The sequence below is a fragment of the Rattus rattus genome, chromosome 8, assembly GCF_011064425.1.
Source record: "Rattus rattus isolate New Zealand chromosome 8, Rrattus_CSIRO_v1, whole genome shotgun sequence".
Lineage (NCBI taxonomy): Eukaryota > Metazoa > Chordata > Mammalia > Rodentia > Muridae > Rattus > Rattus rattus.
In genome coordinates this window covers 96,981,817-97,123,120 of record NC_046161.1, presented here as the reverse complement: position 1 = coordinate 97,123,120, position 141,304 = coordinate 96,981,817, and the positions used below count along the sequence as shown (strand labels likewise).

The window sequence follows — 141,304 nt, the reverse complement described above, 5'->3', positions numbered from 1 at the left end:
GGGCTCCAAGCGATTGTGTCCATGCTCTTGGTGCAAACTGGGAAGTGCAGTCTGAGGATTAGTTGCATGAAATTAAAGTTGGATTATCGCAAGGTTGGTGAAAAATCGGTATTCAAAACACTCTATAGAGTCTCAGAGGGCCCCAAAGTAAAGGGAGTGATATTTACTCTCTCTCTCTCCTCAGCAGACCTCTCCAGCTCTCCTGTCCACAAGAAGAACTGGATCCTGTTCTGTATTAATTGTTCTTCGTATTGCTGTAACAAAGCAGCTGACTTTTTTGTTAATCAGTTGAGGAGGGGTTTGTTGTGGCTGACGGGGAAGGCACAGTGGCGGGAGGGTGAGGTGGCTCCGTCACATGACGTCCACAGTCAGGAAGCAGAGAGGGGTGAAGGCTGGGGTGCAGCTTGCTTTCTTCTTTTTACTCGGTCTGAGACTGCAGTCTCTTCAGGGCGGGACTTCCCTGTTCAGATAAACCTCTCTGGGAACACCCTGTTGGCTATACCCAGAAGCATTTCCGGGTGATTCCAAATCTGGCCAAGTTGACAGGGTTAATTAGTATCATGCCACCTCAATATTAAAACAAGGGTTGGTGGCAGGTGGGAGTCAGTCTCCTGTGGTGAGTGGTCCAAAAGCCACCTAAGCTTGGGCTCACTGCACTGCCTGAGCATCCCAGGTATCCTCAGTATGCGACTGCCCTAGAACTCCCCCTGCTTCCCAACCACATGCTCTAAGGCTCTTCCTACGAGCTGTGAGACAGAGCTGTCAGACAGTGGACTCCGGGCCAGGCGGTTTCCATGTCTCTCCCTCACCAGCCACTTCTTCACTATTAGTTGTCATGTGCTGGCCTCTTCAGTTTTAAGCATCCTTAAGGTGACCTGTATGTGACCTCCCCCTCCCTTCCTACTGCCCCTCTTCACCTCATCCCTTAGATGGCAGATAGTTCCCAGCATTCCGTTCTCTGTCTTACAGACACCTCATCAACAGAAGTCACGCCATGCCTCTCTGTTCCAAACCTCCATTTCTCCTCACAGGCTACCTCCTCTCCATCCCCTATGTGATTTCATGCACCCCCCTGTCACTCTCTTGCCTTAGCCACACTGGCTTTGTCTTTTTGCCCCAGTGCACAGAGATGCTCCTGCCACACGTAGGGTCTTTGCATGGATTGTTCTCTCTGCCTGCAACTCTTCCCTTCCAGATGTCTCTGAGGCTCACTTCCTGTGTATCTTTAAAGTTCTCCAGAGCCGAGGGCTCAGTCTCTAGCACCAGAAAAGAATCATCAGGGTTTGGGACAGCGCCTTCCGGAGACTGGATCTCAGTGTATTTCTTCAATGAACTGAGTGTTGTTGAATGTTCCTCTGCCACTTTACCCACCCGTGCCTTTAGTTACCCATTTCACAGTGAACCCAAATCCACGTCTCCAGTTCTGGGCTCTCACCCAAGCCTGGATCTATCCCTGTCCATCTGGCTTCTCAGGGGCATCAGCTGAAACTTACAGTATCCAAGAAAGACCTCCTTCTGCTACCTTCTTGCCCAGACCTCTCCCTTCTTCCGTGTTCATTGTCTCAGGCGATGGGATTGCCCATGCAGCCCCCACTCCTCTAAGTTCATTGCATATCACGCCCCTCCTGCCCCCCATCAGTGGCTTCCATTATTGTCTCACTCTGTCTTATCGTCTTCCTCTCTGCCGTTCTCATTCAACTCCAGGTCAAACGCTTATTTCAAGCATCCAGATCTTACCAGGAGTCTTGGCCATATTTCCCAGTGCACACAGCTCTCTGTTAAACTGATGGGTGACTGATATGTTCATCTCCAACACTGGTTCCTAGGTCCCAAGGGCAGACTCTGGCTGATAGTGGTTTTTTTATCTACCACATTGAATCCTAGGTATCTAGTGTTTACCACATAGTAGATAGCAAATCAATAAATCCTAACAATCCGATCAGATATCTGACTTAAATTTTTTATTATTTGAGCTTCAAACTTACTGTGTAGTTGTGTATGACCTCAAACCACTCTTCTTCCTTCCACTTCCTAGATGCTGAGATTACGGGCAAGGGCAATCAATCAAGTCTGGCCTTCAATATAGCATTTAAATCTGTGTGTACTCGTGCGCATGCATGTGCACGAAGGGTTCATCCCCTCAGTTTGACAATGGATCATTTCTCACAGCATGAAAATGATAAGCAACCAAAGAAAAAAATTAGATAATTGGCCCCCGTCAAATTGAAACCGTGTGCTTCAAAGGCCACTCCCATGAAAGTGAAGAGAGCGCATAGAGGTAGAGAACCCTGACGACCATTCAGGTAAAGGAATGTGAACGACGGAGGAAGCCTCTAGAACTTGGTCACACACAACAAGCCTAATTAACCTAAGGACCAAGGTAGGCTGGGGAGGTGGCTCAGTGGTTAAGGGTAATTGTCGCCCATGCAGAGGCCCAGGAATAGGTTCCCAGCACTTACACGGTCATTCACAACATCTGTCGCTCCAGTTCAGGGCATCTGACACCCTCTTCTGTACTCCACAGGCACCCACACTCCATACACATATACACACGCAGACAAAACGCACAGGCAAAGCAAAACAATAAGAAACTAAATCTAGAAAGAAACCGAAATGGGCCAAGTCTTTAAACAGCACCTGAAAAGTTTCTCAGCACCACCAGGAAAAGTCAAATCTAAACTACACTACAATGGCTGTCATTAAAATGTCAGCTAACAACCGCGGGCAAGAATGTGACAGAATCAAAACCCTCTGGTGCTGCTGGTGAGGACAATGTAACCCCCTTGGGAAAAGTCTAGCTGTTCCTGCAAAGAGCACAAAATTCCCATCTCAGACAGCCCAGACACACCCTCCTATGTATGTTCCCCAAAGAAAACATATGCCCGCACAAAAACATGTGCACAGAAAGTGTGTTTACAGTATTACCCTTAATAAGAAAAGGGTGGGAATGCCCCACATGCCTATTGGTTGAAAGTATGTAACAGCTCCATGGAAGTTAGTATTTGCCCACAGAAGGAATCACGTCCCAATACACGACACAACATGGATAAACCGGAAGCACACGCCGAGGGCAAGATGCCGGCTATAGAGTCACATATGGTTTCTTTTTTCCCCCCTGAAATACCTGGAATAGGTAAGGCTTTAGAGGCAGCAAGCAGGTGGCTAGTAGCCAAGAGCTTAGGGTTATGAAAAATGGAGTACTGACAACCAGCGGGCAGGGGGCTCCTTTTGAGAAATGTTCTAGCCTTTCTAAAGTCATGTGTAGCTGAGGCCATCCTAAAATAGTTTAAATGGGCAGATTTCATATGACGTATAGCTTTAAAAGGCCATTAAGAATAACATGTGTATAGATGTAAATGTGCAGATACAGTATTACTATAAAATGATTCTACTCTTCACAATGCTTGCCCTGTAGTGATTTTATATTTAATACACAGTATTTAATGTATAGACAGTTACTGGCTTATAATGGTTCAACCTCACATTTTCTTTCGACGTTATGATATGCAAAAGCTATGCATATTTGGTAGATACTTTATTTCAAAATTTAAATATAGGTTTTTCCCCCCCTAGGCTGTCAGTACTCTCTTGCCACGCTAGGTAGTGGCAGTGAGCCAAAGCGCACAGCTTGGATCATTAAGGGCAGCGGGGTGATTGATCAGCAAGATGGCTCACAAAGATGTTTGCCAGGGTGAAGGATGAATGGGCAGGGGTCGTATGAGATGAGAGAGAGGAAGATTGGATTCTGGAAGATCCAAGGGAAGGTGACCTGGGTGGCTTGTGGGTTTAAAGGGGGAGATCCAGCTGGGTTGAGATCTGAAGACAGTTCTAAAGTCAATATGGCTCCTCCCGGGTGAATGGTAGCTGGCTTTCCCACAGCTTTGATTTATGAACTGACTGGGTGGTCCTCAAGCCCCCCACCGTCCATGGTGGAGCAGTTTGTCTTCTTGTTGGATGAGGCTGTCACAGATCTCAGAAGTGCACCCAAACACACATGGTACCCCGGCTTTCCCTTACATTACGGATGTTCCTGAAAAGGCTCCGAAGTACAGTGGAGACCCGCTGGCTATTGGCCCATTGTGTCTCTTGTCCAGAAATCATGGGTTGCACAATGGTGAAAACGTGGGGTCACTGTAGGCAACTGATTTCTTTTACACAATTCAAGAGCCTCCTTTCTTCCTGCCATTCTGATCTGAAATGGGGGAATGGAGTCCAGTTCTCTGAATGCTGGTCTCGGTTTGATGCAGGTGTGCAGTTAGTTTAGACATCCTAGACCCAAAGCATCAAGAGGCTTCAAATAGGATGTCAGAGAGATTCACAGGCTTCAGTGAGCACCAAGCCTGTGGCTCATTGCTTCCTGGCAGAGCAATGGGTCTTAGGCTCTTGACTTCCAGGAGCCCTCCTGTCTCACTGGGCCTTTATGAGAAAATTACAGAATGGGCAACATTCAAGTGTGTAGGACACTTTGGCGTGTGACTTTGGGTGGGTTGGTGATTGATGAGAAACTGCCACTCGGAAATCTCAACTCTGTCCATACTGACTTCGGAGTCAGGGGGCTGTCCTTGGCTTCTAAAGTGCACTGTTACAAATAAGAACTGTAGAAGAGTATAAAGCCACGGACTGCTTGATTTTAATCATGTGAGATTACGCTAATTTTGACTAATTCAGTGTCCTCTCAGTTGCCCTCTCAGCAAACTACAGGAGGCACAGAACCACCATTTTGAAGCTACCTGTCCTGGTGTGGAATCTCTGAAACAGAATACAAAGTCTGTGATTGATCCAGGGCACCCAGTGAGGGACATGAGTGCATGTCTGTATATACCATTAAGGGAGAGCCCGAGGGAGGGCCTGACAAGAGGGGGTAGCGGATTAAGCCACTCTCTGCTAAGCTTGATAATTCCATAGAAGAAGAGAATCAAAATCAACTCCATAAATCTGTGCTTGCTCTTCTCTCTCTCTCTCTCTCTCTCACACACACACACACACACACACACACACAGAGAGAGAGAGAGAGAGAGAGAGAGAGAGAGAGAGAGAGAGAGAAGAGAGAGAGAACACATAATATAACTTTAAGAAAAAAAAGGAATGAAAGAAAAAAAAAAAAAAAGTAAGGTTGAGGGTGTGGCCAAAGTTGCAGCTGGTGGAGAGTCTGGCAGAAATTTAAGTTATTCTCTGTGGCAAACCGCTTCTATCTTGAACGTGCCCTCTGTGAAGCTGTGTAGCCCAAATGGGACAGGTGGAACCCATTCCAGAATTAGGCTACCCATTTCATGTTCTGTCTCCAGGTTTGTCTCTGCAACCTGACAGGGAGCAGATGTCGCAATGGTTTTGTGGCTAGGGCACCTTGTCCAGGTGCACGGCAGGCGGCCAGATATCTGTGCTACGTGGGCGAGGGTGGATGAGTGAAAAGAAAGCAAGTGGGTACTTTCAGGACACGGAGAAGTCCCTACTGTTCAAAACCTCTTGGATTACCTCACTTAACTCCATCCTTCTCCAAGAAGTCTCCCGAGCCTTTGCAGAGCATCCAGGACAGCGGTTAGCACTAGGAGCAGAGACATTGTTTTGCTGTGCTCCAGTGCAGGGAGTGAAGACAAACTCCAAGCACGCCCCAAAGTCCCGCCCTCCACTTTCCCCCAGGGTCTGCAGTCCAGGGGTTTGGGGCGGTCCACATTGCAGAGAAACAGGCGGGATAGTGCCAGTCTCCAAAATCCGCCCCCCCCCGCCCCCCACTGCACTCACACTTACTCTTCTGTCACCTTCCCAAGGCTTGAGCAGCACACTGAGCCCTGGGGGCCACCAGGGCGGGGAAAGCAGCATTCATTTGCCGAGCCAGGGGCGTGGGAGCTGCAGCCCTCAGGACCCCAGAAGCCAGAGGCTTCAAGCCCTCCTGAGGAGTTACTTCCAGGCTTCCCCGCTCTCCAACAGCTAAGCTATCCCGTGCTGGGGACTGTGCACGCTGGCTGTGCACTCCTCAGATCCACCCCAGGCTGGGTAGAAGTTTCCCTGAGGTAAGTCCAGCAGCCAAGGTCCTCCGGGCAAGAAACAGAACAAAGTTAATAAGTGGTCAGTGGTGGGAGGCAGGGGCTCAGCCAGATGAGAGAGGCTACAGAGGACTAAGGTGAAGGAAAACATTGTATTTAAAGGTCTTAAAAGTGCTTCTTCGGAGGTTTTCGTGCACACCACACAGAGTTCTGCTGCTGCTGAGCCTGTCGGAGAATCAGCAGCATGAGGTAGTCATCCCCTGATTTGGGTTGGGAGTTCCCCACCACACACTTGGGGTTCTCCAGGGATGAGAGGTGCCTTGCCCAATTCTGTGTTCCCACACCCAGCACATGGCCCGGAGCGTGGCAGGCACACAGGGCCACTGAACCAGGAGAAGCCTTTGCCAAGCCTGCAGGTACCCAGCATCTATGTGTCCCTGCCCAGTGTCACGCAAATCCGTTAAAGACAACGCCAGGGTTTTATGGTTGGTGCAGGGAATGAGGAAGGCAAAGTGTGTCTTTTTAAAAATCAATTCCAGTGACATTCTACTATGAGCAGAGCCCAGACTGGCTGGCTTGCAATCAGCCTTGGGAGTAATTCTGACCAGAGGAGGCCAGAGGAGGAAGGGAAAACCCTGGAATTAGGAAGTAGTGTTCTTTTTTAGGTGACCTCTTGTGACAGGATTTCTTGTGGGCCCTTTTTAGAAATCTTTACTGTAGAGATGTTTAAAGAGGACTTTTGTGCATGCCAGGGAGTCAACAGGGAGAACAGGGCATCGCTGAGAAGACACAGTGTTGCTGATTACCTAAGACTCAAGACAGAACACTAGAAGGCTGTTCTTAAGGGTTTTTTTTTTTTTAATTGCTATAGAGTACAACAGTCACAGCACCAATTTAATTTTTAAAGATCTGTTTATTTTTAATTGTGTTTCTCTCTCTGTGTCTCTTTGTCTCTCTGTGTCTCTCTGTCTCTCTGTGTCTGTCTCTGTCTGTCTCTCTTCTCTCTGTCTCTCTCTGTCTCTCTGTCTCTCTGTCTCTCTGTCTCTCTGTCTCTCTCTCTCTCTCTCTCTCTCTCTGTCTGTGTGTGTGTGTGTGTGTGTGTGTGTGTGTGTAAGGGAAGTGAGTGTATGAGTGCTGGTGCCCCGGGAACTTCAAAAGAGGGCTCAGCTCTCCTGCACCCAGAGTGACAAGTGGGTGTGAGCTGCTCAGTGCGGATGCTGGGGGACCAACTTAGTCCAGCGTTTAGTAGACTAGTGTAAGCTCTTAATGGCTGAGCCGTCTCTAGAGCCCTGCGCTACCCATTTTAAAGGCTCTGTTTGATGAGTACCATTGTTAGTTTTGTTTACTCTTTGCGTTTATCCCCATGCGTAAGCCTTTGCTTCCTCCTTCTCTTTTGGAATCTCTCTCCTCTTCTGGTGTAGGCACAGTTTGTTTCTCACCTCAACACAGCAGGGGACGCTGAGGTGTGTGTGACACAGTCCTGCTAAGAGCTCTGTACACGTGACCAGATATCATGGGTACTTGGTTCACCTGGAGATGCTCCATAACCAAAGAATCAACATCCAGTTTCTTCTTAGATACCCTCTACGGTTTGAAGCAAGATCAGCTAAACACGTAGCGATCATTCGGACGCCTTGAGTCTGCGCCGCTGGGTCTGGGGACGTCTATTTGCAGCTCGTACCGCTAGGGTGGCACACACAGCGCACTTATTTTTAAATCATGTAGCTTTGAAGTGTTCGTGTGCCCGTGTGACTCTGTGGGGGTCTGTGTACACGAGCGAAGGTACCTACGAAGGTGTCAGACCCTCGGGAGCTGACGTGACAGACAGTTGTGAGTCACTGGCCCTGGCTGCTGGGAACTGAACTCTGGTCCTCTGCAGGAGCAGTAAGCACGCTAACCACTGAACTTCCTCTGCACTCGGGTCCTCTGGCTGCCGAAGGACTCTCCCACCCAGCCCCCTCCCCACACTGCCTCTTTTAGGTGACATCTTTGAGATACTTGGTGGCTTTTCACATATACACACCCTTCATGGCCTCGGTAACTTCCTGGGCGCTCCTAAAATGAACAAAAGACTTCACCTCTTCATTTTTATGGGTTTGTAGGGTTTCCGGTCAAGAGAGAAGCCAACTGCTTTCACTGGTCACCTCAGGCTACTTACGACTTTGATGGTTTTGTTTTGTTTTGTTTTTCACAATTCAGGGCACTTTAAAAATGTGTGTGCCCGTGTACATGGGGGTAGAGTTGGCGTGTACGTGCCTGTGGAAGCCAGAGACTGAGGTCTGGTGTTTTCTTCCACTGTTCTCCACCTCACTTTTGAGAGGGGTCTCTCTCTAAACCCAGGCCTTGCTGCTCCAGATAGACCGACCCTCCAGGGAGGCCCCTGGGTCCTGGTGTCTGCTCTCCACCCCTGGAGCTTCAGAGGTGCTCCCTGATGTGCTGGGAGTTTACATGGACGCAGAGATCTGCACTCAGGCCCTCATGTTTGTGCCATAAACTTTACTCACTGAGTCAGTTAACTGGCCTTGAGGTATTGCTTTTAATACTAAATCTCAAGTGTGCCAGGGTGAAGTTCCACTGTTAGGCTGGTTCGATATCTTCACAATTGGAGCCATGTTCACAACAATCCAGAAACTTAAAACTGGTTTGAAATAAAAAGCCATAAATGTTTGCATTACTGGACAAAAAAATCCCATGTCATTTTCTTCCATCCTTTCATAAAATCAAAAATGCAGAGAGGGACCAGTGAGATGGCTCAGTGGGTAAGACACTTGCCTCCAAGATTAGAGACCTGAGCTCTATCCCTGAGACCCACAAGGCAGGAGAGAACCGACTCCCTCAAGTTGTCCTCTAACCTCTGTGTGTGTGTGTGTGTGTGTGTGAATATATATATATATATATATGTAAAATCATGCACACACACATAGACACAGACAGATACACATACATATAGATATACACACAGAGACACACACAGACATATATACAGACAGATACATACACATAGAGACACATACATACATACACACACATATACTCACATACATACAAACAGACAAATAGATACACATACATATATACACTTGCACACACATAGAGACACAGACAGACATACACACACATAAACACACAGACACAGACAGACAGATAGACACACACAGAGACAGACAGACAGACACACACACACACACAGACATATACTCACACTAATGGAATGTAACAGGGATGAAGGGAGGAAGGAGAGGAGGAGAGAACCTGGATTAAGAGTTCTTTTCCACTCATAAATTTGGTATACATAAATGCTATGCCATAAAAAAATCAAATTTTATGATATTCATAAAGTTTTTGTTAGGCATTCATTAGGGGATACATTTTTTGCTTCAGAAAAAAAAAAACTTTTGGTTTTGCTAAGCCTTCTAGGGACGTAATTCTACGAGAATACTGCCTTTAAATGTAAAGTACAATTTTCTTGTCTTCATGCCTTCAGAGAGTCTAGATTTTTGAAAGGTTTAATATTCGCAACATTGGTGCGGGGAATGTGTATGTGTAGACCGTGCTGGCAGAAGCTAATTAAGTCATGAAATAAGGACCAGGATGCAAGGACTATGACTAGAGGCAGGCACAGTGTCTCCTCATCTGTAGACTCCATGAGCTGCACAGTTCTGCTAATATGGTGGTTTGAAAATGGTGGTTGAACCCTCAGTAAATATGCCTTGGCTCAGAATGTCTCAAAATGATATTGTTAGCTACATTCCAAGGTAAGTAACTAAGGGCGGAGCTCATGGTTATACATTTGAAAGCAACGTACTCTCACTTGGCTGTCCCCAGAAACAGTATGGCGGCCATCATAATTTCCCGGCATTTACTTCTCCTTTGTTGTGCTGGTTTGACCTGTCTGATTATTTGTTCATTTGGAGACAGAGTCTTACCATGTAGCCCTGGCCAACCTGAAACTCACTACTGTATGGACTGGGCTGGCCTCGCACTCACAGAAATCCTCCTGCCTCCTGAAGGCTGGGATGGAAGGTGGACGCCACCACTCCGAGCCTAATTTACTCTTTCCTGTGTGACACAAACATGACTTTCCCTTGCTGATTAAATGCTGGGCGAAGCTTTTTTTTTGATTTCTTACTACATTTTATTTATTTTATGTGGATGTGAATGGGGGTGGGGTGGATGGGGGAGTTACGAAGAAGCCATAGCATAACGATGATGCGGAAGACAGAGGTTGGTCCTCTCCTTCCACGGTGTCTTCCTGGGGACTGAACTCAGGTCGCCAGGTTTGTCTGGTAACTTCTAACCCATGTCCCCAGGCCTCTCTTGACTTCTCTGCTTGTTGTGACTGTTGGTTTTTACAGTAGGGAGTGGCCTAAGTTTGCCCTCCAACAGGCCAGTTTTGAGTGACAGGTGAGCCTTATGAACTCTGGCCTTGACCTTAGAGTCTCACCTGTGTCGTGTAACAGCCTTAAGAAAACGGCCAAGCACAAGGTTACTCTCCAGCAGGGGAGCAGCAGGAAAGCCGTCAGGCAGACACCACTGTTTGGGACAACTCTGTCGGTGCTAAACCCAATGTTACTTAGTGTTGCCAGCCCAGTGAACAACTTGTTTCCGTGGAGTAGGACACATGACGAGCAGAAAGTTTCTGGGTGCGATGTCTCTTTTGTTCCTGGAAGTGCTCCAATGCATAAAGATTACTTAAGGAAAGGCCTGTCACTCAGGCACGCAGCTCTCCTGGAAGAGATGTTGCTGGGAGGGAGGTGGGAGGGTGGGGGAGGGACTTTCTGTACTGAACTCACAAGTCCTCATATTTAAACTTTATGGTTTGAGGAAACTTTCCCAGAGACATCAAATTATTCCCATGGGTGGGTGACTTTAAAAGTCATGCTTAGGGGGGCTGAAGAGATGACTCCGTGCTTAAGGCCGCCGGCTGCTCTTGCAAAGGACCTGGGTTCAATTCTCAGCACCCACATGGCACCATACAACCATCTGTCTGTCGTCCTTTCTGCTGGCACCAGGCACGTGTGTGGCTCGGGTGAAGCACCCACACACATCAAGGAGAACGGTAACGCATATTTGTTGTTTTTGACTCTGTGGATCATGGTTCTGTGACGCTAAAAATATCTTTCTACTCCACACGCCATTCCTTCCCCTACTTGCCCCCCGCCCCTGACCATACCGTGTGTGTAGTGATGTCAGGTGGCTCCCTCAACTGCCCTCTCTGTCTAGTTTTGAGACAAGTCTCCCAGCAAACCTGGAGCTCTCCAATCCAGCTAGACTGACCAGCGAGCCTCAAGGAACCCTTGTCTCTGCCTCCCCTGCATCGAGACTACGGTCACGTGTCCTAGTACCTGACTTCTTATGCAGAGGCTGGGGATCCCAACTCAGGTCTTCATGCTAACTCTGCAAACAGTTTAGCCTCTAAGCCATTTCCCCAGCCCCTCCTCTGACTGTCAGCAGAAGAAGGGGACACCTGTTAAAATGTAGAACTGCCTTGGTGTAGTGATGAACCCCTGACATCCCTTCCCTTGCAAGGTGGAGGCAAGAGGATCAGGAGTTCAAGGCTAACCTCAACTTCATATGGGTTTGAGGCCAGCTAAGGCTATGTGGGACACGGGCTAAGTGAATGAATGAATGAATGAATGAATGAATGAATGAATGAAAATTCTTTCCTAAGTATGAAGTATAGCAGTGGCATTCAGAATATGTATTGAGGTGCAAAATGTCAGAGAACATTTAAAAAATCCATAATGTACACCTACATTTTCAAAAATTTAAAGCACTCTTCCATAGTCACCTCCAGCTTCCCAAGGGAAAGAGAGTGACGAAACAGAGGTCCTTTGCTACCTAGTGACTGTTTAAAAGGCAAACCCAAAGAAGGAGTAAGAGTCTTCACCTCAGTCACCTTGCTGGTTTCTTAGCCTCCTGCTAACTCTGGTCTTGGAGTGAGCTCACAGCCCTGGCACGGCACGAGAATTTAGAAAAGACATCCAAGGGCAGAAATGGATACCGTTTAGCCAACACACAAACCGTATGCCAAAGGAAAAATATGCCCTACGCTTTTCTTATCCTTAGTGTTTCCCACGGTACCTTGTCACTTAGAAGGTACTCAAATATTTAGCAGATGAGCGGCTGTTAGGATTTCAAAACTCTGGCTGGAGTCTGTGTCTCCTTGGAAGCTGGGGCAGATGCTCTTAGGAAATTCAGGAATGTGCAAAACTTCACGATGTTCCGAAGACCCTTAAGCTGTGCGGTCTCAGGGAAAAACCATTAACGTGCAAACTCTTAGCAGGATACAGAAAAGCATGAACACCGCCCTTCACATTGCAGGTCGGTCTTGACCAAGCAAGATGCTGCCAGTCGTTACGACTCTGAACCTCATCTTTGGGAGATCTGGATTGGCCGAGATAATGCTTGGAATTAAGTACTTTTTATGGTTCCAAATAACAAGGCTGTGGAAATTTTCTGCTTTTGGCAAGAAACGTTTTTCTCCAAATGTATGAATGGTACAAGAAAGAGAAGAAAAAGAGAGCATTAAAAATGAATTTAGTTAATGTAATTGGACGTCAAAACTGTTGACTCACAAGGCGTTAAATGTACATGCAACTACTTAAGCATTTACAGTTAGGGACCCTGTGTTGACTTTAATGTGTGCTGATGAGCTGCAAGTATTCTGTGCACTCTAAACTTTAGAGTGGAGAAGGATTTGCCAGGATCAGTGGACAAAGGCATTTGTGTTGGCTTGAAAAATCATAAGCTAATCATTTGTCGGGTCCTTAAAAAAACAGCTTGATTAATGTTTGGCAAGAAATTCTGACCCAGAGTCTCCATTATGTGAGTCCTAATATGACTGAACTTTGAAGTCCATAGAAAATCATCATTATGAGGAAAGAAAGTCACACAGACCATCAAATGGTTCACAAACATCTTTTTGGTACTGCCTCACCTAAGCTAGCTTGTATGGGTGAGCATGCAGTCTATTTACTTCTGTACTTTCTTGGGGGCAGCAAGAACTTAGAATGCTACAATGATAGGCTTTAAAGCAATGTCCAGATCTCAGTGTCCAGCCTTGCTCTGCTGGCTGGCAGATGTGTCAGGGCCCAGGCCGTGTTCTCTCTTGATTCTCATCCAATGCATTCTGCAGCCTTCTTACTGGTGGTGCAGTTCTGCCCGAGAGTTTTCAATGCCTTGGGTGTCTATTTGACTCATGTGGGGCAGGTTGGCAAGTTAACAATCCTGGGAGTGGTGCTCTACCTAATATCAGGTTAAAGTTGGTGAGGAAATACCCCGCCTTTGTGAGCAGCTCCACAGGTCTCCTCTATCCATTTTGCTGAGGCCCATGGAAGAGAGTTCCAGGTGCACGCGATGATAGACGACCCTTACTGTAATACTGGTTTCCTTCCCTCCTCTGTCTTCTTTTTCCACTTTCATGCTTTAGGAATCACCTCCCAGACAACCTGTTATCCTGGTTAGCTTTTATTGTTAGTGTGAACAGAATCTACAGTGACCAGTGATCTAAGGCAAAGAATTGCCCCAAGGTGATTGGCCTTAGGCCAACTCTGTGAGCATTTCTCTTGGTCTATGGTTGACCTGGAAGAGCCCACTGGAGGCATCACCAATCTCTAGGCATGGATGGGGTTGGGCTACATAAGAAATATCTGAGCATAAGTCACTGGCCAAACTGCTAAGCAGTGTTTCTCCATGGTTCTTGCTTCAATGCCTGCCCTGACTTCCTTCCATAAAGAACTATGACCTGGAAGTGCAAACCAAAAAATCCTATCACCTTCTAAGTTGTTTTTGATCAGAAAGTGCTTGATCACAGAAACAGAAGCTAGGACACATGGTCATAGGAATTCTTGTTCAGGGTCTGCTTTTGAGGAAACTTGCTACTATTTCAGCGCACATGGAAGACTTAGGCAGCTCAACTCTGCTGAGTTTTCAATAGTTGTATTTTCAATACCACTGGAGTCAAATAGTAAGAATAGCGTCCTTGCTCTCCGACTGGAGAACAGAATTCTGCGGCTAGCTAAAGCTGTTTCACCGTGACGGACTTGGTTGAGTTCTTGGTCCTGACTTGCTCCTAAATTCTCATTAGCGTGTAGGAAACCGCTGTGGAACATGGAGAGAGGCCGTGAGGGTTCAGTGTGATCTCAGAGCAGAGGGGAGCTTGCTGCAACCCCATAATTAGAGAAACACCACAGAAACACACTCTGCCGTACACTGAGGTGGTTCAAATGTGCTCATGAAGGTGAAGCTGGTCCCTCCACGTTCTTGCACGACATTCCGGTCTCCTTTGTGGTAGTCATCGTTTGTTTAGCCTGGCTTTCTTATCTGCACCCTCAGGCCTCTCCTGAGCACCCAGTTCTGGATCTCTGACTGCCCACGAGGAACTTGAACTGTACACATACTGCAACCGCCAAAGAGTCTCATGCAATATTCAACCCCTTCCCCTCCTCCTATGAATGGTACAATCCAGTGGCCTCACAGACAGCAGCCTTGAAGCCCCGCCCTTTCCCCCAGCCCTCATGAATGAACCCAGCTCATTGGTTTCTAATTCTAATTCCTAACTTGATTCCCACCCTAGCAAACCTTCTGGAGCCCCTTGAACAGTGTCTCCCTGTTCCAACAGGGCCCTCTCTCCTACCCACCTAACACCGGCTTTCTGGTCTCCCTCCTCACCTGCCTTCTCGCTCCTCTAACAGCAGCCTCCATATTTCGACCCAGGGAATCTTCCTAAACCATCTGCTTGTACTTTTCTCTGTTTAAAATGCTCCAGTGCCTTTGGATAAAACCCACCCCGATCCTGGTTAAAGTCTTCTTATCACCTAACTTGAGTTCTACCTTTCCTGTCTGTCTGTGCCTGAGCCCCTGCCTCTAGTCCCTTCATCTAGGTTTTTAGGGAAACTTTACCCTCTCCCACCACCTGCCATTTGCACTAGAAATTTCCTCAGCCTAGGACAGTATTATTCTCTGGATTCCAGGACCTGGCTAAACGCCTTCATTCATCATTAGCATAAATGCTGTCTACACCCAAGCATTCTTGGATGACATCTGCTGGGAATAGGTACAGTGCCGTGATCCTGCTTAAACAGATTGCTCTCAGTAAACTGACTGCTTTGATTTTTGTTTGTGTGCGTGTGTGTATGTGTGTATGTGCATGTGTGCGTGTGTGCCTGTGCCTGTGTCCTCCGGGCCAGCCTCAGTTCTAGTCACTCAGTGTATGCTCTGCTAATATCTGCAGATTGAATAAATGAGCTAACATCGAGTTCTTCACTGGCTGACAACCATTGGCAGATCACAGACACTCTTTGAACTGTAACTTCCCCGCTGCTAATGGGATCATGGAAACAATATCCAGGCTAGGAAGAGTGAGACGATTTGATGCGATTATAGGTTTGGGTCTCCGGCATGCACCTAGTTGGTTACTTTGGATTGGGTGAAGCCCAGAGGTGGAAAGGCATTGGTCATCCAGCTAAAACACCTGGCTTTTCTGATATCTTTTCAATTCTAGTGTGGGCTTTTGGAAAAGTCAGTCCTGCCATACTCTTTCACTGTTTCCTCCAAATGATCCTTCCTCCCAGCTGTCAACCTCTGCATTCCCTGGATCAGAGTGGGAATGGAGCTATTTCTAAGAGGTTTTGCCTTAATAAGCCACTCCCCATGGAGAAGGCTGCTTGGCTTTCTCCCTTCTCCCTGATTACTGCCACCATCCTGAAGCAGGGCCATTAGGCATCTAATTGTTGGGTCTCCCGGGAACCGTTGCCAGGGTGCTCCTAAAGTGTTAGGCAGGCTTGCAGGTGATTTAACTGGCTGGGGATGCACAGTAAATGAATTCCCAGGCTTGCACCATTTGGTGAAGAAGAGAGAAACAAACTCAGAGATGTGTCATGGACAACCAAGTTAAGACGCAATTGAGGCAGAAACTGAGAAACTAGCCCCTAGGGAGGTGTAAGGATTTAAGGACGTTTAGCTATATTTGTCACGTAACTGCCTTGGTGCACTTACCTTAGGGTCTGTAACTAGACTGTTTTCAAGTTGGCAGGACCAGGGGTACCACAAACTTTGCAACCTCCAGCCTCCCTATGTCTATAGATCCAATAATTACAGGACACACGATCACTTGTAATGAACGGTCACTAGAAAGACTATAGGTGAATTAATGACTGATGACGTTTATATTAGGTTATCAGAGCAGTTTTTTTTCTCTGATAGACCAGACTAGATAAATCCACCAATATCTATCCTGTCGTGCAGAATACTTTAAATAGTTGCTCCCTGGCTCCCCAAACGTGTAGGTTTTCATTTATATCCTAACTTGCCTTTTCCTTGGTGCTCCACTACTCTTTTTATCTCCTTTGCATGTATGCATGTGTATGTGTGTGCTGTGAATGGTATGCATGTGTATGTGTGCTTGCATGTATGCAGACACACACAGATATCCGCACATACATGTGTACATGTGTGTGGAGGCCTGAGGTTGGCATTGAGTGTCCTCAATTGCTTGCCTCCAGATTTATTGACATGGGGATGGGTCTCTTCTTAACCCAAAGCTCACCTCTTTAGCTAGTTTTGGCCGATAACTACCAGGAACCCTTGTTTCTGTTTCCTGAGCTCTGGGATTACACGCATGCTTTTACATAGGTACTGAGGGGTCTAAACCAACCCCTGCCTGAATAGCAGGCATTTTTTATCCACGGAACCCTCTCCCCAGCTTCTGGCCTTTCTGGTTTTTATGGAGAGAGATTCTGTAGACATAGCCTCTCTGCTGTCACCAAAGTCAGCTGAAGCAGCAGGGGTCGGCTGCATAGCACACTGGATGTACAGCAAGCATCCGAGATGTCCCGGCCGTCGTACCTGCCAAACGCCCCATGGAAAGACAGTTTGCTGAGATGTAAAGGTTCAGTGAGAGGGGTGGCTAGGACCACCCCTAAGACAAGGAGCTGGGGTCTTCAGTCTTCAGAAAGGAGATCGTTGAGTCTTCTACACATGGAGTCTTCCATCAGTGAACACAGAGCCTCCAAAGCACTGTACGGTCCAGGATCATCTCTCACTCCCAAATACAGAAAACTAGGTTAATAGATGATTAATGACAGGAATGTTAGGGCCTCAAGGAACAGCTCTTCTCAAGACCATACCTACCATAGCCTTGGCCACTACTTGTCCACCCTGCAGGGAGAAATGGGAAAGGCTCACAAGCCTAGAAGCAGTCTGCTGATAGCTACATTCTTGCATGATCAGAATAACAGTTCAGACGTCATTCTTTCATGGTAAGGGGAGGTTTTCAATAATGGGGTTCTTGTTGTCATTGCTTGATTTTTGCTTCCTTGCTTGGTTTTCAGAAGGGGGAAGAAGGAAAGAATGATGGGTGTAGTGCGGGCACAAAGCGCCAAGTGGGGAGTGATGGGTTAGAAGCCTCAGAGCTCAGCGGCTCAGGGCTGGGATTCAGTTCAGTGCCCTTGCTTAGCGTGCGCTTGAATCTCTGCCGTGGAGACTGACTATGGTTAGTATTTCCAGGAATCTTGTCTCATCCTATTGTGTGACTTAAAGCAGGGACTTAGTAGATCTTTTCAGATTTTCTCTGGTAAGTAAAAATGATTGGTTCTTTCCCTAACTCCCCCAGTTAAAAATCCCTTCACAATCTAGGAATCAAGACACAAAGCATGAATGACTCCCAGGCAGTCACTTCCTGGAATCCAGCTTCATTCAGGGCCGTGCTGGCTAATTTAATGTCAACTTGATACAAGTAGATTTGTTTTCAGAGAAGGGATCTTGGACGAGAAATCGCCCCCACTAGATGACCTGTGGGCATGACAGGTACATGTTCTTTTTTTTTTTTTTAAGGTTTATTTATTTATTATATATGACTACATTGTAGCAGAAGAGGGCATCAGATCTCATTACAGATGGTTTGAGCCACCATGTGGTTGCTGGGAATTGAACTCAGGACCTCTGGAAGGTCAGTCAGTGCTCTTAACACTGTAAAAAGCCATCTCTCAGTCCCTGCTTTTATTATTTGTGTGTGTGTGTGTGTGTGTGTGTGTGTGTGTGTTCAGCTGTACTGAATGTATGCATGTGTGTAGAGGACAGCCTCAAGGATTGTTTCAGAAGCTGCTTATCAAACATATCCTTGGCTCCTTTTCTTTCCTCTCTCTCTCTTTTTTTTATAAAACACAATATTCATCCTTCATTGTTTTTCTATGAAATCATCTCTCATTGGCTTACAACTTGGCAAGTAGGCTGGCCCGTTAGCCCCAGGGATCTGCCCACCTCTAGCCCTGCAATTATGAAGCTCAGGCTACCGTACCAGGTCTTTTGCTTGTTCGTTTTATTTTTCCAAGGTCTCTGAAGACTAAGCTCAGCTTCTAATGCTCACAAGGAAGTACTTGACGAACTGCGTCGTCTCCACTGCTTATCTTTCTATGTCTTGGCTACACTGTTTCCCTTCCACCTCAGAGCCTTTGAGCAATCCCTGGTCCTCAGCCAACACCACACTCCTCTCGGCCTGGTAAACTCAAGCACTGTGCTCTCCTCCAAGCGAGCCTTCCCCGATCTCCCTGAAATAAGTAATTCTTAGTGTGGCAAGACTCACAGCGTCACAGGATAGAATAGCAGTAGACATTTATTAAGCATCTTTTTTTATGTCCGAAGTCTTTTATAGATTGTTAAAAAATGATACGGACAGAGTCCTACTTCCGGATAGGAAACAAACAATAGGAAAGTCAAGGAGTAGCTTTCAAGTGGAATTAAGCACCACCTTAGGTAAAGGACAGATTCAGGGGCTGGTAGCTGACTCTGTGGGTTGGCGAGGTGACTCTAAATGAGCAGGAAAGACTCTGTGGGGTGGCAACCTTTGAGCAGAGATCACGGTCCCTACATGTCAATATCTCAACCTCTCTGAGTGAATGTGGGAGCAAACAGAGGTATCGGGGGCCATATCCAGGTGCATTAATTATGGGGCCCCTTCAAGCAGGGAAATAAAACCCAGTTCAGCCCAACTTAGTTAACTAGTGCTGGGCCAAATTTCTGGGGTCTAACACCAGGTGATTTATTTTAGCCATATTTAAGCACAGCACAATTCGGGAAAAAGTCACCTGATGTCAATTAATCCGTGTTTTCATTGAAACCCTTTACAAAGTGCAGATGGCTTCTTTTATAAAGATGGGTTCTGTTGACTCAGAAACAATGCTCAACGTAAGGGTCTAGGGAGGTTAACACAAAGCTTGTGGGAGTCGGGATTGGCCTGGCTCTCAGACAACATGGAAGTCGCCTAGGCTATTGTAAAGTACAAGTGACATCTCTCGTAAGGCTGGGTTTTGTGGACTGAGAAGCAACACTCAAGATTTAGTAGGGGGAAGTCCGGGCTAAACAAACAGAATATTCTGGAGGATTCAAGCAAAGCCAGGACCTATAGATTGTGAAAGATCACCAGGTTGTAAACTACATTTTTTCCCCCTGAAGTTCTGGGTAGAAGGCAGGCAAACATTTCCTTCCTTTGACGAAACAAGCGTGAGTGTTTAACTTTCCTGGTTTCTCCAGTGCTTATCTGTGTGACAAGACCTCTTACCCACTACACAGCAGCAGGGAAGCCAGCATGGCTGCAGCGGAGGGGTAGAAGGAGAAACCCAGCAGCTGAGGTCAGGACCCACGTGGCTTGCACCATGCAGCCCCTCAAGAGCCTTCCGGAACTGCTCTTTATTCTGAGCTTGTGGAAGTCCTCAGGGACTTTTCACATAGCACTAATCGACTTGACTCATAATCTTCAAAAAGTTGATTATTGTGTGTAGAGTTGATGGTGTGTGTGTGTGTGTGTGTGTGTGTGTGTGTGTGTGTGTGTGTGCGTGCGCGCGCACATATGTCTGTGGTGTGTGTGCATGTGAGAGGGCCCAACTGTCCATTTTGGATTTTCTTCCTCAGTTGCTTGCCCCTTCTTTTTTTTTTTTTTTTGACAGAGTCCCTTGTTGAACCTGGATCTCACCAGTTTGGCTAGCCTGACTGGCCAAGGAACTCCAGGCAGGCATCCCCCTGTTTCCACTTGCCCAGTACTGAGATTTTAGACTTATACTGTGGAGTTCAGCCCCATCCCACCCCATCCCCCGATGCTGGGGATCAGAACTCAGGTCCTCACATTTCTGTGGCAAGCACTTTACCACGCGCTCTGTCTCCTCTCCCTGTATCTTCTGGAAGCTCTTTTTCTTCTAAGTAAAAGTCATCAGTGTTAGCTCTCCATGGGTAATTGTGGTGCAGGGACCTGAGGGCAGTCAGCCTAAGCCATCTGATTTCTGTCCTGTTTTGAAAGACACTGCAGATCAATTGCCAGGCGCTGTTAGGCTACTTAATCTCCATACAATAAGTTAGCCATTCAAAAGTGTTCCCCACAAGGGCACTCAGAACAAAATCAATCGAAGAGAGCTCTCATCAAGAGGGAGAGGAGCGTAGAATGCAGCCAGCTTTCCTTGGTCTCTTGGGGCAAAGCAGCTGCCTGCAATGTAACTTTCTCAGGCAGGATCACATTCTGGGCTTTCTAATTAAATTCCTGATGTAGATGGCTATTTCACTTAGTGAACAGCTGGTGAAATTGGATCCTTGCTCTGAAGAGGTTTCCCAAAGTCCTTGAAGATTTCTGTGTGATTGAATAGTAAATTTTCGCCCTAGAATGCAAAGGGAGAGAATTGGAGCCTCCTCCCATCATCCCAGGCCTCTGAGCTGTCATCTCCCTTGGTCTAAGAGCTTCTTACTAACTTACTTCATTCTTCTTTTGTTGTTTCCTACTTGCTATTAAGTCAGCGTGGTAGCCATTTCTATGAGTGTGTGTGTTATACACACGCATATATGAGTGTTGTATGTGTGTGAATGCGTTTTATATATGTTTGTGTATGTGTGTTGTATATGTCATACATGTGTCTATATTGACTGTTGTACACGTGTCATACATATGTTTATATTGGCAGTGTGTACTGGACATGTGACTTTGTGTGTATTTTATGTGTATTGTTTATATATGTGCACACATATATTGTACATGTATGTGTCTGTATGTTGTAGATGTGTGCACATATATACGTGTGCTGTACATGTATGTGTGTGTATTGTATATGTATTCACATGTGTGTCTAGGAGTGCACTTGCCCACATGTGCACATGTAAAGGCCCAGAGATCAACTTTAGATGTCTTCTCCTATTGGTTTTCCTTATCTTTTTGAGCCTGAAATTAGCCATTTGACTGGCCTGGGAGCTTCTAGGATCTGCCTGTCTCTGCTACTCTCAGATGTGCTGGGTTTCAGATGTGTGCTGCTTTTACCTAGGTGTTAGAGATTTGAACTAGGGTCCTTGTGCTTTCTTGGCAAGCCCTTTACCCCCTGAGCCATCCCCCATGCCTGGATTTATGCTTGTTTGCTTTTGACATTGGGTCTCATGTAGCCCAGGTTGGTCTCAAATTCCCCATATAGCCAAGTATGACCTTGAACTCTTGATTCTCCTGCTTCCAGCCCCAAGGACTAAGATTGTAAGCAGGCGTCAGCATGCCCGCTGATTTACAGAGCTTAGAGCTATTTTACACGCCAAGCTCATGAGGCTTCCAGTTTCATGGAGGGACAGATGTCAAAGAGGAAATTACTCCTATGAATGTTCAGTCACTGATTTGAACATTGCTTTGAGTAAAAATGATAGAACAGTAGGAGGGCAAACTCAGACAGAGGACCTTACCGAGCCAACCAGGAGTAAGGAAAGGGATAAAAATGACAGTGAGCGGTCAGTGAGAGAACTGAGAGCCACCAAGGTCAATGACCTGAAATCAGTGTCTGGAACCCACATGGTGGAAGGCTAGAGCCAACTTCTGCAAGCTGTCTTCTGACCTGTACATGTATGTCATAATGAGTGCACACGCACATGTGCACACGCACACACACGCACATACACGCACACGCGAGCACACACACGCACGCTCGCACACACACACACACACACGCACACATACTCACACGCACTGGCACTTATGTGTCCCCACACATATATACACATAATAAACAAACAAACAAATAATGCAATATAAATAAATCCTAAGGCTAGAGAGGGTGGCAGTAGCACAGGGCATGACTCCTCAAGCCTTGGCATGGATGTAGGCCATCTTCAGATAAACTGCAGATTCTGGTGTGGGGTGTATGCTGCAGTCAGTTTCTAACAGCTCCCCGACCATGCTGATGATGCTGACCAGAGGACCACACTTAGGGGACAATGGAGTAAGAAAAAGGTGGCTGTGTTTCTAGAAAGAGCCATGTAACGAGCAAGTTAGTGCCATAGCCACTCAAGGGTGCCGCTGTCATGTAATCGCACCTGTGGCTGGTTCATAAATGATCGAGTAAGGCTGTGATCTATTAAAAACTTCAATTAGCAAGGCAGACAGGTGCGTTAGATTGGCCTCCCAGGCTGCTGCACGCTGGTTCCTGGTCAGAATCGGGCAGCACCTGTTAGTTCCCAATCTCAGCTGTACCTCAATCTTTTGGGTTAAAATCAACCCATCCTGCAGATCTTTCAGATCAGTTAAATCACGCTTTCCGAGGTGGGGCTGTCTGTCGGTGAGAGAGAAGTTGGCTCTAGAGTGAGGACCGCAGGTTAGAGCCAGGCTGCCTCACTCCGCGTCTTGGATTGTTAGCTTGTAAGCTGTTTATCTGGTTCTGGGTAACCCGTCTTGCAGCTCTGCATCCCAGCATCTGGCCTATGGGATGAAAATTGATAAAAAATCACAGTGATTGACACAGTTGGGTGAGAAGAGATAAAAGAGCAGGGCTGTTTCCACACTGCGCCTGCGCAAGGTAAATCACCAAGGAGATTCCTCAAGCGTCCTGAAGTTGCCACCTATCGCGGAGTCTTTGATGTCTTTGTGTTTCGTTTCCTTGTCTTTAAACAAGTGTAAACTCTGCCTCGCAGCTTTTCTGAGAATTGGGTGATTGTCGTGATAATTTTCAGAAGTGATTAATATTTAGCTCAGGAGATAGTGGCAGAGTTAGTCGGTGAAACTGTGAGAAAAAGCCAGAGGTTCCCCCGAAGAGAAAGGAATCCTCCTTGCAGATGGCCTCCACAGTGGAGGCTGAACTTCAGTTCCGGTTGCCATTTCTGATTGGCTAATTTGGGACCAGCTAGCCTTGTGATTGGCTGAACCAACTCCCTAACAGAATCTCTCTCCCAGAGGAAGCCGCTGTGCTCAATACGCCCAGGTCTCAGCCTCAATCATTTATCAGCCGTTGACATTTGCGGACAGTGACGCTTTGTGGCAGGAAACTATCCTGTGCAACTGTCCTAAGAGATTTAGCATCGTCCTTTGTCTGTGTGCACAGCATGGCAGTACTCTCTTTCCCTTCCCAGCTGTAAAAATCAAAGCTGTAAGTCTCCAGTGCAGAGACTCGGGCACCGACAAGGACAAAGGTCCTGCTTCCTGCTTCACTCCTGCTGACCCCACCATGACCTGCTGCATGTGGATACCACAGGCCTTTCCTCATCCATGGTTTTCTCTGACACAGGGCTGTAGATGGGGCTCGGGTTACTTTTATGGATTTACCTGTACATTAATGGTGGAGGGACAGCTCAGTAAATTAGAGGCATGATGGTCACAAAGTCTCTACACTAGACCACGTGAGCACCATCCGGATGCTGTTAAACATGTACACCCTGGCCAGAGCTACTATACAGGAAACTTACCACGTTCTACAAGACTTAGCTCAAAACCATACCATCGAAGGGGGACTTGGAACCTTCTACCTTCCCACCTCTATCCTCAGCTTTCTAGGGTCTTTTCGCAGTTACGCATCTCTGCAGAAACTTCAAGAAGTCAGGGGTGGTCCTGAAAAGAGAAAGAAGTCATTTGAATCTAAATTCTGCTGCTTTCTACATATGACTCAGAGAGAGCAGAGTTCTTCATAAGTCTCAGTGTTAGCATCCATAGACGAGAGTGGTGGGTGTACTTTATAGGCTAGTATGGAGTCCGAAACACAAGTGTGCCCTCTTTTCTGTACAGGTACTGACGTGTGTGTGTGTGTGTGTGTGTGTGTGTGTGTGTGTGTGTGAGTGTGTGCTTAGGATAAAATGTGGCCTTTGAAAAATACCAAATGAATGAACTTATACATTGTATTTTGCATTCTGTTTTCATTTATTTAGTTGGAATCATGGTAGAAATATGTAAAGCAGTAGTTCTCAACCTGTGGGTTGTGACCCCTTTAGGGATCAAATGACTCTTGCATAGGGGTTACAAGATCACCATAAAACACCAACATTTACATTACGATTCATAACAGTAACAAAATTGCAGTTATGAAGTAGCAACAAAAAAATTAATTTTATGGTTGTGGTCACCACAACATGAAGAACTGTATTCAAAGGTCTCAGCATTAGGAAGGTCGAGAACCACTCATGAGTCTTAGCTGTGTCTTTCTGAGATTAATACACAAATTACCCCATGGAGCTTTTGCCAAGGTGAAGCAGTTTGCCTAGTCCTTGATTTAAAGTCAAGAACGCATAACTTCCCCTCCCGATCTCCATTGCCCTAGGTCTTTATTTCCTCTAGGAGAGCCTGTGTTTGACACTACTCAGGTTTTACTGGGGCAGCTGCAACATGGAAATAGAATTTCAGGGTCCCCACCAGCTCTCCCTGTAAAGCATTGAGATGTCTCAGTCCTGCTTTCTTCCCTTCCCCCATCCACCTGCGTCGTATTATATCAGGTCCACATCAGGTCCTAAGCACGCTGAGTTCCTTACGTCCAGGGCTGTGTGGATTGGGTTTACATTTCCAGGGTCTGTTAGACCAGAGCAGCCACACGCTCATGTAAACAATGAGAACATACTGGGCTCCAACACTGCCTCGACCTCTGCCTCTGGAATGTCCCCACTCAATGATCTGTGGATACCTCAGCACCTCCAGAAACCAGACATGGATTCTTCTGCATATACATACCAGCTACCTATATTTGTAGAACAATCCATTCAAAAAGTAGTGGGCTAAAGTAACAGTTCTTTCTTGTGGTTCTGTGGCTGGGTTAGGCTGCTGGCCAAAGTCTCTCGTGGGGGGTCTTGGGGAGCTCGTAGCCATTGAGATCTTTAGTTACATGACTCACCCCTGAGAATGGCTGAGCCTCCTGGTAACTGGTACAGCATCTCTCCCCAGCTCTGGCTGGTGTTTCTTCAGGGCACACGGGCTCAGGAGAGTCTCTTACACGATGACTGATGATGATGATGGTGATGATCCTAGAGCCTGGTGAATTATTACACATTTCCCTCTTAGCTGCTAGGAGTTGGACCATTCCTGTGCCTACTAGTCACTTACACCATTTTCAACTGTGAATTTCATGCTCCTAACTGTCGACCATGTGTGTTGGGACTGGTGGCTATAGGTTTGCCAAAATACTTCATATATTCTGATATATATTCTGATAACTATACTTCTCCTTTTTGGTCTATGCTGTTTCCTTCTTGAGAATTTCTTCCCAAGACAATACTTTGTGTGTGTGTGTGTGTGTGTGTGTGTGTGTGTGTGTGTGTGTGTGGCAGGGGGATACCTTTTAAATTGTTGCCTTTCGAATGTCTCTCCTGTGACCTTATCACAACTTAACCTTAGCATTTAGGCATCCCTCGAAAAATAGACAAACTCCAAAGTTGTTTTTCTTAATTGCTTTCTCCCTTGTTTTAAAGCACCCCACGTTTTAACTTTTTTCCCAGTTAGTTCTTAGACTGTTCCAACTACGTCTTAGGTTCATCGCTCTGCTGTCAAGTTTCCTTTTCTACTGTTTCCTGCGTCCCGTTCTTCTCACTGGTTTTAATTTTCTTCTCACTCAAATGTATCCTTTAGTAGTGTTTTAGCTAAAACTCCAGAAGCAGTTTCTGTCAGTTTTAGGTTGTCAGATCCAGCAGCCCCTTTTAGGGATCCTGACTCTAGCCAAGTTTAGTTTCCTGGCTTCAAGACAGGAAAGAATCCCAGGGCTGGCCAGTGTGGAGTGGAGCTACAGTTTTATAGAAAGAAGGAACTTGTAAAGAACTGAAGAAGCATTGGGAGCATGGGCGTGGCCTCTGCTAAGATGGATTTGCAGAGCATAAGGCAAACCAGTGTAGACGTGGGCTCCTCAGAAGATCCAAGGCTGATTGTCATGACATTAGCCATAGACAGCCTTTGTTGGCTTTTAATTAGATCTGGAAACACTGCAGAGGACCCTGCCTGCCTCCCCCTTCTTGTTCGTGTGGGCTGAGACAGGAAGTGGCTTCTCGAACACGAGCTTTGCATGGATGGTCTCATAACCTCAACCTGGGAACCAGGGGGATTGCACAAGGAGTTTCGTTTGGGTCCTTTCCTTGTAAATAAATGGGGTTTCTAGTGAGATTCCTAGAAAGCCACAGGTTTATGACTCTGGAGAGAGAGAGGGGGGGATAGTCAGAAGCAGTTCTTGATTTGGTGAGAGTCTTGCTTCATTGCTGGCAAGAATTTGTACCAGGCTCCAGGGCAGGGAATCCCTTCTCATGACACGGCCTTTCAGTCTATCCTGCCTCAGTTTATTTCTAATCAGTAATTTTTTTTACATTTGTTTCTAATTATAAATGCTCTCAATATAAAATGTTTCCTATGACAGAAGACAATTATTCTGACATTTGTCAATGTGAACGTCTGCACAGCATATCCCCTTCATTGTTGATATATTTTACCACCTCAGAACCATTTGTATTTTCTTGACATTTTGGTTGTGAGCCCAGCCTTTAACGGCTGAGCCTTCTCTCCAGCCATGACAATTTGTACTTTCAATTCTAAAACATTCCCACCCACAACCTCTTCAAAAGTCACCTCCTCTTTCTTCTATCTTCCCCAGAATTTCCATTAGACCCATGCCAGCTCTCTCTCCACACTGTTCCCTCTGTGATAGATAATTATAAAATTCTATCTTTGCTGTCCTCTGGAAACCCAGTTGTTGGCTTTAAACTTCCTATAGGAAGCAGGATATTGACCACACTCAATCTAGTTCCAGTGGATGTGCTTTGCATGGGTCGGTGTTTTGATGTTTGCTTTCAAACTGTTTTATATCCTTTGGGTCCAGTAGTTTTCTGTCCTGTGGCTATTGCCACGTGTGATTGCTATGCTTCCCTTTCACCGCCCCTTTAAGCACCTTTCATGTATTTTCAGCTGCATCCAGAGGGTGCTCTTGCCTTGTGCCGTGCGCTACATCTCTTTGTGTTGCCTTCTGCCTCCTCCTCCAGGGGTCCTTGCTTTCATAGGTTTTTCCTATTCGCCCTGGTATCACGTCAGTGGGGGTTGTTCTCAAACGTATGAGAGATTCTCAGGGATCCAAAGACACCTCTGAAGAGTGGCTTCTTTTCTTCTTACAAATAATTTAAGAATATTTTTAATGTATAATGTATGCGTGATGCTTGTGTGTGTGTGGTGTGTGTGTGTGTGTGGTGTGTGTGGTGTGTGTGTGTGTGTGTGTGGTGTGTGTGTGGTGTGTGTGTGGTGTGTGGTGTGTGTGTGTGTGTGTGTGTGTGTGTGTGTGTGTGTGTGTGGTGTGTGTGTGTGTGGTGTGTGTGTGTGTGTGGTGTGTATGTGTGGGGTGTGTGGGGTGTGTGTGGTGTGTATGTATGTGTGTGTGTATGGGTGTGTGGGGTGTGTGTGTGTGTGTGATGGTGTGTGTGTGTGTGTGTGTGTGTGTGTGTGTGTGTGTGGGGGTGCGTGGGGGTGTGTGTGTGTGTGTGTGTGTGTGTGGGTGGGGGTGTGGGTGTGTGTGTGTGTGTGTGGTGTGTGGGTGTGTGTGTGTGGGGTGTGTGTGGGTGGTGGGTGTGTGTGTGTGTGTGGTGTGTGTGTGTGGGTGTGGGTGTGGGTGTGTGTGTGTGTGTGATGGTGTGTGTGTGTGTGTGTGGTGTGTGTGTGTGTGTGTGTGTGTGTGTGTGTGATGTGTGTGTGTGTGTATATGTGTGTGTGTGTGATGGTGTGTGTGTGTGTGATGGTGTGTGTGTGTGTGATGGTGTGTGTGTGTGATATGCTGTGTGTGTGTGTGATGGTGTGTGTGTGTGTGATGGTGTGTGTGTGTGTGTGTGTGTGTGTGTGTGATGGTGTGTGTGTGATGGTGTGTGTGTGTGATGGTGTGTGTGTGTATGTGTGGTGTGTGTATGTGTGTGTGTAGTGTGTGTGTAATGGGTGTGGTGTGTGTATGTGTGGTGTGGTGTGTGTGTATGAATACAGACATGCATGTGCCTGACACAGGATGCATGTGGAAATCACAGGACAACTCAGGAGTCAGCACTCTCCTGCTGTGGTGTTTCCTTGCAGCAATAGTAACTCCTGGGCTGTGGGTTACAGGGACTAAACTCAGACCACCCATCAGCCTTGTGCTTTCAGCCACTGAGCCATCTGATCAGGTCATCGTCTTGTTCTTTGCTTTTGCTGCTGTTTTGTTTGTTTTTGTAGACTCTCATTTGGTAGTTCAGGCTTCCCTGGAACCCACCCTACAGCCCCAGCTGGCTACTAGCCTCTGACCACTCTCCTGCCTCAGCCTCCTGAGCGTTGGGATTGTAGGGATGCGAAGCCATGCCCATCACCTGATGCCACGAGTGAGCAAGGACATAAATGAGGAAACATGTTGCCCTGTAGCCTCTAAGACAAAGACATGTTCTCTAAAGAGAAGTAGGACAGTGATGGTGGCCGAGTGGGAGACAGGAACCGGGGAGTTCTTCTCCGTGGAGATGTTTAGCTGCTTTTCAGTGGCTGTGATAAAATACCCGATGGAAGCAGCTTAAGGAAGGAACAGTTTATTTTGGCTCCTAGCTCCAGAGGGATAGAGTCCATGCTGGTGGGGAAGACATAGTAAGTGATGGGGAAGACAGGGCAGGAGACAGAAGAGAGTGGGCGTCGATGCAGGAGGCTGGCTGATCACCTGGCATCTGCACCTGGAAAGCAGGACGTTGCAGGAAGTGCGGCTGGCTATGCAGTGTCAAGGCATATCCACAGTGACCTACTTCCTCATAAAGGTGCCACAAACACCCCACAAAGCACCATCAGCTGGGGACCAAGTGTTCAAACACACATGCCAACGGGACTCTCATGTTCAGATCACAACAGGGTGCTAGCCACAGGTCCCTCTAGGGAAGACCTGTCCGTGGAGGGAAGTGAAGTAGAAGGCAGGGAGGTTCTGAAGGACTCGGATCCTGTGAGGGAAGGACAGACAAGTTAATGAGTTTAAGTGTGTGTGGGATGGGTTTCTTTTTTAATTTTATGATAAGGCATTCTAGAATAACCTATAGTTGATCAAGAGTAGAACAAGGAATCCAGGCATACTTCGCTAAAATTCAGGTGAATGAATGATGTCTTAGATTAGGATGGACGTATTAAATGTGTTGAGAAATGACTGAATCCTAGCCCAATTTTCTAAAAACTAAAACCAACAGCAAAACTCAGGAGCATGGGAAAGAAGAGGTGACTTAGTGATTACCTCCCAGTTGCTACCTGGGCATCGTGACGAAAGGGATACTAGTCAATGAGCAGCCACTGCTTTTGGCTATGAAGACTTTAGTAGTTAATCATTACTGTGTGTTTGCTACAGCTCAGAATTAGATTGTAGGTCTCCTGGTTCCTGCAGCATAGGCAAATAAGAGATGCTCAGTTTGAATGACTGAGGGGGAAACCATTGATAGCAACATGGCTTCCGGCAAGCTACTCAACCTTCGTCTGTAAGACAGGTTAGATAATTTTTAATACCATTGGGTTGTTGAGAATTGTGTGGCCCCTAGAACAATGTCTGTCACATAACTATCGAATGTTAGCTGTTCTTTTCATTTCCTTTTCTCTCTATCATTGATCATTTTCTCATGCAGGCCACGGTGGCCTAGAAATCTCTATCTAACACAGTGGTTCTCAAGTTGTGGGTTGTGTTCCCTTGGGGATCAGATGACCCTTTCCCAGGGGTCGAATATCAGATATTTACAGTATAATTCATAACTAGCAAAATAGCATATGCAGTAGCAATAGAAATTATTTTATGGTTGGGGGGTGAGGAACTGTATTAAAGGGTGGCAGCATCGGGAAGGTTGAGAACCACTGTCTAACCGAGGATGACCTTTCACGATGGATCCTCCTGTCTCTGCCTCCCAAGTTCCAAGATCCCAGGTGTAATGATGCCGGGTTTTGCGGGATCCTGTAGCTCACACCCGAGATCTTGTGCTTTCTAGGCAAGCACTCCACCAGCTGAACTATATCCGTTGCTCGTTCAGGAGTGGTCCCACCCATTATGGTTACTCCAGTCAAGGGATCTTAAACATCATCCCATGCTAGCTTTGCTCAATGCAAGGTTGAAAGGTATTGTCCTTGGGTCCCAACTCCCAACTTATTATGACTGATATTACTCAATGCGTCGGCTGAGGAAGAAAGCCCACATCAGCCTTATAATGTTTCTCTCTGTGGGATTCTTTTCAGTGGTATTTGTCTTTTCTGAATTTGAACCTTACAAAGTCATCAATTAGCGGGTATTTGGTGAAGGTCTATTTTGTGCTTCATTGCTGAGCTGGTAAACAGGATGAGTTAACCTTGACCTTTTTTCCTACCGTACTAACCCAGTCATGCTTTTGATTTAGCCCCAGTTAATAAATATTTATATCAGCGGTCAGTGTCTTTTATTACTCCTCTGGTCCTCCTGGATTTTGTTGAACAGATTTCAGACTATAGCTGATGTCATGGTTGGAATTTGTAAATTGTATTGCTTTGGCTTTTCTCCATTGGGTGATGCAGAAGAAAGCAAGTTGGAGATCAGCACCTCCCTCATACTTCACTGGGTCAGCTGTGGGCAGAGAGATGGCCTCACTCGGTTCCCCTTCATTGATTCGGAAGACAAAGAAACAATTTGAAGTAAAAGACACTGGCTGCAAGCATAGATCACCCAGGGCTTTCGAACACCTTAGTTAACACATTCCTTTGTCTACGGAGAACAGCATCAGACTGAGCTCTGCCTGGCAGGCAGCAATGGCACAGTAGAGAAAGCACTGGGCTGGGGTCTCTGCGGCTGGAGGCCCTCAGCCCTGACAAGCTTAGGGAGCTCCTTTGTCAGAAGGACTGGAAATTTCTATGAGCTTCACATGCATGCTGTATGGATCAGGGAAACCGTGGCCAGGAAAAGACCAGGAGAGGGGCAAAGTGTTGAACCCAGACGTGCGTGCGTGCGTGTGTGTGTGTGTGTGTGCCTGCATCTGTGTGTGTGCCTGCATCTGTGTGTGTGCCTGCATCTGTGTGTGTGTGCCTGCATCTGTGTGTGTGCCTGCGTCTGTGTGTGTGTGCCTGCATCTGTGTGTGTGCCTGCATCTGTGTGTGTGCCTGCATCTGTGTGCGTGCCTGCATCTGTGTGTGTGTGCCTGCATCTGTGTGTGTGTGCATCCTGTGTGTGTGCCTGTGTGTGTGTGCCTGTGTGTGTGTGTGCCTGTGTGTGTGTGCCTGTGTGTGTGCCTGTGTGTGCCTGTGTGTGTGTGCCTGCATCTGTGTGTGTGTGCCTGCATCTGTGTGTGTGTGCCTGCATCTGTGTGCGTGCCTGCGTCTGTGTGTGTGTGCCTGCATCTGTGTGTGTGTGCCTGTGTGTGTGTGTGCCTGTGTGTGTGTGCCTGTGTGTGTGTGTGTGCCTGTGTGTGCCTGTGTGTGCCTGTGTGTGCCTGTGTGATATGCCTGTGTGTGTGTGCCTGTGTGTGTGTGCCTGTGTGTGTGTGTGCCTGTGTGTGTGTGTGTGCCTGTGTGTGTCCTGTGCCTGCATGTGTGTGTTGCCTGTGTGTGTGTTGCCTGCGTGTGTGTGCATGTGTGCCTGCATGTGTGTGTGTGTGCCTGTGTGTGTGTGTGCCTGCATGTGTGTGTGTGTGTACCTGCGTGTCTGCACGTATGCCTGTGTGTGCCTGTGTGTGAGTGTGTGTGTGTGCGTATGCGCGTGCATGCCCTGAGGTTGCCCTGAGGTTAGGAAACATGCAGGGAAAACTTGGGAGTCAGGTTTCTTTTTGGGATGTTCTCAGCCAGCGTCATTTCTTGATCACTGAGAAATTGTCCCATTGTAAACAGGACAGTGACAAGAATAAAAATGTCATCTGGGTCAATATCTGCTCCCTGCTTTGCCGTTTGCTTTTCAGCTAACGCGGTGCCGTTTCAGGGCCTTCAAACTTCACATTCAGGCAGACGTTGGCTTCACCACTGGACTTGTTCTTTGTTCTAACAATATTTAATTTTTCAGTGTGTATATCGTATCTACATACATTTATTGAATCTTAGATATACAGAATTGGATTGAACTTCACCCCTCCCCGCCCATCCCACTTTCTCACCCATGGGTCCTTCTAAGATGCTGCTTATTAATAAGCCACAAACATCTACTCACTAAAGCGGGGATTTTAAGGATGAGTGCCCTCTTTCTCCCATCCTCCTAGACCACACCTATATATCCACTCCTCTTCTATATCCATTCCTCCTGACTTTGTTTATTATCCCTCTGCTTAAAAGAAAAGTATGTCTCAAGGCAGTTTAGAATCCCATCAAGTTGAGCTGAGGGTACAGAGGTCTCCTGAAGATCTTTCTGGTCCATTCTCAGTATCTCTTCAGAGCGTTTGTTCTGACTGACGAGTCCAGCTACAATGGCACATCATCACTCAATATCCATAGTCTACACTGGGACTCACTCTTGGGTTATACATGCCATGGGTCTAGCCAAGTTTAGAGTGACATTTGCTTTCTATCACAATATCACAAAATTCAATCCTAAGACACGCTCTACGCTGGTCCTCCCTGGCAGCCCCTGAACCTTCAATCATCTGCATTATTTCCCAGAATATCATACAGTTAGTACAGCACACTATGGTGCCTTTCAAGTGGGCTTTTTTCTTGTTAGAAATGAGCATTAGTTTTCTCTGTGACTTTTCATGACCCGATTACTTGTTTGTTTTTTCATGGTGAATAATGTTCCCTTACCCGAAGCGCCCCAGTTTCATTGTTCCTTTACCAGATACTGCAGTTGTGACTGAAGTTGTAGCATCCAGGGGCAGGTTTTCCTACTGAGAGTTTCTATTCAGATTGGTGCAAACACTGAAGCAAATGACTGAGTCTTGATGTAAGTACTTTCATTGCCAGCTAGGAGTCTTCTTTTTACTTGAGTACTTCCTGCTTTATTCCCGTTAACATTCCTGAAAGCACTGGGATGACCGTATGACTTTCTTCTATTTTAAAGTAACTGGATTTGCACTTTTGTGTGATTTCGATATGCATTTCTTTTTTTTTCTCCATCTTTATTAAATTGGGTATTTATTTACATTTCATTTGTTATTTATTACCTTTCCGGTTTCCAGGCAAACATCCCCTAACTCCTCCCCCCTCCCTTCTCTATGGGTGTTCCCTTCCCATCCTCCCCCATTACCGCCATCCCCCAACAATCATGTTCACTGGGGTTCAGTCTTGCAGGATCAAGGGCTTCCCCTTCCACTGGTGCCCTTACTAGGCTATTCATTGCTACCTATGCAGTTGGAGCCCAGGGTCAGACCATGTCTTTCAATATGCATTTCTAATATATCATTATACTTGATTAAAAATGATTCATCAGCATCCTCTATTTCCAAAATCCAAAGATTCAATGGATATAGAAACTGATTAGATGAACATTATGAAAATGTAAATTGATAGGCAAAGAGCTAATGTTGCTTCCCTAATTGTCATAACCTTCAAATCCTGGTAGGCATCAGACAGGATTCAGAGCACTGAGACTCTCGCGTCTGGCTGCGGGGAGGGAGAACAGCGCCTTTCAGGAACCAGCTCGACGGTCTATCATGAACCTGATGACGCCTTCCCCAGACTCCCTCAACCACTGCTAGACTTGTACCTAACAGATAAACAAAGAGGTTTATACAACTAGGTACAGACTAGTGTTTACAATAGAAAGGAATCAAGCAGATGCAAACAACTGTCATCCCGGAAGGGGATTAACAAGCTATTTGGTGTAAATACAGAGTCTAACATGCAATAATGTAAAATGGGCAATCGCAGCATTTGTAATATAAATCAATCCCAAAACTCATAACAATCAAAAAGGGTGTAAAATAGCACGCACCACTTAAGCCTGTTCATTTACAGTGAAGACCAAAGCTTAGTAGATTTTTACATGATTTACATACATTCCTCTCTCCACCTACTGAGACACAGAAAACACGAACAGCTGGATCTCCAGACGGAGAATATGCAGTTCTGTATTGGATTGGAGAGATAGAAGTGCTTAATATAAAAGCATGAAGACCTGAGTTCTGATCCCCAGAACCCATGTAAAAGCCAGGAACCAGTGATTCAAGCATTAATCCTAGGACTGAGAGGGGGAAGAGAGAGGGGAGAGGGGGAATAGGTGGGAGAGGGAAGATAGAGGGAGAGAAGGGGAAAGGGGGGGAGAAAGAAGGAAGAGTGGGGAGAGAGGCAGGAGAGGGAGAGGGATGCCTAGGCCCGCTGGGCAGCCAGTCTAGTCAGTCAGTAAACTTCAAGTTCAGTGGCAGACACAAAGTGGAGTGCATGGAGGAAGACACCCACTGTTGATGTTGACTTCCGGCCTCCACATGCACACCTGCACACCTGCACACCTGCACACCTGCACACCTGCACACCTGCACACATGCACACATGCACACCTGCACATGGACACACACATGTGCTTCATTGCTTTATCTTGCAACATTTCTGTAATCTTGAGATTTCCCTAAAATAAAATAAAGATCAAGATGTCAATGATCAGACAACATTAATGTATGCTGTTTCAAGGTACAAGCACAAAGTGATTTTTAAAATTGATTAGCAAAATTTCCAGTGGTTCTAACTGAAAAGGGAGACGCTTGGAGAGCGCGGAGGCCTCATGGAAGCTTCTGAGGGGCGAGCTCTTCATCCTGGTGAACACTTGTGACTTTCCCTTTCTTAAACTCTACAGATAAATTCTACACTTTTCCCTGGATATATATTTCACATTAGGATGAGGAAAAATTATCTCAAAGAAAAATGGCTATTCACATGCTGAAATGGTTATTTTTTAATTGGTTTGAGGTTCCCAAGATGGCTTAGCAGGTAAAGGCACTTCCTGTTGTTCAATCCCCAGGCTCCACATGTAGGAGGGGAGAACCAACTGCCCCCGGCTGCCCTTTGACCAACACCTTTGTGACAGTGCCTAGCGTACCTCCCTCCATGTGCACAAATAAACTAATTTCACTATGTAACAGGAATGTCAATAAACTTTTACATGAACTCAATTAAGCAAAAGGCGCCTGCCATAGACTTACGTTGTGAGGCTGTCTCTAATCCTCTGACACAGCGCTGTTTCTGAAACTTGAGTGGTCTCACGTGTACTACACAGCACATGCCCCATGCACACCTCAGCAGATACCTGGAGAACGCGGCTTAAGAAGACACCATGAGGAAAGTTTGAATGAGAGTTTTATAATTATCTGGGTGTACACAGCTTTTATTGTTCATATATTCATTTTTTCCTGTTTTAATGGCTTTTTCTGATTTCCTCATTGAGATTCCAGTGTTTTTGATGAAACTTTCAAAGGCAAGGAAAAATGGCCAGCATTTTATATTCTCAAATCGACTTTTAAAAAATTGTATTCATTTGTGTGTGAGTGAGTGTGTGTATGTGTCTGTCTGTCTGTCTGTCTTCCTGTGCCATCACAATGAGTGGACGGTTTTACTTTTTCTTTAACCATTTTTAGTGATTACCCTAAAGTTTGTAAAATTTATTTACCACCGACCCAAATCACTTTTGGGTATCACTCTACTGCTTCATAAGTAATGAAAGGCCTTATAAAAACAAAGTAATCCTAATTCCTTTCTACATCTATTTTAACACTACCATTGCCCATTTTTACTTACATAAATACACAAACATATCTGAGTAGATGGAATCAAATCCATCATTATTAGTTTGAGCAAACTGCCATCTGTCCGAGCAGTGCTCTAGTGCTCGCTTTTCCTTTGTGTAGAAGGGAACTATGCCGTTTACCAGCTGTCCTAGGCAGAAATTCTCTTACTATTTCTTCAAAGTGGGAACTGACAACTAATCCTTTACCACCAACAACAAATTCCTTCCTTCACTTCTTGTCTGAGAAACTGTTATGTTTTCATACAGAGAGAAATGATTGATAATTAAGACACCTACTGTCTTACAAGGTTAACCATTATGTGCATCAAGAAGGTAGAAACTCCTGAGTGTGTTTGCCATAGTTGTACACTGAGCATCTAGACTTACCCATTCTGCGCATGTGTGGACTTATAGTCCACACACATTATTTCCTCTTCTTCCCCAGCAACCCTCCTCCTCTTCCTCATCTTCCTCTTTCCCCTTGTTTTGTTTTATCTCCTATAAAGGAGACCGTGCGGCCTTTCTTTCTGTGTCTGGCTCATTTCTTTTAACATCATCACCCAATGACAGAAGCCCCCTTCCTCTTAAAAGGTAATTAGTTTTCCCGCACATAAAACGTTATATGTAAATCCATCACACCTAAAGAAAATCACCCCTCGACAGCTGCCTAAGCTGCTCCCATATCTTACACTATAATGAATAATGCCACAGTGAGCACGGGCGGGAAGATGTGCCCAGGGGGTGCTGTCACTCCCTTGGGTGTATTCCCCAAAGAGGCATTGCTGGGGTTCTATGTTTAACTTCCTTGGGGGCCCTGTGCTGCTTTCCACAATGGCTGTACAGATGTGTGTTCCCACCAGCCTCGTATGTGGTTTCTTTGTCACCCTGACCATCACTCATCTCTTATTTTGGTGACAGCCACCCTAACAGGTGTGAGGTGACGTCTCCTTGAGTTCGGATTTCCTTTTTCCTGAAGATTGGTGATGGGTTTTTGTTGTTGTTGTTGTTGTTGTTGTTGTTGTTGTTGTAGTAGTTGTTGTTGTTGTTTTAAATCACATACCTGGTGGCCATTTTTATTACCTGGAGAAATGTCTATCTGGTTCTTGGGTCCACTTGGCCCATTTGATAGCCGTGTTGCCTGCTCTGCTGTTAACCAGCAGTCTCTAGGCTCTCAGATAGTGAGCTATGAGTTTGTTATTTTTCTCAACACCTTACAGATATATAGTTGGCAAATACTCCCTTTCTCTCTCTCTCTCTCTGAAAGCTGTCTCTGCATTCTGCTGGCTGCTGCTTCAGTTCTGTGCACTCAATTAATTTGTTTTTGCTTTTGAAGGCTGAACTTTGATGTGGTTGCCAAACGCCATTACCAAGGCCACTATCACGATAACTTTCCCCTGTGTTTTCTTCTAGCTTTGTGGCTTCAGGTCTGCTATTTAGAGCTAATAATTTCGAGTTGATTTTTGTGTGTAGTGTGGGTTAAAGGGTCCAATTTCATTGTTTACCACGTGGATGGTCCATTTCCCTAAACCATTTATATAAGAGTTGATCTTTTCTTATGTCTTTTCTACACTTTCTTCACTTTTTCTTTTTAATGAGGAGAAAGGGTTTTGTTTAGTGCTGAGATTTACCATGTGTGTGCATCGAGAACTCTTACCCACCCAGCCACCTCTCTGGCCCCCTTCTTCATCTTTGAAGCACAGCGTTGCAGAATGGAACATCCTCTCAGCTCTTGAGATGTTTTCCTCGCTCTAGTCTTGCTCGTGCCATGTACTAGCTAGTTTTAAGTCACCTGAGAGGAGGAAGCCTTAATTAAGAAAATGCCTGCATAATAGATGGCAAGACTGTAGGGCATTTTCTTAATTAGTGATTGATCTGGGAGGGCCCAGTCCATTGTGGGTGTGGCCACCCCTGGGTTGGTGGTCCTGGGTTCTATAACAAAGCAGGCTGAGCAAGCCTCGGGGAACAAACCAGTAAGCAGCACCCCTCCATAGCCACTGCATCAGCTCCTGCCTCCAGGTTCCTGATCTTACTTGAGTTCTTGTCCTGACTTCCTTCAGTGATGAATAGCAATATGAAAGTGTAAGTCAAATAAAACCTTTCCTTCCCAAGTTTCTTTGGTCATGGTGTTTCATTACAGCAATGGTAACTCAAACTAAGGCACACGGTTTGCAAAGTTTCAGGTGTGTTTTAATCTTTCTTCCTTTATGGGTGAAGAAAAATTACCCCTTAGGTTTCTCTCAAGATATTTTCTTTTGAAAGATGCCTGAGAATAGACCCTTACTTAAGTCTCAGGAAATCGCGGACCCCAGACATGGAGAGACCATCTTGATGTAATATGCAAAGGCGAGGTGTATTACGGAGATCTCCAGGCCGACACATATCCCACGCAGGAGACAGAGGTGTTGACCCTGAGCGGCTGGGAGAAGGGCTTTTTAAAGGAAGAAGTCACAAGCCCCAGGAGATGAGGGGATGTCAAAAGGAAATACCAAAAATGTCACAAGGGGAAACTCTCAAAGTCACAGGATTGTTCTTAAGACTCTAGGGTTTAAGTCGGGGAAAAGTCAAGCATTCTCCTGAGAACAGATCTTGATTCCTATCCTTTAGGGTAAATGTTTGTCAGAGTTGACAAGGCATCTGCATCTGAAACACATCTGGTTAGGCTTCGACCCAGTTTCCTGGAATACTATCTGCAGGACACAATGGCTGGAACATTATCTGTAGGGCACAATGGGGGCTCGAACAAACATCACAGGGGCAGAACAGAACCCATTACTCATTTACTCAAGTCTGGTGACAAGCGAAGGGTCAGTGAGTCTGCACCAGTCCTCCTGCATTTTTAACCATCTGTCTTCCTGAGTCAGAGCCTGTTGCTGAGTTTTGAGCTAATTTAAAACTCTCTCTCACTTTATCTTTGGTTTTTCTGAAATTGAAGAAATATTGTTCTAGTGTGGTGTTTGGCATTCATTCTGCTTGGTATTTTTTCTGTGCCTCTTATTTAAATTCTGTCACTGATCTAAGGGATCATTCTCACATTACTTTAGTTTTCTGTTCCTCGTTCTGGTGTTTCCCCCTCTGTAGTCATGTAGTCCTTGGGCCTCCTCTTCCTCCCCATCCTCTTTCTCTTCTCCTCTCATCGTTTTGCTTTTTCAGTTTGGGGGGTTTCACAGAGATAACCGCATGCTCAGAGATTCTCTCCTCCCCCAGGACCAGTCTAATAAGATTGACCCAGTGTTCTGTTTCCGATAAAACGTTCTGTTTCCCAGCAGACGCCCTGGCCCTTCCCTGGAGTGGAAGAGTCTGATGCACTGCTCAGCTTTTCTTCTCTGCTATCTACACTTTCCAATTCCTGAGCTCACCGCACCATCCCAGTTGTATCTGGGTCTGGTTCAAAAGCTTGTTGAGTCTCTTCTAGTTGTGATTTTGACCTTATTGTTTCAATATGTGATGTTTTCTTGGTAGTTGGAGATGAGGCACTGGGTAAAATTAACTTCTGTAAGCATGCATTCAGTAATTTGGTGGTTGATGGGACAGGAGAGGATATTCTGTGGTTCTATGATTTGACTCGGAGAGAGCCTGAGCCTCCAGATGGTAAATTTAACCTGATTCCTCAGCCCTACCTCCTTAGGGAGGAGTGGGCAGTGTTGGGTCCTTACTGGCTCCCATGTGGATGGCTAACACACAGAAGGCATGTGGAACCAAGATTGGATATTTCCTTTTCCCCTGATGATTAGGCTTGGGGAAAAAAAATCCTATCAGGTTAAATGGTTTTTCTCAAGAAAAGACCTTATGATGAAGAAAATAACTGTTTTGGGGGAGGGGTTTGTTTTGTTTGTTTGTTTGTTGTTTGTTTTTGTTTTTTTACTGACCAGTCCTCTGAGATTTGTCTCTTCAGAGCTCAACTAAATTTTTAAATCTTTTTTTAGTTTACTGATTTCTGGTCTGAATGTTTTGTGCTCCTACTTCTCTTGAACCCCTGGGTTTCCAGTTTCTAAGTTTTCAAATTCTACCCAGTGGATTTGTATCTTGAAGAGTCAGCCCCCTGTGCTTCGCGCAGTTAAGCCCTAAAGGATTCCTGCAGGTTTGTTATCATTGCTGCTGTTTGCCTGACTCTCAGTCAGTGTGTTTGTTGTGGTGCTGGCATATTCTAGGTAAATATTCTACCACCGAGCTACATCCCTAATCTCCCCGCTCTTCAATTTGCTTTTGATACAAGTTTCTTGTTAAGTTGCCCTGGCTGACCATAAGCATACTCCGTAGTCTAGGCAGGCCTTGAACTTCGGATCTTTCAGTCACTGTGTACCAGGGGGCTGAGTTTATTGGCTGACGGTTTATATATACTCGGCTCAGGGAATGGCACTATTAGAAGGTGTGACCTTGTTGGAGTAGGTGTGTCACTGTGGATCTGGGCTTTAAGACCCTCATGCTAGCTGCCTGGAAGTCAGTATTCTGTTAGCAGCCTTCAGAAGAAGATGTAGAACTCTCAGCTCCTCCAGCACCATGCCTGTCTGGATGCTGCCATGCTCCCGCATTGATGATATTGAACTGAACCTCTGAACCTGTAAGCCATCCCCAATGAAATGTTGTCCTTATAAGAGTTGCCTTGGTCATGGTGTCTGTTCACAGCAGTAAAGCCCTAACTAAGACATTGGCCTACACTACCAGGCCTGCCACTGTTTTTGGCCTTTTGTTTTTCTTTGTTGGACTATAGGGATTAGACCAAGGAATACTACATTGCAGACCTTCTGGATGGAAGAGACTATAGAGACCTGTGCTTTGGATTAGGGACTTTGGGAAGGGGGTGGCATTGCCCCACATCATTAAACAATTTAGATAGGAGCAGAGCCTCAGTCACAAAGTTTTGTACTTTTTTAAATTCTCTCCTCTCTACCAAACACCTCAACACAGAAAAGTGTCAATTTTGCAAAGTGACAGGTCACTTGATAGCCTTGCTTCAGTGTGATCATCTTTATGAGATTCTGGGAAGTGTGATGTTACCTGTTAACCTCGCTTGCATGCGCTGTGTCCTTTATGGTCACCGAGTTTGTATTCATCCGCTTATCCCCAACATGTGGATGGGGACTCGGCCCGCAGCATCTTAACTATGGACCTAAGACTCATGGAGAACATTTCCCTTTCTTCCTTTTGAGTTGGGTGGGAATGGTAGCACCATTAAGGGTTAATGAATAGACAGCTCTTATCTTTAACATCTTGGCAAAGACCCAGTGCTTCTTCCAGTAAAGCAGCTGATAATGTACTCACTCACTTCTGAAGAGAAGGAAAGCCAGTGCCTAGAACTGATAAGTCCTGCATGCCTCATTTAGAAATAAAACATAGATGACATTTATCTTAATGTTGCCAAAGCTGTTCCTACATTCCCCTGGGCTCTAAAATATCTACTTTGTAGATATGGCCTGGATTATGAGTTGGCGCGTGTGGGGCAGAAGTCACCTGCAGACCCTGATTTCCAACAACCCCAAGAAGAGCGCTTGGTCAAGTTCTGAATGCTCTGGCTGGCCTTGGAGCCAATGCTTGCGTGACTGAGCTGGCTTTACAGCTGCAGTGTAAACTAGACACTCTTAACCTTCACAGCAGAAATTTACAAAGACCTAGAATTCCGAGTGGATGTAACCCAGCTGAGCACAGATTAAAGAGACCCCCTCTTTTGTTTGTAGGATGAGAGGCAATCAGCATTAGAATGATAACTTTGGTACTGAGGTGAAATGTGCTGTGAATTTAAATTTTATGCTAATTGCTTCAAGTGTCTGTCACTCTTTCTTTGTATAACTTTAAGCCATGAGATATTTTCGAAATACCCACGAGAGAATCTGCTCATGTATGGGAGTAGACCAACATTTAAATCATGGGCGCTTGTCTATATCTTGTTACAATAAAAGTAAACCCATTATCTTCACCTTCTGTGATTTCTTTACTTGGGACTGAGGGTAGGGCCAAACTCTTCACCCCTGAGCCTACAGCCCAGCCCAGCCCAGCCCAGCCCAGCCCAGCTCTGCTAACCCAAGCTTGCACTCAAAGAGCATTTCTATTGCTTGTTTTTCTATTGCTTGTTTTATGCTCTTCTTATTTCTCCTCCTCTTCTTCCCCCTCCCTCCCCCTCCCCCCCCCCCCCTCTCTCTCTCTCTCTCTCTCTACACACACACACACACACACACACACACACACACAGAGCATTTACTTATATACTAGTAGGAAAATGCATGTGCAAATATTTACCTTGGGCTTTCTATTTTAAGGTTTAGCTCCTTTGACAGCAAAGTTTGGCTAAAATGGCCTCTTAGGAGCCCAGTCCCAGCCCACTCATTTCCATTTGACTATGACTGACCATTGGCATAGCTTCCAAAGTGTGAATTGTCTAGACTCTTACAAAGGACTAGAACAAAGTCTCACATTGGAAAATATCAAAGGAACATGGAGCAGGCAGGGAAATAAGGATAGAATTCCTCAGACAAAAGTCCATTTCCTGACTATGCAAATGTTAAGTTTGAGAGGAACCTTGAAGTGGAGTAGAGGGGCCATAGGTGAATATATATTTGGGTAGCAATTAAGCAGGACATAGGAATTAGTGGCTCAAAAAGGACCAGCTCGCTTTATGCTTAGTGGAGAAATGATGGAAAAAGCTCCACTGTGTGCTTATATTTACTCATAATACATCTCATAGTCTCTCTAACTCCATGATGGAGCATTCAGGGTAGACGAAAATGCTTTAGGCAAAGCTGAAACTGTGAGACCCTTAAATTGTGGATCCAGGCAGATGGACACAAAGGAATTTCCCTTTCTAAGGTGTGAGAGTCCATCTTCAACATATAATTCAAGTTGTTGTTTCTTCTTCTTCTTCTTCTTCTTCTTCTTCTTCTTCTTCTTCTTCTTCTTCTTCTTCTTCTTCTTCTTCTTCCTTCCTCCTCCTCCTCCTCCTCCTCCTCCTCCCCTCCTCCTCCTCCTCTCCCCTCCTCCTCCATCCTCTTCACCCCTCCTCCTTCTCCTTTCTTCTTCCTCCTCTTCCGCCTCTTCATCCTCCTCTTCCTCCTCTTCCTCTTCTTCTTCTCCTTTAAGAATAAAGTGCAAATCATTAGAATCCACCTAATTGTCCATTAACAGATGGATGGTTAATAAAAATTAAGTATATAAAATATATTTACAGATAGAAATACTATTCGGGTCTATAGAAAAATGAAATCACAAAATTCACAGGAAAATGAGTGGACTTGGAATGCATATTAAGCAAAGTCACAGTCTTAGAAACCTCATGCTCTCCTTGTGTGCAGAATCTAACCAACGGTATATGTATATGTGCAGACACATGGTGGACACGTGGGTGCCACATGTCATGAACAGAACAAGAAAGGCAACTATTAGGGGATAAAGAAGGACTGAATGGATGTCACAGACAATAGTTATGAAAGGATATGAGGCTAGTTGTTTTTCTAGTTATAATTCTGTCATGGAGTTTTGGGTTGGATGGTGGATAAGCACATGAGATGCATTCAGCAGTGAAAGGATAAAATCCAGTATGAAGCTGCAAAGCTTCTGTTCCAAGTGTCTACTCCAACTGCATAAAAGACGTTCACTGAGTTGTATTGTCTTTTGGGTCTGGTTAATTTCAGTGCATGCTATTTTAAATATGCATCCTTTTAAATATATAATAAAGTTTAAAGCCAAGAATTTAAAAAAGAACATAGGAGAGAAATCATACTGAGGCATGGTGGTGCATGTAATCTTAGCATTCTGAGACAGAGGCAGGGAGATCTGAGCTCAAGGCCAGCCTGATATACATGGTGAAACCCTATTTCAAAATTATAAATAAAGAAACAGCAATCATTGAGTATCTCTAACTAGCAGACTTAGACCTCATTGCAATGAACTCCACACTGTCATGGCGGTGAGTAGATAGATTTCTGTGGGACATGGGGAAAAGACTGATGGGAACACTGGGCATCTGGCCACTTCCATTGGCTGACCAAGGTCTCCTGTTTTCCCAAGGTCTGAGAACCAGGAAAGCGTACCTGTAAGGGAGCCTCCCTTTCCTCCAAGGTGCCTCAGTTTAGAGGGCCAGTGAGCTTTTGTCACAAGGTGCCCTTCACCACACGGAGTTTACTGTATAATTTTGTCTGTCATTGCCAGTGCAAGTCCTGATGCTCGAATAACAGTCACATGATTTTCCATGTTTGCCTTTCAGCTTTCAAGTTGGGGCTCTTTCAGCCTGCAACCTGAAAATGCTGCTGATTTTGTTCCTGATGATGATTTGTTTACATGTTTGTGCGAACCAAGATTCTGGTAAGAAGAAACGGGAGCACTTCCTTTTCATAATTTTTATTATATGCACTAGCTAGTAAGGGAGCGTAAGCTGTAAGTTAGGGTGTTTACTTCACCCTGCCTGATTTCAATGCTAGTAAGGATGTGGGGGCAAAGTTTTGTCTCTTTTTGGTTGCCCTGCATTCTTTGGAAATTCTGGGCTACTGAGAAAATATAAGAAAGTTATCTTTTTGTCCCTAATTCAGCCTATTTCAGGTTTCCTTGGGGATTCTGTCAGGTTGAGCACTGGAAAGTTCAGAATGTCTCTGTTTTTCATTGACTTGACTAAAAGCGTTGCTTTGCCTAATTGTGTGGATCTGCTGCCTGCCGCTGCAGGTTGATTGACTCCTGCTTGTAAAAGCAGGCCTGTGTCTACCCCGGAGAGAGCTCCTAGCTCTCACTGTCAGTGATTTCGGTCAGTAACTCATGTCCAGTGAGATGGAGTTCAAAACACCTTCCCGCACTCCTCCAGCCCTGCTTAGCAGTTGGTGTAGGGGCAGCTCATGTCCAGGACTATTTACACTGGCTTTTATAGCTTCCTTTAGGATTCTGATCTTGAAACAAGTTTTGTGGAGATAAACTAGACTTTGACCCCCAAATATCATCTGCTGTCTCTCTGAGCCTTAGGTTTTTTTTTAAGAAGAGTAAATCTCCACCATACACACACACACACCACAACACACCGCACACATACACACACACACACACACACGCACACACACACACACACACACACACCACACCACACCACACCACACACACACCACACACACCACACACACCACACACACACCACACACACACACACACACACCACACACCACACACACACCCCCAACCACACCACACACACCACACACACACACCACACACCATACACACACACACACACACACACACACACACACACCCACACCACACACACACCCACACACACACACCCACCACACACACAACACAGAACACACACCCACCACACACACCCCACACCACACACACCAACACACACATACACCACACACCCACCACACACCACACACACCACACACATAACACACACACACACCACACACACACACACCACACACACACACACACACCACACACACACACCACACACACACACCACACACACACACACACCACACACACAACCACCACACACACCACACACACCACACACACACACACACACCACACACACCACACACACACCACACACACACCACACACACACACACACACACACACACACACACACACACCACACACACACCACACACACACACCACACACACACCACACACACCACACACACACACACACACACACACACACCACACACACACACCACACACACACACACACACCACACACACACCACACACACACACCACACACACACACCACACACACACACACCACACACACACACACACACCACACACACACACACGCACACACACACACACACACACACACACACACTTCATGGCTTAGATATGATTAAGGACCTGGACTGTCTCACTGCTAATCAGCCGCATGTCTTTCCTACACAGGATAATAAGAGTTTATGCATGAGGAGAAAGGTCAGTGGTGGTCATGTATCAAACTGCCCTGATCAGAGTTCTCTGGACCAACCAGGCTTTCCTTAGAAGAAAGTCCTACTGGCCCTCTGCTCCTTCTTCCCCCGAATGTTTCTGGCTCTGTGATCAAGTCAAGAATTTCAGATTACTGGGGAAGAGGTCATTTGAAAGATGAGAAGGGACCAATTTCCCCTTTGAGCTCTGGTCAGATGCTTGCAGAGACTGACTGATGGAAGCCAGGGCTACTTTCTTAGTGATAGCTGAAGAAAACAGGAACTGGTAGGACTTGATAGGAATTTATCTAGTAACCATTTGCAATAAAAGGTGGAAGTGAGGAGATAGCCTGAGCGTTTGCTCATCAAACCTCCGTGTTTTAAAGCAGAGGAGACTGGGGCTCATATATACTGAATAACTTAATAATGATCATAGAGTGAGCCGATGACAGGCAGGTTTCCTGTCACATAATCCAACAGCACTGTATTTTCTCACATAAGGCACACATAAGCACATGCAATTTACCTGTCTTCCTTTGTGACAAAGTGCAGAGAGCTCACAGACCAGATAAAAAGCTGTCAGTAAGTGAAGCTAGTTTAGACCATGATTTCCTATAAAGCAAAAATAGAATTGCAGAGCCTAGCATGGTGATGAACCCAGGCCTGTAACCCTAGCATTTGGGAAGTGATGGCAGGGGATCAAGAGTTCAAAGCCAGCCTGGCATACAGGAGACTATATCATTCGTTCATATATATTTGATTGTATAATGGTAGTATAATACGTATATGTGTGTGTGCTTGTGTAGATGCATGTGTACATGCATGTGCATATGCATATGCATATGTATGTGTATGTATACTGTCCTAGATGGCTTGCAAATTGTTTAAAGTTCAGAAAGGTTTCTGTGTTCCAACATAAAACATGCTTTAATAGAAACTAAGATTATAATCCCACTTCTCATCTTAAGTTCTTGGCTGCCATCATATCTTATGTACGAGATGATAAATTTATCAATCATGATGTTCATTCATATGACTTACTGAATGTATTAGAAATAACTTTTCTGAAGGTGAAGCCAATCCTGTGTATTCATGATGTCTCGAGCATCATCAGCTCAATGCTTCATAATACAAAAATAATGTTTTATAAATTAATCAGATAACCTAAGGCGTCACTTAAGTGAGACTTGCAGCAAAAGATGCTCAAGTTTCATAGTCCTAACCAGTCTGAAGGAATCTGATTCAAGTGAACATGTTCGATGCCTTGATGTGTAGACATATGCGTGTATGTTTGTGTGTGTGTGCCCACATCCCAAACTCTAAAGTACAGGAGGAAATTGCCCATTAAAGAATAAACTACCTTTTTCTTTTCTGTTTTTCTTTGATACATTTACCTATTCCCAGTTAGCTAATTGCAAAATGTGTTCATTGTTGCAAAGCTTTCAAATGAAAATGAGAAGCTGTCTAAAGCGCTCACACCAAGAAACAAACCTTTCTTTTCCTGAGAGATTATGTGGTGTTAATCTATTCTGTTCAATTTGACAGGAAGGTACTAAAATTGTTTTTCAAAGAAAAAACTTTCTATTTGTGTGTGTGTGTGTGTGTGTGTGTGTGTGTGTGTGTGTGTGTGTGTGTGTGTAGTTGGCATTAAACGTGACAGAAAATTTCTAAAACGTTTTGCCATGTTATGATTTTACAGGCCCCGAGTACGCAGATGTGGTTTTTCTGGTGGACAGTTCAGATCACCTAGGGATGAAGTCCTTTCCTCTTGTGAAAACTTTCATCCAAAAGCTGGTCAGCAGCCTCCCCATAGAGGCCAACAAGTACCGTGTGGCCCTGGCCCAGTACAGTGATGCTCTCCACAGTGAGTTCCACCTAGGCACCTTCAAGAACAAGAACCCCATGCTGAACCACCTCAAGAAGAACTTCGGGTTCATCGGCGGCTCCCTGAAGATCGGGAACGCCCTGCAGGAGGCTCACAGGACCTATTTCTCTGCTCCCACAAACGGAAGAGACAAGAAACAGTTCCCCCCAGTCCTGGTGGTGCTGGCTTCAGCGGAATCCGAGGATGACGTAGAAGAGGCTTCGAAGGCCCTGCGGGAAGATGGGGTGAAAATCATCTCTGTGGGGGTGCAGAAGGCTTCTGAGGAAAACCTGAAGGCCATGGCCACCCCTCAGTTCCATTTCAACCTCAGGACTGCCAGAGACCTCAGCATGTTTGCCCCAAACATGACACAGATCATCAAGGATGTGACTCAGTACAGGGAAACAATGACTGATGACATTATTGTAGAAGGTGGGTGTCCTAATTTTCTTTCTTTTTTCTTTTTTTTTTTCGGAGCTGATGTAATTTTCTTTATATTGTTGTGATAAGATACTGGCCAAAAGCAACATAGGGAGCAAAAAGGGCTTATTTTAGCTTACAGGTTAACAGCCCATTGTAGAGGGATGCTAGGACGCAGATTCAATCAAGAACTGAAGTAGAGACCATGGTAGGACATTGCTTGCTAGCTGGCTCCCTCTAGCTTACTCATCTACCTTTCTTATATACTCGCACTTGCCTAGGGAGTTGCCTAGTTGTGTTGCCCACAGTGGACCGAGTCCTCTTCCCATCAATTAGCAATCAAGGAAAGGCTCCAGAGACATGCCCACGGTAGTTCTTCAAAGTGTGTCGAATTGATAACAAGATTTACCAGAACAGTGAACTGAGGCTCTGTGTATAGGACCACTGTCAAAATGATTTTGAAAAATCAAGGTGGGACGAGAATTAAAGTCCTGTGAATTCCCCTTTCTTCCAATGGGTAGTTTTTATCTCTGCTGTTTAAGAAGATATAGAGATTGTGGCAAAAAGAAAAAGAAAAAAAAAAGGCGGCAGGGCAGGGGTTGGGGAGAATCCCACAGGCCTTGGTTTTTTCATGGCCTGTTAAGCCCTGGATTTAAAAATTCTCCAGTGCCTTCTCATTGCCACCCAGGTTGCTCTCCGCCACCTCCTGGGTTTGTTCTTGCTGCAGGTTTATTACTGGTTCAGCGAAAACCAATTTGGTTCTGGAGAAACCTTTAGCTTTGGGAACCATACAGGGTAACTGCAGAATGTCAAGACTGAAGCCAACCTCTGGTTACTCAAACCCTATTGTGGAGCCAAGAATCGAAGTGGTATGATCTGCCCCAGTGCCAAGCAGTCACGTGTGGCCAGAGCTTGATGAAGTCCCCTGCTTTCTAGTCGGGTAGCCTGAACCCCGCACTGCTTATTCTGCTGTTTGATTCTGTGAATTAGCTCGTGTGTCCACAGGCTGCCCCCTTGGTTAAATCCGCTTGAGATGACCTACTGATAACACAGAATGCTTTTCTTGTGACAACGGATAGAAATGTGAACCATTACTGCTAGTGTCTTTCCCAAATAATTGAAAATGCAAGGGCACCCTTTAGCATTCCCTTTCAGTATTTAGGTTTGAGCTGCTGAGTTATAATAAAGGGAGTACCCGAAGGAGTTTCACATTTAATAGCTGGTGTTCATCGAATGAATTATGTCTATGAGGCTCCATGATAAGCATATTATCTATTTAATATCTATGCCAACTCTATGAGGTAAACACTACATCTCACTTCGTTATTTTATGAAATAATATATATATCTTATATATATTTACAAATAATCACATCAAACCTCTTTTACATAGCTGAGATCAAGTGTACGTTCTGTATGCCTTATGACACTCAGCAGAGGTGCAACCCTCCTGTGATAGCTCTGCTGACTCATTCTTTCTCCCCACACAGCTTGCCAAGGCCCGTCTGTGGCCGATGTGGTGTTCCTGTTGGATATGGCCATCAACGGCAGCCAAGAGGACCTAGATCATCTTAAAGCATTCCTGGGGGAAAGTGTCTCTGCCCTTGACATAAAGGAAAACTGCATGAGGGTTGGCCTGGTGGCCTACAGCAACGAGACAAGGGTGATCAGTTCTCTGAGCACGGGTGTCAACAAAACGGAGGTCTTACAGCGCATACAGGATCTGTCCCCTCACATAGGACAGGCCTACACGGGAGCTGCCCTCAGAAAGACAAGGAAGGAAGTCTTCAGTGCACAGAGGGGCAGTCGGAAGAACCAAGGGGTGCCTCAGATTGCTGTGCTGGTGACCCACAGAGCTTCAGAAGACAACGTGACCAAGGCAGCTGTCAACCTCCGGCGGGAGGGAGTGACCATCTTTACCATGGGCGTAGAGGGGGCTAACCCAGAACAGCTGGAGAAGATCGCATCCTACCCTGCTGAGCAGTTCACCTCCAAACTGAGCAACTTCTCTGAGCTGGCCACCCACAACCAGACGTTCCTGAAGAAGCTGAGGAACCAAATCACACACACAGTCTCGGTCTTCTCAGAACGGACTGAGACCCTCAAATCGGGTAAAGCCTCACTGGGAGGAGGCCGTTCTGGAGCCTTCTTCATTCTTGTCCTTTAAGTGTTAGACATAGAGAAGGGACTCTCAGGGTCGATGAAGTGGGTAGGCAGAAAAAATCCCTAACTTTAAGTTTAGCTGGCTGCTAGGAAGTCCAGCTTGTGAGCCTGGGAGAAGGATTTCCTCTTTGGAATGGCTTTAATTAGACCTGTTACTTCAACATACCCTGGAATCATTTCCTATTCTGCCCCTTCCACTGACTTTCATTCTTTGCCTCCCCAGTTCCCCTGGTCTTCCCTGTACTTCATTCTTACTTACCTTTCTCTTCCTTTAACCCCAAGGCCAAATTAGAGAATAAGAAACGTGATTTGTATAGAAGACAGATTGACTTAAGTGACAATCTATCACCTGACATTTAGAGAACGGATTGTATATTTGCAGGTGCACAGCGTTTGTTTTGTACGTGTGTACCCATAGATGCTATACAAATATTTTCATATCTATGTGCAAACATATTTGCATGCATTATGCAACAATTATTTATAGCTTATTTACTGTGTCACTGTGTCCTATACACAAGGTCCCCACTGGAGGTTAGGACTAGGAATAGGCAAGAAGTAAATAATTTTTTCTAGATTCTAGAAAAATGAACTCACATGCTCACAATATCCTGCTGCACACCCTCTATTCCATGTTATATTTTTCTCTCCAAATATTATTTACTAATGGAGAGAAGCAACTTGCAAAGAGAAATTTCTCATTATCCTATACATATATTTATCCTTATTTATGGCAAAGAATTAAGGTTATAGCCTCAAATTTTCTGAAACAACTCATTTCATCCAACCGATGCTGAGCCCCTATCCCAAGCTAGGAAAGCAAGTCTCTGTCCAGAAGTTGTTTCCATCTTCTTTCCGTAGACGCTATTCATCCTTCCCACTTGTACTCTCATCTCTCTGACATTTGCCTCAGATGCCACATTCAACGTTTCGGTTCCATTCCAGCCTGCGTGGACACAGAGGAAGCGGATATCTATCTGCTCATTGATGGTTCAGGGAACACGCAGCCCACAGACTTCCATGAGATGAAGATCTTCCTGTCCGAGGTGGTGGACATGTTCAACATTGCTCCCCACAAGGTGCGCGTTGGGGCGGTGCAGTACGCCGACACCTGGGACCTGGAATTTGAGATCTCTAAGTATACTAACAAGCCTGACTTGGGAAAGGCCATCGACAACATCAGGCAGATGGGTGGGAACACCAATACGGGTGCGGCCCTGAACTTCACACTGACGCTGTTGCAAAGAGCAAAGAAGCAACGGGGAAACAAAGTGCCATGTCACCTGGTTGTCCTGACAAACGGCATGTCCCAGGACAGCGTCCTGGGTCCCGCGCATAAGCTGAGGGAGGAAAACATCCGTGTGCATGCGATCGGCGTTAAGGAAGCTAACCAAACACAGCTGCGGGAGATAGCGGGAGATGAAAAGCGCGTTTATTACGTGCATGAATTCGATGCCTTGAGGGACATAAGGAACCAAGTGGTTCAGGAGATCTGTGCTGAAGAAGGTAGGAGATGACGTGGCTTGACCTTCAGACAGCAGCTCGCCAAGGGACACTGTTAGTCTAGATGGATGGCCCACCTTTCTTAGTTGAGATGTTGGCATGTGTGGTATTTTCTCTCCAGAACAAAGCGAAACCCCATTGTAGTATAAATTAATATCGGAAGAATGACAGCTATTTAGAGGGTTTCTCTCTGAGGAGTATTAATTAGCTTCTCTCCCCACAGACCCCTGCTAAGATGTATTGTTAGGTGTCATGTGTATAATACAAGCAAACGCGTTCCGAGAAGGGGCGTGGCTATCTGATGGACATTTCATTTTACAAATGAACTTGTCTAAATGTCTCTGGAGTGCTGTATCAGTAATTTTCCACACATGTTTTTTTTTTTTAAACTATCCGAGAGTACTTGGTAACTTGTAGATAATATTTCTGGTGTCTTACGTAGGGATCTCTCTCGGCATTACCGAATGGATGAAGCCAGAATGTTTGCTGGCCATCTTTAAAGATTGACAGACAACTCAGAGTACTGCTACAGTAAAAATGACCTGGCCTCAGACGGTGCCAAGATTGAGCAAATCACCAACGAACAGAATAACAGTCTTGGTTTTTATTGCTTGCGATGCTTCATTTGCCTAGCTACCTTCATGGTGCACACACTGAGCTTGAAGTATTTGTGATCTGGGTTTTCCTGTGAACTTCTAATTTTTTTTTATATGCCTCGATGTATGTAAACATCCCAGTTTCTCCCATGCAGCCTGCAGAGATATGAAAGCGGACATCATGTTTCTGGTGGACAGCTCTGGCAGCATTGGACTTGAAAACTTCAGCAAGATGAAGGTGTTTATGAAGAACCTGGTGAGCAAATCCCAGATCGGGGCTGACCGGGTGCAAATTGGTGTGGTCCAGTTCAGCCACGAAAACAGGGAGGAGTTTCAGCTCAACACATTCATGTCTCAAAATGACATTGCCAACGCCATCGATCAAATGGCTCACATTGGAGAGACAACCTTGACAGGCAGTGCGCTGACCTTTGTGTCTCAGTACTTCAGTCCTGAAAAGGGGGCCCGGCCCAATGTCAGGAAGTTCCTCATTCTCATCACGGATGGCGAGGCTCAGGACATAGTAAAGGACCCAGCAGTAGCCCTTCGAAAAGACGGTGTGATTATCTATTCTGTGGGAGTGTTCGGCTCCAATGTCACCCAGCTCGAGGAGATCAGTGGGAAGCCGGAGATGGTTTTTTATGTTGAGAATTTTGACATCCTACAGCATATTGAAGATGATCTTGTTCTGGGAATCTGCAGTCCCCGTGAAGGTAAGCATGGGCAACCCAGAACTTACTGTTGCATTAGATAGAATTGTATTTAAGTGCTTGAAATGTTTGTTTTGATGTCGTTGACCTTTGGAGTAAGAGCTGGGGATGGTACAACAGTATTCAAGCTCTGAGACAAGGAAAGCGGCCATGAATTCAAGGCCAGTCTGGGCTACATAATGAGTTTCAGGATTTGGGCTAACAGCTTTCCCATTTGCAGATAAATCATAGTCCTGATGTGATCAATTACTCCTTTAAGAACCTTGATGTGACCAGGTTTTGAGTCAGGATCCCTAGAAGGGGAGGGGCATTGTCAAGAGCTCTTGAGGAAATAGTCTATTGAGGAAATGCTTCTAGGAGTGGGGGGGGGGGAGGAAAGCAAAATGGACTGGAAGTGAGAGCTATGCAAGGCTGTCACTTCAGTTGTGGGTCTAGTTTTAGCACAACCCCATAGGCAATGTTAGAACACGAGTCCCACCACAGTTGACTCTGCTTTCCAATGAGGGGCCCAACCGCATATGCCCTAGGCCATTAGAACACACGTGAGCTGCCAAGGCAGTTGATAGAGGAACCTGGTAGCCTCCTGAGCAGAAAGACTCAGGTTTGGCTTAGCATCGATTTGAGCAAATAAAATGTTTGTGAGACCTGTCTGTTAAACTGTACAAAGCATGAAAGTAGGGCGCAAACTGGAGAGCAATGGAAACGTTCAGAGAAGTAGATGGTACAATTCCCATTCTTCCTATAAGACTGCAGAGTAATGGAAGTGGGCAAACCAAGGCTCCAGGCTGAAGGAGCAGCTCAGTGCTAGAGCACTCTCAACGTCAAGGACTGAACTCCAGCATCTCACAACCCTCCAAAACCCCCAGACCCACAGAAGGGAGGCCAGCAAATATAAGCAGCTAAATTAAATTGTTCTGTGACCCCTGGGCTTAATTACCAAAGCATTCTGAAAATTCATTCTAAAAGGATAAATTTGCAGACTTTTAAGGGGGGAGAGACATTGTCTTGTTCTGGTAGCTCAACCCCTCCTGTAGGGTTTGGTGGTTGTCATCTGTGTTTGGTGGAAGGACTACATCTGGTTTTTGTTTTCTGGCAATACCGTTCTTAATAAGTACAAGCTCTCTGAAGGGCTCCAATGCTGGACAACGCTCCCTACCCCTCCACCCTGGAGTCCCTGAGAAATTCAAGCCACCTTCGCAGCCAGCGGACGGCTGGAGGAACCTAGCTCTTCAGTGGAGTCAGCCTTTCTTGGGAATTTGATTTTTGGCTCTGTACACATGGCCTCTGGTCAGCATTGAGTACATTGGCTCTTGCGTTTTCAATAGTCCACCACATGACTGGCAAGTGGCTTGCAAGAGAAGGAAATGTGAAAGCCAGCTGGACATCTGTGGGGGGAGCACTTTCTCAAAGTCCCATTTCTCCAGAACAGATGAGCTAACACATGTTAGGATTGCACTTTTCCTAAGACCCACAGAGAGAGCGTGTACTAACAACATAAAGACTACATGACTCTCTCAGAGCTCCACTTCCCCAGAAAGGATGAGTTAAGTTCCAGAACTCACAGGGGGATGGGCTCCTTCAGATGGATTAGAAATCAGGTCTTTCCTGCTCTACATTGCCACAGCGCTGACCTGAGGCTTAACGGGTTCATGGGAATGTCATGTTAGGACAACGTACTTGAGCTTAATGAGAACTGACCTACTTTTTATGATGCGTCCTAATAATGGAAGTAAATGTTTCAAGAAAGTCAAAATGTGGGCTCAGAAATCAGTCAACACAGAACCATGATAAAAATGTAGTGTTATCAAATTTCTTGTGATTGTTATTGTTCTGTTATTTCCCTATGGGATACTAATAAAAGCCCAGGATCCCAATAACTTAAAATAAACTTTGTATGAATAGAAGCATATGAGGAAGGGACCAGTTATATGGGAATGTTATACAGTTAGGCTTTTCTCCATTTCAGTCTAAAGGTGGAGGTTGTACTCCTAATGGTCCTGGATGGCCATTCCTTCTACATTTGTACTAGGTTTCGCTCCATCGTTCCCTTGTTCTGAAATCTCATTTGAACATTGCTAAGTACCACAGCACAATAGAGCCAGGTATATCTGTTATCCAGAAAGTTAAAAATCTGACACATAGCCTGTTCCTACAGAAAGGAAAGGCCGGCCATGTAAATGGAAGTTGGGAGGTTTCCCACACCGAATCTCAGATGTTTGTTCCCCTTCCTTTTCAGAATGCAAGCGGATCGAAGTTTTGGATGTAGTGTTTGTCATCGACAGCTCCGGCAGCATTGACTATCAAGAATATAACATCATGAAGGACTTCATGATTGGCTTGGTGAAAAAAGCTGACGTGGGCAAGAATCAGGTCCGGTTTGGAGCTCTGAAATATGCTGATGACCCAGAGGTGCTGTTTTACCTGGATGAACTGAGCACAAAGCTGGAGGTGATTTCAGTGCTCCAGAATGACCAGCCCATGGGTGGTAACACTTACACTGCCGAGGCCCTGGCTTTCTCCGATCACATGTTCACCGAAGCCCGGGGCAGCCGTCTGCACAAGGGAGTCCCCCAAGTCCTCATTGTGATTACCGATGGAGAATCTCATGATGCAGAGAAGCTCAATGCCACCGCCAAGGCCCTGAGGGACAAAGGCATTCTGGTCCTGGCTGTGGGGATTGCTGGCGCCAATACCTGGGAGCTCTTGGCCATGGCTGGGTCGAGTGACAAGTACTACTTTGTAGAGACCTTCGGAGGCCTGAAGGGGATATTTTCTGATGTGTCAGCCAGTGTCTGTAACTCTTCAAAAGTCGGTAAGGCCTGTCCGTTAAGTTTTTCCTAATTATTAGATACCAACCAGTCATATTTGGTGACAAGTTTGCCTGGGAGGAACTAACATTAGGAAGTGGCTTTCTCTGGGATCCTACGAGTGGGTATTTCGTTTGCTTTCTTCCCAAACAGAAAAAAAATTTGAAAACACTTCTCCTTCCTCCCACCTGGATCCTTCTAACACTAGGAACCCTGCTGTTTTTGAAAATACTTTATTAGGACACAGGTCCACGTAGATGCCTTTCTGCCAGAAGTCACAACTCTGCCTCCTCCCAAGGGCCATCACCACTGCCTGAAGTCATTCTTGCCACCAGACCAAACAAATTCACCAAAAATGCAGGCTTAGGTATTAAACATTCCAGTCTGGTCTCTCAGGGCTGTGACAGAGGGCAGCCAGTATTGCTGTGTTTATCTTTTCTTTCAGGCAGCTAGAGGCGGTGTGTCCGTGTGTACGTGTGTCAATGTGTGCACACTCATTCATCGTTCATTCATTCAGCTGCCATTTTTACCTTGCTAGACATGGTGCCGTGTACCTGTAGTCCTAGAACTCGGAGGAAGCTGAGGCAGTTCAAGGCCACCCTAGACTGCAGTCTGAGTTCTAGGCTAGACCTCCTGTGTAGTATGACCCTGCTCACTGCCTCCTCACCTCCAAAGTGAAAGAGTTTCTAAGTGAAAGAGGGTTTTATTACTGGGGACAGACACCATGACCAAATGCGACTCTTCTAAGGATGATATTTAACTGGGGCTGGCTTACAGGTTAAGAGGGTCAGTCCATTATCATCAAGGCAGAAGCATGTCTGCATCTAGGCAGACATGGGGCTAGAGGTATTGAGAGTTCCACCTCTTGCTCTGAAGGCAGCTAGCTGACTGACTTCCAGGCAGCTACGATGGAGGTATTAAAGCCCACTCCCACAGGGACACCCCTACTTCAACAGGGCCACACCTCCTAATAGTGCCACCCCTTGGGCCAAGCATATACAAACCATCACAGTCTTTTTCAAGAAGAGACAGAATTTGCTTTCCAAAAGGGAAGCCTAGTTGGTTGGGAAAATGTACATGCAATGTTGTGCTCTAACAAATAAGAAGAAATAAAATATTTTTATTATAGAGCAATCACTATTGGTCCACAATTCCAACATGTGGGTGCAGTTCTTTTTCAAAATGATTTGGCTTCTCCAGTTTTGTCTTGTTTGTTTGTTGTGAGTTTTACTTCCTCAGGAAGTAGCCACTAGCCTTTCCTCTGGTTGTTACTAACAACCTCTGGTTGTTACTAGGAATGAGGACCAATCTTAGCTTCCTTTATTGACCAATGCCTGAACTTGTATCTGTCCTTATCTCCTTCTCTGTGCAAGTTGAAAACTATACTTTCTGACTTGAAGCTTCCCACAGGAAGCAAGAAAGGCCGCTGAACATGAGCCAGAAGCAGAGCAGTGTGGTGAGCTCGTCAATTCCTGAAGAATTGCTTTTCCGTATCTGCTTTTCTCCGTCTTATCTGGACTGTAGGAAGTCTGCCACCTTTTCCTGAAACTACACTGAGAATTAGGTTGAGGCTGATGAGGTGCCTGGAGTGTGAGAACACTGGCTGAGGAGGTGTGAGAACCCAGGCCCATGCAAAGAGCCTGTAAGCCTAGCTCCATGGGGGAGCTGAGACAGGAGAGTCACTGCTGCTCACTGGCACCAGCCTAGCTCCAATATCACTGAGTCCCTGTCTTAAGGGACAGAAGAGGAGAGAATAAGTCAGAACACCTGATGTCCCCCTCTGGCCTTCATGAATGGGTGTACATACCCACAGACATATGTACTCACACTGTACACACACACATATACCACACACACAAATTAAAAAATTAAGTTGGGTCAGTGTTGGGAACCCTGGAAATTCAGTGAGCGGTGGGACTCCCTGTATTGTTAAAGGATCCGGACGAGTGCGTGCTTGGCAGGACTTATATTAGCAGCGACCTCCCTCATTCTGTTTGTTTTGTATCCGCTACAACAATGGAACAGAATTCTGTCCAACAACACTGCACTATGTGCTTGAAAACGCTTTTTTTCTTAAGCTGGTATTTTTGCCGATGTTCACCAGAGATAGGAAGCCGATAGAAGGGGAAGGTCAGATGCAGAGCCGAAGGCATGCTTTTAACAAATTTCCCTAATAAACCAGAAAAAAAAATTTATTGGACCAACTGGACCAGAGAAGCCAAGTCAATAGTACAGACCATCTGCTTCTATTTGATTCTCTACGTGAATACGTGTTAATGTTGTTCGCTGTGCTACTGCTGTCCTGGCCTTCTAGAAAGGTTAGGACGCGATGGCAGATGCTGGGAGAAGCTGCTCTGTAGTGCAGTTGTCAGTCCTCTGGCTTGTCAAAACAGAAAATGGCCAACAACCAAAGGGATAGAGCCAAGAGAAACAGGACAGGGCGGGTTAGTGGTCAGGACTCCCGCTGTCTTCCTGAAAGGATCATTTGTGTTTCTTTATCCTCCAGTTAATGTGACCACAGAGAGTAGCATGCGATAAGAAAACTCGTTCAAACCACTCTTTCTGTAGAGTTGCCGACGGTTAATTTACTCCTGACAGGTTAAAGAATAGCCGCCTGGCCTTAATCTCATTTCCTCTCCTCTCTGCTCTCTGTAGATTGTGAAATTGAAAAAGTTGACCTCGTATTCCTCATGGATGGTTCAAACAGCATCCATCCGGATGACTTCCAGAAGATGAAGGAGTTTTTGGCATCAGTCGTTCAAGACTTCGATGTCAGCCTCAACAGAGTCCGCATAGGAGTGGCACAGTTCAGCGACAGCTACAGGTCAGAGTTTCTGCTGGGGACAGTCACAGGGGAAAAGGAGATATCCACGCAGATTGAGGCCATCCAGCAGATCTTTGGTTACACCCACATTGGAGATGCGCTCAGGAAGGTGAAGCATTACTTTCGGCCAGACACGGGCAGCAGGATCAACGCCGGTACCCCTCAGGTGCTGCTGGTCCTCACAGATGGCCGGTCCCAAGATGAGGTGGCCCAGGCGGCTGAGGAGCTGAGACACAAAGGTGTGGACATCTACTCGGTGGGCATCGGGGACGTGGATGACCAGCAGCTGATCCAGATAACTGGCACAGCGGAGAAAAAACTGACGGTGCATAACTTCGACGAGCTAAAAAAGGTGAAGAAAAGGATCGTCCGTAACATCTGTACCTCAGGTGGTGAGAGCAGTAAGTATTGAGTTCTTCATTTTGATTTCCCCACTGGCTTCGCTGACATTTTCCTCCAACTGTTTACCTCCCCCAGAGGCTTCCGGGAGAAGTTAGATTTGTGCCTCTGGATTTCAATTTGAACTTTTTTTTTTCACAGATATGAAGTGTGTGTGTTTTGTGAACCGTGGAATGAGAAACAGAGAAATAGAGACCCTGTGGCTTCTATTCGCACTGTCTCCCAGGGGGAGCATGGCTCTTCTGTGAATAGAGGTGCCTGACTTTAGAAAATGCAAGAGTGAGAGAGAGGGGCCATAGTTCACAATCCAGCTGCTTTCTGAGATTGTCACAGAGAAAATGAGCTGTCTGATGGATTTTGGTTGCCTGGCAATAGGCCTATGGTGCAAGCAATGATCCCATATGGGTGGGGAGGGATCATCTCTAGGTCTGTACCTTTCCTTTGAGACTTTACCACAGAAGTTGATAATTATCTTCCTAAGGATGGCCACATTTGGGGCCCGGAGAGCACAGTCAGTCAGTAAAGTGCTCGTGTGCAATCACAAGGACTTGAGTTTGGCCCCTCAGGACGTAAAACAGCCAGATGTGGTGATGCTTGGCTGTAATCCCAGGCCTGGAGACAGTGTCAGGAGGATCCCTGGGGCTTGCTGCATAGTCAGCCTAGCCCAGTAAATTAGTTCCAGGCCATGTGAGACTCTGTCTCAAAAATAAGGTCTGTGGTACCCAAGGGAATGAATGGTTGACCTCTGACCTCTAGGTACATGTGTACACGGGGGGGGGGAGGGGGGGGGGGGGGGGGAGAGAGAGAGAGAGAGAGAATCCAGCTAGAGAGAGGGAGACGTTCCTTCTTCCAGGTTCTGTATCTAGGCTGCCTCCAGAAGGTTCTGCCCAGATGGTCCTTTCTACTTCAAAAGGCTGGGATTAAAACTGGGTCTTCTCACTTCAAATCATTCAATTCAGAACAAATTTCTTTCATGCCCAGCAGCTTGGGTTTTAGTTGATTCTAGATGTAGTCCTGTTGACAGGTAAGACAGCCATGATACCCTCCAATGTTTGCCTACCACTAACTCATTAAATGCATTCCCAAGGGCTGGATCTTCCCCTTGGCCACCTCACTGGAAGGAACGAGCCTCTTCTCGGTGATTAACATGCTTGCTCCCCTGTAGCTCTAGAAACTTTAAGCTCCACCAAAGGCTATTTTATGCTTCTAGCCTTCCAGGAGCTGCTCACCTGTTACAAGGGACAAGGCCACATGGGGTTGACATTTTCCCCATTGTTCCTGTCCCTTACTTTTGAACTACCCCTTTTCTCAGGCCTTGTCCCTCCTCTCTTGCTGGCCCTGGCCTCTGGCCATTCTCGAATGTTCTGGGGTAGAGAGGGGTGTGCAGAACAGAAGCATTCCACGTGATGGCACTGCCCAGACCCTGGTGCTCTGACAGTGGCTCACAGCCAATGCTGAGTCCTGGAGTGGGACCATCCTTTAAGATCTCCCATCCTCTTTCCCACTACTTGGATTCCTACCAAAACCAGCTTTTTAGTGTGTCTATCCACTGATGTCTGGATCCTGGATGGTGTCTGCCCCTTGCCCTTGGACCCTGAAACAGTTCCTTTTTACTGCTCCTTCATAGCTGTTCCGTGGGCCACAGTGGTAAGTCAGCTATCCCCATAGACACTAGAATTCACAGTCCTAGAAATGGGCCCCTCTTTCACAGAAAACACATGTGACCAGGGTCTTGGCTCTTGCAACTTCCAGACTTAAGTTAAATCAAAGCTACTTTTCCAGTTACTCGAAGCTACTTGAGTTTCAAGTAGCTTCAAAAGGAAGAGAAGCCCCTTCCTCCTAAACTAAAGAGGAAATTGCTCCTTGTGTGTGAGGAAGCTCAGAGTACGTCAATAGCTCTCTCTGAGTGTACTTTCCCAAGCTCCAGGCTCCCAGCTTTTGTAAGAACCCAATGGGTGGGTCAAAGGTTGAGTGTCAGGAAGTTGGTTAGGGGCCACCGTCTTTCTGCAATCTTGCTTTAGATACTGTTCCAACTTCGAAATGTATCTGATTATTCCAGCCAACCCTTCTACATTAATTTTCTATTTCACAAGAGATACGGATTTTAAATGATTAGATAGAAAATTATCTTAAAACAGCTTGATTTCCACTTGAGTGCTTGAGAAAGTTTTTTTTTTTTTTTAAAAAAATGGGACTATTGACTCCAAGTAGTGAGCTATTTTTAAAAGAAGCGGTTGTTATGCCAACAAGATCGCTCAGCCAGGCGAGGCACTTGCCCCCAATCCTGACAACTGAACTCCATTCTGGAACCCACATGGTGTCAGGAGAAAAATGGCCGCTGCAAGTTAATCCTCTGACCTCATCCCCATGTGGTGCCCCATAAATAAATGTTTTTTTTAAACTAAGGAAACACTCATGAGTACAAAAAGATAACAGGGCAATAAGAAACTTAGCCGTCGGTCCAGCAAACAGGAATGGAAGGCTTTTGTCGTCAAGCTGTGAGCTGATGGGGCTGGAATGTGCAGTGATAAAGCTTCAAGGGGATGCACAAGTATATTATGGGATGTCCTTTCTGAAATGATAAAATCCTCCCAACCGGAGGGGCCAGACGGCGGATGGGTGCCTTTCAAAGTTAACCGGGCTTCGCTCTCTACACTTGTTTGGCTTGTTCGTTGACCATAGATTCCCCTCACTCCTCACCCACCAGTCCCCCCCACCACATCCCCTCTCTCCCAGATCCACTTCTCCATTTCTCTTTAGAAAAAGAAGGGATATACCCCCTTCTAGGGATATCAACCAAAACAGCATAACAATATACAATAAGACTAAGGATATGGGTTGGGGATTTAGCTCAGTGGTTAGAGCGCTTGCAAGCGCACGGCCCTGGGTACGGTCCTCAGCTCGGGGGAGGGGGGGGAGGATGTCAGAAAGACTAAGGATAAACCCAGGAGAAGGAAAAAGATCCCACAAACAGGCAGAAGAGTCAGAGGTACCCCCACTCTTTCCGTTGGGAGCCCCACAAAATCCCCAAGCTAAACAACCACAGCAGGCATGCAGGTTGCCCTTTCAGTCTCTATGAGCTTCTAGGAGCCCTGTTAGTTGATTCTGTAGACTGCTTTCTGCTGTCCTTGATCCCTCTGGTTCCCAGGACTTCTCAGTATTAATACTAAGAATACGCTGTCAATTCTTAACAAATAAAAGGGCCCGATGGTTGTGGTAGGGCAGGCCCTGTGTCATCCAATTGGTCCTTTATATTTTTATTTTGAGACCTATAAGCTCTCGATTTTTGTGGTCAAGGAAAGAAATCTCTCAAGAGGATAAAAGATTTGCCCAACTCAGGGAGGACTGAAGCACCTGTCTCCCCTCCTCCAAGCTCCGCCCTGATTTGCAGGTGGCCACTAGAAGACCGCGCCCGCTTGAGGCGCTCTTCCCTTTGCTGTCCCATCCCCACCCCATTGCCCCTGCCGTGGCTGCTTTCCTAATATCCTTTGCTTTCACCGCTCCTACTCTATTCTCAGCCCAGACCCTAGTTTAATTCTTCATGACCTACTTGAAAAACAACCTTATCGTTCTCCCTGGCTCACTTCTCAAACTACCCCCACCTCCAGTGAATTTGAGTCACCACTGGCAGATTTCCTGTGAAGCACAGCATTGGGCTCCCAAAGTTCTCAGGCACATCCGTCCTTGGAGCCTTCAAAGCCAACGCGCAAGCGCTCTTTCCAGCTCCGCCTTGTCCGGCACTACATTTAGGCATGTGTCTGCTCGGCCTGGGCTTCCTCACCAACTTGTCTCCCTTTGATCATGTTGTGGAATCATTTGCCAATTTTAATTAGACATGAGGAATTTAGATTGCGTTTTTGGCATCTAGATGAAATGTTTTAAAGGCTCAGTCTGTGTAGGGAACAATTCCAGGGTCTGTTGGTGTCCTAACAACACCGCTGCTGGTGGATGTGCCTTTCCAAATTGGCAGTGGGGTGGCTTGGTCACCTGGTTTTCTGTCGATGGATAAAAGTACTGTTGGTCTACAGAGGAGAAGTGGACACACAAGTTCTAGAAAAGGTGGATGCTGATTTCTGATGCGTCCTGCATCTGCCCCTGTCTCACTTTCTGAGTAGCCAAGAAGAAAGACGGTCAAATACAGCAAAGTAGAAGGCCAGTCTTCTAGACTTTTTGACAACATTAAATCTCTGGGTGAAATTGATGATCAAGTAAGGCTTTCCCTTTTCTACACTGAGATCTTATCTTAAAAAGAAAAGACTCAAGTCACCAACCTTTGTTTTAAGCATTTAACTTGGTTTTGTTGTTGCTTCAGAGACTTAAAAATATCCAACTGAACAATGTATGTGGGAGACGGCATGAAGAAGCATCCCTATACACACACACACACACACACACACACACACACACACACACAAGGACCCACAGACTCTCTCACACACACACACACACACAAGGACCCACAGACTCTCTCTCACACACACACACACACACACACACACACACAAGGACCCACAGACACACACACACAGACACACACACACAGACACACACACACACACACAAGGACCCACAGACTCTCTCTCTCTCTCTGTCACACACACACACACACACACACACACACACACACACACACACACACACACACAGGACCTGCAGATTTACACAGAGAGAGAGGGAGCGCGCGAGCGCACATCTGAAAATTGCTGAGTTAAGCCAGGCATTTTTTATTGTACCAAGCAAGCCACATGTGTTGAGAAGGAGGAGGCGAAGGTTGAAGTGAGTTTAGCAGCTTAGACGTTCTTGAAAGAAGAGCCTGTGTGCTGTAAGACTTTTATCCCTCTCGAATTATCGGCCTTTAGGGCACTCAGCATAAATACTAAGCCCATCCCAGTGTCTTCAATGCTGAAACTTCCCAGGAGTTCATAAGGCAACAGCAAAGACCTTTACATGCTACACGTCTCTGCTCTAAGTCTCTAGAACCCCAAATGGCAGTGTTCTGCTCCCCCACTGACGGAGCTCCCAAAGGCAGTGCCATCTCTGACACAGACAAGTTGGATAATTGGATCACCAGTCTCCTCTTCACCTGTAGGACTTAAAGCAAGATCTAAACGATTTTTTTTTTAAACCATCGACTTCCTCTCTGAGTGGATGTTAAAGGCAGTCCAAATTGACCCATGCTTCTAGAAAGAAAATTGATCAAAACTTTTCTGTGACTTTTTTTGATTCTAAATGACTTTTCTCTGTTCCAATGTTTTTACTTTTCTCTCATTCCCATTATAATTTAACATTTGTCAATGACCTCAGCTGTTAAGTAGTGCTTATATGAATGTGTTTTAGAATGTCACTGCATCCACAAGGTGCCTAGGGATACTTTAGAGACAGAACATATTACAGTGTATTTGTAATGGCTCGAATAGAATCATTTAGCCCTTTAGTTGTCAGAGAATCGTCCAGATTATGCCAGCCGAAGCAAGTTTATACTCTATAGGTTGTAGAAGAATGGGTGTGTGGCTTTCCTGGTCCATGTTTTCCCCTGCTTTCTACTTTATGGCTAGAATGGAAATAAGACTTCTTGGTCCCTAGACTCAGGCATGCATCAGAATCCCATCAATGTGATGTTAATCTAACAAGATTCACTGTCTCCTTGAATCCTAGATTGTTTCGTGGATGTGGTGGTTGGATTCGATATCTCAAGTCAGCGGAGAGGGCAGACTTTGCTCGAAGGTCAGCCTTGGATGGGGACCTACCTCCAAGACCTCTTACGTGCCATCAGCTCCCTCAATGGGGTAAGCTGTGAGGTGGGCACAGAGACTCAGGTGAGCATAGCTTTTCAAGTGACGAATGCTATGGAGAGATACCCTTCCAAGTTTGAGATCTACAGTGAGAACATACTGAGCAGCCTGCAGGGTGTGACAGTGAACGGCCCATCTCGCCTAGACGCAAACCTGCTGAGTTCTCTGTGGGATACGTTTCAGAACAAGTCCGCTGCTCGAGGGAAGGTAATAAGGCTCTAGTTTGTGTGCTGGTCTGCGGTTTTCAGTGAATTTGTTGCTAACTTTTTTTCCCCCCTCATTTTTCTAAAACCTACCCTAGGTGGTCCTTCTGTTTTCAGATGGATTGGATGACGGCGTTGAAAAACTTGAACAGAAATCTGATGAACTCAGAAAGGAAGGTACTGAACGTGGGGGAGGGGAGGAATGGGGTTAAGCGTTTACTTACATAAGTAGGGTTTTACTTTGTACCCCAGGCTATTCGGGACCTTCCTAGGGTCTCAAACTCAAGGCATCCTCTTTCAGCTTCTTGGGTGTTGGGATCACAGAATGAGCCACCGTGCCTGGCTGCTTATTAACTTTATAATCTCAGAGGTCAACGCTGGCTGCATTATTTCCAGGTGCCCTACCAACCCCTGAATTTCTTACTGACTCTGGTCTTTCTCTGCCCTATGGTCTCAGTAGAGAAGAGGTCCTCTCAGGATGCCTTCCTGGTCCATGTGTCTAAAGTAGGACACAGACTACGGCCCTTGCTTCACCTCCTCTTACTGGATTTGCTCTTCAGAACCTTTATTGGAGGGGGTGCCTGCCTGTCTCACCCCGTGTTTAACGCTGCTACTTTGTCACATGTGAGTGAACAGGAAGAGCCTCTTGGACCAAGAAACATGATGATTGGAAGACGTCTCCTAACACTAACCATTTCCAGACTTGCAAGCATTTTTTTTTTTTTGGACAAATTGCCTTGGGTGTTGGGTTTTATAATTAGTTCCTTCCTTCAGAGCACAAAAGAACCAACCGTGATACTTGTGACAGTCTCAGAGCTCTGGAGCCAGGCATCTGGCTTTTAGAACCAACAGCCGGTCTGACTTGTTGTTGGGTCCAATTAAAATATAGGTCAGTAGAGGCAAAAAGCAACCATGTGTTCCGACTTGACTAGCGTGGGACCGGTCTCCCGTGTAAGTGGGTACTGCTGCTCTCCCATTCCTCTGCTGACAGGATCACCCACTGCCAGTCACTCAGAGCTGTGTGTTCTCTGAGGAATCACCATTGGAAAGTTGCTCCCCACATCACCGCTGAGCACACAAAGATCATCCGATCCTGGTCTCAAGTGACACCAGGGCAGCATTTATGCTCCAGAACTCTCCGAGGTCAAATTCAAAACTAGGGGGTTGTTCATATCCTGCCCTGCCGTCTTTCCTTTAACGTCTTTCCTTCTCTTCTGAGCACTTTTCAACACATTGCTTGTGTCCAAACCCTTACCGCAGGCTCTGCTTCTGGGAGCCTGCTCTAGAATACCTGCCTCTCCAGAATCTGTGTCTTCTGTTGAGTTCTCTCCTCAACCTTAAACAAATTGCAGAGTTCTCTGGATTTACAGTCATAAGGCAGAGGCTTTTATTTAACCCTTTATCGGCCAAAACTGCCTGCTCTTCATTCTATCAAATCTTGGTCTTTGTTTATGCGCTCTAAATAGATTTTAATTAACATTGAGGACAGGCTTTGAGGCACCTGGTTTGAGGAGACAATTTTGTTGTCATCCTCCAGATTTTAATTACTTCAGCCCTTTGTGTATGCGTTGGGGGGCCGATATTATTTTTTGCTCATGGTGTTAGTGTCTTCTAGGAAACATTTCAGAATGTCTAGAGTTCTAAGACCATTCTGTCTGCATCTTCCAGGAAAATCTGTATTGACTTCAGTGTGTGCGTGTGTGTGTATTCCTCAGAAGTTTAGAATCTTTGAGAAAGGGATAAAGGAATGGTGGCAGTAGTATCCTTTGAAAAGTATCACATAGATCTCAACATGGACAAGAAGGTACCCCTGTCCCTGGATGCTTCATATATATGTGTGTTCCTTCCTTTCTTTCCTTCAGTTAACCACTGAAGGAACCGTGTGTGTGTGTGTGTGTGTGTGTGTGTGTGTGTGTGTGTGTGTGTTGTGTTCCATTGATGATCTCTTAACCTAGGAGACTGTTTTAGTTCAAGATCACATACTGTCATAAACACTAGGCAGTCCTCATGCAACAAGAAGAGAGGAGAAAAGAATTATCGGTAGTGTGTGGCTCTATAATTTATACATGTAAATTGGGGTTTGAATTTGTTCGTTAAGTTTTCAAAGTCAAATGCCCTGGAATTTCCTTATGAAGTGGTTCTTTCTTCCCACCACTTTTGAAGGTTTTTCTGCCTTGATTCGTTTCTAGCGACCGAAGACGTTGCACTGAAGGCTGTGACTCATGTAGTGAGTGAGTCTGGAGGGAGCATGACTGAATACTCCAATTCTGAGAATCACGACCATAAATGATGGTTCTGTGCAATTTCCCTGCATGTCAGGGTCCCATGGATCTTGTAATGCTCACATTTTTACACTTCCTGAAGTTCCTAAGGAAAAACAGATGTGACAGTACTTTTCTTTTATAAATAGATCTGTGAGTATGCCTCCCTCGTCGGTAATGCTCAACTCCTCCGCATAGCATCGCTGTCCCAGCCCACCTCTGGACTCATTCTTCTCTTCCCCCTTCTTAGTTTAGAAGGGTGACCGACCGATTATGCTAGTTTGTCTGCGACAGGGCAGGACTTTTACAGGACTAACATCAGAAAAGTCTCGGGCAAACCAGAATGAGCTGGCCATCCAACTTAAACCTTTCTTCCTTCCTTTCCTTTGGTTAACCACTGTATCAGCCTCTCCTCCAATCGAATCCACCCCTGCATGCCCAACCTCACTCCCCTATTCTCTTCATTCAAACCACAGCATCTGAACTTACCTAAGAAGGGACTTTGACTCTGGGAGAGCCCTTGACTATTTCCTTATCTGCTTTGGTATTTAGGTCTCCAAATCCCATCCAGTGTGTCTCGTGCAACCATAGGAGGATGAGGAAAGTGCAGGGTTGCCCTTGGTTGTGTGATTATGCCTTCCGTTCCTTTCTGCTAAAGTGTCCTTGAGTGTAAGGCTTTGGAATCAGGCTCTGGATGAAAACCTGAGAAGACCAGTCAGTCAAGAGCCTCCGTTCTCTAAGCCTCAGTTCTTTTCTCTGTAAAGTAAAATCTGATTTGAATCATATCTATAGACCAAGATGAAGCATCATTTAGCTGTCTCCCAGGCACACCGCAGTTATGAAAGAAAGCTAATGTAACTGTTATGTAGGGTGAATGCCAGGGCTACCTCATACCTAGTTTTCAAAAGCAGTCACTGGCAACCCTACCCTAAGCCGTAAACTTTATTTGAGATATTCTGATCTATAAAATTCCAAGGCGTATGAGATGCTGCTCTCAGTGATTAACATCTGCTTCTACTAAAAGTTACAACTGTAGCAACGGTTCCTTATGAGGTCATTGAAAGCCCCTGCCTTTCATGTATTTGTGTGTGCCTGCTTTTAGTTCATGTGTAGCACATGTGTGCAGGAGTCTTCAGGGACCAGAAGAGGAGCTGCATTACAGGTGAGGTCAAGGCACCACTTGGGTGCCAGCCACCAAGCCCAGGTCCTCTGCAAGAACAGCAAGTGCTCTAAACTGCTGAGTCGTCTCTCCTGCCCTTAAACACACACTTCTGTTTCTGTTTATACATTTGTTTCTGTGCACAATGCTGGGGCTTGAATCCAGGCGTCACACATGCCAGGCAATTGCTCTGCCTGGGAGGTTTGTGTAAACAGACATTCAGGTTTAGTACATATGGACGAAGGCCTAAGATCCCCTATTTCTCTTTTGACTTGATCATCTTCCCATGTGATTCTTTATTTTATTGAAAGATGCCAGTCAATACGCGTGTCTATCCCAGGAAAGTCTGTATTTCTGAGAAAGCTCCTAGGTGATTCTGATTGGTGGCTTGAGTAACCCTCCACAAAGGGGAAAAACAAAAAGAGCATTCACTTTCTTGATGTGTGGATTCTGAGAAAATTCTGCAAGCCGTGTGGACAGACCTTTGGTTAACTCACTGTCTCATTTTAATCAATAATCTCTGAAATCCTGCTATTGCACCCCCAGTTTAATTCATTAATATTGTGCTATCATTTACTGGCATTGCATCATGGGATTAGAGGACGTAGACAACAGAAAGAAGCTGTCCACTGAGGCTAACGGTTTAAGCGTGCTGGATGATTTAAGAGCCCACTTCACCTGGGGAATGTGTTGAACAGGCCTGAATGCCCTCATAACCATCGCTGTGGACGGAGCTGCCGATTCCAGTGACCTGGCTGACCTTCTCTACATTGAATTTGGGAAAGGATTTGGGTACAGAACACAGTTCACAATCGGAATGGGGAACCTTGGGAGTCACCTGTCAAAGCAACTAGTAAGTTACTCAGAAAAGGCTGGAGGGTTCAAGTAAATGCCCCCCCATCGGGCTGGAGCCTTACCTCCTAAAGTTTAAGCCTTTGATTGTCTTGTATACAGGTTTAATATTGGTGAGGATGGACTTGAACTAATACTGACCTTTTAAGTAAAGACGAGATGGGCCTTTATGAACTTGGACAGTCTAAGAATGTGGTGCTTTAAGGATTATGTAGTTCAGTGGGTCAAAGCATGTTTGACAGATACTCTTGGGCTGGAAGAAATGGCAAAAGGAAGAATAAAGAGGAAAATAGCACCACGTTGGCCAGATCAACCCACGAGGCCAGTGTACCAAATGACCCTGAGTTAGGGACAGGCCCGGTGCCCCCAGGCCAGCAGGTTCTCAGGTTCCATGGGGCTCTGAGCATCACAGTTCATGGTGCCTCTGATGTTCAAAGTGTACTTCCTCTCCAGCTCAGCCTGTGAATGACCGCCACTCACCATGGAGTTCAAGCAGAGAAACAAAGCCTGCTAGAAGTGTGGGGGAGGAGCTAGACATCAGGGGCCTCAGTGGCAGACTTTATGAGTGAGGGGTTTCCTTGGGTTGTCTCCACACTGCTAGACCCTTATGCTTTTGTTCTGTTTTTCCAACCTCACAACTAGAAAAGATGTCTTTACCATGTTATTTCAGAAATTTACAAAGAATCAAGCTTGGGTGTGAGCACTAACAGGTCTTGGCATGTTACTGATTTTACAGTGATGAGTTGGAATTAATTTGTTTATAATTCACAGAATCTTGACTCAGTATTATCAGAACACTTTCTGATGAAGGGCTATTCTTTACCTGTAGAAATGAAGGGTAGCATTTACTGCGAGCCGAATTGTCCTAAAACTGAGTCTGCTGGGTTGTTCGCAAAAATAAATTAGATAGATGATAGATTGATAGATAGATAGACAGATTGATAGATTGATAGATAGATTGACAGATTGATAGATGATAGATAGAGTGATAGATAGATAGTGATAGATAGATAGATAGATAGATAGATCGATCGATAGATAGATAGAGTGAGCTATGTTAGCTATTCAGGAAATATCAAAGTAAGTCCAGAGTGAAATTCATATTCTAAATACATAATTTTGTTTTGGCCATCACGTAAAGAGAATATTCTCATGCTCACACTCTCTGTAGCAAATGGCTCTAAAATGTTGGCATGTACCTGATATTTCCAAAATCACATCAGAACTCTCCTAGATGTGTTTCCAGGGGAGGCTTTTCCAAGCAGCGTTTCAAAGTACACAGTCTAACGCTACTGACAAGCTAAGATTTTACAAATGGAGCCATGAGACTACAGCATGCCTTCATTTTACCGAACAAAGCCCAAGGGGCAGAATACATAGGGTAATCAACAATGAGCAAAAGCTAGGGTGAGGTGTGTTGACAAGAGGCAACCCCGTTAATAATTAGTATGTAGTGAGCTGGTCATGGCGGAAAGGACGCCATCTGCAGAGGTGGAGCACTTGTGGGTTGATCAGGAATTCCTCACAGGGTAGACAGCAGGACTCAAAAGTGGAAGGAGACCTCTTAGCGATGATAAGAAGGCTTCTGCCACTGTGAGCCCACAGTGGAGTTTATGCGTGGGATTTGGGGATCAGTGCCACTGAATAACTATCCTCATGTTCCCCCAAGATCAATGTTGCAGAGAGGACCTGCTGCTGTTTGCTCTGCAAGTGCACAGGATGGGACGGTGCCATGGGGGATCCAGGCTCAGCAGGGAAAAAGGTGACTTTATCTCAGACTTACAACTCCCACTATTTGAACCGTAGCATGCCTTTCAGATATGAGCTGGGATGGAAATAGAGAGGTTTTGCCTGGAGGAAGCTGACCATGTAATGTGATACCCTTTTTCCACGTGAGACTAGATAGTTGCCATTTTCCTTGGTCTCCTACATTAGAATTGTCTGAAAGTTCCTCAAGGGGTTTCAAGAGACATTGTCATCAGGACGTTTGATGAGCCCAGTGCTCAAGCAGCATTGGTAACACAGGAAAACCAAGCGATGCTGAATGATGAAAGCTTCCTCCACACCAGTGACCCACTTCAGTTTCCCCTTTTGATCTCGGCAGTGACATTAAAATCAAGTCAATATTGTGTATAGTCTGCTGAAAATCAAACTCAGGTCACTCTACCCTAGAGCAAATTGTGACAGTGTCACCACCCCTAGACATACATACAGAAGTGGGCCAGATAGTTTTTTTTATTTATAACACTAATTCATTTATTTCCTAAGTAGGGAACATTTTTATATTCTTGCATAAAAATTCTACTTCAGGGGTTAGGACATGTTCAAATATGTCCAAACTCACAATGGGACACACTGAATGATCTTAATACTGCTACCGTACATATGGGTTGAATTTGTGACCACGGTGCCGTATTGCTCCCCCATCACCAGAGCTCTGACGCTGTAGAAAACTTTGAATTAATTATTTCTGGAATGCTTAGACTTCATGGAAGGAGGATACTAGAATTTAAAAATGTATCAAAAACCAGAATAGAAAGAAATGTGTGTGGCCTGGTTTTCTATGTATAGCAGTAGGTCTTAAAAAAGAAAGGGTTATTTTGATGAGAAGAGAATAATTCTAGTCTGCCAAGAATGAATATATTTTGCTTAGAGAGGAATGTCAACTCCATTGCTATTCCTGAAGACAGTGAGGGTCAGTGTGCTATCACAGGTGTACACATGTGTGCACATGTTATGTGTTCACACTTATGCATATACATACCAGCTACCACCCCACATACATACATGCATATGCTCATATGCACACACGTATTCACACACATGTGCTCACACATCCACACCCACAGTCCCCGCCCCCCATGTGTGCACATGAATATCTGGATGCTTGTGTGGAAATTCCTTTTTGTTTGTATAAACGCCACTAGCTTGAGGTTTGGAACGCCGGGGGCATTTTCGAACTCTTCCGTTGCATATGAACTCTAACCTCAAGGCGATGGACCTGCCCTGAGAACTCACTTCGCAGTCTGTGGAGCTCACATTTTCTCCTCTTTCCTTTCTTCCAGGGACCCCCAGGATTTAAAGGCAGTGAAGGCTACCTGGGAGAAGAGGGCATTGCTGTAAGTCAAGACCTTTACAGCTCACCTATCCCTACAAACAAGAGAAGGGGAACAAAGACCAGACTCTGAGGATTCAGATGCAGCTTCTTGGGTCGTTCCTGACTCTTCCCGTGCTGGAAAACACTCTCCTTAGAGGTCCTTACTCTACTGCCTTGCTCTGACTTACCCACCTCCACTCCACAGTGGCCTATGTGAAAGGTAGTATCCCTGCCGTAGGAGCCACAGCCCTGACATTCGCCCAGGTCATTTAGTAATTAAACCAATGCACCACATAATTTATCAGAAACCCTTCCTCCTTCCTCCCTCTTCCTCTCTCCTCCCTCCCTCTTCCCTTTCCCCTCTCCCCTTCCCTCTCTCCTCCCTCCTCTCCTCTCCTCCCCTCCCCTCCCCTCTCTTCCCCTCTCCTCTCTTCTCCTCTTCCCTTTCTTCCCCTCCTCCTCCCCTCCCTCTTCCCTTCCCTCTCTCCTCCTCCCTCTCCCTCTCCTCCTCTTCCCTCTTCCCTCTTCCCTCTCTCCTCCTCCCTCTCTCCTCTCCTCCCTCTTCCCCTTCCCCTCTCCTCCCTCTCCCCTCCTCCCCCTTCCCTCTCCTCTCCTCCTCTTCCCCTTCCCCTCTCTCCTCCCTCTCCTCCCTCTTCCCCTTTCCTCTCTCCTCCTCCTCTTCCCTTCCCTCTCTCCTCCTCTCTCCTCCCTCTTCCCCTTCCCTCTCTCCTCCTTCCTTCCCCTTCCCCCTCTCTCTTCCCTCCTCTTCCCCCTTTCCTCTCTCCTCCCTTCCTCTTCCCCCTCCCCTCTCTCTTCCCTCCCTCTCTCCTCCTTCTCCCCCTCCCTCCCTCTTCCCCCCTCTCTTCCCCCTCCCCTCCCCCTTCTTCCCCCTCCCCTCCCCTTTTTCCCCCCTCCCTTCCCTCTTTCCCCCCTCCCTCCCCTCTTTCCCCCCCCCCTCCCCTCTTTCCCCCCTCCTCTCTCCCCCCCATCCCTCCTCCCTCCCTCTTCCCCCTCCCCTCTTCTTCCCTCCCTCTCCTCCTTCTGCCCCTTCCTCCCTCTTCCCCCTCTCCTCTCTCCTCCCCTTCCCCCTCCCCTCTCTCCTCCTCCCTCTTCCCCCTCTCCCCTCTTCCCCTTTCCCTCTCCCCTCCTCTTCCCCTTCCCCTCTCTCCTCCCTTTTTTCCCTCTTCCCTTTCCCCTTTTCTCCCCCTTTTCTCTTCCTTTTTTCCTTCTATGCATCCAGTCCTGCATTCATTTGACAACACACATTTAAGCTTCTTAATGGTTACTTCATTGTTTACCAAAGGAAAAAAAAAAGTACACTACCAGTGTGAGCACCCCAGAAATGAGGAAAAAATATACAGAAGAAAGATACCCAGCCCCCACCTTAGGGACCTTTCCACACTAGAAAGACAAACAAGGAAAGTGTCCAGCTGTTCTGCACATGGCCGTGCTGGAGGCACAGGGAGTTGACGGTTGAGCAAGAATAGGAACCTAATGGCTAGAAGACCAACCCGGTCGGAGTTGACCCTGGGAAGGAAAGGTTACGAAACAATGGGCAACACTTGGGCAGACACGTGAAGGATAACAAGGAGTTCCTCCGGGTAAAGTGTGTAGGAAATCCTATTCTACTACGAAAGGGAAACCGTGTGTTCAAAGTAACAATGGCGTCAAAGGACTGAGATTGGGAATTGGCAGAATGGCACATAGTCAGTGTGGCTGGGCACTGCAGAAGTCCCCTGGAGAAGACTCGCTGCTGTCTAGCTATGGACAGTGAGTGAGGGTGAGCATAGGAGTGGGATGATCAGGCAGCATCGTGGATGACGCTCAGACTGAGGTCATGGGTCAAAGTCTTAAAGTCCTAGGGACCGGGCAAAGAGTCCTGAATCTTAGCCTAGGGCAGGATGAGCGCACATGGTAAGGAGATTGAAAGGCAGTAGTGTGGTGGCCACATGGAGAAAGGGAAACTCCGTGCAGGCAGTATGCAGGTGGCATCCAGAGCAAAGGGTTGTCATCATTGTAGATCTGATTTACTTTCATTCTTTGTTTTTGTAGGCTAGAGTCCCGGAATGTAAGTCATGAACAGACAGCTGTTTTCTTAAAAACAAAACAAAGCCCAAAAAAACCTTGTCAAGTATCCAGGACAGATCCCAGATCCTAACAGGACACACTGATCTGGATCTGTGATTTTTCTGCTTTTCCTCAGGGAGAAAGAGGAGCCTTGGGACCAATGGGAGAGCAAGGTACAAAGGGATGCTTAGGTGCCAAAGGGCCCAAGGTAAGGACTCTGTAGGACCCCGCAATGCTACACTGTGATCCATCCTGGTAGCCACTGAATTTCCTACACTCACACTGCCATCCTTTCTGTCTTCAGGGAGCCCGAGGACTCAGCGGAGAAGAGGTATGGCCCTTATTCACCCCTCAGTTATCCAGAAAACTTTGAGCTTCATTTTTTTTTTGTTTCTTTTTCTAAAATATCATTAGAGGATGCTACAAGTGCAGCCACTGTTAGCTTTCCTTTTGTTTGTTTTTTGTTTTTTGTTTCATTTAGTTTTTTCAAAAAAAAAAACTGTTTGAGATTCTAATTACAGTATTTCTCCTTCCCTTTCTTCCATCCAAACCCTCTCATATAATGCTCCTTTTTCTCTTTCAAATCCACGGCCTCTTTTTTTGTTGTTGTTAATTGTTGTTGCAGGCCTATATGTACATGTATGTAAATATAGCCTGCTCAGTCTGTATAACGTCCCTTGTATATATGTTTTCAGAGTTGACTGTTTAATGTTGAATGAGCAGTTGATGTGCCCTTCCCTGGGGAAGACTATTTCTCCTGCTCAAATTCTTAGTTGACTACAGTTCTTTGTGTAGGACTGCGGACTCTTCCCATTCACCCTGACATTTCTATTGCCCTTACCCTGCTTTAACTCATGTTTACGAAGTCATGTTGGTGAGACTTTGAGTGTAGCTTCTGATGTTGCTAGGAGACACAATCTCACAGCAAACTCCCCAACGTCCTGGCTCTCACATCCCCCTTTCCCTTCTCTGACGATGTTCCCTAGGCCTTAAGTGCAGGAGTGTTTTGTAGGTGTATCCATTATGACTATGCACCCAAACTCTGCATTTTGATTGGTTGTGACTTTCTGTACTGGCCCCTGTCTTCTGCCTCTGTCTGTTGCCACAAGAGAAGTTTCTTTGATATGGGGGAGGTGCAGGGAGTATATTTACCTGGGGTATGAGGACAGATGTTTAGACTAGTATTTGGGGGTTGCTGGGTTAGTAACATTGTGGGTTCTCCACCAAGATCCATGACTTCACTAGCACTGAGTCTGGCTAGGTTTCAAGTACCATGTTTTCATTTTTGCTGAGCAAGTCTTAAGTACAGTTATGGAGCTGTTGGTTACCACCAAGGTATACAATGCCACTACTGCACCCTTAGGAGTCTCGTGCCATGCTGGCCATGGTGGTTCCCAGGCATCATAGCTGGCAAGGACAGTTGGTTGCCTCCCTTCTTTGGAAGCTTACACGGTACCTTCTGGAACCATGAAGGCTAGTCCTCAGGGAGGATGCATTCAGGTCAATTCCAGTTCTGAGTCTCTGGGCTCTGGGTCTGAGATGGATGGAGTCAATAGGGACTTACCTTCCACCTCTGGGGAGCAGTCAGGGACAATAGCAATAGGCTGTACATTTGGGGTCTTCTGGACAGCCCTGGCCAATAATTCAAAAGAAGGCTTCTTGTATCTGGTATTAGGTTTATTTTTAGGTGGTCTTCAGCTCTTTCATTGTCAGCCCAGGTAAGAAAAGTTCACCAAAACTATATGTTTATATTTATTCACTGAATCACATGCATTATAGGGTCATCTTGGTAAATAGTTAATGATTCCTTAAGGCTTTAGCAGACATCCATATTGGTATTTTACCCACTTCCCTCCTCCTTCTGGATTTTCTTTCCTACCCCTCCCTACAGCGCCTCCCTTTGCCCATTTCCCCTATTGGATGCCTTGTGCCCAGCTCCCCTCTTTGCCCTCCCTCCCGCCTTCTGTATTTGCCTTCCTCCCCCTCCCTAAGGAGCCACATCCTTTGCTCCCGTTTCCCTAATCAGATCGCTTAGACCCTGCTATTGCCCTCCTGCTCCTCAACCTCCCTATCCTGGCAATGTCCCATTCTACTCTCCTGGGTCCTGTAGTCACTCTGAGTGGGGAGCCTCCAGTGACAGAGAACACACAGTATTTTCCTTTCTGGATCCGGGTTAGCTCACTCGCTAAAGGTCTCTGCTAGTCCCGTCAGTTCATGCTGTCATTCGTCTTTCTAGCTGAATGGAATTCCACAGTGTGTACGCGCCACAGTTCCATTATCAGTTTGTCAGCTGAAGGACATTTACGTTGTTTCTCTCCCCTAGTTGTAAGCATGGCTGGTCTAGTAGCTGTGGAGTTTGATGTCCAGTCCTTGGAGCACGCACCAAGGTGGTGTAGCTGGGTAGCATATGGTAGATTTATTTTTAGCCTTTCCATAGTTCTCCACGTGGATTTCCACAGTGACCGCAGCAGTTGGCAATCCCAGAAGCAGCGAATGAGGCTCCCTTTCCCATCATCCCCTTCTGGTGTTTGTTGTCCATCGTCTTACTGGTATTTGGCGTTCTGACTGGGGTAATCTGAACTCAAAGTTGTCTTTACGTTTTACCTCTGCCTCTCCTTGCGGGCAGGCTCCGTTCGTTATGGCAGCTTCTGATACTGAAACTGACCTTCAACGTTACCCAGGTGTCACCTAACAGAGGCTGTTGCTCAACGCATAAACCCCGAGACTGCTTTTGGTTTTGGTTTTGGTGCCTGACAGATGTACTGTGTTCTAATCACATCTGCCTCTGCAGGGTGAAGTTGGGGAAGATGGGCTTGACGGATTAAATGGAGAACAGGTACAGTGCTGGCCTTTCACCGCTGACACCCTCCTCAGCTGGCTCTCGTGGAGATGAGAACTGAGTTTTCCCTTCTCCATTTTCTAGGGTGACAGTGGGATTCCTGGAAGAAGAGGAGAAAGGGGTGATGCGGGATCACAGGTAGGGATACAGGACACAGAAACGATGAACCCGCAATGGTTTATAAATAAGACAACTGCCTTGGAATTGCTCATGGCTGTAGCTACAGACTGACTTAGGGACAAGTATTCATGAAGCCATCACATACAATGGTGAACGTTGATTTTCATGTGTCTAACAGGTTCTGCTATTCAGGGCTAAGCATGGCTAACCTTGACTCGGGTACGTCTGGTATACATGTGTTTCTTAGCACATCGACCATGGCTTTTCTGTGGAGGGCAACTAGAAACACAGAAGGCCTCTCGTGGCATCTTGAGGTCTGGTACCTCTTACTGCCACACTCCCTTCTCTTTCTCTTGAGTCCCATCGAGCCACACAGTCCTCCGTCTAAGGGAAGGGCCTGGCATGGTGGCAATACCTTTGATCTTAGCCCACGCCTTGGGAGGCAAAGGTGGGCAGCTCTCTGTGCTTGAGGACAACTTAGTCTGCATAGTGAGCTCACAGTTCATGTGAGAAATGACCAACTACAAGGAGGAAAAACATTATTGGGGCCATGGAAAGCGATTCCATATTAAGAATGGAAGCACCCCCATTCTTACATTGGCTGAGGACTGTAGCAAGGCAGCTGGTGAGAGAACACGGCTCTCCTTCCTTTCCATCTGGGACACAGAGCCAGCCACTCACCCCTTAGGTGCTCTTCATGGTGTGAGGAGTTAATTTTGAAATCCACTTTCTAGTTGTGAGATGTCCTTAGGCAAATGGCATGAACTTTGAATTTCCACTGCCTCATTAAAACAAAAGATTAAAAAACAACAACAACAAACAAACAAAAACCCAAACCCTCCTTTTCAGAAGACTGATAGTCAAGCAAGGTGACAAAAATGCCAGAAACAGAGTTCAGAGTGCGGTAAATAACAGAGGTCACTACTGGGTTATGTTTTTGATGCCAAGAACTTTTTTTTTTCTTTTTTCTTTTTGTAGTTCATTCTTCCAGATTTAAAACAACCTCAGTGGAAAAATATTTAATTATTCAAGCCAGCGAGAATCTAAGCCCTTTTCTTTATGCTTATTAAGTTTATTAAAACCTCCCATCTTGTCCTTTGTTCTGATCTGTGTTAACTTTAGGGAAGCCCAGGCAAGAGAGGGGCTTCTGGTGACCGTGGACCGAAGGGCCTACGAGGAGATCCGGTAAGTGCAATGCCCCTGTGGGCTGCGACCATAGAACTTCCTTCCACAGCGGAGGGCTGCTCCATTTTAAGGCAATATGGGCATACTCCTGAGCTTACAACTTGGAAGTCTTAACTGGAGGAATTAAATGCAGTTTCTGTGCCTACACCCTCTTTGTATTCCTTCTTGTACCTCAGAGTTAGGAAGGAATTCTAGTCCATTCAATTAATTTCCTGAACACCTTACAATGCAGAGCACAGAAGAAAAAAAAAGGAACACTTCTTTTTGTCTAGTCTCCCTTGGGTTCTGTGGAGAATAGCAGCTTCATCTTCCCAAGCCAAGGACTTGGGGAGGATTCTGTCAGGCACCCGTCAGGATGTGAAGGTACCTGCTCATGGAAGGCTACAATCGAGCCAAGCAGGCACACCTCACATGTATGCTTGACACACTGCACATGCATGCTCGACACTCTGCACATGCATGCATGGGCACACCACACCAGTGGAAGTCAGTGCCAAGGGCTTTTCCCTCAGCACGCCCACGGAACAGTGACTCTAAGGACAGCCATGAACTTGGTTCAAGAAATGAAAATGTTTGTTGTGCTCTTTGGTGAGCTGGAACATGCATCGGCGTGATACCCGGCTGTGAAAGTGTGGGCTTTGCTCACTGGAAGACACCTGTGTGCTCATCACCTGGGTAAAGAAATAGATCACCCCCAATCCCAGAAGCCCTCTTGTGCATGCTCTAGTCACTCAGACCCTCCCCAGGGTCATCACTGAAATAGCACGGGATATCAGGCTTAACTGCCCTCGAGCTTCATGTGACGAGGACCATTGTCTACGTACTCTTCTGTTTCTGGCTGCTTTGCTCCATTTCATGGCTGGGAGATGCATTCATGTCTGTAACACACATCACTCAAGACCACTCCTGTAGAGTATCACATTGGATATTTATCATACACCTATCCATTCTGTTATTGATAGTTATGCTACTGTGAAAATTCTTTTGCATGTCCTTTAATATATGCAGTATCTAAAGTATATAGCTTAGGAACAGAATTTCTGGATGGCGACATGTATGCCTATATTGAGCAAAGTCTTTACAGTTCCCAAACTGTCTTAGTCAGGCAATGAAACCCCATGACCAAGAAGCAAGTTGGGGAGGAAAGGTTTATTCAGCTTACACTTCCACATTGCTGTTCATCACCAAAGGAAGTCAGGACTGGAACTCAGGCAGGACAGGACCCTGGAGGCAGGAGCTGATGCAGAGGTCATGGAGGGGTGTTGCTTACTGGCTTGCTTCCCCCGGCTTGTTCAGTCAGTACATAAACATTTATCAGAGAGCTTGAAGTGAACTACTCTCCCACCATATGGAAAAGGTTAGTGTACTGTGTGTTGATTAGAACACCTACAGTCTGTGAAAACTGTTTAAAATATGCTGAGGGGCTGTGGGGAACTGAGCATTGAAGGGACATTTGTCTGGTAACCTCTTGGGTACACAGTATGTTGGTTAGAGCGGAGATTCAGTACAGTATGTGTCAGCGCTGTAACTGGGCAGCATGCATTGAAAATAGCTATATTTCAAGAGCACAGGGCTGATGGCTGGCTCCGTGGGTAAAGGCATTCATTAACAAGCTTGAGGACCCAAGTTCAATCCCTGGGACCCACATGGTAGGCAGAGCGAGCCGACTCCAGCAAATTATCCTCTTACTCCCGCACATATGTTGATGGCACACAAGTGCCCACACAGTGTGTGCACATGCGTGCAAATAGAGTTTAAACAGGAGTCCTCATTTGAAGATGATGTTGTTTGCCAGTTGGTATCTCCTGATAATTTCAAACAACTTCAAGATAGGTCATGTAGCTTCAGGAAACGGTAAGTCATTTCACAAAAGGGTGAGCAAGAAATGGTGGCTCTAGAACATGACCATTTTAGCTTGGTACGATGACCACAAGCTCATTTGAGGCATCGATACATAATTTCCATTAATTTTAAAGCAGATATTCTCTTAATTGTCTGTCATGGACAGCGTGACTATATAGTGTGTTTTAAATCAGGTGGGCTCAATGGCTCAGTGGGTAAAGGTTCTTGGCACCCCAGGTTCGATCCCAGAACCTCACGAAGGTGTGGGCAGAACCGACTCTGCCCAGTTGTCCTCTCACCTCCACACGTGGGCCATGCAGAGTTAGTTCTTTTCATCTTTGTCTAAAGAACTTGAAGACTGAGAAGGGAGTTTTACTTTTGACAGCGATGATGTTTGAAGTCAAGATGGCTGGCAGTTGGTCCCACCAGAGCCCTCTGGCTGTGTCAGCCCCACTGACCTTAGATAGGTCCCAGTGTTTAACCGTCCTTTCCCACCTGCTTAGAAACCTGAAGCTCAGACTTAAAACAGGACTCTGTGCCTTTGTGTGTGTGGTCTTAGTGGATTGCTATTTCAGGAAAAAATTGGGAAGAGCAACATTGACAGAATAAGTGGGCCACACGTAGGATCAGATTTTCCTTGGGAATTCATGCAAGTAGCACAAAGTCCTGGGAAAACATCTAAACAAGATTTTGCAATTTCCCATTTTGGCTAGATGATTTTTTTTTGTTTGATTGATTGTTTAAGGCTGGCCTTGAGCTCCAAATCTTCTTGCCTCTACTTTCCAAGTACTAGGATTACAGATGTGTATCACACACACACACACACACACACACACACACACACACACACACACACATGCAGCTTTGATGGGGACTTTTTAAAATTTCATACGATACCAGGAAAAACTGAGCAGAGCCTCTCTCTGATTTACAGAGACTAGTAAGTTCATCACCTGACAATACATGGTTACTGGAAGTCTGTGTTTGGTGGCAAAGTTGTGTTAAATGGTGGTCCTTGTTCTTGCTGAATAGACTAGAGAGAATAGTTGAGACTCACACTGACCAAGCAACTCATGTACATACAGAGGTGGTCAGTTCTATTCTGAAGGGCTGGTGTGCAAGTCTTTCTATGTTATCCTTCAAATTAAAGGTCGTATGTGTCCAGTGGGTTAAAACTCCGGGCTTAGCAGGGCTTGGTAGCACACACGTTCATTCCTGGCACTCAGGGGGCAGAAGCAGGCAGATTCTATGACTTCAAGGCTATTCTGGTCTACATAGAGAGCTCCCATTCCAGCCAAGGCCTACGCAAGGGAAACTGTCTCAACATAAATAAATGAATAAATCCGTCGTGCAGGTGGTCTTCCTTCTCCTTACCGTCCTCACTACAGTCATAGCTTTCCAGTTGTTTCATTTAGGTACGGCCATGACATAAGAGACGAGTACTTAAGCTTGAGGAAGAAATGAAAGTGTAGAAAATGATCCTGGTTTGGCAGTGAGGAGAATCGAGCACACTTTAGTAATAACAATCATGCAATAAATCCAGGTTCCTCTCTTTCTCCCTATTACCTTATAAGCTACTTAAATCCAAGTCCAAACACTATTTTAAAAAATAAATAATAAAAAAAAATGCGTACTAAGTGTCTGGAACAGTGCCTCATCCCTGTTGGTGATTGCAAATTGCTTATTGATTGATTGATGGTAATCAGGGGCGCTGTCAGCAGACCAGCCCGGCAGCTGGCGCTCTGCAGGGCTGCGTTACTGCTGTGCCTTCTCTGCCTCTTGGAGCATTGATCGGCTTGATTGATGGTCTCAGCACCGTGCATGCACAGTTCGATGGTGGTCCCCAAGTTTGAAGCTTCGTAGAGCCCACAACGGCGCTATTTGCAGCAAGTTGCTGCTGAGATGTTTGGGTGAATAATGAGAGAAAAAAAAAAGCCTCCAGAGTTCAGGTTTTTCTAAACTCCAGGGATGAGCATGTGAGATTAGAACTTGGGGACAAACAGGTTGCCGGGTGTCCTGTGACTTCTCCCAGGGTGATATTAGCTACACCAGATGATAGACCAAAGACCAAGCCTAGCCTAGTGAACCAGTGGGTTTATTCGAGTGTATTACGGGAACATGAATGCAAGGGTTTATTTACAGGGGGCACTGGTGACTTGGGGACATTGAAAAGCTACGCCAGCAAGGGAAGGAGGGAGGGAGACTCAGCAAAATCTATATCCTAGAGTTCCCTGGCAGCTCATAGGTAGCTCCCCCAGAGTCCCCTTCCCTGGCAACTGTTACTGCTCATACATGACAGGCACATGGTCTTCAGCACTGGTCAGAGTGTGTATGGGTGTAAGGACCATGTCACAAGTGTTTAACTTCTCCCAAGGTGAAAAGGGTAATCCTACCTCAAGTGTAAATTTGCCTGGGACTCCAGGAAAGAAGGAAAAGCCTAGAGAAGAGCAGGCTCCCCACCCCCACCCCTTCCTGGCCTCACCAGGGTAGGATACAGGTTTCAGCTCCTTGCTTCCCTTGGCCATGCCTCCTGTAGTGAGCACTTGCTTCCTCCCAGTGTGCTCGCCTTGGGTATCCACTCTGAGTCTGCTAATAGCAAGCCAAGGAGGCAAATCAAATACTTGTGAGCCACCTGTCACTTCAACCGGGTTCTGCTTTCTTTATTGAATTCATACTCTATTAAAACCCTGTTCACCTTTTCTTTTTCTCTTTTTAGGGAACTCCTGGACGTGATAATAGCATACAGGGACCCAAGGGCTTGAAAGGAGACCCTGGAAGACAAGTAATTATGTGGGCATTTGGAAGTAAACTTGCTACTGTAGTGGCGGAGAGGTTCAGCGTCTTAGGAGTAGAATATAAAACACCTGAGGGGTGGGGGTATTTGGACTAAGAGAATATGCTTAGTACAGGAAAACTATTGTGGGAAGCAAAACAAAAGCGAAAAACAAAAAACCCCGAATCTTTCACTCCTGCTTATTTCTTGCTGTAAGACATTAGAAACATTGTCAACTTTTGACCTGAGACATCAGGAACATTGTCAACTGGCCGCACTAAGCCACGCCCACTAGACCACACCCAGGAGGTCTTCATGAATATAAACTTCTAAGCTCTAGCTTAAAAGGAAGGACTTGTTCATTTAATAGAGAGATGTTTTTAAAGGACTACCAGAGTCGTTGACCATCCCGGCATGTAGGGGTGCTAGGATGCTACCCCACATGCTAAGACGCAACCCTATCAGCCTGCTGTGGAAAGGCGAGAGACCTGGTGATGGGTGGCAAATCTCTGGAGGTTGTTCTGAAATCTCACAGACCACAGCTTAGTCCCCTTATCCTATTACTTAGGATTTAAAAGAGTATGTGAATAGTGTGTGTCTCTGAGGCCCTTTAATGAACAAGCTCCCCTGCTAACTCCCTGTAGGAAAGAAGCCCGATGTGGTAGGAAAGAGTCAGCCATGCTCCCTCCTCCTGCTTTGTCCATGACCACTTTGTACTCCAGGCTCCCACCCCACCTCCCACTCTGTGTAAACCTTGATTTTTCTCACTTGCAGAATATGTGAATAGCCCCCTTTTGTGTTTTCTTGGCTAACCAATCATTCCATACTTTTGCGCTCGGGGGAATTTTGAGGTTTTATTCATGGGCAGGTGCTATTCTGCGCAGGGTAGGTAGGAATCCCAACTGGGGTCTGGGGAGATAATTCACTTGGTAAAGTGCTCCATGCGAAAGCAGGAGGACCTGAGTTCAAATCCCCAGGACCTACTTTAAAAGGCAGCTGCTGTGGCACAGACCTGTGATCTCACACCGGACATGAAGGTCCTCTGTTCTTTGACCAGCTGAATTTGTGAACTTAAGCTGCAGTTAGAGACCCTGTCTAAAAACATGAGCAATTGAGAGAGGCCGTCTGCCAACCTCTCGGCCTCCATATGCACCTGGACACATGTACAGACGCCAACACAAATACACAACCCAATGTGCACAAAAGTCCCAACCAGCAGTGGCCTGCCAGGCCACCTTCAAGCTCTGCTGGTGACAGGGTAGGGATAGTTTGAGTATTCCAACCCATGTCTCAAACATGAATTAGTGACAATGAGAAGTTGACACCTGAAACCACATCGTCAAAGTTGTGCTGCTAATCCCTGTGACCGACATAGGGATGTGATTTATGACCAATGGAAGACAGTATCACAGTTTAGGGAAAGATGACTCCATCCCTCATAGGACCCCTTCTGGTACATGGACAGATGTTAAAAGGGAACCCTGTCACTGATATAATGTTGCCCTCACACATTCTTCTGTTCCTCTGGCAGGGCAGAAGAGGCTGGCCAGGCTCTCCCGGGACACCAGGCTCAAGAAGAAAGATGGTAAGAGCCCTTGGAGGCAAGGAGCTTTCAGACTCATGGATCCCATCGCTGTGATGGAAGTAGCTGGTTGTGGGGAGTTGGTGGGATTGTCGATGGCTAAGGATGTTATCTAGAGACACTGAGCTATGTCAGAATGGAACTGGCCTGGTAAGGCCTGGGAAGCCTAAGTAAGAAAGTGCTGGCAGCACACACAGGAAATTACCCACAAGGAAAGACTGCCATGCAGGGAAAGCAGAGTGTCAGTGAGGAGAAAGTGGTCCATGTTTGACCTACTTGCTGATTTAACTGGAGTTGCCATGATGTTACTTAGTGTACAAGTTTTATTGTCTGCTAAATTTTATGACTACTAAGAAAGTTGGGAAGAAACCCCCCCTTAGCAGTCCTTGATTGACAGTCTAAAGTTCTTTGTCCATATCTGCAGGTCTACCACTAATGTCGACCTACAGGTCTTATTTAGACAACCATAGTGTTGAGATTTTAAAGGTTATAGCATCCCTGTCATGTCTTAGGGTAGGGGGAGTTGGGGGGAGAATAATGTTAAATATAGTGAACTCATATGTGAAATTCTCAAAAATTAAAAAATGGAATTGAAGTAAGTTAAAATAGAAATAAGGAGAAAGTCTGTGGTAGGCATGTAGCCGAGGGTTAGACCAGGTAGTTGAATACCTTAGGGATTCTGGTACTGTGATAGAACACAACACCATGACCAAAGGCAACTTGGGGAGGAAAGGGTTTATTTCAACTTACAATTTGCACACCATCACTGAGGCAAGTGAAGGAAGGAAGTCAAGGTAGAAACTGAACTGAAGCAGAATCCACGGAGGCATGCTGCTTACTGAATTGCTCCTCTTCACTTGCTCAGCCTGCTTTCTTACACAACTTGAGTATCATGAGTACAGCAATGGTGGTACCACTCACAGTGAGCTGGGCCCTCCTACATCAATCACGAATCAAGACTATTCCCCCACAGACTTGCCTGCAGGCCAATCTTATAGAGGCATTTTCCTCTATTAAAATATCCTCTTCCCAGATTTGTGTCAAGCTGGCAAAAGCTAGCCAGCACCTTGTGGAACCCATTGGGGGAGTTTTATTTTGTTCTTGGTTTATTTTATTGGCTTTGTTTAAATACACGCTTTAAAAATATTCCATGTGTGATTGCTTAGAAAAACACACAGATTCCAAATAGAAAGCCTTTATCCAATAAGAGATTATTTAAAGGAATTCACTTCCACACCTGCATTAGAGTCTAAATTATACCAATTTTGTCTCATTTCACAGCATTTTCTTTTCCAGTCTTTCTTATCCAGCCTGCTCACCCCATTCCTCAAAATGCAAAATGTCTTAAAATTGAGCACAAATAAAAACTAGTTGAGTGGGTGGCAGTCAGGAGGCATTGTGTTTTCTGGGCAGAAGTAGTTAATGAAACTAGCTATTATACTCCAAAGTGTTTTTGCATCTGGAAGCACACCCATGTTCTTCAGGCGGCTGGGAAATAAGAAAATAGGAGCTGCGATTGCATTCAAACTGTGCAGAGTGTGATTGTTAGCAACCAGCTTTGCTAATGTTGCTTCAGTGCATATGCAGATGAGGGAGTGTTTATCCTCTGCTCTTAGTTTTCTGCAATGGCATCTCTGCCGGCTTACATCCCCCTGCAAAACATTGTCAGTGTTAAGAATATCAACCTAGGAGGTTGTGGTGTGAAGAAATGTGTATTTTTTGTTTTGTGGCCCCCCCAGAGGTCATATCAAACCACACAGCTTCCAAGGAGGAGGTCCCCATGTTGGTGATATGTGCCTCTGTGTCACGCAGGAGTCCAAGCAGGACTCCTGCAAAGGACAAAGCAGGGGCACATCTCGGCTATAGTCCTCTTCTGTGCAACTCAGAAAAATAAAGTGAAAAGACTCAATGACCCCACCTTCCGGTCACAGACAAGGACTGACACCAGACAACTACCTTTGCATGTGGACCACAGAGAGGAAGTTCACTGCTTAGCTCTGAAGCCAGGACTAGATTTCTCTCAGAGTAACTTTACCATCCAAAAGGAACTGATGAGGACAGCTCTGCGGATTTGAAATGTCGATTCTGAGAGGGACAGGGGATAGCCCCATATACCCCAGTGAGCAGAGGAGGGTAGCTCCATATATCCCAGTGAGCAGGGGATAGTAGCCCCATACATTCTTGTAAGCAGAAGAGGCAGAAAAGGATGGAGAGACACTGAACTGTGTTTTGTTTGGATCACTGGTGGCCAGAAAACTAGGCCAGGAAGGCTGCAAACAGTCAGGGACAGCGAGTCTGTGAAGATTGAGACAGATACTCTGGGACCTGGAGGGCTTCGTAGGAATCCCAAGAATCTCCTAAATGCCAGAAGTTGGAGGAAGATGCAAGACTTCTCTTGACCCCAAGGTGTTTTAGAGAGTGTCTCCATGTCCCACCACACCTCCCCAGGGTTTTTAGTCTACAGGGTCCCTTCCAAAGATGGTCAATCTTTGTTGCCAATGAGTCAGAAGATTAACTAATCAAAGCACAAAAGAGAGTGGGGATAATCACATCCAAATGGCAAATTAACACCCCCCCCCAGCCCACCCTTTCCCCGTCAGAAGAAGAGTTACTGGAAGGAAAGAGAAACTCTGGCAAAGAGATCAAGTCTGAAAGAACTGAAGCCTACATTTTTGCTGAGTGAAAGCTTCAAGAATTGACAGGATGAAAGTGAAAAGAGCCAACTGGTAGACCTTGAGCACAGGAAGGCAAAAAGGAAGTGAGATTGGCAGGGCAGCAAAAATGGCACCACTGGGCTCTGGGTTCCTTATTTTTACTTTTCTATTCAAGAAAAGCTAAATGTAATACTTATATTTTTAAGATTTTATTAGGTTTTTTTTTATGCATATGAGTATTGTATATGTCAGTGCGCCCTTTCATGCAGTGCCCAAGGAGGTCAGCAGAGGGCTTTGGATCCCCTAGAACTAGAGGTACAAATGGTTGTAAGGTCCCATGTGAGTTCTGGGAACTGAACCTGGGTCTTCTGGAAGAGCAACCCAACTCTCCAGTCCAATACTGAACTTTTAAAATGGATAATCACGTGATCTCCCCTTTTTGATAAAAGTGCCATTGTGTAGAATGCTGCCAGAAAAATCCTGTAAGTGCAGGAATCATGACTATCAAAAGCCAATGACTATTTCTCTTTTTTAGACCCTTTTCAAATGTTTAAGGGTCTTTATGTATGTATATATGCACACCTATGCCTGGTGTCCTCAGAGATGACAAGAGGGATCAGATTGGTTCCCCTGTGTCTACAGATGGTTGTGAGGTACCATGTGGATGCTGGGAACTGAACCTGGGTCCTCTGTATGAGCAGCAAGTGCTCTTAACCTGATTCATCTCTCCCATTTTTGTTTTTTTGTTTTTTGGGTTTTTTTGGGGGGGCTTTTTTGGTTCTTTTTTTCGGAGCTGGGGACCGAACCCAGGGCCTTGCACTTCCTAGGCAAGCGCTCTACCACTGAGCTAAATCCCCAACCCCTGTTTTTTTCTTTATGGAGGATTTGGGATGATTTTGCATTTTTGCTTGACCTGCATTCAGATATTAAGTAAGGATTTATTATTTTAATAATTGCAAGAAGTTACTCTTTAAGAAAAGATGTTATTTATAAAACTGTAAAGTACAGTAGATGGTGGGCTGAAGGTGTAGCTCAGTGGCCGAGTCCTTGTCTCATGGCCAAAGCTCTCTGTTCTATTACCAGCACTTTATATAACCACAAAATATGGATCTGGATGAAGAACACTGAAGAATCCTCAGTGCAATAAAATGCTGCTGTATTGACAAGTGGGTAGAGAGTGGCCAGTAGTGGGGACGGAGCATGGCATGCAGGGAAATGGATATCAGCAACCCAATCTGATCTCTATTCACTGGACAAACACTGAACACCATCAATGAGCCAGCAACTCGATGAGTACTAGAGCTAAGAACTCAAACAAGAGTTCTTTTCTCTGCAGGAATTAAGAACCCTGGACTAACCGTGGCAAAGTTTCTCCGCTTTGTTTGAAGCATTGCTTGTGGGGAATGGCTGCATCCTGCACAGAAAGAAGCTCATGCCTCCCCTGACCTGAGCTCATGGGGTGCCAACAACACACCCAACAAGAAACATCCCCAGACTTTGCTAAATGCTCCCCAGAGAGGAAAGAGAGGTGGTAAACCCCTCATCTATTCAAAGGCAACTGAGGGAAAGAGAGGCAGGCCTGCCCAGGGAATGAGTTATTATCAGAGTGAGGCCAAGGTACAAGCCTGGACCAAGGGCAGGAGAAGCAGCCAGGAAGTCCAGCCCAGGGCATTGGCGGGAAATAGGAAGGGGTGGCGCCCTCTGAACCAGACTGTGCTGAGAATTGGAACAGATCCTCTGCCAGGGGTAATGAGAAGCAACTGTAGCCTCGAACGAAAGCAGGCTTTCATTCCAGTTTGGCCCAGATTGTTTTTATGGTATTGTCCATTCATCCTTCTGGGTACCATTTTACAGGCCTCCCAGAAAACACCAGAGCAGCAACACTGGGCATGAGCCTGCCAGTTAGATTCAGGATTCATGGTGTATCTGCCATTAATACCCTGCTTACTTCCTGGTGACTGTCTGTCCCAAATTAGTCATATCTACCCATTAAACAAGGTTCTCTTGAGTACCCAGAAAGTCAGGCTGCTAGAACTATGGAACTGGTGACTCTGTCTTACATCAGGTTTTTTTCTCAGGTCCCCTGAGGGTACTTTCCTTCCCTGATGTTCCCCGCTCACATTAAAGAGGAGTCAAGATCTCTGGGAGTGTGACCAGACCCCAGTCAGCCTTTGAGCATACCCTTCTAGTAGCCTGAGATTATCTTTCCTATGTAAACCCCTTGAAAAGGTTAGGCAAAAGCTGAAAAATTGCTTGCCCTAGTTCCTTGTCTGCTTTCCGTGTCTCATGTCTGCCAAGGTCTCTCTCCCATGACTTTGTAGTTTAAAGCAGGACAAGCCCTGGGTGGCCACTCCTGGGTTTGTTCCCGTCGCTTATGTAATCTTAGATGTCAAGTTTGGTTTCTCCCATTAGGCCTGAACCCCCTTGACTAGGGACAAGAGTCGGTTTTTGCCCACCACACCAGCTCCCCAAGCCTTGACAGAGCAGGGACACCAGAGATATGATGACTCCTGCCATTGAGCTCTTTCAAGAGTCAAAAAGTCAGGTGGGAGCATGGCGGGAGAGATTGCACAGGTGGTGTGCTTGCGGGAAAGCCTGAGGTACTGAGGCAGAGTCCACAGAACATAGCCGGGTGTTGGTGCTGTACCCTTTTGTTCCCAGCATGGAGAGGACAAGCTAACAGATGCCTGGTACTTGTGGGTCAGCTATCCAGCCCAGCCTCATTGGTGAGCTTCAGGCCAACAGAGAGACCGCTGTCTCAAAACATAAGGTAAATGGCACCTAAGGGATAACGCTGGAGGTTGTCCTCAGGCATACATACACAAGAACGTAACAAAAGACAAACAGGAGCAAACGTCAATGTTTTGAACTCTGGTTCAAGAGAAATATCCTTCATGTGAAGCTTCTGCTCTGAGCCCTTAAAATTTACTGGTGAATTTTTTTGTTTTGCTAGAATATAACATTCTTCTCGTCTCCACTCCAACCAGCTGTATTCACCGGAAACATGGTCCAACCATGCGTGTTAACTGCACCACAGACCCCAGAGGCTACTGCTGAGTGTGGGACAGGCCAGTCAGCCTAGTGCCCCCACAGTTCCCATCTCATCTCTTATCCCTGTCGCCAGTGTCTACCATAACTCCTATTTTCCTGCCTCCATTACCCAGGCTAGGTCCCTGATGGAAAGATTCATACATATCCCTGACACCAAATCTCTGGGAAGATTTCACATCTGACCAACTTGATGCGATCTCTGTCTTTGAAACCTCCTTCCTGTCCTTGGGCATGTACTGTGTGCTCTGCCTTGTAAATGTTTGTAATGTTTATCCCTCCTCCCCCAATACTTGAAGAGTGTGGATATCCCAAGTTCAAAGACTCAGGGCGGGTATGTGTGTGCTGGGAGGGGGTGGTTCCTATCTATTATCCTCTAAAGTGTAGCAGATGGTTTTCTGAATGAAACTGATCTACTGGTGGATATTTTTCTGAATGACGTGGATTGACTTGAATTGGAACAATTCATTGTGCAAAAAGGAACAGATTATAATTAAACTTATAAAAAATTGCATGCATGTGTGTGAGTGTGTGAACATATGTGTACCACACGTATGAAAGCCAGAAAAGGATGTTTGAGCCCTTAGAACTGGAGTTGTAGGCAGTCGTGAGCTGCCCGATGTGGGGTTTGGGAACTGAATCCAAGTCCTCTGCAAGAACAGCAAATGCTCTCGGACTCTGTCTGAGCCATGCTTCTAGCCTTTTGAAAATGACTTCCTTTTCTTCTCTGGCAGAATTTGGGCCTTGAAGATGACTTATTGTTTGAAAGAAATGAGACATTCCTCCCCCACACACACACCTTTGATTCTTAGATGACAACATATTTTGTAATACACTTAGCAATACTGGCCTGTCCAAACATTTTTCATGAGTTTGCAGCAAGCCAGTATTGTCTCATGGCCGTTGGATTTTCTGAACTCTGGATGCGAGTTTTGTTCTGACTTTATTAAGTGACCAAGTCAGATAGGGTATGTCATTGCCTCTTGATTATCTGAATGACAGACTGGGAAGGTACCTCAGACCCTGACCCTCTCCTATTTAGCAATGTTATGGATTGGGTATATTATTGATACAATGGATCAAGTCACTTTTGAATACTTGAGATGACTGGTCTCTGACAGCTAATCACATTGCTTGGCTTTAAAAATCAAACTAGTTTTGCTCTCTAACTTCTGAACTCAGGAGATTTATTATGAAGTTCCTGGAGTTGATCCTCAGTTTTTTCCTCTGGCATCCTGCCCCTTGGCTGGTCCATCCCTGATTCCTGACTGACTTTGTAGTGCTTGGGGGAAAATAAGGAAAGTAAGATCAGATCAGTCAGTGTTGCAGCCGAGGAGCAGCTCTGGTCGAGTCTTGTGGAGGTGTGGGCTGTTAGCTATGACCTGTTGGCTTCAGGTTGTCTGTGATTTCAATTACCTGTTCCTTGCATGGGAGTTCAGAGTCGTCCTATTCTCACAATTCACTGAGGAATTGAATGTGTTAAACACAATGTGGGAGTTATTTATGTCAGTGCCTTGAGGTATCTGTTACCAATTTAAATCATATACATGCGCATATATATACACACATATACATATATACATATATATACATACACATATATATACATATACATACACACACACACACACACACACACACACACACACATACACATACCAACTTTTGTAAACTAAGAGTATCTATTTCTCTCCCTTTTGTTTTAGGTAGTTCATGGCCGAAGAGGACATATAGGCCCACAGGTCAGTGATTATTTTTTTTTTTAACTTCAAATGATAAGTGACTCACATTCAGCCATTGAGAATAAAGATGATAATATCTCTTCTTCTCTATCTGAAACTTTTGCTTTTCGATGACATTGGTTGTAGAATTGTTAGAAAAATATCCACCACATTTTTAAGAATTCGAGATGGAATGAAAATCAGATCACTTTATTAAAAATTGTCAGACATTAAAAAATGCATAAACATAAAAATGAACAAAGGCGCTATTTAGTCCGTTGGTTAATTTTTATTTTGCTTGGCTTTTGAATATAAACTCTAACATTTCTTGGATTTGTGTTCTGTTAGCCTCTCCAGCTTACAATTTGTGTGAAAAGGTCCCATACAAACCCAGAGAACACAGTGAAAGTTTAGCACAAACTGGAATAGTCTGGGTCCTCCGGTAACTGAAACAGAGAGCTGGGTGGTACCCCTTCTGCACAGTGATGACATCCTACACTGTGCCTCGGGAATGCACGGCCTTTAAGACCGAGCAGCCATGGTTTAGTCTTTCAGAGCACACATGCTCAGGCTTAGTGCTAAACACATTACAGCCACACGGTCAGACCAGAGTGAAACTCTACAATGTTAAAAATGAAAGAAATCTTTGGGTTTTGTTTACTAAGGCCTTTCATTACCACTGGAAAAAAAGTTTCTAATCGTGCACATGAAGAGAGACAAGACTAATAGATTAATAGGTTGGTTCTCTCTCATCACAGGGAAATCCAGGCATCACAGGCCCAGATGGACTTGAAGGTTCGCCCGGACTTAAGGGCCCGCAGGTATACACAGAGAATGTTTGAGTGTGCAGAAGAGTCCGTGTATGGGTAATGTATATTCTGAACAGAACCCTTCACATGCTCTACTTGGAAGTGTGTTCAGGTTAATAAAGCAAACAAATAACTCTTAGAGTTCTGTCCCTGTCGAGAAGTAGAAAGAGGGGAGCATGCTGGCACCCAGCCCCACGCGCTGGGTTCAGGATCCTTAGGATAATCCGAGAGACCTTGAGCCAAGGAGAATATTGAGCCTCGAATGTGGGAGATTGTGGTCCATTTAACACGGTCGTAGCTCAGTGTTCTAGCCCTGGAATGTCCACGGTGTTGAAATGTTGGCTCAACTCGAGGAAAGATTTGCTCCAAGTGCAGCTGGAGGCTTCAGCGGGGTGATCTATAGCGTGGCGCCCTGCCTGTCCTTTCCAGCTTGCTTCTCTGGGGACCGGCCTCCAGCACTTCTTTCCTTTACAAGGATCGCAAGCCAGAGTTGGCGCTTTGCTCTGATCACATGAGAAAGGAGATGTGTGCCAGAGGCGGGTAAAGCATTGGCTAAATCAACAGCGAGACAGGGCGGGAGCAAATGCTGACAGGAAGGAAGCCGCTAGTCTAGAACGTAGCTCGGTGGTAGGATGCGTGTACAAGCCCTGGGTTAAGCCTCCAGCGTGGAAGGAAAGGAATGGGGGCGGGGGAGGGCGAGGGAGAGGTGGCGGGGGCCGGGAGGCCGAGGGGCTGGGTAGAAACCAGACCATGAAAACAGTGTTTTTCCTCTCTCAGCTTAGCTTTGAATGTATGAAAAACAGGTGCAATGTTTGGCTTACGCAGGACAATCATCGGTTCTATTTTTTCAAAGTTTTAAAGCAAGTACTTAAAAAAATCAAGGCATTATATATCGGCAGTTTGTGTATGGAGGTTGGGCAAAATACATCAAAACATCAGAAGAGACGCTTCGTGCACGAGTTGCCAAGATTTCAGCACGGTGAACAGCCTTCCCTTCAGCCGGCGCCCGCGCTCGCGCTCTCTCTCCAGCTTGATGGCTTTTATTGTCATTTCGTGCCAGCTGCAGAAGGCTCAATTTTCTTACTTTAAAGTGAGAAATATTTGCCTTGGGATCGTCGGGAAGCATCTCAATAAATTGACTGCCTTTATTTCATGCTACGAGAGCCACATTCGGCATTTGTTCTCTCGGTTTATAGACCTTTTTATTTACAGCACGATTTAAAATGAAGCAAAACACTGAATACAGCACATGACGTTTCTTTTCGGCCTATGGAGGTCGTAGCACACAGGCAATAGAATATTCCAGAACTATCTAAATTTCATCTTGCTATGTGATGTGTCTTCCTTATGACCCATCTTTGTTGTGGTTATAGAATATAAAGTGGATTTAAATGTTCTGGTTTTAGATTTATATTATTAAGGGAAGCATTTTTTCCCCCACATAAACTTCATATGGCTTCAGAGGACAAAGAGGCTAAGGACAGTTGGCAGTGCAGAACAGATCTCAGCTTTGGGGTGCTTCCTCTAGGCCGGAGCTCTTTGGCTAAATAGTTTCAGACTGGTCTGCGGCGTTCCTACACGGACGGTGAGGTTCAGAGACTTGCATAGCAGTCAGTGTATTTGACTCTCTGTCTAGTCTCTATTACCTTGGCGTAGTGTTCCACTTGTTTAGCGTGCAAGTGTAACATTTGGGATTCTCACTGAAGGGGAAACTAACCCTTTGATTCTATGTGTTTAGGGACCAAGAGGAGAGGTCGGTGAGAAAGGAGAAAAAGGAGGCTTGGGAGTGAAAGGTCCCCAGGTATGTAAGGAGAACGCAACTGTATCTGGCTTTGACCTTGGCTTGAAAGTAGATGCTTTCACTGTTTCTTCCCTAAAGGTGAATCCTGGTCGCCCTCCCCCCCCCCGTACCCCCACAGTCCCCCCCACCCCTGGCCTCCGCACCATATAGACTGTAGTAGAGCCGGAAGATCCTCTCTAGACTCCTTTGCCTCAGCTTCTCGGCCAAAGTTAACCATTCCTTCTCTGTGTTGTGTGGACACAGCACGCCCTGCACGCAAGTCACTCAGAGTTGCCCTCCCTGCCTCCTGGGGGAGCTAGAGCAGCCAAGGGTGCTTGCTAATTCTTCTAGAGGACTCAAGTTCACAGTCTCCTGAAACTCTAGCTTCAGGGTATCCGAAAACCCTCTTTTGTTTTTTTTTTTTTTTTAAGTTTCTTGGGGAGACTGAAACATTTTGCCACCTGGGACTGTGCTCAAAACTCTTAGAACCCCTGCAGGTGAAGCTTGTATTGTTGATAATCCTAAATTGTCCCTAGATAACACCAGGTTTCTCCTTGATCAAAATGTGCTAGTAGTGCATGAGGATGCAGATCCTGAGCTAGTGGGTCTAGGTCAAGGCTCGGGATGCTGCATGGCCAATGAGTCCTCTCCTGACACTGATGCTGCAAAGCTGGACCCCACATTGAATAGCAAGGCCCTGTGTGATCCGCCCTCCCTGTCTCTAGCTAGCACAGTGTATGTGTATCTGCGGGTCTCTTTACATTTTGCAAGCTCTATGCTAGTGTCTTGCTTATGCTGGGTCCACAGTTCCTGGCAACAACAGACCTCAATTCCTTTATGTCATGAATCAAGCGGTAAATGAATGAATGAGCCTCAGTTGGGACTTTCACCCCTCCGCTAACAGCAGTACCGAGGGGAATGCATTACTTTACATGAATTAGCTAAACCCAGGCAGAGGCCCAACATTTAAGTGGTTGCGCTCATCGTGAGAATATTTAAGAGGCCATTTGCATAAACTTGTAAACCGTGGCAAACCGTTTTAGAGTGCATTAATATCTGCTCCTGACAGTGTTTGTTCCTGGCTTTTGATGAAAGTACTCTTTTTCAAATGCATGAAAACTTCATAATTTCGTGGCAGAACTAAAAATGATAAATATATATATACATATATATACATATGTATGTATATTCTGTGTTCACATCTTTGAAGCATTAGAAGCTGGCTGCACCACAAATGGAGATTTTTATTTAAAAAAAAAGACATAAAGTACAAAGGAAAACATATATCGGGCTATCTCATCTGTTGATATCGAATATTGATGTGGGGATGTAGCTGAGTTGAAGTCCAAAGGTCTAAGGCCCCAAGTGGGATCCAAGGCTATCACTCGAGTAATTTTTCCATGTGCCCAGCGGGCACCTTCATCCACTTTAATCTCGCTTTGGCAAGAAGTGGCACAGTCATAAATCATCCAGCCCTTGCCCACGCCAGCTGGTCAAAGGCACCACACCTTTCTATCAGCGCTTCCATTTTCCTCTGGCTGGAAACCCTGCTTTTCTTTCTCTGCCTGCCTTTTATGAAACACCCTTCTTGTCAGATGTTGAAATGGAGTTTCAAAGACAAGTGGAATTTTCTGTGTTTGGGACATGATGAATGGGGTCTCTAGATGGCTAGCTGTTTCTGAAGGAAATCTACAGAGAGGAGCGCAGCCTGACACACAGGAGAGTGCCGTTCTCTGTTGGCTCTACAGACCCTTCGCCATAGGTCTCCTATTGTTTTATGGCACAGGAGGAACCCTCCAGTGGAACGACGTGTTTTCTTACCTCAGACTTGAAAGCCCTCCTTGGGACTTATGTCTTGGAAAGGGATGAAATTTGCACTGATGGCCAGAGGCTTATTAACTTACACAGCACTCAGTGTTCTGCATAAATGAAAAGCCCCAATCCAGCCAATATGTGATTATGATTACAAAAAAAATGCAAATTGATGTGCTATGCCCGGGAAGACATTTTTGAAAGGAATGACGTCTTCTTTTGTCCCATTTCTTTTGTTGCCCTTAGGACCTTCTCTAAAATCTCCAAATGCAAAGAAACATGACAGGGAACTAGGTCCAAAATACTAATTATACTGGGAGCCGTACTTGCTCTTTGAAATATATGTTCTTAGCTAAATAACACTGGTAGCACGCACACCATCAAGAAAGGTCAGAATTAGCCAAGCATTGGGGTGCTTCTCTACGGGACCAGCACTCAAGAGGCAGAGGGAGGGTGAACCCCCAGACTCTACTAGGGAGTTTCACATTCACAGTCACTCCATTGGCCCTGGTTAAACTCAGAGACAAAAAGGGAAGGGGAGAAAGAGCCCTGTAGTGGGGAGGAATTGAGAGATGAGAGGGAGAAACAAGGGATGGGGATAGAATAACCGGGATACATTATGTACATGTATGAAATTGTCAAAGGAAAAATATGCAAATAAATACTAATTTTTGAAAAGTAGTAGGAGTAGGGGTGATAATGGGGGGGGTCCCCATTCTCAGGAGGAGGGGGAAAGGAATAGGGGGAGAATCTGTGTGAGAGGGGGACTGAGAGGAGAAGGAAGCTGATAGTGAGCTGTAAAGTGAATAAATAAATTAACAAAAAGAGAGACGTGGGAGTAGAAGCATTAGGAGTTCAAGGGTCACCTTGAAACTTTGTTTTAAAAAATGTTGACAGGGTGGGGACTGGACGGGGAGGAGAGTCATGGGAGGAGGGGCTGGAATGGTTCCACAAGAATGGACGTTGCGAAAATTAAATGGTTTGATAGGTGTAAATGCTTGGGACTATGACGGGCACAGTAAGGGCTGTGTAATTATTTTTATTACTATAATATGGTGTCGACTTTGCCTTACAGAACAGCATTGTTTATGCTTTATTAGTGTGAGAGCATACACCCATGTACACACCGCAGTCCGTGTATAAAAGTCAGAGAGCCAGTTAGAACTGGTTTCTCCTCTACCAGGTACATTCGAGAGATTGGACTTGGGTCCTTGAGCTTGGTGGCAAGCACTATTACCCACTGAGCTACCTCCTGCACTCAAACCGAGGAATCCTGTGTCCTGGAGGTGGTTCGTGTTTTGAGGAGAACGCTTCCAGGCTTAGAACAATATGCAACCCGCGTTTTAATTGTCTGGCCTCACCATCCACATGATTTAGGCTGGATGGTCTTTGGACTCATCCCTTTTACTAGCTTGACAAGCATTTACAATAACAGTGGGCCCTGTTCTAGGACACAAAGAGGACCGTTCTCTTTTCTAGCAGTTTCTGAAAATGACTTCAGAATCGTTGTCCTGTGCTCCCTAGACACACTTCTGTCACAATGCTAGTTGGTTTTAGTGAAACTTTCTGAGCTTTCTAATGTACATTCCACACTTTGCAAATGAAGATAAACAGCCCTTGGTGCCGGTAGAAAGCATTCTTTAAAGGCCAATGTCCTTTGGAAAGCTGGCTTTAAATGCTAGACACTTCAGCAACATCTGTTCCCTGAGCTAAACAGTGGGAACCTAGGCTCGTTTGGACACAGAGACTCCTAAAGAAGTGTAATCATTTAGGCCACATCTGGCCAGGGTTACTTTATTAATTTTCTTTTATTTACTAGACTTTATTTGACAGCTACAATATTTTATTTTCCAGAGTAGGATCAGTTCAGCCTTTAACTCTTCCTTCGTCTGCACTTCGTTTTCCGTGGAAGACACGTGAAGGCGTTGGGGGAGAGTTGTGCCTCATCCTGCTATATCTGCCTTCCTCGTTTCATTCCAGGGGCCTCCAGGACCCAAAGGACGAGCTGGGAACCAAGGCCATTGGGGAAGCCAAGGAAGCAAAGTAGGTCACACTCGTTATACAGCCCCTCCAACATTAAAGTCTGTGCTGCCCGAGAGAGCTGTGGCTAGCGGGATCGGCCAGAGCCCTTTCAACACAGAGGAAAACATATCTTGTTGCCTGTAAGCACTGGCTGGATTCTTGGAGAGCCAGCACTCTCTAAGGACCTGGGTGTGGACCTAGATGAGGTCAGGGACTCCAGCTCAGCATAATCGCATGAGGGGCTACACCCCATCCAACTGAGGGATCTCAGGGCAGGAAGGCTGTTTTGGCAAGGACTTCCCTCCCCTCTCCCACCCTCTTGGCATCCTTCCTTCCTTCCTTCTTATGTCCCTGGCTCTATCCTTCTCATGTGAACCTTTGCTGAAGACCTCTGAAGATGCGGGCTTCTGTTGTACTTTAAAGTCTGGTGCAGGAGAGCAAGGCCTGGCCTGTAACAAGAGCTTTGTGGGTGTTTATGAATGAATGCAATTCTAGTATCAGCGATACCCAGGACATGAAATCAGGCCCAAAGAAATTAGAACATCCTGAAGATGTAATCTATGGCAGAAGACAGACAGGGGGGGAAAAAAGAGGCCAAAATTGAGGTTTAAATAAGCACCGTTAGGAGTATTTCTGTGTTGGAAAAAAGAGACATCAAAGAAGATAGAGACTTCAAGGAGCCTTTAGGACAGAAAGACTTTGAAGAAGCAGAGTGAAAATGGTGGGGGAGGGAAGTTAGCGGTGGGCAGGAAGGGAGGCATGGAGCCTAGAGCATCCTAGGATGCTCTGTTTGAAGAAGAATTATTTGCATGAAAAATTTTCTGACTGCCAGTCATGTAAAGATCAATGGAGTCTGCGTGGCTGAGTCTTCTGTCACTGGTACTGCACTAATTATTTTGAAGGGATTGTATAGACGCAGCCAGACATTAAGTAGGCAGCCTGACGTAGACTTTTTTTCGAAGGCCAGGAGCTTGGAAACAAGGAGACCAATTGCTCACTCTCATTGCCTCCAAGATCAGCAGTGAGTGGAGGACTCAACAGGATGAAAACTTAGCGGGTGGTGGTTCCATAAGGTTCTTCCCTCAGAGAACTGAGGCAGAGGGAAGGGCTAAGTGATCCAGTGAAGGACTGGGAGTCCAGTGTGACTGGTGACCCTGTCACACAGGCAGATGTCCGTGAGCAAGAGCCAGTGAAAGAAGGAAGGAAAACATTCGCTCTGGGGCTAGAGGCAAGGCCGGGGCCTGCCTGGAGATGCAGGCTTCTGAATCATTCAGGTCCAAAGGACTTTTAGGGGTGCCCATTTATAAGGAGCAAGGGAGGAAACAGAAGACAATGACTGGGAAAGAAGGAAAAGAAAGGGAGATGAAAAAGGGTACAGGAAAATTCAGACAGGGAGGCAGGAAAGAGCCACCACCTCTGGTGGCTCACAGGTTCCAAAGAGGGGCCCAACAGTGCAGCCCTGGAGAGGAGAAAGGAAAGCAGTATCGAGCTCATGTCAATGCAGAGACAAGGACAAAAGCAGCCATCTATCCGGTCAAGGAATTCTCACATAAAGGAGAGAGGATGTCGCTGCTTTGAGCCTCTCCTTGAGACTACGCTTTGGTCTAGAAAAGCTTAGAGGGAGGAGTGTGCTTTCAGTGGAAGGAGAGCGAGCTGTGTGTTTCAGTGGAAGGAGAGCGAGCTGTGTGTTTGTGATTGGAGAAGAGGAAGGGACATGAAAACTTGGGATGCAGTAGAGAAGCTTCTCAGGGCAGAGCGGAGGAATTTCTTGCTACAGTGAATTGGAGGCAGAAGCCTCCACCTTCATACTGGAGGAGGGCCAGCGAGGGCCTGTGATGGCGGGGACTGGCGTGATGTGAAGGCAGTTCGCTGGCTCATGGGATAAGATGTGAGGTAGACAGGACAAGGGGCTCTGGGGCTCTCTGGCAAGAATGGTCAGAAAGTGATAGTTTGAAAGGGGAACCATGCAAAGTATTGTGTGTCTGTGTAGGGTTGTGTGAGTGTAGGTGTATGTAGGTGTGCAGGTATGGTAGGTGTGTGTGTGTATGTGTAGGTATGTGTGTAGGGAAGTATTGTGTGTAGGGTTATGTGTGTGTAGGGTGTGTGTGTGTAGGGTTGTCTGTATGTGTGTGTAGGGTCGTGTGTATGTGTGTGTAGGGTTGTGTGTGTGTAAGGGGAGTGTGTGTGAGGATGGGCGTGGGGTTGTTTCCATGGATGCGTACATAATGCATATGGAATGAAGGTACTCTATAGGGTATAATCCACAAGACCAAAAGAGAGGCACAGAGATGGATGGAATGCAGAGCTAGGTGAGAAGTGAGAGTGAGGAGAGATAAATGGGTAGGAAAGCCATGGGCATCAAGGGAAGGCATGAGAGTCAAGAGCTTTATTAACAACAGAAACTTTTAAGCAGGACGGCTAGAATTGGCAAGTGCCCCAGTGCAAACCCAAGCCCCAAATGGGTTGATTTCTGGTGTCAGTATTAACTGAGAGGAACACCTGCCCAGCCCACACTCTGGTACATTCAGCAATCCCGAGCTCCATGCCTCGCTCTCCCAGTAACCAAGTGACCACTTACTTGGCACTGGGCAAGCCTCATGAATTCCCTGCTTTCCTGCCTTAAAGTGGGTATTCTCAAACCTGGGTCGGCTGGGAAGCTTTAAGGCATGTAGTATTGAAGTCTACTGTGAAATTCATTCAAAGGACACTGGGAGCTGACTTTCATACATGAGCCCTGGATGTTTGTGGGAAACTCTGAGAAAGTGAGTCCTGGGGTTGATGACCTCTATCATCTCCTCCAATCCTGTGACACCCCCATACTTCAGAATACCTGTTCACAGTTCCCACCCTCACTGGATGCTCCCTTTGTTCTTCCAAACGAGCTAATCACCAACCTTACCAGTGAGCAAGCTTTACCAATATGACATCAATGAGGCAGTCAGGGGTAGTGATCATAGATGTAAAGCCCTGTTTGCTTAGTCTGCCCTTGATAAGATGCAGTGCTGTACCCCTGTGTTCTTCTTTCTCAAAGCCCATAGACCCAGTCTAATAAAGTACCAGACAAGCCCTAGTGGGGAGCCATCCCACAAAATACCTGATCAATGCTCTTTAGAGCTATCGAGGTTATTCAGAAACAAAAGTCTGACAAACCACACCAGTCTGGAAGAATCTAAGGTGATGTCACACTGAGTAAACTCCCAGGGACCTGGAACCAACAACAGATACTGGGTAAAACGAAGGGACTGAAGAACTGGTTTTGGTCTTGGTTGGTTGCTGTGCTAAACATGAATGACTGCAAGAGGTCAGCAATGGGGGAAGGAAAGACTGTGGGGTGTGGAGGACTCTGTCTCTCTCTGCAACCAATCTGTACCTCTGGAACTGCTTCAAATTAAATGTTTTATTTTCTTAAAAAGGGAGTTCTCCTTCCTTCCAATGTCCGTATTCATTTTCCCAAGTAGCTGAGGTTTCCCCCAAGGCACTACTGGGATCGGCTCCTAAGCCATGGGAGATGCTCTGCTTGTCAGAGAGCGTCCTAGGTTGACCTACACTTAGGTCATAGCTAGGTGGTTTGCACAGGTCATCATGAGAAACAGCTTTATTAATTTTTAACAGAGTTATTCCTTCCTGGATCAAGATGGGGACATTTTCAAGGCATTGAGTGGCTGAGATAGTAAACTCCCCTCAGTAATAAATCCAACTTGCTGAGACCTGGGTAACAGGTAGAGGAGACCTCTCTGGTCAGCCATAGCCATTCCTTACGGGTCATTTATGTGGTATGCAAGCCTGGATACAAACCCATTGCTGTGCCATTGGACTTCGTTAAAATTGCCTGCCGCCATCATTTCTGATTTGCCACTACACAAACAACCTAACGAAAGTTGGACGTGGTGGTTCATACCTCTAGTCCTACCACTGAAGGGTCCTACCACTGAAGGGCTGCGGAAGGAGGACTTCCACAAAGTCAAAGCCAACCTGGGACTCGAGTTGAGATCCTGTCTCAGACAAACAAAGCAACCACTTCAGGGCCTGTCTCATTGTTCTGTTGAACAGGGAGAACCTGGAGACCTGGGGGAAAAGGGAGCTGCTGGCTTTCCAGGTCCTCGGGGCCTGCAGGTGGGTCAGTCTTCGCTTTTGATCTGTTCTTTGGAACCTTTTACTTCAGTAGTGTATCAGTTATTTTTCTCTGTGCTGTGACCAAATACCTGACAAGAAGTAAAAGCGAAGGCAAGCTTTATTTCGGCTTAGGGTTCAAGGGAGTTTGATCCGTTGTTGCAGAAAAGACAAATGGGCCGCGGGTGGGCCCCTGGTCACGTGGCGTCGGCTGCTAGGCAGCAGAGAATTCGCAGAAAGTGGGCTGGACTTTAAAACCTCAAGGTCTGCTCCTATTGGCCTACTTCCTCCATGGCTCCACCCTATGCAGATTCCGCAACCCTCCCCAAAAGTACCACCAGCTGGAGACCAAATGCTCAAACACATCACCTATAGGGGGACAATATTCATATCATAGCAAACAGATGTCTGCACTGCATCTCTGGGGAAGACCCCATCTCTGTCTAGCTTTATTGTGTCCTAGCTGTGATTGAGAGAGAGAGAGAGAGAGAGAGGCATCACAGTCACTTCTGATTGGTTCCTTGGTCAGCGTTTCCAAAGCGGCAGACATCATGGACATGATGCTCTTGAGATGGGATGGTAAAAGGAACTGAGTTCTTTCTCTATAGCATCCTCCCATGACCTCCTCTGATCTGCAGGACCCCCCTTATCAGAAATCATTCCACCCTTCCCCTTTGGCCCAGAGCTTTCTAACAAGCATGCAATTTGCAGGATTTGTTTGTTCAGTGAACTAAAAATAGATTGGAGTTGAAGTATTAACATACAGATGCTCTCCGAAGAGTTGATTCATAATGCTGCCTACTTTTACTGAAAGATGACGATGTACAGCATATTCTCTTGATTTTTTTCTTAACACCATATAGATGATGAGCTGTAATCGTCATTTCTATTGTACAGGGACTTTTAGTGCCCTCACCACGGTCCCTGGTACCCACCCAGCTAGAGGACCCTGCTTCCTAGTGGTTCCCGATAGACTCCAAAATCTATCACTCATGTCCTTCTGTAAATAAGCCCACCTCTCTGTAGTCTGGATGTGTGTGATTGGCTGCTTTGCTTACAGGGTGATGACGGCAGCCCGGGATATGGTAGCATTGGCCGCAAAGGGACAAAGGTAAGTTACACCCACGGAGGCCGGACCTGTTCCATTTGCTTTTGTTTAGCTCGCCATGGCGAAGAGAAAGAAGGCAATGCATAAAGCAGTCTGGTAAAATTCAAAATCTATTTTAACAGTTCACTATGGGGTGTGTGGTAGAGAACCACACCAGGGTTCTAGGCGCTGGTGAAAATTGAAAGTTGAAAGAGAAGCATCAGTGCTTTTCTGTGATTGGTGGGTAGAGCTTGAACTGCCGTGAATCTTAGCCGTCCTGTGTGTGGCTCTGCTTAAGAGGCGTCCACATTTTGTCTTCCGTTGTTATGGTTGCTTAAGTTATTAGTGAGATCTCTTTTATAGCATTTTTCTTAATGCATCTGTCCAAACAAAAATCTTAAAAACAAAAACGGATGGTTATCGTGTTACTGGATATGTAAATGGCTGAACATGAGTAAGCTGACTGAAGGCTGGTGATTCCGATATGCTAATAATAGAAATATCATCATAAGTGGCTGGGAAGATGGTTCTGTAAGTAAAACACTTGCCTTGCAAGCAAGAGTTTGCTTTGAATTTGGTCCCTAGAATCCATGTCAATAGCCAGATACGGTAGTGGGGGTTTGTAATCCACTGCTGCTGGGATGGGAGGCAGAGACAGATGGAGCTCCTGGCTAGTTAGTCAGACACACGTGGTAAAGGTCTAGGCCCGCCAGAGGTCCTGTCTCAAAATAAAGACCTAAGACACCTAAAGACCAATACCCAGGGTTCTTTCTCCTCTGCCTTCGTCTACATGTGCAAACCCACACAGCCCGTGTTTATATATGGGCATACAATCATCATGAAAAATACCCAATTATGCTCAGAAAACAAAAATATTTTTTAGAGACCCATAATAGCAATCTGAGTGATTCAGATTTGTCAGTTTGGTACTAGTAGAAGGGACCAGTGTACCGCTAGTGGGGCCCACAGGGGATGGTCCAGGATGGTGTTGGGAGGAAAAGCCTCCCTTGCTAAACATTTTTGAAAATTAAAACTCAAAAATGAGATGTTTTGGTAATGTCCATCAGAATGTAGGATAATCGCAAACATTAATAGCCCACAGAAAAGGAAATATTAAATAGCCTATGACATTGAATGTTAGACTCTATAAATTAAATACATATGAAGTTTGTTATAAAAATGTGTGAACATGGGGGAGTGGGTGAGCACACATATGTGCATGTGGAGGTCAGAGGTTAACATGGGGTGGGGTGAGGATCCTCCTTTAACCTGATCCACCTTATATTTTTGAGCCAGGATCTCTCTTTAAACACGGAGCTCTCTGATGGGCTGGGCTGGCCACCACTTCCCCTGGGGTGAGCCTGCCTCTATCCAATGGATCCAGGCTGCCAGGGATCTGATTTCCTTGCTTGCAGACCAAACGCTTTGTGCTGGAGCCATCTTCCCAGACTCCTCTTTAAAATTTGTACATAGAAATTTAAAGTATAAACTCAGAATATTCTTAGAAGAACCTTTACCCCATCATACCTAAAATGCATTTTTACAAAGCTAGAAGTTAATTAGGACAGGAGATGTGTTAGAGCTACAGGTAGGAAGATTTGGATAATTTTTCCTTTTGCCTTTTGAATTTTATGTGCTTAAGGTTTTTCTTTTTAAATCAGAATAAATCTTTTTTTTTTTTTTGGTAGATGAGTGATAATTAGAATTTGAGAAGTGGGAAGAAGATCAAGGGTTTGGTTGATGCAATCCGTATGTGTAAATTCAAAGTGTGCCCTTAACAGTGGCCATTAATAGGTATTCATCAAAAGCTTTAAAAGTTGTATAAAAAAAAAAAACAGTTTAGGGGCCAAGGGCTAGCTCTGTAAGAGTATTTTCCACGAAAGCAAGAGGACCTGAGTTCAAATCCCCGGCACCTGTGTAAATGCTAGCCACAGTATAAGGCTTTTAGCCCCAGCATAGCAGGTTGGGGTAGAGATGGCTGGGTCTTAGGAGATCACTGGCTGGCCTAACCAAAATGAGTTCCAGGTTCTGTGAAGGACCCAGTCTCAAAAACTAGGATGGTGAGTGTGTTAGACAAAGACAAAGTCCTCTGACTCTAATGTTCACACACACACACACACACACACACACACACACACACACACACACAGAGAGAGAGAGAGAGAGAGAGAGAGAGAGAGAGAGAGAGAGAGAGAGAGAGAGAAAAGATGGTTTATTTAAAATACACATTTCTCGTTAGGTTAGAGTAGGAAACGTCTTCCATGAGTCTTTGACCAAAGTAAGGTAAAAAAAGGACCTTAAGAGGAAAGGTCAAGCCTGGACTCTGTTTCAACTTTTAAAATTTTTCCATTGAAACCCATCTGAGAAAGGTCACTTGTCACTCAGAGACACAGCTAAGTGGCCCTCTTCTGTTACGTGCACTCAGATAAAACACAGGCCATTTATAATTACCTCACCCCTTTCTCCTTCAGCATTTTCTAGCTCTCATCTTAGATTGCTATCTTGTAAGTGTAGCCTATGAGTAGCTGAATTTAGAAACTGGAATTTGTTGCTCTGAGAGTGTTGCTTCATTTCCAGTGGGTTCACACCTTCCTTGATGCACAGTGTTAACATTAATGGTAGAGTTAAAGTCAATGTAAATTTCCTTGGGCCAGGTGTGTATGTATTGATTCCCTCTGTTGTTGATGGCAGGGGCAAGAAGGATTCCCCGGAGAGAGTGGACCAAAGGTATGTGCACTTCGCAGCCTTGAAAGAGTCAAGATGCTCCAGATCCAGGGGATGTATCTTAGGGCACTTAATGAGAAACAAATATTCTACCTCCGAGTAGGTAGCATAGGGGAGAAACAGATTGCCCCTACCAAGTTTTAATATGATCTGTTTGTTTAGGAGTAAGAACTTTCAAAATATTTCAAGTCTTTTTTAATAGGTAAAGGGAATAAGATAATCCTTTAAAAATTTTTTGCTTTTTATCATAGCTTAAGCAGTAGCTCTCAACCTTCCTAATGCTGTGACCCTTTAATACAGTTCCACAACGATATAATTATTTTATTTTCATGGCTACTTCATAACTGTAATTTTTCTATTATTATGAATCAAAATGTAAATATCTGGATTTTCTGGTGGTCTTACTCAACCCTGTGATAGGTTTGTTTGACTGCCCCCGCAAGGGGTTTGTGACCCACAGGTTGAGAACTATTGACTTAAAGAAAAGTAAAATGTAGGGAAAATAAACCCAGATGGTGAGATTTAGCATAGCTTGATTTTTTTTCCCCCTGGGATATTTAGAAAAACCGCCTGTCAGGTCACAAGTCAATGATGCTAATCTCTACCTCAATGCCTTCCGTTTCTCTGGAAAGTTTTACTGAACTCAGTGTTAGGCCTTGACATAAATAAGGTCAGAAGACCAAACAAAAGGAGTCCTTGGTTCTTGATGAAGCCTGAGTTCTGGTCAAGAAGAGAGTGGCGAGAGCTGCTGTGGAGAGAGCAACACAGACTTTGTTTTAATTAAAAGACAAAATGTATAAGACTTTGCATTGGAATCAATTTATAAACATAGATATGCCTCTCTGACATATGTATTTGATTTCAATAGTTTTAATTTTAATATATTCATTTAGGGTGATATTGGGGACCCTGGCGATCCAGGAGAGGCTGGTCCCAAGGGAGCCAGAGGCAAAACGGTAAGCTATCCAGAGGATAACTTTGGTTCATGTGTGTGTGTGTGTGTGTGTGTGTGTGTGTGTGTGTGTGTGTGTGTGCGTCTGTGTGGGAGAGGAGGAAAGAGACGAGTTGATTGATTATGTTCATGTGTATGATAAATGTGTGTGTACACACATGCCTATTGCATGGTCATGTATGTGTATATACAAACAGGGTCAGATACCAATGTTAAGTGGCTTTCTCAATCAATTGACATTTTTTGTTAATATTTAATAATAAAAAAAACCATTGTAAGTGTCTGTTTGCCCACGTATATCAAAGTGTGCTTGTGAACGCCCGCTGCCCACAGAAACCAGAAGAGGGCATCAGATCTGCAGCTGGAGTTACAAGTGGGTCATGGTCATGAGCGGCCAAGTGGCTGTCCAGGAACCAAATCCAGGTCCCAAGCAAGAGCAGCAAGTGTTCTTCACTGCTGAGCCATCTCTCTGCCACTGCCATCTTCGTGTCTAAGACAGGCTCTCTCACTGAACCCGATACCTACAAATTCAGCTAGACTTGCTGGCCAGCAAGCCCCTGGAATCCTCCTGCCTCTGCCTCCCTTGTTCTGGGGCCACCATATGCAGCTTTTAAATGGGTGTTGGAATTTATGTCAGTCACTCACCTTGTACAAGGAGCATATCCTTACCAGCCATCTCCTCAGCCGCTTTAGCAGATCCTCTTTCGGGTTACTGGTCATTAGAGTTGTTCCCCATTCTTAAAAAACAGACAAAGAAAATGTTTTGGTTAAAGGTCTGCTTGTGGGATGAAAAATGGATCTCTCATCTCCCAAGGCCACCAAGAAGGCAAAGAACTGTTTTTAGTGAACACATTTTCCCATTCTCTTGCCAGTGTACCATTTTTAACCCTTGGAAGCAAGAGTTTTTTAATCCAAAGAAGGTTTCTGTACTGACACAGTATGACCAGTTTATCCAGTCTTCCTAAAGACAGTGAAAACCGATATCCAATGACATCTTGTTAGGATTCTCAACGTTTTTGCTGAGCTACTTTTAATAAGGTGTTTATTTAAAGGTCCTAACATCACCTACTAGGTTTCTCCTGAGCTTTGAGATGTCCGAATGTGAAACTGAGTGTGTCTTTATTAGTTTGTGGGAGAATCAAGTATCACCTAATGCTTTATGTCACTTAAACACAACTTTTCAGGATGTCATAGCTCACCTTGGGTTACAGATGGTTAAAAATGTGACAGCCTACTCCTCGTACAAGTGTTAGAACGACATGTAAGAATCTCGAGTTTAAGGCTAGCCTGAGCTACATGGTGAGCCCATGTCTACAGAGAACAGAAGGGTAGAGAAAAAAAATTAAATGTTTGCAGTTGTTGATCCACTTTAGATTGTGTGTAAAGGAGATTTTATTGTAATGGGACATTCTCAAAGACAACTGTCTCTCAAAAGTCTGCCTCTTTTCCTTCTGAATCACCGTGACTGGGAAAACTGGTCTACCATCCTGTTCATGAACAAGAAGATCTTGGGGGAAAAAAACCCTATAGAAAAATATGCACTTGAGACAGCTTTCTGGTTTGTCTTTGTTGTGTTTATAACAAGATAAAGGGAGGGGGGATGTGTTCTATGGAGGTCTGGGGGAAGGGGGTGCCTCAGCAGGCCCATGCTGAGACACCCCCCCTCCCAGGGGCCAGCCACACAACAGTATAGTATAGAATGGAGTTTATTCAGGGCATGGGGAGGGGAGTTAAGAGGGTAGTAGGGCAGAGTAAGAGAAAGAGAAATAGAAGAGTAGAAGAGGAAAGGAGTAGAGGAGTAGAGAGAGGCCAGCCATGAGCACATGGAGAGAAGGAGGGAAGGGAATGGGGAGAGAGGGGACAAATGGGGAAGAGGGTAAGAGCAAGAGAGGGCAAGAGAGTGAGGAGGGGGCAAGCAGCCCCTTTTATAGTGAGTCAGGCATACCTGGCAGTTGCCAGTAACTGTGGGGGCGGAGCTTAGACAGAATGCGAACAGTCTTCATAGTGAATTTTACTGTGATCTAGTTTTTCTCTACAAACTGAAACAGGAACTTTATGTGTAGGCCTCATGTTTGGAGGTCATAAGGCTTCACCACAAGGAGTGTCCCCTTCATCCTGCTGCTCCCAAGGGAGCTGCTTCTAGCTGTAACGCTTGTGTTTTCAGATGGCAATCCCTTTATCATTTTGCCCTCAGCAATGACAAAGATGAATATAATTAGGAAAATAATTGGGAAAGGCTTTCAAGCTAGTCCAGATGTCATCTGCATTGAGACATCTCTGGATCGTTTCCCCTTGGCTTGTTAGTGGAGTGGTTTAACTTGCACACCAACCGCATGCTAACAAGTTCAGCCATTCGCTGGGCCCTCCCTACGATGCTCCATTCATCAGTCTTTAGTGCACTTAACTGATGGGAAACATACAGGCTTGGTGTCTTGACCTCTGGAGATGTGTTTTTGTTCCTTCTTTGTTCTCTATGTTGGACTGTTGTAACTTTCTGGTTTCTCCCCCTCTAACTGCTCCATCCCACTCCTTGACATGAGTAATATTTGGATTTGAAATTGAAGTTTAAACAGTGAAAATGTCCAGGTTTTCCCCTGGAAGAGCAGCTGTTTTCTCTGGAAAGATTCAGCCTTAAATTATGAATGTCTTTTCAAGTCTCTCGGAATTATTCAAGTCTTAGCTTGAGTTCACTGAGTTATAGATTTTTAAATCTATAAACCTGCTTTATCTGTGCGCATATGTGTATTTGTATGTATATTTTAAAAAAGAACCAAAAGAACCCAAAATCTTTGAACAGGTTTCATGCAGGGATGTAGGACTATTGCCATCTGGAGCTGGGGAGCCTTCATGGGGAGGCTGCCCGTGGGTGGTGTAGTGTTTAACTACATGCTCGGAGCCTGGCATTGGATTCCAGTACTACCCAACCTCCTTCCCTAGTTAGAGCCACCAGCTATGTCTCCACTCGCTGCCATGTAGGGCGGCAAGCCCTCTCTCCAGGGCACTGCTGTTGAGTCAGGCAGCATCTTATATTTCTTTACTTTAAATGGCTTTTATCTGTCACCTTAAAAAATAAATTTAAAAAGGCGACCCCAGGCTGTAGCCACGGTTCACTGGTAGAGCATCTGTCTGACGTGTCCACACCCCTCAGCACAAAACAGAAAATGATGATCGATCCCATCCCCTCTCCATCTTCCTCCTGCTTCCTTGCCTTTGAAAGCTTCGTTCATCCCAGGAGATGGTCTTGGAATTGAAAGTCTGTTTGCAATCCCTGAAGACGTTTGCATATGCAGCAGGCACAACCTGAGCGGCTCTATCTGGTTTCCCTGTGGCCTCCTGTTCATACCGATACTGTTCTGCAGGGACCCTGCCTCTCTCTGGCTGTGAAGTCTCTACTCCACCCGTGCCAGGACTCTCTGTCTCCCTCCCACTCCCACGCCCACCTGGATTTCCCATCATGGAGATCTCTGCCAGGAACCTTGTATTCATTACTTTTCTTATCACTGTGGTAAAGTATTTCACACAAACACACTAAAGGGAAAGAAAGGTTCATTTTGGCTTCCAGAATCAGAGGGGTCAGTCCATGGTCATTCGGTTCATGTTTTGGGGCTTGTGGGCAGAACGCGGTCATGGTGGGGAACAGACTGGAGGCGGTGTAAGTTTTAAGGCATATCTTTGGGTGACTTAACTCCTTCAGCTACACTCCACTTCCTAAAGCTTCTAAAACATCCTAGATAGGGCCAGCCTCTGGACACCAAGAGTTCAGCACATAAGCGGGTGTGAGGGGAGTTTCGTATGTAAACCCTAACAAGCAGATAAGAGGAAGCAGGCACCTGGAAGGTTTGATGATACAGTGAACATCTGAAAACGACTTCTATTGCCTCCAGATGTGTCAATAGTGTGGCGAGTGCACAGCTCTGGGTTGGAATTTCTTCCTTGGAATATTTTAAGTGATTATGTTTTCCATTATTTCTGGCGGCTTTTGTTGCTTTGGGAAGTCCAAGGCTATTCCGATTCCTATAAACCAGTGTTTTCTCTCTGGAACCCCATTGGATCACCTCTTAGGTCTGCCATGGGCTTTGTTACTGGGCCTATGGTCTATCCCCTCCCCCTACCCCCACACACACACTTTCCTGAGAATTAGCAGGTCCCTTGACCCTGAAAATGTGGGCCATTTAGTTCTAGGAAATGCTTATTATTTTGTTGACTTTTGATCTTCCCCTGCCATGCCCTCTACTCTGTATATATGAAATATCTATCATTCAGTATAATAGAGTTCCTTAGTTTATTCTGTATTGTATTTATTTTATAAGTATAACCTCTCTCTCATGAGCTCCTTTCTGGGAAGGTATCTTGATTTTATTTTTAATTTATGTCCCATACTTTGCCTTTGAAGAGCTGGTTGCCAGACACCTGACTGTTCTTTTCCCATAGTATACCGCTCTCGTTTCATGGCTGAAGCATCCTATCCCTCTGAGGATATAAGTGAATATTTTTAGGTCCTCCGTCCAACACAGTCAGTTTCCTCCAGGTTTTCCTCCTGTCTTGATGTTCATCTCTCCTGTGTCTCAAGGATGAGTGGTGCATTCACGTTGAGAATGGAGTACAGAAGGTCTGATTGGAAACCCGGAAGTCAGGATGGATTCGCCTCACGGAGAGCGATCCGCTGGACCTACGTTTAGCAGCCCACACACTCTCAGTACTCCTTCTTCTACTCAGATTTCCCTCTGAAAATGCCTTCTACCCCTTTCTAGCGTACAGATCCTGATGCCAGTTTAGAAGGCACAGGCAACGAGAGCGGAAGGCTCAGACTCGATGTGCGTCTTTGCGTTTGGCCTCCCGGTTCAGTGTGGTAGCATTCGTCTCCAGCCCTGAGGAGAGTCCTACCCCTGACTTACCTTTGTTTTTTTTGCTAGTGGGGAAAAGGGCATCCGACTACCTGGGTTAGTGGTCCCCGCTAATGCTGCTTATTTAGCTCTCTCCACTTCACCTCTGCTTCTGGGGGCATCCGGCCCCGATAGAGCCTGAGCCCTCTGGGAACACGTGATGCCCAACATGGTGGTCCTTTGATTTCCCTCGGGCTGGCTCGGGACTCAGACTCCTCAGCTCTGCCAGATCACCTCACAGAAGACGACGCCTAGACAGCTGCCTTCCAGGCTCCAAACACTGAGGCTTCCTCTTTCCTTGCACTGTTGATTTTTACTTTAAAATCTTGTCTGTCTTTCTTTCTTTCCCTTGAAGGGAAACATGTCTCTTAAATAAAGTGAGGTCATTCCACGGTGTTTTTCAGTACTGTCCGTGTCCTTTGGGCACTGGAAGGACATCAGTGATTCTTAACTTCTCTATAGGTGGTACTTTTCAAATTAACCTTTAGATAACTTTACTTATTACCGTAAAGGTTATAAATACTGTAGCATTAAAATGTGTCTGTCTGTCTGTCTGTCTGTCTGTCTGTGAGTATGTGTGTATGAACTCAGGTGCCTACAGAGGCCAGGAAAGGGATCCAGATCCCCTGGAGCTGGAGTTACAGGCGTGAACCTCTTGACATGGGTATGAGGGACCGAACTTGGGTCCTGTGGGAAAGTAAGAGGTGATTTTAACCACTGGAACATCTGTATAGCCCTCTCCTCCCATGGCATTTTGAGTGAAGAAAACAATACTGTTTCTTAAACAACAAGCTCACAAGCAACCCTAAATCCTAGCTTTTACTGAGAAAAACTGTACAGTTAAATGTGCGTAGAAAAATTTCTTACACACAGCAGACAGACAACTGTTGTTTTGTTACTATTGCCATTTTGCCCTTTCATTACAGAGATTTCCAGCCAACCATTGACTGTTTTCATTGTTGGAAATTGTGTGGGTTTGGTTTGGTTTGGTTTTGTTCATGGATTTTGTGACACAGCATATGATCACAATTTTGTATGCATGTTTTTCAATTTAGTTACCTTCATGTTCTTAGGAAGACCACCTTATCTTAATCCAACAAAATTCAAAATTCTAGTCTTAGTAATCTTCACTAATAATCAGAATTGTAGGGGCTGGGGATTTAGCTCAGTGGTAGAGCGCTTACCTTGGAAGCGCAAGGCCCTGGGTTCGGTCCCCAGCTCCAAAAAAAAGAACCAAAAAAATAATAATAATCAGAATTGTATATACATGTGTGTATATATGTATGTATCTGAACACACATATATATTCTATGTGCATATATATGCATATATTTATGTCATAATAGCATTGTTAGCAACATCAAACTTGCCAACGGCAAGGAACCAATTGAATATACATCACGGTGTATCCACATAGCCATGAAGTACCATGAAAAGTGACTTTGTGTGTAAGAATATTTAGTTCACAAGTATATAAATTAAAAGGTAGCAGGGATACAGGCATGGTTGTACATAACTGTCATCCCAAAATTTGGGAAACAGAGGCAGGAGGATCATGAATTGGAGGCCAGTCAGAAACATACAGGAAGATCCTCTTTAAAAGAAACAAAACCAAAACAGAGGAATCAGCAAAAAGTATGGTACATATCAGTTTTTAAAAAGATACAAGAAAAGAGTGGGGGGGTGAAGTAGTATTTTAAGAACAAATTGATTGTTGTCCCTTCATGTATTTTAGAAATCTATCCATTTTCTAAAATGAATTTTTTTACTTTGATACCTTTGAAATAATGTCAATATTTTAAATTTGAATTTAAACCACTCACACATAATATAAAATATGACTTTAAGGTGACTTAATTCTGCTTTGAGGTATCTGCTGGGATTCCAGGAGAGCCAGGATCCCCCGGGGAGCCAGGACCCCCTGGACGGAAGGTAAGTGGAAATATTCCCTGTGAGATCTTTACACTTCAGAGCTCAGGGCACGGGCCTGCCACTTTGCTGGTGCACACACCTTCTGCCTCTGCTGCCTGGCCACATATTTCACTATTCTGTGAGCTCTAGAAAATGGAGCCGATTAGATCTATCACAAGGGAAGGAAGAAAGGGAGCGTGGAAGGGGAAAATCAGGCCAAAATGAGGTTCTCTTCCAAAATATTTTCTTTTATATTGATTTATTTGGGAAATGGCACATTGTAGGGGGCAGAGAATGAATTCAGGAGTCAGTTCTCTCCTCCCACCATGTGTGTCCTGGTGACTGAACTCAGGTCACCAGGCTTGCTGACGACACCCTTACCTACCGAGCAGCCTCGGCAGCCTGAGATTTCGCACTCTTCAGAAGTGAGTTTGGTTATCCACCCAGTCATTGCCTGTATCCTACATTAGCAAGTGTTCAGTGAAAGAAGTGTGCATGCGTGTGTGCACACATGTGTATGTGTGTGTGCGCACGTATGTGTGCACATGTGTATGTGCAGTGTGTGTGTGTGTGCGTGCACGCACGCATGGACGTGTGTGAAGGGATGAGCAGTGTGTGTGGTTGAAGTTGTGTTCCTGTGGAACATAATCTGGAGACTGCGTGGGGCACCACTGCATATTTCTTTCAGTGTTTCTGTTTGAGAGAAGCCAAGACTCTTCCTGTTCTAGTATGGGGCTGTGAAAAAAAAAAAGGCCAAGTCAGCTTTGTTCTTTCCACTCTGTGACCCCTCCTGAATGCCCCCAGACATAAACACGTTCATATTCACTCATTTGGAGAAAGACGCTGAGTGAGAGTGTCCGGTGTTTGAGGCTGAGCTGACCCCTTCATCCATCAGCTGAGGATAGGAATGGTCTAGGTTCAGTTTTGGCTGCTGGATCACAGTGGAGACGTAATATCAGGTGGGAGCTTCCCAGACTTGGTCACAGGAGAGGCAGCTGGGAACAGATGGTCTCAACCTTTGCTCATTGCAAGCTGAGCACCTGCTCCAGGGCTCTGTGGGTCTCCATCAGGTGGGCAGCTCCATCAGGTTCTGGGCATCTCGGCCGGGATTGGAGGAAAGCGGCCTTGAAGGTTTATGCGCATGTGCGTACCACCTCAATGGCGTCTTTCACGAGGCAGTGCATGTCCTACCTGTATTCTTCGCTCCCTTTAACTTCAGAGGAGTAAACCCTTTTCAAAGGATTCCCAGGGCAGTGTTGGTATGCATCCTGGCTACTGAGGTGTAAGTCTACAGCCATAAAACAGATTTTGCTTATTTCCTTTCCTAGGGCATGAAAGGAGCCCGAGGACTGGCTTCATTTTCCGTATGTATCTCCTGTTGCATCAGGGCACGCTGAGCGTGCCGTTAAACTTTATTTATACACTTCATGACCCAGAGATGTTGGTTAATCCTCCGTGTTTTATTTTTTGAACTGCAGACATGTGACCTCATTCAGTATGTGCGGGAACACAGTCGTAAGTACCCCTGCTGAAAACGATCCCCCTACCCCACCTCCAATCTGTCAGAAGGAAGTTAGCAAAGTGTGCCCTCAGGACAGATGCGATTGGCCAACCAGGCTCTTCAGATTAGAGACGTCATGGGTGAAGTTTGAGTCCACAGGGAGATGGAGGTACCTAGTATATCAACTCCCCTCTCTGTGCCAGAATGTGTGTGTTGGGACCTCTTCCCAGCGTGGTGCGGCCTTGTACGCTGTGGGCTTTAAACCTGGAGCAGATCAGTGGAGTTTGGACGGTTGTTAGTGTCAGACGGTTTTGACAGGACTGAGGTCGGCAGTGGAAAGCGGCAGCTTTGTTAATGTGGCCCGGTGCGTGGAAGCCCTGACTCTTCTTTATGCTCTACTACTCTTTCCCTGGAATGACTGACTGGAAATTTTAGAGTAACACTTCACTCCACCAATAATTTTCTCTTCTCTCAAAAAATGTAAAAATCGAAAAGGTACTCAGATTTGGCAAAAGCGCTTCTGAATTTGAGACCCTCAGGACAGGGCGTGACCCTTAATGTCGTAAATATCAACTGGCGTTAGAAGTCTGTATTTATACTCACCTGCGCTGTGTGGAACATTGGTTTGAATATGTATAATACTTCCTAAGTAAATGTAGCGACTGAAAGGAAGAGTTCGAAGTTTCTTCAAGGCATTTTTGGGAGAAAACCCAGATAAAGCAGAGCCCATTTCTTATAGAGGGCAATACTTCTAGTGACACAGAACTTAAAAAAACACGAACAAACAAAATCCCCAAACCCTATCTGTTTTGTATATGCGGATGTGTGTACGCTCCTTAGTGTACTGGGGCACATGCACATGGAGGTCAGAAGACGGCATCAGATCCCTTAGGCTGGAGTTACAGAGGGTTGCAAGCTACCGTGTAGCTGGAAATTAAACCTAGGTCCTCTCCAAGAGCAGCAAGTGCTCCTGACCACTGAGCTCTCTCTGCAGGCCCAGAGACACAGACTTTAATGGCTCTAGAAGCCATTGAGCTGCTCAGGACTCTGACTTTCCCATGACAGAAAGACAACACAGGTGGGAATCCACGCCTGTACCTTGAGCCTGTGGAGAAGGGCCATCCCGAGGTTGAATTAGCATACTAGGTTTCCACCTGACATGTAAGCCAAGTGACAAGCACTGAGGAGCCCTTCAAACTGTGAGGGTCCTACCCAGCACATCTGTCCCAAAGTACACACAATTGTTTCAGAAGTATGAATTGGAACACAAACGGAGTTAATAACTTCTGTGTATTTTACAAAAGCACACAACCATGTGAATGTGGTCAGGGCTTCCTCAGGCCTGGCCTTGCAGGGGAAGGGACATCTGCAAACTAGTGGCCAGAAGCAGCACTGCCCAACGGGACAGTCTACCATGGTAGAGGGTGTCCCCCTGCATCCTTCAGCAGTCTAGCTGCCTGGCATGTGTGGCTTTGAACACTAAAGAGAATCTCACTGAGAAGCTACATTTTTGCATCCAATTATTTGAAGTGTGAACCACTACCCCTGGCCTGTGGCTATGCAGTGTGGCCCAGCCAATGTTTATTTCTTCTGGAGTACATCTCTCACTTCTAATTATGATACACAAATATGTCCAGACCCAGGGGGACCCCTCCCAGACGCCCAAACATTTTGATTGCCGACATAATGTCACATGTGGAAAAGGTCACATCTGCCCTCAACGTGACAAGCTGCAGCCAAAACATTGGGCACACGAAACACAGTGTATAAACTCACCTTCAGTGTATAGACTCCTGTCTATCCCCAGGAGATCTCGTACGTATATATGTAAATATCCCAAGCTGAAAAAAATCTGAAATCAGGAATACTAGCAGTCCCAGCCTTTCAGACAAGAGAAACTCAACCCATGCAGACACCATATGTACATATAGACACACTTACATAGACATACACACACATATATGCATATATCCATCCGCACATATGTGTACATACTTGAGCTTAGGATGTAGGTCCCTGGTGGGCTCAGTTCCCAGCGCTGCAGAAAACAAGAGTAAAGGTAAGATCCAGGCCTTTGGGGTTGAGGCTGTAACACAGTGGTACAGTCCTTAGCTAATCAGGAGAAAGTGACACAGGCCTTGACTTGGTCCCCTCCTCCTCTATGCCTCCTCACAAAAAAAAAAAAAAAATCAAACAACCAAACACACATGTGTGCATGCATGTATGTATATGTGCATGTATGCACGCATGTATGCACATACAGTTGGCATCTATAGATATAGGAGAAATGATAGCAGTCAGGACCATCTAACTTCCCAAATTGAGCTCAGCTCCTGCTACATCATGCTCCCTCTCAGACAGAGGAGAGGGTCTCCACGTCCCACAGCTGGCCCCAGGGTGCCAATGTATGGCTACATGTTGTCCCTCTTCCCCCGTTCCTCTACCCCGGATGGAACCCTGCTGTTCCATGATGTGGGTCACAGTCTATGTTCTCCAGACTGTCTGTTGCCTTGAGTGTTGGGTGGATATGGCCCCACCGCTCTGGTTTTCCCAAACAGTTTAGAACCCTGGTGTCCTACCAAGTATAATAACCCCGTCTCCTTTGTTCTTCCTCACAGCTGTCAGACACGGTGAGTGATCTTCATCTACCTCACGCTTTACTCACAAAGACAAGATCAAGCCTGGTGATGAGAGAAACTGGACCTGGCCTTCCTTTGCTCACACTCAGAGCACACGCATGGGCTCTAAGGACTCAGCAGCTGTAGCTGAGTTTCACCCCCATTTCCCCATCCAACCGCGAGCCCGTTTGTTATGAAGCATAGGCTAATGACATGTATCATCATTCACCCACCTGACTTTAAAATATCCTTCCTCCCTCCTCCCACTTTCTCTCTCATCTCTCCTCAGTCCTCTCCCAATCTCTCTTTCCACTCCGTCTCTCCCTTTCTCTCTCCCCATCTCTGTCATGTCTCCTCCATAGTTCCTTGATGAGGATGCAGAAGGCAGAATGAGAATCAGATAAAGTGAGAGAGATGTGCAATGGAGATGATGCTGGGACCTAGGTAGCTCGTGCTTAATGGTAATCGCCAGCCTGCCTCAGTGGCTTTTAGTCTCTCTCTTTATATATTTTACCAATGCTTAATACATGGTACATTTGTAACAGCATAATATAGACACCTGGATACACACACACACCCTTACTATATGAATTCCCCAGCCTTTGCCCTCTGCTAACTCAGTCCTTTAGTAAGGATTTATCGAAAGCCTCCTGTGATCTTGTCTCTTGTTTCGAGCTGGGGACAGGGTTGACAGCAGACAAGATCCATCATACATTTCCACTCTCGTGGAGACTCCAGATAAAGAGACGAATTCAGAATCTGAGATCAAGCTCAGGCAGCCCTGAGATGGAGTAATGTCAGGAGCAGGGGTGGAGACTTTTTGGACCAGGGCTCCTCCCTGAAGCAGCGAACTCGGAGTCAGGACTAAAGGAGCCTCAGTTTTCTAAGTGTAAGGCAAGAAATCCAAATACCAGAGCTGTGAGCAGAGGAGCGGACATAGGCATTCCCTAGAAAGCAACAGAGCCCAGTGTCCCTGCGATGCAGTGTAGGAGAGATTAGCATGTTAAAAACAAAGGAGGTGGAGCTAGAAGCTGCATCAAGCTGGGTAGGTGGACTTCCATTCATAATGCCACACGGAAAGAAAGATCACTTGTTCTCCCTCACAGCCTGTCATACGTGTGTAAGCGAAGGTAAGTGTGGGTGCAGCACACCATGTCGAGGGGCGACCAGGAAAGGGTAAATATCGGTGGTGAGGAAGGGCGAGGTGCAGGTGAAGAGCCCAAGCCATGAAAGAGGAAGTAAAGCTGATTGCTTATCTAGGCTTCACCGTGTTGTAGACTCCTTGGGTTTTCTTGTGGGTAAGTGGATAAAAATGTACTCGTCAGAGAGACTGTGAAATCCGCTGTGGAGTGGCTGTTCTAGCTGTGTAAAAAGTTCGCCCAGAAGTATCAACTTTGGATCTGTTTAAACTCATAATCGTTTATTTCAAGTAACTTTCGAATCACGTCTCAATTACTGATAAGCCAGAGAATGAAGTAGGGTGCGGGTAGGTAGATGGAGACACCACCTGCCTGCTGTTAGGCAGAAGCCGTCAGCTCGAACTCTGCACTCTGCGGAGACCTTGGGCTCCTGGAAACCGCATGCTGGGTTTGAGGCTATGTTTCAAATTAACCCTGAAGTGTTTTGTTTTGTTTTTTCTTTGAAAACTAAAACTTTTTCTGTGTTTTCAGGCTGCACTGTTAACCCCTTCTTCCCTGTGTCCCTAAATTATACCAGCGTCATTACTGGTTTTGTACCGTATACCATCAAACACAAAGCTAGAAGCATCAAGTCCACACTTAGTTAGGATTCACCTTTTAATTGTAAAATCAACATTCCCTTCATTTTTGAAAAAAATTCTGCTCACCCCACTGATTAGACTCAGGGGCTAACAAATTATGTTCCCATCTCCGCTGAGATGAACGGATTCAGCATTAGCATGCACTACAACTGGCCATGGAGTTATTCCTTTTGTCTGTGGAACTCTAGTTCAGGATGACCTAGAACTTCTGGCCCTCCTGGCTCTACCATTCAAGTGTGTGTGTATAGGCATATGCTACTATATCTGTTTTCTGTGGTGCCGGGGATTAAACCCAGGGCTTTGCACAGGCCAGACGAGTAACACACTGACTGTGCTACATCCCTAGTCTCTTAGCCTCCATTTCTTTTTAATTATAAAAGAATTCCTGACAGCCATCCCTTTAAAGTCCTTTTCCCCTTGTTTTTATCCTCATTAAGTGAAAAGAATTTATGTTTCAACATGATTCAAGTACAGATGCAAACGACCATGCCTCTAAGCCAGCTTCTGCAGGGTTAAGGACACTTCCCAAACAGGTTCTACCATTTAGAAGGGATTGGGTAATTAATTTACGCGCTTAATCCCTAATCATGTTGATTTTAGACTGTTTTCTTTTCTGCTCATCCCAGCGGAGCATATAGCCAGCTTTTAAAACAGCCATTTTAATGATTCAAGATGTAAACATTTAATATTTTATATGCTTTAATATTTGGGTTATTAATTATTCAGTGCTTAAATATTTGAACACTTAGCATTTAAAATGATTTTGCTTTCCATGTATTGCTTTTAGGCAAACATTCTACAGGACAGGAGGCATGTTTTTTTCTTTTGTCTTTCAGAAAAACCTGAGTGCCCAGTGCATCCAACTGAGTTGGTGTTTGTCCTGGACCAGTCCCGGGATGTCACGGAGCAGGACTTTGAGCGGATGAAGGGAATGATGGTCTCCTTAGTTAGGGACATCAAAGTTAGGGAAGCCAGCTGCCCCGTGGGTGCCCGCGTTGCCATCCTAGCCTACAACTCCCACACCAGGCACCTCATCCGCTTCTCGGATGCCTACAGGAAGGACCAGCTGCTCAGGGAAATTAAAGCTCTTCCTTACGAGAAATCCTCCGACAGCAGGGAGATCGGCAAAGCCATGAGGTTTATCTCCAGGAATGTCTTCAAGAGAACCCTCCCAGGGGCTCATGTGAGAAGAATCGCCACGTTCTTTAGCAGTGGCCAGTCAGCCGATGTCCAGTCCATTACCACAGCTGCCATGGAGTTCAGTGCCCTGGACATCATACCAGTGGTGATTGCATTCAGCAACGTGCCCTCGGTCAAGCGAGCCTTTTCGGTAAGCATTGCCTAAAACACTTTTTGTTCACGTCCATCACCAATATTCAGAAAGCCCGTAAGAAAATATATAGCTACACTTTCTTGCCTTCAGCACAAGGTCATTCCAGTTAGCGAAATACAATGGTGGGTGCTTCATTGCTACTTGCCAAGCACTGGATAAGCTATGTGATCATTTTCCTGTTGAATTCTCACAACTACTGTGCAAAGATAGAGATGGGTTTTTTCTCATTTCATAGATGAAAAGGCTGAGCCCAGACAAGGCCAGCTTCTGGTCCAGGTTCCGCAGCTGCCCCATGGCGATGTTAGGGTTTGATACTCAGTTTGCTTTGCCACGGCTTCCCTGGCTCTTACTGTGTGACCTCTGGCTCCAAAGATGCTAAAATTAGGAGCTCAGTAAACAGGTATGAGCATCCAAGAGATGATCATGATAGTGGTCATTGCTGGGTGTTTTTCAAAAGTTAGCTAATTAGGTGTGGGGGCACACTCTTGTAACCCCAACACTTGGAAAGCAGAAGTCTGAGAACCAGGAGTTTGGGGGCACCCTTACCTACCTGGTAAGTTCAAGGCTGAGTTGGGGCCATGTGAAAATCTGTCTCAAAACGTAAGCTGTGGCTCTGTGGAAGTAAAGTGCATCAGGTCCCCAGCACCCATATGAAGGCTAAGCATGAATGTGAGCCCAGCGTGGGGCAGTGACAGATGGCTCCCTAGAACTTACTGGCCAGCCAGCCCGAAGGAACTCTAGGTTCAGCTGCCTCTATCTCAAAAATTAATGTAGAGAGTGACTGAGAAAAGACATCTGGACAACAATATTTGGCTTCCCCATGCATGTCACATGCATGTACAAATGCACAAAAGAACACATCCATGTATCACACAGCCACATAGAAGCAAAGTAAATAAACAAATAGCTGATTTTAAAAAAAAAAACAAAACTCCAGTTATGTAAAGGTCCCCACTTTATAAAAGAAAAGCCATTCCAACTAAATGTCCTTAGATTAAGGATCAAACCTAACATGTAGCATCCCTCAGTGAACCACCAGGGATGGAGACATCCTCATAGAGTGTAGAGCTTCACAACTCTCCATTCTTCAATGCAAAAGACTCACTGGCCCCAGCAAGGCATCCTTCCAGTAGGTGCTGTTCCAGCATGATGTTGGGTTCCCTGTTCATGGAGAGCTCCGGACAGCAGTACGAGAGCGTTGGGAAATAAGTCTGGCAGTTCATGTAAAGAGTAAGTGGTGTAATGCTGTGCCTCAGGACCCAGACCATTCTAGCAAGCACAAGGATGATTAGCTTGGCTTTTTTCAATAGCTTGATGTTGTTTAATACTAATGGGTCCAGGGTGGCACAGGAGATGGAATGGCTGTTAGCATCAGTGGACTCAGAATTATGTTAACGAAAAAAGGCTGATTCGTCCAAAGGATACTGTAGGTAGATTAGAAAAGGCTGTGGCTGGGCCATGTAGACGGAGCCTGGAAATCCTGCAAGTGATTTTGGTGAAAGAGTCCTTGCAAGGTTAGTCATAAACAAAGGATAATTTCATATCCTGATGATATGAACACTTGGTGGTATTTGTGACAGGCACTTTAAACTGACAGTTCTCCATCCACTCAGAAAGTACACAAACAGAGCACAGTGTACAAAAGGTATTGTGGTTTGGGGTTAGGTGTTTTGGTTTGGAGTTTGGGTGTTTTGGTTTGGAGTTTATCAACTTTTCAGTGTTAACATCCACGAAGACAGGTGAGGTGAATCTAGTTTCTTGATTCTACCTAAATTGTCTTTTTAAGTAAAGCTCAGTTTTAAAACGTTGAGCCCCGTGGGGTAGGGAGACGGCCCAGTAGTGAAGCACTTTGCCTGAGGTCTAGAGTTTGAGTCTCCAGAATCCATGTAAGCTCAGTGCAGTCATGAGTCTGCAATCCCAGCACCCCTACACAGGGATGGCGGCGGAGAGAATCCCCAGAAGCTCGTGGGCCAGCCTGAAGCACACAGCAGTGAACACCCCCTGCCTCACACACTGTGGAAGACACCACCCAGTGCTGCCCTCTGACATGTGGAGAATATGCAAAGCTGCTGCTGCTGCTTCCTCCCCTCCCCCTCTTCTCTTCCTCCTCCTCATCCTCTCTTCCACTTCCTCCTCCTCCTTTCTTCTTTCTCCTTCTTCCTCTTGTTCCTCTTCTTCCTCCTCTTCTTTCTTCTTCCTCCTCCTCCTCGTGTGTGTGTGTGTGTGTGTGTGTGTGTGTGTGTGTGTGTGTGTGAGTGTGTGTTGAGACAGGGTTTCTCTGTGCAATGCTGACTATCCTAGATCACAGAGATCAGCCTGCTTCTGCCATCAGAAGCCTGGGGTTAAAGGCATGCACTACCAAGCCCAGTCCCACACAAAGATTCTTAACATTTTTATTATTAATTTAAAAACAGCCACAAACCTTATAAATCTGGGGAGCAGCAAGTGAAGAATGGGTCCTAGGTTGATTATGGTGTCACATGTTGGGCTCTGAAGCTTTAAGGAGGAGCTGGAGGTCCCTAAGCCCACTCTGCCCTTGAGGGGCTTAGGCTTGCTATCTAGGGGAGCTTTAAACAGAGGCAAGCATGCCAACTGGTTAGAGCCAGATTCCGGACGTGGTGACCGGAAAGTCACTTTGCTCTATTTCTGCCTTTTTGGTTCTGTGATCATTTTTATTCCCTGTGCCTTCCCTGGACTTTAAACTCTTAGTTGTTATCATTATTATTCTGTGGTTGTTGGTTTGGTTTGGGAGAGGGAGGATTGGGAGGTCATTTTGTTTTGGGGATTATGTATCCCCAGCTGGCCTAGAACTCTCAGAGATCTGCCTGCCCTGCCTCCTGAGTACCTTGACATTATTAAAATTTTCCTTTAAGAACAGAACCCAAACTCAAGTAACATGAGGGTCATATTTTAAAACATCCTTCTCACTTATCACAGTTTGTCTAAATCTCAGTTCAGCTGAGAGCTAAAAAGGCCTGGCTGAAATCTGGTAACTGCAGTTATCCCTGTGTCAGCTCTAAAGCCCAGATCACCCTTGGGTGCTGTGACAAAACACCGTGGCCAAAAGCAACTTGCAAGGAACACATTTATCCTGTTCACAGTTTCACATCCTAACCCATCACGGAAGAAAGTCAGGGCAGAAACTCACGCCAGCAGGAACCTGGAGGCAGGAACTGACGCAGAGGCCATGGAGGAGGCTGCTTACTGGCTTGTTCCCTTTGGGTTGCTCAGTCTGCCTTTGTATAGCACCCGGAACTACCTGTCCAGGGACAGCACCACAGCCTGTGGGATGGGCCCTCTCACACCAGCCGGCCCTCAAGACGGACACACACAAACGTACCTATAGGCCAATCTTACAGGAGCATTTTCTCAACTGTGGTCCCATGTGGGTCTCATAGAACTCTAGCTTGTGTCAAGTTGACGTAAGTCTCGCTAGCACAATTGCCCTCCCACAACCCTCTCTGTGCATTCATAAGAATGAAAACCTTCCAGCGTATTAGAATGCCATGTTTCTTCTTCTGTGCCATGTATTATGTAGTCCTGTGATGTCTACGAGAGAAAAACCATCCAACCGTCTACAGATGGCCACACTTCGCCTGCAGCCTTGTTAACTATACTCTCAGCCATGCTGGTGCACCTTTGCATTTTTTTCTTTCAGGAAAATAAGCAGTGAGAGAAACACAGAAACTTACCATTGTAAATCCTCAGCTCACATTCAGTTTAGGGATTTTTTTATATAGATACTCCAGCAACTCCATGCTAAGCAATGGGATCAGTGATCCCTAAAACCACCTCTTTCGAACTGTATGAAGAGATTACTTGCTGGGACGTCAGGGAAATGCAGGTCACCAGTGGACTCTTCCTAACAGAGCAACTCATTAGAATCTGTGAGGAAGATCTGCTTCCCGTTTTATAACCTTGTGCGGAAAAAGCATTAAATGTGAACATCCATTATTACACGTGGTCGTTGCCAGAAATGTGGAAGTTGTTATGCTGTAGACACATAGAACACAAAGCTAGTTAGCAGATGACAACATTCCCTGGACAACCTCCCCAGAAACATCACTCTTAATTAAGTAAGGACCCAGCGATGCACAGCCAGACCATAAAAGCGACTGGAGCATGGAAACCCATTCTTGTGAGAGATGAGCAAACCTGGCCCTGAAGCCTTCTGGACCCCACTCCTATCCCGGGCTCACTTTTCCTTGCCTGGAAAGCAATGAGGCTGGCTTATGTGGTTTCTAAATTTCCTTCAGGCTTATTCTGTACCATGGCTGGCAGTAAGAAAAATCCTTGCGGCCTACTCCCCCGCTGTCTGTCCCACACTCTCAGAGCTGACTGACTTGGTTTCTAGTCACTCTTCACAGGAAACCATTTGCACAATCTATGAATGAATCAGATGCTGCTCAAGATGGTGAGAGGAAGCAGAGCATTGCGTCCCACTGCACGAAGTCCCCATCTGTGTCACTACAGCGCCTGTGCCCCTCACCACCCAACCTCCATCTCCGTCCCCTTATGACACATCATGCTTGCTTTTTTTTTTTTGGTTCTTTTTTTCGGAGCTGGGGACCGAACCCAGGGCCTTGCGCTTCCTAGGTAAGCGCTCTACCACTGAGCTAAATCCCCAACCCCCATGCTTGCTTTTATTGCTTTTTGCTTCCCCGCCTTTCTCTGGAGTGCTCTGCTCCTTGCTCTGTGGATCTGAGTCTATAAATGTAACCTAAATCTTCAGTTTTCACAAGAGCTTCAAGCCTTTACCTCTAACCCAGGCAGGATAGCCAGGCAAAGAAAGCAGTGGGCACCTGGAGAGGAAGCTAATGAGCACAGACTCGTCCATCTGCTCTGTGCAAGATAAAAAACGGGCAGAGATAGGGCCAAGTCTTAGGGAGACACCCTCCCCCTTCCTCCCATTCCCCTCCTTCCTTGGTCTGCCAGATAGAGCATAGCCCACTGTGTAATTGCAGATGGTTACTTCAAGACCATTGGATCTCATCCTGTGCATCAAGACCCCTTTGGGGGTTGAATGACCCTTTCACAGGGGTCATCTAAGACTATTGTTAAATGAGTATTTACAGTGTAATTCATAACGGTAGCAAAATTACAGCTATGAAGTAGCAACAAAGATAATTTATGGTTGAGGGTCAACCCAACATGAGGAGCTGGACTGAAAAAGTTGAAGCACTAGGAAGGTTGAGAACCACCGTTCTAGACAGTCTTGCAGCCCTTGGGGCTCTGAGTCTCAGTTCCTAAAAGGACAGTTCAGATGCCCTGCCAGGGTCCAGTTGGTTCTAGTCAGAGAAATGATGTAACCCTACATAACCAGGACGTCTGTGGTTGCACCTCTATGGATTAAGTGTGGGACTGAGACTCGCCAGGGAGAGAGGAGAGCTACTTACTTGAGAGTCTAAGAATGATTCAGTGGGAAATAAACATCATCTGACCGTCACATCTTAGCCACAGGATAGGATCACTATAATTTTTCCTCACCTATTAGTCATCTCACAGTTGACAGGCAAGTTTGCTAATCTTGGTCACTTGGGGCATCCTTATCTGCTCTTCTTGCTCCCTGAGCTGACCCTGGCTTAGTCACCAGTCACTCATCAGTGTTCAGGTGGGCCAAAGATATGGTTTGCTTGAAACACTGTGGATGCTCTAAAAACCACTGACAGTGCAAAGTCACTTCTGCTAGCGCACAGCCAAGACTGCATCCTCTAGCTCCCTAGACGGGCTACTGATGGTGCTGCTGCCGTGGCAGGACCGGGATGTTTCAGGGAAGAAAGCCACTTAGGCCTGGGCCTGAGACAGCTTCTGTCACACCTAGTTCATGAGAGAATAATAAAGCAGTGTCCTGGCTTATTTTGGTTGTCAACCTGAAGTGTAAAGAGTGGCCCTTGGTTTCCTAGTCCCCTGGGACTTGGTGTGAGGTGCAGGGATAGGGATAGGGGTAGAGGGGATGGGGGGCACAGGGTCTCATTCTTTTCCATAACTGACTTGAGTGTAGGCAGTCTCTCTTGACCGGTGTTCTTTGGTTCCTCTATATGAAGAAGAATAAGGACGGGGAATTCCCCTGTTTGGCTGAGTGATATAGTTAGGAAATGTTTTATGCTCTCTGCTGACCCATGTCACCCACCGTGTGCCACTGACCTATCCACGTCACCCACTGACAGCTTCACAGTGGTGATCTCTGGACATTCTATTAGACACAGTAATAGAATTCCCCTTTGACAGCTAAAGGAAGAATGGAGGGTTAAAACCAGCCAGGCCACCTCCCAGCGGCCCTGTGGGTTTGCCCTCCTATGACCTCAGCTCTCGAACTGGGCTGGAAAGTTCCAACATCCCAACCCGCTAAGCAGTTCTCTCTCTTGCTTCTGCTTCTTCCAGATTGATGACACTGGTACATTCCAAGTCCTTGTGGTTCCCTCCAGGCCTGACCAAGTGCCAGCGTTAGAGAGACTCCAGCGGTGCACTTTCTGCTATGGTGAGACCCACGGGGAGAAGTGAATTTGATCAGGCCTCAGTGCGTTGAGTCACCATTGGCAAGGGCAGCTGGAGCTTGGCCATAGGGATAGGCACAGCCTAGGGCAGACCTCGGGACGCACAATGGCTCTTCCACACATGGAGCCTCTCAGCTCAGCCTGCAGGGCCCTTCCGATGCACCCCAGCAGGAAGACTCTCCTCCTCTACTTTAGTGCAGCTTCCAGGAAACAATAATAATTGAAAAGCAAAACAAAAGCCTTAGCCTGTCTCCTTGACACACAGACACACACACACACACACAAACACACAAAATACACACACACACACACACACACACTGGCCCCAAAGGCTTTGGAGCAACCTGGCACCTTCCTGGTTGGGGAATTATTTTTCAGTGCAGTAGGAGTTGAAAACAGAAACTCATACATCTTCATTCAAGAGTCTTCACAGACTCCCAAGAGTTAGGCAACAAAAGGATTCGCAGTATCGATTGTGGTGCAGCCTGTTGCTCTAGCTGGAAACAGTCTCTCTCGTCTTCTGTCTGATGTTCCGTAACCATGTGGAAACCACTGGGGTTGTAGGTGGTCACGACAGCGGGCAGTTACCCCGTTTCTGCTACAGTCAGTGCACTGTTTGATGCCAACTACTGTGGTGACAATTCAGGCTTAAGCTATTGGGATCCTTAGGTTCTAAGCACAGGTTTAATTGGTTTACATAAATTGTGTCTACCTTATAACCACACTGGAATGTTTGAACTATTATTAGTAATAGTGTACAGATGAGGGAGGTCAAATTAAGAGAGATGTGGTATTTTCCTCAGGGTCCCACAACCAGATCAAACCCAGGAAAGCTGGCTCCGAAGTGCTTTTAATTTTTGTTGAATAAGAGTCTCCTTCTGTTCCCTGAAACCCACCATTCAGACCTGGAGAAAGACAGTATGATGCCATTTCCATGTGTACCAGTGGGATGCTGGGGTTTGCTATGTAGATGACCTCACATGGAGAGAGGGATTCTGAGAAGGGGGCAGACAGTTCCTTTTCTGTGCCCCTCTACAGCCCTGGATTCAAGCTTTCTGCACGCACCCTCCAGTCCTGTGGATTGTACTGGGAATTCTGGGATCCCGGTGCTCTCCCTCACAAAAACTGGTGAAGTGCTAAGATTCAGTTTGCTCTTAGGTGCGGCCCTGGACATGTCCGCTCCAACAGTGTGCTGATGTGTTGCAGTCGGTAACTGCACATACGTGACTAGGGATAGACTTTTGGCTCTGTGCCTTGGCTTAAACCCTTGTTTTGTCTCACAGGCATATAATGGAAGATATTTTGGCTGTCATTTCCTGCAATTAAAAACCCCACAAAACAGAGCAAACGGGCAGCCTGCTGTCCCCGATTAAAGAAACAGCTCTGCACACAGGTGACTATTCCGTCATCTGACCATTATTCAGGGTTATAAAATTTCACTAAACCTCAGTAAGGGACTTAGGCACAGCCATTTTTACTGAGTCCATGAGCAATCAAGAAGATGAGAAGTTTGCTGCATGGGGCTGGGGATTTAGCTCAGTGGTAGAGCGCTTGCCTAGGAAGCGCAAGGCCCTGGGTTCGGTCCCCAGCTCCGAAAAAAAGAACCAAAAAAAAAAAAAAAAAGAAGTTTGCTGCACCCACACTATCACATGCTAGCCATTAGCGCTTTCACTTAATAGTTGGTATTTATGGTCATGCTGATAGCTAAATTCTATCTGTATGCTTGTTACTCCTCCTCTCATTTACTAACAAACTAGGCAGACCCTAGCATCTGGGTCAGCCTGATTCCCAGTTAGTGACAAACAATTAGTTGTACAGAGAAACTGCATTGAGGCCTAGCAGTGACTTGTTCAGAGGCGACATGTTCCTTATGTGATAAAACCAGAGCTGGGCATCCCAGCTCTCAGGTGAAGGGGCCACCCTGCGACCTCATGTGTGCTTATCTCTAACAATAAGACAGTGCAAGCTAGCTCAGCAGGTAAAGGGGCACGTCCCCAGACATGACGACTTGGGTTCACTCCCAGGACTCGTGCAGAAAGAGGAACCTTGCTCTTGAAAATCCTCCTCTGCCTCTACACATGTGCTGGGCTATGTGTACCCATGTGTATAACAGATAAGTAAATGTTAAAAAGGAAACACCACTGACTTCATATACAGAAACTTCTAGAAATATGGTGCATCCATTGTGAACGACTTACTTCCCTGCTTCAGCGGGTTCTATGAAAATAGATTAAGTGAATTCTAGAATCCTCCCACTTCTGATTTATCATATTCCCCCATTCATTCACTGTGGTCACATTCAATAAAATCTACTCTGTTTTTCCTTGCTATGCACGCATAATGCACATTTATAAAAATGACTTCGCTTTATGGACGAGCATTTTTTATAAGGGGCCCAAAGTTGTGAACTCTTACTTAAATTGAAATAGAAGACACATTGCCTTTTAAAGCTTTCTGTTTAAAGCAGATGAATTTTTCACAGCTAGTGTAGTGATTAAGGCCCTTGGTTTAGCCTGTACACAATCGACACTAGAAGTGTGTTCTCTTACAGTGTGTTCTTACGTTGGGAGATGAATTGCTCACTTCAAACTCTATAAGCACAACCATCAAGGTTAAACTTCCACCAAACACAGCTTAAAAACTGGTAACGTGGACTAGAGTCAAGGACTCATGGGCTGGTATCAGATTTGGACACCTTGGTGATAAACACTTACTCTTGACATTGTCAGAGATGTAGCTATTTTATGAGCAAAGTCTATGTAGTTCCTACATGCTAAAATAGATGAGGCAGAATCTTTCCACTTCCTGTCTCTGCTTAGTAACTCTGAGTGACTTTGTTTGCAGACCTATGCAAGCCAGATGCTTCTTGTGACCAAGCCAAACCCCCCATTCAGTCCTACCTGGACGCTGCATTCCTGCTGGATAGCTCCCGGCATGTGGGAGGTGCAGAATTTGAAGACATGAGAGACCTCCTGGAGGCCCTGCTAGATCACTTTGAAATCACTTCAGCACCAGAGACGTCTGTCACTGGAGACAGGGTGGCCCTACTGAGTCATGCTCCCGTTGACTTCCTACCCAACACCCAGAGGAGTCCCGTTAGAACTGAGTTCAACCTAACCACCTATGGCAGTAAGCACCTCATGAAGAGACACGTGGAGCAAGCAGTCCAGCAGCTGAATGGAGATGCTTTCCTTGGTCATGCCCTCAGGTGGGCACTGGACAACGTCTTTCTAAACACGCCCAATCTGAGAAGGAACAAAGTCATATTTGTGATATCTGCTGGGGAAACCAGCCACCTGGATGTGGAAACCTTAAAGAAAGAGTCCCTGCGAGCCAAATGTCATGGGTATGCCCTCTTTGTGTTTTCCTTGGGCCCTGACTGGGATGACAAAGAACTGGAAGACCTGGCCAGCCACCCACTTGACCAGCACTTGATCCAGCTTGGCCGAATTCATAAACCTGACCACGGATATGGTGTAAAGTTTGTGAAGTCCTTTATAAACTCCATCAGGCGTAAGTCATAAAACCATTCCTGTACATAAGAGTCTGCTCGGTGTTCCCTAGAAGGGCCATGTGCTGTCACGCCTTCCTGGACACCTCTTGCTTGTCTTCAAGGGCATTACAGGGTCAGAGAGGAAAATATGCAATAATGGATACTGGAAGGGAGGACACTCTGGTTCCTACGCAGTTAATTTTCTGGCTCATCCTTTTTTAATGCCTCTGGTTCCTATGGAGAAGCAATCATAACAAGCAGCTGTCCACACATCTGTCTGCATAGAGAAGTGTAGTCTAGGGGTGTGAAATCACAGCCCGGGCTCGGGCTCCAGGGCAGAACCCTTGCCAGGTAACACTAGCACACTGCCCTTTGGAGAGAGAGGTTTCGACAGTTAACACACAGAAAGAGCAGCCAGAAAGAGGAAAAAAAAAAAAAAAAAAACCAACCCAGAAACAGTCCTTGGCTTGGCTTTGCTTTGACGAATTCCGAAATCTGAGCTGAGAATGTTGGGAGGTACCATTTTATTGGTTAGAATGAAAGGCATGGCTTTGCACAACTTTTTCTCAGTTTCATGACCTCGTAGGAGCCACTAGCAAGAAGAAATGGCGTCTGTAAGGAGACAAACATGGGCTGTTTGTCTTGCAATGGGCGCCCTGAGCAACAATGTGGTCCATTTTGGAGGCAGCAGGATGGCCGAGGAGCCATGCCTACATTCGAGGCTGAAGGGGGAAGGCGCAGTGGGAAACTAGGGAAGGCGCAGTGGGAAACTATCTGTTCTCAGAGCCTGCTGCTCTTGTCTGAGGGAGTGCAGATGAAGAAGCAGGAAGGCACAGGCCGAAGAAGGCGTGAGGGAGTGCCTGGCTAGTTCTTAAAACTGTCATTGAGGGGCGAAGTGAGTTGAGGCTGCAGATGTACTGAGTGGTGCAGAGAGACTGCTGGTGGGGGCGAGGGTAGGCAAGGTCAAATCCTACTCAGAATGAGTCTAGGACCAACACCAGCCACCAGCTGGGGCTGGTTAGACACCCAGGGTTCAGCCCCACCCCAGACGTTCTGAATCAGAATATGTATCCTACCAGAGCTCCCAGGAAACCCACATACAAGAAGGTTTTGGAAACACGGGTATGGGAGTAGTGAGCCCCCCCCTCCCCGAGTGAGATTTATTTCCATAGATCTGGAACAGAAACCTCAGAGAGGAGCTAAGGGCAAGGGGTCACCCTGAAAGAAGCTTGTTGTAAGGGTTGAACAGAAGGCCACTTGGTAAGTCTTTGGTAAACTCGAAAGAAACATGCTTGATGGCCCACAAGGCTTGGGGGCAAGACTTGCCCTGAGGTTTCCTTCCTGGTATCCCATAATTCTTCCTGCCGCTCATGCCAGGGCATCCAGCCACGTGATCTAATGAGGCAGCTCCTCCCTCTTAGGAAGAAAGCAGAAATGTTTTAAGCAAAGAGCAGGTAGGACTCAGGGGAGATAAAGAAAGTGCCCTGACGTATGAGCATGACGCAGCTGCCTGCCCCATTTCCAAAGCTGTGACACCTAGAAAGCGCCATCTTTAAAATACAGCAGTAAAACTGCAGGAAGTCACTCCTTCCACAGGCCCGCATGGTCATGCCCACTCAACACGGAGTTAACTGGGCCTCCTCTCTGGGCCACTGACTGCACAGGTGTCAGGCTTAAGGAGTAGACTTGGCCAGGTCCCCTCTGACGCTTCAGAAGCCTCTCAAGTGTTTTGTGAGTCATTTGGTACACTGCCACAAAGCGGACGGCAGAACTCGGCCCACTTCAGAGCTGCACGTCCCCTAAGGGAAGCCAAGCTGCTGAATCAGCAAGCTTCCTACGTCCTGCTCAAGCGGGAAAAGGAAACCCAAAGCCAGATCTGGAGGGCGCAGCACACACCTGGAATTTTGGTTTTGGAGAGGCAGAGAGGCAGGAGGATTGCTGCAAATCCAAGGCCAGACCAAGCCACCTAGTAAAACTCTACCTCAAAACAAAAGTCATACACGAGACAGAAAACCTAAAGGTCAGGTACACAGGTACAGCACAGTATTGGGCCATATGGTAGCGTGTACTACCCTTCTTGTAACAGCGGTTTTGAAGATATCCCTTCTCTCTCTCTCTCTCTCTCTCTCTCTCTCTTCTCTCTCTCTCTCTCTCTCTCTCTCTCTCTCTCTCTCTCTCTCTCTCTCTCTCTCTCTCTCTCTCTCTCTCTCTCTCTCTCTCCTCTCTCTCTCTCTCTCCCTCCCTCCCTCTCTCTCTCCCTTCCTCCCCCCCTTTTCCCTCTCTTCCTCTCTCTCTCTCTCTCTCTCTCTCTCTCTCTCTCTCTCTCTCTCTCTCTGTGTGTGTTGCACATGCGTGGCCAAGGACAGCCTCAGGTGTCATTCCTCAGGCAGTGACCTTTGAGACAGTTTCTCAGTGATGCAGAACTTGTCAAGCAGGCTAGCTTTCTGGCCAATACATCCCAGCATCACCGGTGTAAATCCCATCTTTTTTTGTCACCTCCCCAGTGCCAGGATTTTAAGTCCCTAATACCATCCATGCCTGGCATGGTATTTGTTTAACAAATCTTTTTGACTTCATGCTTTCAGGCATGTGTAACACATTTTAAAAATCTCTGCGTTAAAAACTTTGCATTTTCAAATGGATTAAGGCATGCTTTGTCGTTATGAAAAATTAATACTCTTCCAAATGAAGTGAGGCGGCGAATTGAACCCAAAGGCACACATGTGGCTTGTTGCTAACGTAAAAGCCATAAAGGGAATACCCTGTTCCCTTTGCATTCTGATACACCACAAAAACAAATAAAAAACACTCTAATGAGTTCCTATCAAAGGCAAGAGCATTATTAGGACTGCCTGGCTTGTGTTATCTTTCGCAATGGCTGATGATGTTAGGAGCTACAGGCATTTTAGTGAAAAGCTGTTTGGACTCACACTCATACTCACTAGAGATTTCTTTTCCAAACTTGGTTTGAAACGTAGACATTTCTCACGCCCTGTGACCATCTTTTGATGGCCATTGGGAACTGGTGTGATTCTCTAGCGAGCAGACGTACTAACAGAGCGAGATCTTTACTAGAGCCTATTCTCTTTCTAGATGGGATAAACAAGTATCCACCGGTCAACTTCAAAGCCAAGTGCAGCAGACTCAGCTCGGCGGCTCCGAAGCTGTCCCCACGCCAGTTTCGAAGGTACGTTCCCCATGCGGCTGTGACGTCTTCGGTAGATGTGCCATCCTCGTTATCCATTTCCTCCTCCTCCTCCATCTCGCCCCTCACCCATTTTAGCCAGACAGGAACTTGTATAGCGTACTAAAATATGAATTGAGGGAACAAGAGGTCTGGAAACAACCAGATAGAGGGTTTTTCCTCTTTTAAATGAAAATTCCAATTGTTGAAACAAAACACCCAGTGGGGCACCCCAGTGGTAGTGAGCATGCCCAGTGGCCAGACCTTGCGTTTTAAACAGCATTGTATACTCAAAGGAACTGGAGTTTCTTGGTGCCTAACACACCCAGGATCTGGTGAGGAAAGAACAACTCTAGACCAAGACAATGGAGGTGCTCCAGGAAGCAAAAACATAGTTCAAAACACCCAAAACCACCAACCAGTGCCATGTTTAGAGGATGAGATGGTCTGACTCCCATGGGCCCAATCTTGGACAGTAAGTCCAGAAAGAAGGAAGGTAAGTGATTAGAAGGCACGGAGTGACTGATTTAATGTGTTGCTATTTGTTTGCTATGCCCAGGAGCATAGGCATGTGTGAGGTCAGAGTATAACTTCGGGGAGCTGGGTTTCTAGTGTGCACTGTGGGATCCAGGAGCCTCCCTCAAGTTATCAGATGTACAGAGCTGGTGTGGCATGGCTTCTGAGGTGCGGGTGTTATGAGCATTCTGTGCATGCTAAGGTGACAGAGTGGGACACACAGTCATCACCTGTGTGAAAGTCTTATCGGAAATGCGTGACTAGAGGATAATGATGAGATCACTGGGCAACCCCAGGTCATGGAACTGTTAGACTGTAGGCCTTACATCATGAATGAAGGGGTAAGGATGAGTTTTGGGGTGAGAGAACTAGAGACAGGGAAGCCAACCAGAGTTCTGTGAACTTTAATTGGATCATAGAGCAGAAAGATAAAAAGGCTAACATAACCATGATCTGGAGGACAACTGGGGAAATTTGAGTATGGACAGTACGTTGATGTGATTGGACTGCATGGGATTCCTGGTGTGCAGAAGAGAATGTCTTTAAGAGAAATTTGATAAAGGACTTAAGAACACCACGTAAGATGGTTGCAACCAAGGTATAAATGACTTTCTCTTTCTGTGTGCGATGTGCATGAATGTGTACACATGTATGCACATGTAGAAGCCTGAGGTCAAGTGTCTTCCCTGATCAATCTCCTCATGTATGTGGCATACTCCCTCCCTGAGGCAGCATGATGCCTTAGCGATCTGCCTGGCAGGCTTGCTTCAGGGATATCATCCTCGCCTCCTGCCATGCTGGAATGACAGGACTGCAGAACCCACCTTAATGGGTTCCGGGGATCCGATTCCAGTCCTTAAGTTATATGGAAAGCTCTTGGCCCACTGAGCCATCAGGTAGCTAAGCTAGGAGCATTTCTTTGGTAACACCCAGCTGCAGGCCATGACCGAGCACCATCGCCTGGCTCATGCTTAGACAGACACCATTAACAGTAGGAAGACTTGGTGTGTGTGCATGCTGTATGGTCATCGGAACTGGGCTGGCATTGGCAGTTTCAGTTTGAGAAGCTCTTGCCTGGAGAATCTGGCTTCCCTCCGGCCATGAACCAAGCAGGGGAACTGTCCAGCAGCAAATGTTTCCTGAAGTCCAGCCTGAAGCGGCACTGAAGCAAGTCCAAGAGGAGTAGGGCTCCCCCTGGTGCAGGTGCCTGGCACTGTTTATATGTGACCGGACTGATCCTTGGGCGGAGGCAAATGTGGCAGCTTCAAGGAACTATGCTGGGCTGCACATCTAGGCTTAGCTCGCTGTAACTGCTGTTAGTTTTGAATTCGGGTTTTCTAAGTGATGGAAAAATAAATCCCTCACTAGGGCTCGGAGCCTCTGTTCACTTGAAATCTACCTACTGCTGCCTCCCCAAGACTCACCATTCCAGTCACCAAGCATCTTCTGACTCCACTGGCCTCCCTCTCCCATTCCCTTCATGGGAGGCCATCCCTACCTTTGCCTTTGCTCATCTGCACCCAGTTGTCCTAGCAGGAAGGTGGTGGTATTCTAAGGCACTGTCTCCAGCGGCTAGCTAACTGACGAAAGGGCCCAGCTTCTGGGAATCTGTCTAGAAGCTGGCAGGCCAAGCCATAGGATGGGGTCACCAGAAGAGATACTCTTCATGACAGAGCCCAACATCAAAGACAAACGGAAAACTGTCATGGCCAGGGAGAGACGAGCAGTCATAGAAGAAAATGATTTTCTTCTGTCTCTGATACAAGGGTTTAAGTGTTCATCCCACCGACTTCACAAATTTGCAGCCAGCTCCGACTGCAAAGGCGCGGGCGTCAGTGCCAACCTACACACTCAAGAGGCAATTTTAGAAACTGCTTTGTTTGAAGAGCAGCATGAGAGGGAAGACAGGATCCTCGGGGCGTTTAACCAGGGATTTCTCCTTCCCCACGGTGCCCTCGATACAGAGGTGGCTCAGCTTCTCCTATGAATCTCAAGTGGCCAAGTGGCTGGGGCATCTAGGAACTGAGATGTGAAATCTTCAGTGCTGTCCCTGAACCCCCGATGGTGTAATCGCCCGGAACTCACCAGGCCTTCTCTGAGTAACTGAAGATTACGATGAGAGCAATCACCGCTGCTTCTGAAGCTCCCCGCCTGGGCCTTTCAAGAGAAGCGAAACAGAAAGGAACAGGGGATTGAGGAGATTGCCTGCTAGGCACAGGGGCCGGATAGATGAAATGCCATTCTGAGAATGCTGTGTTCGGGATTATGCTGTGGGTTTGAGGAAACGTGCGGAAGCTGGTCTGTAGCAAATGGATGAGAAAGGCAGGGACTCTTGCCACAGGCAACCAAGACAGATGGCCAGAAGGCGAGACTACAGGACATTTGTGTAAGCACTCAGCTCTGCTCCAAGACAGTGAAAGACACAAAGCCACCTACATATTGTGCTGGAGTCCAAAGCAGAGACAGGCAGAGCTGGTGGATATAGGAAGCCACACCTGCTGCACGTTTGCTTTACAAAGTACATTTTCTGGATGCACGATATGTACGTACACACGCACACACACACACAGACAACACACACACACAGACACACACACAGACAGACACACACACACACACAGACACACAGACACACAGACACACACACAGACACACACACACAACACACACACACACACACACACACACACACACACACACACACACACACACACACACACACACACACGGATTTAGAAATAGAAGCAAGCTTATCTGTGCCATTCCATCCCACTGCCCCGGTCAGGAAGTATAGCATGGCTGCCTCCTGATTATCTACACAGATGGAGGAATCTGTGACCACAAGGAGTGGAAATCTACGGTCAGTACCCGTCCTTTCCTGTTTTATCTAGAACATGCCACATCTTGCTTTCTATGAGCTTTACTAGAGTGAGGCTCAAGTTGAAAATCTGAATTATTTTATCCTTATTTCTGCCTTGAATGCCTGTTGTTGGAGTTACCAACCAGCATTCTCCCAAATAATACACGATAGGAGAAAAAAACAAAAGCCCAGGTAGTCAAGTGATGCTTACTTAAGACCCTTATTAATTGCTTTTCCAATTACAAATGCCCATCTGTAACAGTAGAAAAAATACACCTCAAAGATAAGACATGGGCCCAGCACATAAAGCACTTTTGTGTAAACACTGAGGACCTGAATTTGGATCCCCAGACCCCAGATAAGAGGCAGGTGCAAGGACACCTGGAGCTCACAGGCCACTTATTACAGCCAGCTATCTCAAACAAAAGGTGACGGTGCCTGAGGACCAATACCAGGTGTCCTCTGACCTGCACATGTGCACCCACAGGTATGCACACACAGGGACACACATAACCACTCCCAAACAAAACACCACAAAGAAGAGGCTTTTAACCTGTGGAAAAGGTGCTAGGGTTGGGCTTAGAAGTAGTTGCCAATAATATATTTTTAATTATATGAATGTATATCTTCATGGTGGATGTGTGCATATTGAGTATGGTGACTTCCAAGGCTGGTGTCTGATGCCCTGAGCTGCGGTAAGATGGGTAAGCTGCCCTACATGGGTGCTGGAACCAAACTCTGTCACCTCTCCAGCTGTGTTTTCCTTACACCTAAGGGATGAGACGGAATCAAAGAAAGGAGGGGTGGGGAATGAAACACAGATGGGCTGGCCAAGCCTGAGAACAGTGCTCTTTAGACTCAGGAGAAATCCTTTCAGGGAGTCACGATCCTTTTGGGAAGTGGCCACTGGATAGTGGGTCTTCTACAGTCCCGTGGATGGCTGCACAGCCAGGTGCATGCGGGGAGCACTAACTGAACTCAGGTTATTAATGAAAAAAGGACATTAAGTTGGGGATGACAGTGGGCACTTGAGGAAACTGGGTAGCACTGGGCAAATACGACAAAAAGCCTTGTATAAAAATAAGAAAATTTAGGATTTTAGAGAATTTCAGACATGAGTACTGAATCTGCATCACTTTACACCCCCAACTCCTTCTGTATCCCCCTCCCAAATTCATGATTTATTGTTACACGAATCTATACATTTGCATATATGTATTTACACACACTCGCACGCACGCGTGCAAACGCACGCACGTATATAGCCTCTGGGTCCATTTAGCCTGACCCATCTGTACATGTATCCCGGGCTGACCACTTAGGACAGGGCAGCCTATGCAGGAGCTTGTTACTTCTGTCCGTCCCCGTCGGCCGTGTCATCACGGTGGACTGATCCATGAAGCATACTGCTCAGAGTTCACGGGTGTTCTCCCCGCCATGACTGGGGACACTGTGAAGTAGCAGGCATCCTGGTCCTCTGGTTCCTAAACTCTTTCCACCCTCTGTCACAGTGTCCCTAAGCAGTGCAGGGAATGCACTGCAGATGTGTCAGTTGCCACAGTGTCCCTAAGCAGTGCAGGACTGCACTGCAGACTTGTCAGTTGTGGTTGGCACTTCAGAGACACGTATTGTCTGTACTTTGAGCAGGTCTCTGTTGCAGAAGGAGGTTTCTTTGGTGAGGCTGGAGAGATATGCCTATCTATGGGTATAAAGACAGTTCTTAGAATAATTAGGAACTTTATTCACTTGGGGAAATGGCAGCAGAAGGCTCTCTAGAGTCTATGGCCTGTCCAGTAAACCTGGGTAGTTGGTCAGGTTTACAGTAATATCGAGCAGGCCTTATGACCGAATAGAGCTACAACAAAAGGGGTCACTATTGCACCTGGGGGATATCTTGCTTGGTCATTGTGACTTGTAGGCTTTATACTGGATAGGACTACTGACTGCTCCTCTCCCTTGGCAGCTTACAAACACCTTTAAATACTTGAGGCAGGCTGCGTCTAGATCAGGTCCCCCAATTCCTCTAAGTGACCCTGTCCACGGTGTCTTCAGCAATAGGCTCTTACCTTCAGGTTCTCCAAGGCAACCAAGAGCAAGGGCAACAGCCCACATTGCCATGGAAACTTCTTGAAGGGGAGGTTTCCTAAGCCTGGCACTGCAGGTTTTGCCAGATGAGGGCATGGCTCTTGGGGACAGCATCATCACCTCATGTATTATACCATCAAAAATAGATATGCACACATAACGTGTATATGTACACACACAGATATATGTAGGTACACACGTGTATGTATGCACATGCATACCTTTATTTTTAAAATACATTTATGAAATGTTTCTATATGGCTTTTTCGAAATTCTTTAGTGTTATCTCTCTTCCTCCTTTCCCCCTGTATTACTGCCACCATGATAGGCCAATATAAATCTCTACTTCAGAAAAGTTTTAAATCTACCCTGAGGGGTGGGATGAAGAAGCGGGTATAACGGTTTAGGAAGAAAGGTTACCAGGGAGCCCGTCCGGCTGGAAGGGCTCGGCCTGATGCGCTGTTCTCTTCTTTTGCTGTGCAGCTTTGTTCCGGGGCCACAGAAAGCTCTCCTCAAAGACCACACACTGGAGGCAGCAAAGCTCTTTCAAGATAAAAAACGCCTTTCAAGTATCCTGAGAAGTGGCAGGGCTGCTCTTTCAAGTCGTTCCAGAAGCACACGCTACTCCTTTAAACAGGGGAGAGAAGCGGCGAAAGCTTCTTCCAAACTCGGTAAACGAAGTGACTGAACGAGTTAGCCATGGTCACTCTTGGCCTAGTACCGGGTCCACCCCTGAACTCCGAGCCCGTAACTGGGCTGCTACCAGCATCCGATGGCTGCTCTGGAAGGGAGGACAAGCCAGAGGCGGTGGGCGGTCAGGTACCTTGACCCCCTACACTTGTGGGATTAAGATCTATCTGTATGTTTACTTGACAACTCCAGACAATTCCAGCATAATAACTATGAGGAGATGGAAGTGTACACACACGCACACACACACGCACATTTTGAAAGTTGGAGACATAATTTTGAATTTGATTTTTTTAACAGTGTATGCAGGCGGACATGGGCCAATGTAAGTGTTTAATTGCAACCCTCTGCTGTCTTCCATGTGCAAAGCCACCCTTTTAATGTGCTATCACTTAATGCTATCTGTTTCATAGGAGAACTTCAATGTGGAGTTAGCAAACGTTTACCTTAGACATGGATGCTGGCT

General features: G+C 45.9%; 1 protein-coding gene across 1 annotated transcript; it reads left to right on the top strand.

Moving 5' to 3' along the window:
- Positions 1–44,055: 44,055 nt before the first annotated feature.
- Col6a6 (collagen type VI alpha 6 chain) lies at positions 44,056–140,879 on the top strand. The gene is made up of 36 exons (XM_032909852.1): positions 44,056–44,116; positions 47,413–48,009; positions 49,488–50,108; positions 51,106–51,666; positions 52,415–52,972; positions 55,206–55,781; positions 58,432–59,001; positions 64,655–64,998; positions 65,093–65,171; positions 69,113–69,267; positions 70,936–71,028; positions 72,332–72,385; positions 74,567–74,638; positions 74,735–74,761; positions 77,222–77,266; positions 77,354–77,407; positions 78,512–78,574; positions 83,133–83,198; positions 84,721–84,774; positions 92,180–92,215; positions 92,953–93,015; positions 94,742–94,804; positions 98,576–98,638; positions 102,668–102,730; positions 103,788–103,838; positions 106,506–106,541; positions 107,432–107,494; positions 114,243–114,305; positions 115,613–115,648; positions 115,763–115,799; positions 118,404–118,415; positions 121,020–121,513; positions 127,898–127,994; positions 130,855–131,523; positions 134,597–134,690; positions 140,632–140,879. Exons 1-36 carry the CDS (start codon positions 44,056–44,058, stop codon positions 140,834–140,836), a joined length of 6,795 nt encoding a protein of 2,264 aa, XP_032765743.1. The 3' UTR covers positions 140,837–140,879.
- The last annotated feature ends 425 nt before the right edge of the window (positions 140,880–141,304 follow it).

Bases quoted from the DNA above. Each gene is read 5' to 3' on its own strand.
- Col6a6 (XM_032909852.1), top strand. From the start codon at position 44,056: ATGCTGCTGATTTTGTTCCTGATGATGATTTGTTTACATGTTTGTGCG. The intron at 74,762-77,221 runs GTATGGCCCTTA...CTGCCTCTGCAG, and splicing joins GAGGACTCAGCGGAGAAGAG to GGTGAAGTTGGGGAAGATGG. The intron at 94,805-98,575 runs GTATGTAAGGAG...GTTTCATTCCAG, and splicing joins TGGGAGTGAAAGGTCCCCAG to GGGCCTCCAGGACCCAAAGG.